Genomic DNA, 144,179 nt, shown 5'->3' on the forward strand with positions numbered 1-144,179 from the left:
CCGTATCTGGAATCGATGTCCAGCAGCGGCAGAGAGCATTTGGATACCGCCTCACACAGTGACAGGCATCACTGCCATCCAGGAACGTACCATATGCTTGCCATGTGGCCATATCACATTCTCACTGTGCTCATATTTGTGGGGGTAGCAGTAATGGGTGCTGAGACCTTGATAAGTTGCTGGGTCTTGTAATAGGGGGGAAAGGTCCCTGTTATTTTAAGATGGAGGGATAGCAGGCTTTATTTTGATGGGGCAGCTGATCTTAAGCCAGCTACTGAGTAAGCAGTTCAGCAGTGTACGCTGCAGCAAGCGCTTTATTGAGCTTGAGGGGGGCACCTGGGTAGTAAGAAAGTTAACAGAAATCATTTGACCAGAAATGGGCAAAGTCCAGGCAGATATAAGCTCATCCCTGAGTCAAAACAAGCAGTCAGGCCCTGATCTCATGAAGTAAAGCAGCTCTTGCCTGCAGGAGCAACTGCAGAGAACCTGGAGACTGGATTTGCAGCATGGAGATCTGAGGTGGGTTAGGAGATTGTGGTAGAAACCAGTAGATTTTATGCTTGTGTTTTGTGTAAGTTTAACTAGAGGCTTGAATTGTGGCTGTAAGGGTAGGCAAAGTCCATGGAGGCTGGGGGGAGGGGTCCCTGGAGGAGCACACTGTGATAGCAGTGTGGCTGAGTGTCAGGGCCCAAGGGCTTGCGGGCTGGCATAGAGTGATAGTGAGAGTGATAGCAGTCTGGTTGGCTGTTAGGGATTTGGAGGGCTGAGGGAAGCTAGGCCAAAGTTGGGAGAGCTAAGGCTAAGAGGTGAGGCTGGAAACCTGGCAGGGGCTGAAGCCAGAACAGGGCCAGGGGCCCAGAGAAATAAATAGTGTGTTGTCAGTACCAAAAGTCTGGTGGGCTGGGTGAGATGAACAGACAGGGCCAGGAGACCCAGTGAATAAACTGATAAGAGGTCATTGGAGATCATCGCCACTGGATGTTGTGCAAGCTGATGGATTAGCTAGATTCAAGAAGGAACTGGGCAAATCATTGGAGGAAAGGGGCATCAGTGTTGAGAGTGAGAGCTCAATTATGCTAATTATACAAAACCAATCTCTCTTTTAATTGGTGGGTGGCCTGTTACAATGCCAGCTGTAAATCTACAGCCTAACTCTAGCTGGCCAAATACTAATTAGTAACAAAAAACCACAGACTCCGATTAACAATTCAACCACTAGATTATATTAAACAAACTCAGAAGACACAAAAAGAACAGGAATGTATAAGAAATTATTAATACAATTATATACAATGGAATTTACAGAACTATATACTAGGGATGTGTAAAACAGCACCGTTCCGTTTCGCCTTGAGTTTTGAGGTTTCAATGGAACAGCGTTTTGTATCGAATTTCATTTTGATTCGAAACAGCTGTTCCGTTTTGCTTCATTGAAACAGTGGGGCTGTTTTGATTCTGTTTCTACATTTTGCTAGATCGGCTGGGGATGAGGAGTCAGCCCAACTGGACTGACTTCCATCCCCAGTGCTATGGTCAAAATGTTTCGACTTTCAAAATGTTTTGACTGGATTTTGTTTCGAGGCCCTTTGTTTCATTTTAATTTTGCTGTTTCAACCTCGAAATGAGTTGAAACAGTGTTGAGACGAAACGGTCAGTGAAATTTTACACAGCCCTACTATATACACAGGGAAAGAATAGAAACAGAATAGAGAGCAAAGAGGAGCTCTGCTCTCAGACTTGTGATACTGTTGTCAGCTCTTACAGGCACAGACCAGCTTAATACCAAGGCTAGATACAGACTTCCCTTGTACTTACCAATGAAGTTCCCAAATCCCACTCCCACCAGGACTTCCCTCAGCCCCCAGGCTCAGTCCTTAGACCAGGGAGTAGTGCCAGGTTCAGTGCTCCACAGCACCACTCACAGCAGATGCGGCCAGGCTTGGTGCTCAGCTGGCATGGCCTCATCTCTTGTGAGCCTGGCACCACTCACAGGGGATGGGGCTGTGCCAACTGAACACAAAGCCCATCCCTGTCCCTTGTGAGCCAGCATGCTCCCAGCTGAGCATCGAGTCTGGTGCCTCTCGCAGGGGACAGGCTTGGCGCTCGGCTGGCAGGGCCCCATCCCCTATGAGTGGTGCTGGGCTCGCAGGGGATAGAGCCACATCAGCTGAGCACCAAGCCTAGCACTGTCTGCTGCAAGTGATGCTGCCTAGTACTGAGCCCAGTGCCGCTCGCAGGAGATGGGACTGGTCTTGGTGCTCAGCAGTGCCACTTACAGTGGAAAGGGCCAGGTTTGGTGCTCAGCTGATGCAGCCCAGGCAGCACCACTGAGAGGGAATGGGGCTGCACCAGCCAAGTGCCAAGCCTGGCCTCTGTTTATACACCATACCTATCAAAATCCTGCCTTTTTGCATCAAAAAACCAGGATTGACCTATACGTTGTGTTGATCTATACACCACAAAATATGGTGTATAATATAGGCTGACTGCATGCCCAGTTTGCCCACATGTTTAAAGTAGGTCATGGTCCTGTAGAGTACACAGGTTCACTATATACAATGTGGCCACTGCAGCTAGGGCCAACCTCAGTAGCTATTGAGCATGGGAGTTGGGGATACAGCCTCTGAATTAGAATTTCCTGGACCTTAAATGCTGGAGGCTGCAAATAAAAGAGAAGCAGTGATGAAAAAAGCCCCTGGTAATGCCCAGTTCACTCTCCCTTTCAGCATCTGTTCTCTGCCACTGTGTGACAGGAGACTGGGTAAGATGGGCCTATTGTCTGACCAAGTAAATGGCAGTTCTTATGTAAAGAGAAGCAGGTGCCAGTGGTGCACAGAGTGGGGTAGTGGATTTTGGGGGGTTGTTGCCATAACCTAAGTGAGGAGGACGTGGTCTGGCAAAGGAAGGCCAAGTGCAGACCCAGTGGACACTTGAGGACACTAGGGAACACCTTCCTAATATAAAACACAGTTCTGTCAGGGTGTGGCAGGCAGGACAGTGAAGTGGTCACCCTGAGGAGCTGGGGTGGGGGGCAAAGCTGGCTTGGCTGTCAGGGGGAGCCACAGCTGCCCTTGGGACTGGTGTCCTGTCGCAGGTTTGTTCTTTTGTTTGGGTGTGTGTTGAGGTGTCAGGTTGCTGCATCAGCTGTGTTTGGGGTCTGGTACTGCTCATCGTGCTTTTGTGGTCTTTGGTATTTTCTATTGTGCTGTCTTAATAGTCCTGCCTGCTGTCTCCCATTCAGCCATGGCAAGCACTGCAAGTATAGAGCCGAAGTGCTAGCCAGCTGACACTTGACATAGTCTTGACACAACACCCTAACCTGCTACAGGTAAAGCGGGGGGACCATGGCAACTAACATCTTGCTGCTCTAAAAGTTCTGAATATACATGTAAGAGATCCCAGGTAGAGAGTCCTTAAGGTTGCTATATGTCTGGGTTTTCCTGAACGTTTCCTATTTTGGGGTCCCCTGATCTCCATTTGGATGGTTTTGATGCGGAGGCTCGCGAATAATAATTCCTCAGGCACACACTATTAGCAACACGAAAGGTATATTTGCAAATAGGGTCAGAGCAGAGACAGAGAGTCTCAGATTACTCTGCCCCTGAGGAAACCAGCAGTCGGCTCTAATATACTCCCCCTCCTGGGCACGTGTGCCGAAACAGGAACTCTTACAACTTATTTCCGGTTCATACAAACATATATGTAAATATGTCACTTCATACGTCGCATGTTCATTATAATTAACTACTTAAGTATGCGGGGCGGATAGGCATATATGCATCAGCTAATTACGCATGCTCAGAAAGCTCTCTAGGTCACCAAAAGTTGAAATTTCCCCTCTTTCAAGGACACACAGTCAATTGAATTACTGCTTCTGTAATCTGCATGTGAATGTCAGGGGAGTATGTGATTTAGTGTGAGAAAGGCTGACAGATTGGCCAAGAAAGAAAGGGAGTGATACTTTAGCACAAAGGGTCCTTGGTAGTGTTTCCGCTTATCAGGTACGAGATGCAAACTGTGCAGTTCTAACAACACTCTATTCATTATGCATTCCTAATAATATTTCTAACAGTTTTAAAAAATATGAACAAGTGTCTGGGACTTTGTTCTACTTGGCATCAAAGTTTTCCCTGGCACTTCCTGCCTTGCCTTAGCAAGGAACTGCTTGGGGCATGCAGCCAGGCAGGGTGGTAGGAGCAGTCCTGGCTGTGGTTTGCAGGCAAGTCTATGGGGGGCGAGGGTTGAAGGACCAGGGCTTGGGGACTGTCGGGGCGGGGGGCATGCCTGCTGGTGCTGGAGGAATTTGTCTGGGTTCTGGGGATGCAGGAGTGGTGGGGTGGAGGTTTCCTCCTCTCCAGTGGGGGAAGAGGCTAGTGGGGAGCTGTGTGGCCAGGCCGCGCCTGCAGCACTGGGGCTGGTACCCACAGGCAGAGTGGCCAGGAGACACTGCAGGGCTGGGGGGGAGCAGGGGTCTGTGGCTTTGGAGTGACGGGCACCAACAGGGCTGGCTTGGGAATGGGGGGCACCAGGGAGGGTTGGGGACTGGCAGTGCCAGGGGCCGCATGTTGGGAGTAAGGGGCAGCAGAAGGGATGGGGGATAGGGTAATGTGGGCCGGGAGTTGGGGCACTGGCAGGGCCGGGGGTCTGCAGGTCAGGAGTGAGGGGCAGCAGCAGGGCTGGGGGGGGCTATGGCCTGGGAGTGAGGGGCAGGGGCAGGGCACTGGCACTCATATATCTCTTTCCCCCCCACTACCAATACAGTTACCATATTTCCATTAAAAAAAAAAAAAAGACACCTAAGGGCCATGCCCTTCACTACAGAGGAAGGCCAAAAGGCCCACAGTTCCATAGTTTGTACCAGTCTGACCAGAGTGTGAAATTCTTTCTTGACCCCAAAAGTGGTAATTGGTCTGACACTGAGCAGAGGGGCAAGACCCTGTAGCTGGGAACCTCTAGGTTTAAGTCTCAGCAGGAGCACTTGTATACCCCAGTCAAAGTCTCCAGCCTTAGCTGCAGCCAACACACAGTGCCTCTGTGGAAGGCTTAAAAATTCCCTGGACACATTTAGCAGTGGGGGCAGGGGAAGAAAATGACCTCTAAACCCCATGCAGCATCCAGCAAAGTCCAGGAGCATGGGAAATACCCCTTGGAACATAGGCACAGCTAGGCCTAAATCAGGGGTTGTCAACTTGGGGTACCTCCAGGGGTACTTGGGAAGGCCATAGGGGGTACGCACAGGTGGATGGGGATGGAGTACTGCCACTCACCACCCCATCCCGCTGCCTCCCAGGAGCAGGGCCCCCGGGGGGGGTGCATGAGGGCAGTGGTGTCCCTCTGCAGGCCACACAGGTGCCACCTGGCTGGCTGGACATGGGGGGAGCTTGCACATGGCAGTGGTCACCACTGGCATCCACCACCCCACGCAAGTGCCCCCCACTCTGTGTCTGGCCGCTGCCACGCCCCCCCCCCACTCTACCAGAAGTGTACCCAGAAGGGGCATACTCCTTAAAAAAGGTGGAATCCCCCTGGTGTAGATCATCTCCAACCAGTGGTTGTTTAGCCTCTGCTTGACCCCCTCCAGTGATCTGTTACGGCAGCCCTTCAAGTATCATAGAGAAGTAGGGTTGGAAGGGACCTTCAGTGTCCAACCCCTTGCTTGAGGCAGGATCATTCCTATCCAAACCATCCTATCCAAACCATAATCTAAACTCTGCATAAAATTATTGTCAACCCGGACACGATACAGATCTAACAACCTAACCTGCCACAGGTAAAGCAGGGGGACGATGGCAGCCAACATCCTGCTTCTATGAAATGTTGTCAATATATGCTCAAGTGATCCCAGGTAGAGGGCCATGCGCCATACTACAGAGGAAGGCAAAACCCCTGCTATCCATACCAATCTAACCATGGGGTAGAATTCCTTCCTGACCCCAAATATGGCCATTGATTTGACCCTGAGGGAAGGGGCGAGATGCTCTAGCCAAGAACCTCTATCTTCCATCCTTGCAAGAGCACTGTTACACCTCAGTCAAAGTCCCCAGCCTTGGCTGTAGCCAATACTAATGTCGCTGAGGAAAGTATAAAAACACCCTGCCACATATAGCAGAAAGAGAGCGGAGCGGGGGGGCGGGCAACCAACAAAGCCAAGAAGCATGGGAAACACCCACAGTAGAACTTAGGCATAGCTAGGCCTAGATCATCCCCAGCCAATTGCTGTCCAACCTCTTCCTGAACACCTTCAGTGATGGAGAGTCCACAACTTCCCGAGGCAGCCTAGTCCATTGCCTCCCTATTCTAACAGTGAAGAAGTTTTTCCAGATATCTGATCTAAACCTAATGTGCTGCAACCCAAGCCATTGGTCTGTATCCTCCTCTCAGCAGCAAGAGAAAAATGGTGCTTCCCGTCTTCTATATGGCAGCCCTTCAGGTATCTGAAGACTGCTATTATGTCCCCATTTAAGTACCTCTTCTGCAAGCTGAACATGCCTACCGCCTTCAGCCTCTCCTCATGTGACTTGCCTCCCAAGCTCTTGATCCTCACTGTTGCCCACCTCTGGACCCTCTCATAACTTTTCCATGTCCTTTTTAAAATATGGAGCCCAGAACTGCACATGGTATTCCAGATGAGGCCTAACTAGTGTCGAGTAGATGCACAGTCTCCCATATCTTGTACCTAGAGAGTCTATTGATGCGTCCCAAAACCACATTTACTTTTTGTGCAGCTGCAATGCACTGCAGACTCACTGTGTGCCTGTACACAAACAGGGAGACTGCTCCGACTCACTGTAATTACAGCCTGTCAGAGCATGGTAATTACGGTGTTCCAGCCAGCCTCCATATCTCATGTATCAGCATTTGTATGCTTCAAAACGGGGGCAGGGGCACTTGAATTAAAGCTTGTCAAATGAGCTTTAGTTCAAGTGCCCCTGCCACCATTTTGAAGTGCAGGGATGCTGACACATGAGTTGCTGTGGCACTTTAATTAGAGTGGCTCTCAGAGCCACTCTAAAGCATTTCCCCTCTCCCCACCCACTTCCAAAGCACGTGTAAAATACCCATTGAGTCTCTGATCGACCAACATTCCCAAGTCCTTTTGCATAGGTGCCATCCAGCCAGGTGTCACCCATTTTATATTTGTGTTTTTGATTATTCCTCCTGAGGCATAGCACCTTACATTTGTCAGCATTAAACTTCATCCTGTTAGCTCCAGCCCATCTTTCCAATCTGTTGCTATCCTTCTGAATTGCGCTTGCATCCTCTAACATGTTTGCCATCCTTTCCAGTTTTGTGTTTTCTGCTAACTTCCTTCAGAAGCTCTTAATGCCGCAATCCAAATAATTAATAAACACACTGAACAGCAGTGGGCCCAGGACAGACCTCTATGGGACTCCACTGGAAACCTCCTGCCATTCTGATATGCATCTGTTTATAATTACCCTTTGCTTGACGCTATTGAGCCAGTTGTCTATCAACCTGATAGTAGTTTTCTTCAGCCCACATTTCTCCAATTTATGAGACACCGATGCGGGACCTGGTTGAAAGCCTTGCTGAAGTCCAGATACACTATATGCACATCATTCCTTTCATTTTCCCAACTAGTTACTTTGTCAAGGAAGATCAAATTTGTTGGACATGATTTGTTTTAATAAGTCCACGCTGGGTGCTTGTGATGAGCCATTTGTCCTCCAGATGCTTGCAAGTGGACTTCCTTAGGATAAGCTCCAATAATTGTCCAGGTATTGAGGTGAGGATAACCAGTCTTTAGTTTCCCAGGTCCTCCTTCTTGTCTTTTTAAAAAGAGATTTGTCATGGCATATTCAATAGGGTTGCAACTTTCCAACTGGCTGGTTTTTATGGGAGGAAATTCTCAGAACATCTGTAAGATCTAAGTTCTAATCCCCTATTTATTTTGTCTTTTCTCTGAGATTCCCCTTGAGTTACAGGAGGGTTTTAACAGGAGTTAGAGCCATTTGAAGCAGAATTCCAGAACGCTTATTTTCTGTTAAAAAGTCCTCTGACTAGTATTTTTTTAACAAATCCAAACTTGAATGAACAATACATTTATTGTTCTTTCTTATTGATAACCTTTGAAGAGATGACTCTTATCTCCGCTTACGCAGCACCTTCACCAGTTTTACTGCCAGATAACTAATCCCCCCATTGATACAAATCATTCTGTACTCAGGTATTTTCTTACATTAGTACTCAGTTCTGATATCAAATGGCCATTCTCTTTTCACCTAACATGGCAAACTACCTCTCTCTGCTAAGGATACTAGGTTGTTTTAGGAGGCTGGCATTCAAATACAAAATATTTGCAAACACATTTTACAAATGGAGCTTATTTAAGGAATAAACAAAGACTTTTTTACTGTTAATTGAAACATAAATTTAAAAATAGTCTTCTACAAAATATTTCTCAACTATAAAAGCTCTATTTAGCATTTGGGGAATTAAGGCTTTAGAGTATTCATAAAAGACATTTTTACACAATGCATCCCAAACATTCTTACACAGCCTGTTACTCAAGATAAAAATCCATACCTCTACCAGGCTTCTGTCTCATACCAGAGGGAAGTGCTTTGATCTCTGATCAGACCATCTTGCTATTATCCGTTTTGACCAAATGGACCTTAGCTTTAAGATTTGCTGTTTGCACTACATTTATGACTTGCAGTAACAGACGTCTATCAAATATCTTATAAACAGCACAAATTGCAACAACTTATGTATATACACATGGCATAAAAACAGCATTGGAGGTAAAAGCAAGACAGAGGTTACAGGAAGTGAATTTTACTTTCACTTGGAGGTTGATGGCTCAGGAAGGGTTATGGCCCTGCAACCAATTTACAGAAAATGGATTTCTTAAGATGATTCTTAGCTCAGACATTTTATATAATTGAATAAACAACTAAAACCAAAAAACATGTGTTGCTAGTTTACTACACATCCTGTACAGATATAACTTTTGCTGAATTTAAGAGATACTTTCAAAGTGCAGGCCAATTTGTAATGACAAAATATTATAAGAATACATTATAATACTTGTATTAATAGCCAGTTATGCATCAATATTAACATCTACCATCTAATCCCTGACATATAGCATTCCCATCTGAAAATGGTGTGTTTTCCCATGTTATTACAAATACTGTCTGAGAGGCTGGATTCCTTTACTGAACAAATCAAAAGAAGTTTCTGCTTCCTATCCCCTCATCTTCCTGTGCAGGAGGAAGATGATTAGGTTGTGCCTTTAGCAGGTGATGCTGTCCTACTCTATGCAGTCATCATGTCATCCCCACTGCATGTGATCCATTGAAGCCATCATCTATAGAAATGGGACTTTTTTGCTTATCAGAATACACCTTTCTATCTTAAATACTCCTATTTCTTTCTTTTCCCCTTGAATGCTTAGCTTAGGGGTGGGCAAAATATGGCCTGCGGTCCAGATCCGGCCTGCCAGGCCATTCTATCCAGCTCATGGGGACCCTAAAAATGTAGAAAATTAATATTTATCTGCCCCTGGCAGCCTGTCAAAGATGACAGAGGCAGTAGGACCCAGGGGAAGCCATGGCAGGATCCTGCAACAAGTAAGGCCCATCTGACTCCATACCTCCAGCCGGTAGCCCCTGCCTAGCAGAAGCTTCTGGCCTGGGACTGTGGGTCTTTTCATGCCTCCCTGTGCCAAAGCAGGAAATTCAGGTGTGGAGGGGGAGCCAGGGGAGGACCACGGGTGGTCATCCCAGTCCAGCAGTCTGGCCATGCAGCTGGGAGCCACATGGTGCAGAGCACCTGGTGGGCAGGCAAGAAAATGAGGAAAGCAGTGGTGGGGATGGGGGGGTTGGGAGTGGAAGTGAGTGGGCGTGTGGGGCCTGCACTGATGTCCATGGCCAGTGCCAGCGGGGCCCAAAGTAGGGCAGCAGGAGCACAGGGCACTGGCTGTCATGGGTCTATGAAGCTGGGCCGGGCTGTGCTAGCAGCAAGAGAGAGGAGCTGGCCTGGCTCCATAGAGTCCCTGCCAGCCAGGACTCTGTGCTCCTGCCACCCCACTCTGGGCCTCACTGGTGCTAGCCCTGGAACACCAGTGCGGACCCTGTGCTCCCATCTGGCTGTCACTGGCTCCTGTGTGCCCATTCACTCCCAGTGACCCCCAGCCCCAGCCCCAGCCCCGTACTATAGGCAGGGACCAGTGTGCACAGCCCTGACCAGGTGTGCCCTGTGCTCTCCCATCTTGGCTGAGCAGCAACAGTTCAGGACAAACTGCTGTTCAGTGTGGCAGAAAAGCACCTCTCCCCCTCCCGCTGTTGGTGCTTCCTGGTGCAGCCACTTGGAGCCCACACAGGGCTGTCCTGCATTTCTACCACGTCACCACACAGTGGTGGCAGCACAGACCAGACACAGGGCAGCCCTGCATGGGCTCCGAGTGCCTGCACGAGAAAGCGCCAAAAGCGGGATGGGGAAGGGCCACTTTTCTCCTGTGCTGAGCAGCAGTTTGTCCTCTGATGCCACTGCTGAGCCTGGGCCCCGTGCTGGCTCTGGGCTCTCCTGTTGTGGCTGAGCAGCAGCAGCAGCAGCAGCTGGGCAGAAACCACTGTTCAGCATAGGGAAAGTGGCCCCTCCCCCTCACCGCCGCTGGGCAGTTTTTGCTGTGGCTGCCTGTAGCCTGTGCCACGCTAGTCTGCAGTGTGCCTCTTTCACCGCTGCCTCTGGGCTGCCTAATTAGCTCAACGGTAAATGTCTCAGCATCTACACACACACCACTATTACGCTGCAGGAAACTAATAAACTATGTAGCAGGGTAACTTGGAAATGCAGAGGGGTTTTTTGTGCACCACAATGCATGTGTAGATGCTGACCCAGCTGGCTAGGGCATGAGGGTGCTTCAGTGTGGGGGCTGCCTGGTGGCTAACCCAGTGCTGAAGCACTCTCATGTCCCACCAGTACCTCTGCAACACTTTGAGCCTGGTTGGAGCAACCCTGGGCTTTCTTCATAAACAAAAGAAAACATCAAAACAATAAGGTGTTCTTACCCTGCATTTTAAATCCAAGAATGTAGTTCCTACACAACTCAAGAGATTTGAAAGCAGTTTGTGTCTCTGGCATCTCTGCCAGGACCTCCTGCATTTTCTTGTCAACCTGCTTTCTTCAGCCTCCTGGCTGAGGGCCTGCAGTCTTCCCTATATCCAGGAAGACTAGAGACAAAACCTTGCTCTTAAGAAAAGGCTGTGGCAAGAAGCAGTAGATTTTGATAAAGTAAAAAAGAAAATTATGTATCAGTTGGACATCAATCTAGAGAGGTACCACCAAGCCTCCTGAGCAAAAATGAAGAGGGAAGATAAAAAGAGGGGGCCTGGTGGGAATGATAGCCTTCCCACTGTGGATGCTGACCTAGTGCAAAACCAACTAAAAATGCTAGACATTTATAAGTCAGCAGGACCAGATGGACTTCACCCGAGAGTGCTGATGGAGCTGGCTGAGGTCATTGCAGAATCCTCGGCAAAACTCTTTCAGAAATCGTGTCACACAGGAGAGATACTTGAGGATTGGGAGAGGGCCAACATTGTGCCCATCTTCAAGAAGGGGAAGAGGAAGGATCTTGGTAACTATAGGCCAATCAGCCTAACCTCCATCCCAGGGAAAATCCTGGAAAAACTCATTAAAGAATCTATGTGTTATACATTTGTTGAGGGTAAGATTCTGAATGACAGCCAGCATGGCTTCATCATAGGTAGATCTTGTTTTACCAATCTCATCTCCTTCTACGAACAGGTCTCTCACCACCTGGACATGGGAGAGAAAGTTGACATTATATACCTAGATTTCCAAAAGGCTTTTGATCTAGTATCCCATGATATCCTTGTGGAAAGATTGGAAGATTGTGGGCTTACCTGCTCAACATTCAGTGGGTGGAAAACTGGCTGCACGGTAGGACCTAGAGCATTCTCATGAACTGATCTGTGTCATCCGGGTGAGAAGTGGCCAGTGGTATGCCTCAGGGGTTTCTGCTTGGACCGGTGCTTTTCAACATCTTTATCAATGATTTGGATATGGGGGTGAAAAGCTCACTGGCCAAGTTTGCGGACAACACCAACTTATGGGTCATGCCTGATGATAGGTTGCAGATACAGATGAACCTGGACAGGCTGGAGAGTTGGGCAGACTGGAACCAGATGAAGTTCAACACTCAGAAGTGTAAGGTGCTGTATCTGGGGGCAAACAATCCCCAACATGACCAAAAGGGACCATCGCATAAACATGAGTCAGTAGTGCAATGCTGTGGCCAGCAGGGCAAACAACATGCTGGCATACATTAAACATTGCATCTCATGCAAAACTAAGGAAGTGATACTCCCACTGTACTCTGCACTGGTGAGACCGCAGCTGGAGTACTATGTATAGTTCTGGGTGCCACACTTCAACAAAGATGTGCAAAAACATGAGAGGGTCCAGAGAAGAGCCACCTATATGATTAGGGACTGGCAAGACAAGGCATATGAGGAGAGGTTGAGGGACTTGGGCCTCTTCAGCCTACAGAAGAGAGGGCTGAGAGGGGACTTGTTAGTAGTGTACCTCTACATCAGGGGAGTACATCAAGAACTTGGTGAACAACTGTTCACCAGGGCACCCTTGAAGAAGACCAGGAGCAACAGATACAAACTCTTGCATGGCCATTTTAGGCTCAATTCTGGGAAACTCCTCCCAGTCAGGGTGTCCAGACTGTGTAATAAACTCCCTCCAGTGGTGGTGCAGTCATCTACCCTGGAAATCTTCAAAAGATTACTGGACAGTCACCTCACTGGGGTCACTTGACCCCAGTTGTCTTTTCCTGCCTAGTGCAGGGGGACTGGACCCAATGATCTACAAGGTGCTTTCCAGCCCCTAACGATTTATGGATCTATGAAATCTCCGAAGATCTTGCTCCAGCATTTGGCAGACCTGATAGAAAAGTGGTTAAGACCACAAGAAATGTCTAAGGTTAACCTGTGTGATCAAATTTTGCTAGAACAATTTCAACTGGATCTGGACGAAAATACACAGTGATGGGTGCAATGTCACCATTGGAAATCTTTTTCAGAGGCCCTGCAACTAGCTGAAGATTTTAACAGTGCACAAGGAGAAGATAACTGACAGCGAGGCCCAAAGGAGGGGCCAAATCTCGTACTGCAGAAGACTGACTGTAAGGAAGTCTAGGAGGGGTGACGTGCTCCAATCCTGTTTCTGGTGTGGATGGACGGGGCACATGGAAAGGGAGTGTACAACTGCTTGCCACCCAGTATGCAGCTTCGGAGAGCCTTATTTCAAAGCTCAGATACAGCAGAAGGACCGGAGGGATAACAGTCCAGTGCAGATGATGAACTGCAGCATAGGAAAACCAAGCTGAGATGAAAAGAGGGAGAAGCCCACAGTCTGGGCCAGTGTGGGAGAGAAGAAGATACAAGCCATCATAGCCATGGGTTGTGCTCAAACCCTGAGTCAGGCAGACCTAACTCCTCAAGATCGGGCCCCAAACACGACAGCAGTCCAAATGGTATGTATGCATGGACAACTCTCTACATATCCTTGAAAGAAGTATTGGGTGAAGGTGTTAAACATGGCAAGGGAGATGCCTGTTGGCTTAGCTAAAGATCTTCCTTATCCTATGGTATTGGGCTGGGATTGGGCTGAAATTTACCATGTCCTGAATGTGTTGAGAGCACAGGATGAAAAATGTCTGGGACTTGTGAGCGAATAATCAGAAGTCCCCTCAGACTCAGATGGGTTTGATTTTGAGAGCTTATTTAGCAGTGACCATTTCTGGGAGGCTATAGCAGGGCACTGAGGTGCCCGCTACTTGTGGAGCATTAATGGAGGAGCCCAGGTTGCTAGGGCAACCAGAGGGAGCCAGGGACCTACCCCTGTTAGTGGTCAGCTGACCGGAAGGGGCAGGGCCTGGTTCCTGTATAACTCCCAGGCTGAGGCCAGACTGGCAGTTGCCTGCCAACAGCTAAGGGAGAAGGAGCCCTCCCAGGGCCAGCAGGGAGGAGAGGCCTGACTGCAGGTAAAACCCCGAGACTGGTAAAGGATGGAGCACACCAGGGGTGGCTCGAGTAATGTTATAATTGGACAGCTAGAATTTATGTTATAGCCTAGGGGCTTGAGTTTTGTGTTTGCTGTTTATTACTGGAGGTTTGGGTGAGGTTATTAGGGGTTGGAGGAGGCCTCATAGGGGACCCATGGCAGCATGGGAACCCCAGCCCCAGAATCGCTGCAGTAGGGTGTGTGCCAACCCGAGCATCAGAGAAGCTGCAGTATTAGGGGTGAGCTGATCCTCAACATCAGAGAGAAGATGTTGCATTGTAGTGCACCAACCCTGAACCCCAGGCACAGGGTGGCAGCAAGAGAGGCCCCAGGCAAGGGGGCAGTGAGAGAAGCCCCAGGGAAAGGGACAGTGAGAGAAGCCCCAGGCAAAGGGGGGCAGCGATTCTCGAGTGCCAGAGAAGGCGTGGAGAGAGACAAGGGTGGCAGAGAGCCCAAGTGCCAGAAAGGCACAGAGAGAGAGAGAGACAAGGGCTGTGGAGAGCCCAAGTGACAGGAGTGAGACCAAACAACATCTGGTACATCAGCGAGGCATGGGGCGTGGTAAAGGGGTGGTTGGAGCCACGCATAGCCCATAGCTGGGGGGGGCGCAGGAACACCCATTAGCAAAACAAGACTAATGTACAGGAGGAAAACCGTGTCCAGACAGATGAAAAAGCAGCCTCCCTATAATATGTATATAAGATCAAAGACATGGTAGAAGAGACTTAAGGGTGCTTTGTAGACGAACTGGACACAGTCAGGGGCGCTAGGGGAGAGCATGGCAACCCTAGGATGTCCTTCCTGTTACAGAGGCCCAAGAAGGGGAAGATCTGTTCTGATCCATTATCCAGTCTAAATTGGACAAACGCAACGAACAGGTAGTATGCCCCAAATGGTGTCATACTCTGCCTAGCTACAAACTTAGAAAGGGCCTGCTTTATAGAATAAAATCAGGCCAACCTGATGGGCCAGAGATACCACAACTCTTGATCCCCTGACCTTACTGAGCCCCACTGTTGAAGCTGGCCGTCACAAATGCCTTGGGAGAGCACATGGGAAGGGCAAAAATGGAGCATAGGCTAACCAAATGGTGTTTTTGGCCACAACTACATGAATAAGTATATTTCAGTCGGGCTTGTCCTAATTGTCAGTGGGTCAGCCTCCAGAAACCCCCTCAGGCTCCATTGCAATCTATGCCGGTGGTGTCAGAACCATTTTTCCAGATAGCACTAGACGTAGTTGGACCTCTACTGAAAAGTTCAGTGGGCCACCGATTTGTATGGGTCCTGATCGACTGTGCCACTTGGTTTCCATATGCAATCCTTCTTCATACTGTTACAGGACCCCGTGTAGTTGAGAAACTGCTCAAATGGGTATTGAGCATGCGCATCCCCAAAGAAATAATTATGGACCAGGGGCAATCTTTCTGTCTCATGTCATGCAAAGCCTGTGCCAGGTACTTAAAATCTGGCACCTACGTATGACTGTGTATCATCCCCAAACCAAGGGGCTGGTGGAAAGACTTAATGGGACCCTTAAAAATATGCTACACCAGTATACCCAAGAAGAACTCTGTAAGTGGGACTTGTCAGTATCCCCATTATTGTTCACAGTAAGAGAAGCTCCGCAGTCATCATTGGGGTTTTCCCATTCGAACTAGTATATGGACACAAGCCTTTGAGTTTATTAGAGGTAGTATGTGAGGTCTGGGAGAGAGATCTGTGGGGCTGCAACCAGCAGAATATGTGTGGGAACTGAAGAGCTGTTTACAGAGGGCCAGAGAGGTGGTCCAAGACCACCTCCTGCAAGCACAAGAGAAGCAAAAGGCCTACTATGACAAAAGGGCACAAGAGCTGGAGCTACACGAGGGGCAGAAAGTTTATTTCTCCTACCTAGCACCACAAGTAAATTCCTAACTTGCTGGCAGGGGCGGTTGAAGATAATTAGGTGAGTTGGCCCCATTGATTATGAAGTCTTCTGTCCTGGGCTCAAGAAAGAAAAACAACTTTTTCACGTCAATTTGTTGAAACTTTGGAATGAATCTGAAGGCCTGTTGTCAACCCCAGTAAAGGAACAATCTGAATTAAAACTAGAAACAAATAAATTACAGGGAAAACAGGAGGACACCAAACTGCTTAGGAGCTCAACTGATGGAGGGGCAAAAGGAGCAATTTAGGCTTCTAGTATGAGAATTTGGAGATGTGTTTAATAAGAACCCGAGCAGGTCAAAGGAGATAAGCAGTCCAGGAGGAAAAAGCGTCAAGTGATTGTCATAGGTGACTCCATCCTGAGAGGTACAGAGGGCCCAATCTGTCGACAGGACCCCTCGATATGCGAGGTCTACTGCCTACCGGGAGCAAAGATTCAGGATGTGAAGGGGATGATCCAGGCTGTGATCCAGCCCACCAATTACTACACCATGGTCCTAATCCATGTGGGTACTAATGAAGCGGCCAGGAGAAGCCCTGGTCGCCTGATGGCAGACTACCACGCTCTGGGGGGGCATGCTGAAGGAGATAGGCGCACAGGTGGTTTTCTCTTCTATCCTACAAGCGAGCAGACGATGTGCGATGTGCATCACGGAGACCAACTGGTGGCTTCGGGAATGGTGTCTCGAGGCGGGCTTTGGCTACCTTGACAATGACCCACACATCATGACAAGAGACATGCTGGGATGGGATGGGCTCCACCTTTCCCCTAAAGTTAAGCGTGTGTTTTCTTCTAGGTTGGCGGACCTCCTCCAGTGGGCTTTAAACTAGGCTTGTTGGGGGAAGGGGAAGATGAGGGTGGAGGAAGCTTTGGACCGCCAAACCAAGCAACACCCACAAGTACAGCCAGCCTAGACCGACGAGCGGAACATACACACAGGTAGGCAAGAGGGGCCAGGGTAATGCTGGAAGTAGGGGGCCAGCGCACACATCCACAGGAGGCCTCAAATGCCTCTACACAAACACTCGTAGTATGGGAAACAAGTAAGAGGAACTTACCCCCCTGCTAGCTGACACCAACCCAGACATAGTGGGGCTCACTGAAACGTGGTGGGACCCAATGCATGACTGGGCGGTGAATATCAAGGGCTATAAGCTGTACAGGAGGGACAGGACAGAGAGGAAAGGTGGGGGCGTGGCGCTCTACATTCAGGAGGAATACACATCCTCATCAATTAGCAACGAATCAGAGGAGGGGTACTCTCAAGTGCTTGGGCTAGAATACAGGGCAGTCGAGGGGAAAGAGATTTAATGGTGGGGGTCTACTACAGACCACCCAACCAAGGGGAAGAACTAGACCAGGAATTCTTAAGTCAGCTCATGGAGGTAGTTAGGTCAAAGGACATGGACATCATGGGTGACCTGAACTTTCCAGACATCTGCTGGGAAGAGCAGTCAGCCAGGTCTGACCGCTCACGTAGGTTCCTAGCCAAAATGCAGGACCTCCATCTAACTCAGGAGGTGCACAGCCCCACCAGGGGAGATGCCTTGTTGGATCTGGTGCTGGCCATGGGCAACGACCTGGTGAGGGGGCTGCGGGTGCTCAACCACCTGGGTGACAGTGATCATCGCCTGCTGGAATTCACCATCCAGCGCAAGGTGGCAAAGGCCTACAGCAAGGCAGCAGCCCTAGATTTCAGGAGGGCGGACTTCAATGAGGTAAGGAGAATAGTCGGGGAAGCACCGAGGTCCCGGAGGGGAGGGGAGCCAGGTGTCCAAGAAGAGTGGTTACTTCTTAAGAAGACGATCTTCCAAGCCCAAAGGGAGGTAATCCCAACACGGATCAAAGGGGGCAGGAGGGTGCAAAAGGCCCCATGGCTCAGCAAAAGCATTTGGGAACGTCTCCTAGCTAAAAGGGAGGCATACACCCAATGGAAGGGAGGGGCCATCACCAGGGAGTATTATACTGTGGTTGCTCAGGGATGCAGGGGGGCAGTCAGGAAGACCAAGGTGGAGATGGAACTGGGACTAGCTTCTGGGATCAAGGACAACAAGAAGTCCTTTTTAAATACATAGGGGGCAAAAAGAAGGTTCCGGGTAACATGGGGTCCCTGCAGGACAAGCTAGGAAATTTTGTCGTTACACCAGATGACAAAGTTTTTTTTTATTTAATGATTTCTTTGCCTCCATTTTCCTGAGCAGGGACCGGAACAGTCACCCCCACTCTGGGCCCCCCTTACACCCCAGGGGAGGTACACCTAGGCCAAGGGTTTGTGAGGAACTAGTTAGGAAGCTTCTGAACGGACTGGATGTATTCAAATCAGCTGGTCTGGATGATCTCCACTCTCGAGTACTGAGGGAATTGGCTGAGGTCATTGTGGGACCCCGGCACGACTTTACAAGCATTCGTGGTGCCCTGGTGTGGTGCCAGAGGACTGGAAGAGGGCCAATGTGGTTCCCATCTTCAAAAAGGGGAGGAAGGAGGACCCGGGAAACTATAGGCCAGTTAGTCTTACCTCAATCCTGGGTAAGCTTTTTGAGAGAATTATTTTGGCACATGTCCACGAGGGGCCAGGAGGGGAGATTATGCTTAGGGGCAACGAACATGGGTTCATTAGCAGCAGGTCCTGTCAGAACAACCTGGTGGCCTTCTACGAGCAGGTCACCAAATCCTTAGATGCAGGGGTAGCAGTGGACCTAGTCTTCCTGGACTTTCAGAAGGCCTTCAATACTGTCTCTCACCCCATTCTCATCAAGAAACTGGGTGACTGTGGTGTCAACACCCACACAGTCAAATGGATTGCCAACTGGCTGGAGGGATGCACCCATAGAGTGGTAGTGGATGGGTCATTTTCAACCTGGAGGGATGTGGGCAGTGGGGTTCTGCAGGGCTTGTTCCTTGGGCCCACACTGTTCAACATCTTCATCAGTGACTTGGAAGAGGGGTTACATAGCACCCTGTTCAAATTTGCTGCTGACACTAAGATGTGGGGGGATGTGGGCACACTAGAAGGGAGGAATAGGCTACAATCAGACCTAGACAGGTTACAGGGGTGGGCGGATGAGAATAGGGTGGGATTCAACACCGACAAGTGCAAGGTAATGCACCTGGGGAGGAACAATCAGCACCATACCTACAGGCTGGGGAACTCCCTTCTCGTCAGTGCAGAGGCAGAAAAGGATCTTGGAGTCATCACTGATGCCAAGATGAACATGGGCTGGCAGTGTGGGGATGCAGTCAGGAAGGCCAACCACACCTTGTCATGCATTCACAGATGTATCTCAAGCAGGTCCAAGGAGGTGATCCTCCCCCTCTATGCGACACTGGTCAGGCCGCAGCTGGAGTACTGCGTCCAGTTCTGGGCACCACACTTCAGGAGGGATGTGGACAACATGGAGAGGGTCCAGAGGAGGGCCACTCACATGATCAGGGGACAGCAGGGCAGGCCCTACGAGGAGAGGCTACGGGACCTGAACCTGTTCAGCCTCCACAAGAGAAGGCTGAGGGGGGATCTAGTGGCCTGTTACAAACTAGTCAGGGGGGACCAGCAGGCATTGGGGGAGTCCCTGTTCCCCCAAGCACTGCCAGGAGGGACCAGGAATAACGGTGACAAGCTGGCAGAGGGTAGATTTAAGCTAGATATCAGGAGGCGCTACTTCACGGTCAGGGCGGCTAGGATCCGGAAGCAACTTCCAAGCAAAGTGGTGCTGGCTCCTACCCTGGGGGTCTTTAAGAGGAGGCTAGATGTACACCTTGCTGGGGTCGTTTGACCCCAGTACTCTTTCCTGCCATAGCAGGGGGTCAGACTCGATGATCTGCTCAGGTATCTTCTAACCCTAGTAACTATGAAGCTATGAAACTCAGGCTGTGCAAAGGGGATAAGTCACAGCATTATCACCCCAGAGGGAAAAGTAGAGAGAGAAAAATGGAGGAGGATTCCCTATCATCTCTATGATCTAATTCGAACAGAGATAGATAAAATGTTGACTCAGGGAGTCATAACAGAATCTCACAATCCGTGGTGAAGCCCCTTAGTAGCCATGCCCAAACAAGACGGGTCACTATGGTTGTGCGTAGACTTCAGAAAAGTAAATGCAATTGCAAAGTTTGGTGCTTTTCCTATGCCGCAGATAAGTGAATTACTAGAGAGAGTAGAGTAGGCTAAATTTATATCCACCTTGGACTTGACTAAGGGCTATTGGCAGATACCTGTCTGAAAAGAGGATCAATCTAAAACCGCTTTCCACATGCCATGGGGCATATATGAGTTCAAGTGTATGCTGTTTGGCCTCCATGGGGTTGCAGCAATGTTTCAAAGACTTATTGATTGGTTCCTAGCCCCTCACCAATGATACGCTGCGGCCTACATTATATCATTGTTTACTCTGAGTGTGGTCAGCACCTAAAAGGCCTTCAGGCAGTCCTCCAAAAACTAAGACTAGCCAGTTTGACTGCAAACCTGGGAAAATGTGCATTAGGGAAGGCGGAGACCAAATATCTAGGGTTCTTGGTGGGCCAGGACTGTATCCATCCACTAACAGACAAGATAGAGGCTATCAGAGAATACTTACTACCCCAAACTAAAATAAACAAATGTGAGCCTTCCTTGGATTGGCTAGTTACTACCTCTGTTTCATCCTGTATTTTGCAAAAGTAGCAGCCCTGTTAATGGACCTATTGAAGAGAAGAGTTAATGGTCCCGGTTGTGCTTGGAAGCTTTTTGAAAAACAAAAAAAATGCCTTGTGCTGGGACATGGTCCTTCAAATGCCCAATTTCTTGTATCTTTTTGTTCTACAGATGGATGCCCCCATCTACACCAGCCAAAAATTAAGTCCCCAGGAGCAAAGATACGCAACAATTGAGTGGGCATGTCTGCCCATCAAATGTGGGGTAGACTATTTCTGTTATTACCTCCTGGGATGGGACTTTACATTAGAAACTGATCACCCCCCGCCCAAAGTGCTTAAAAACCACACAGACAGACAACTTACGGATAATGCTTTACAATTGTTTAATTTTAACATTGAATTTAGGTCTGGCTGTGCCAGCATGCTGGCTGACTTCCCCTCTTGGTGCCACCTGGAAGAAGACTGTTGAGAGAAGCCCACCACCCGTTTGGGTGAGTCCAACAAAACTGAGGAACACTTCCGGGAGGCTGGAAAAAAGAAGGCACCTAGTGGGAGGATGTGTGGAGAGGAACAGGCAGGAGCACTTGAATAGATGAAAAAACTCCCCACAGGGTAAGAGTAGCCTGCCGGGAAAGACATGGCACTGAGGGAAGAGGGAAGAACGCTGTGGGAGTGATGCTTCTGGAGCAGCTTTTCCATGATAATAGAGTAGCCGCAGGGAACAAGAGGTGGGGTGCAGAAGGAGAGACAGATTCACTCAGCTGCCCGGGACAGAGGGTGAAAGGGAGTCAATCCCCAAGAGCCGGATCCAAGTGGGGAGGAGAACTCAGATGGGCTCTACTGAGCCAGGAGACTGCAGCTGGGGAGATGCCACCAAGAGGCATGGCACAAGTGGCAGGAAATCCCCGCCCAAGACAGGTACGGCATGGGAGAAGTGGCTGTCACAAACAGGTTCTGGCTTGTGGTAGTGGATTTGGTCAGGCTTCTGGCCTGCTTGACTAGGAAAACAGACAGAGACCAGAAGTGCTGATACTGCTTATTTCAGTTACATGTTCTGAGATAAGGAATCTTGCATGCCTTGTTTTGTCTTGATAAATTACCTTGTGCACAGATGTTTTCTTTAAGTAAACTGCCTGTATGCCTGTGAGTAATTTACTATTATTTTGTTTCTCCAAAGTCGCATTTTTTTTTCTCTTTCTCTTTCTCTGTCTTAAATATAAGTATGCTTGTAAACTTATAGAGTTCGACAAATCTTTTGAAACACACAAGTGGGTGATTCCCCTTGCTGTATGGAATTTTCCCTGTGATCACAGTATAGCCCTCAATAAAGAAAAGCTGGCTCTGTCAGTTCTGATTCAACCACAATGCAAAGTTTGATTTCTTCCACAGTTTGGTGCCGTGACTTGGATAGAGATGACCAGAGTGATCAGTTGGGACACAGGCATCTCTTCACTGAAGCCCTGGTGCCAAACCAAGGTAAGAGACCTTTTGAAATCTCTACTGGGGCTTTTCAGTGAGAGGATGTCTCTGTGTCTTCCTGATGCACTGCTTGAGGCTCACCCTATCCAAATTTTTTTTCTGCCAGAACTGTCAGACCCACTGTGTAAGTAGTAACTGTGAGTAGAAAAAGTTAAGGTTAAAGACTCTGTGGTGCTGTTGGCAATGAAAGTATTTCCTCGTGTGAATTGACTTAAGTTCTGTAAAGAACTATGAGGTCTCTCTGAGGCCAGGAGTGGAAAGCTTGTGCAGCCGCCCCGTAGACAACAGATTTGTTTTGCATGCTCTTCGAAAGCAAGGGTGCAAGGTGGAAACAGAGTGTGAGTGTTTTCCACGATAAGCATTGACCAAGGCTGAGACTAAAGAGATGCTCTTGAACCTTGTGCCTCAATGCAGAAATTCCCTTGTGTGAATTGAGAGTATGAATTGAGAAATATGAGCCACTGACCAGGTCTGAGACTAAGGTTGGGTTCAGCTGCCCCAAGACTGTCCGGAAAGACAGTTTTGAATACAAGGGGGCCCAACTGGAACCTCATGACCCAGTGGACAGGTTTACCCTTTCCCCACCCTCATAAATGAGCTGTGTCTAACCGTGAGTAACTGCATTGTGTGCTGTTATTGCAGTGGAGTCTTGTCTTTGGACATTAGCCACAGTATCTCTGTGCCGCTAGCAAATCTCACAACCTGACCAGACACTCTGAATAAGCCATTCCTGTATGAAAGACCTGTGTGAGTTGAGTTTAAACATATGGGGAGCGGAGAGTCTAAAGACATACCAGCTCCGCCAGAAGGGACTCCAGCATTGCACATGTACACACACTATGGCTATAAAACTTGTAAGTTTCTAGACAAATAGAATTGGTATACCAGAGATGATTTTAGCCAGCGGTTTCCTCTGGAGGTAACATTTGATTTAAGTAAAATTGTTCATCTCCGCAGAGACCTTGAGTTAAGAGGTAGTAATATACCACAGACTCAGTGGGACACATTTTTTGATTGGTATGAAGAAGCTTTCAAAAGACATCAAGAATCTCAAGTTCGGAGTCTTAAGGACTTGCAAGAGAAACTGAAATCTCAGATAAAGGAATTAAAACAGAAAAGTGCACCAAAAGGGCCCCCCCACCATCAACAGTACCATCAGCACCAAAACAACTTTATCCACAAATAACTGAGAATGAATCTGCAGAAGATATAAATTGATTTTCTTAATGTGCCACCCCCATATCAGTCCCAGGCACAATCTGAATCTGAAGAAGTCCAAAGTAACCAAATACGCTCTTCCGGCAGGATTAGCCCACCTCACCAGGAAACTATCACTCAACAACCGTCACCTGCTCCTGGGGTATGCCCATGTCCACTGGAGGCAGGGCGTCTGTCTCCTGAAATCTCAACCGCCTCCTCTTGTTTAAGGTCTGGTACCCAGTATGGTCCAGCTGCTTCTTTAAAATCTAAAAAGGCTCAGTTTATGCCTTTACACCAACTTCCAGGGCAAGGTGCACATGGGGAAACTACAATCACAGTCTCTGTCCCCTGGACCCCAGGAGATCTCCTAAACCTTGTTAAACAATTTCCCAACATCAGGGAGGAACCCCAGAAATTTAGAGATGAATTAGAAACTGTAATCCATTGTTATGATCCAACATGGGCAGATTTGAACCAATTAATGAGAAGTGTTCTGCCCTCTGAGGTCCGCAACTGCCTCATCACACAGGCTACTTGGCCTACGCAAGACCCTGGAATAGGAGATAACTTAGCAGATGCCCGAGGACGCCTCCTTGAGGCTGTGTTTAAAATTTGCCCCAGGAAAACTGATGGCCAAAATACATAACTGTAAACAAAATAAAGGAGAAACCCCAGCAGACTACATGGACTGCTTGAAACTAGTATTTGAAAGACATTCTGGTATTGAAAATTCAGCTGAAACTGCCCCAGAAGCAGTTGTTTCCGCTTTTGTCCACAGACTTCTTTCTAAAGTCCAGGAACAGTTGTGCACAATTGCTATAGGTTGACAGACTAAACCACTTGCAGAACTAGTCACCATTGCAAATCATTGTACAACCTGCCAGGAAAAGAAAAAGGAATCCAGAGAAACTAAGCTGTCATTACAATTACAGACTTTAGGCAGGGGCAGAAGCCAAGGCTTCCATCAAGGACAGTTCAGAGGCAGGGGATGTGGTCATGGGATGGGATGAGGAGGATTTCAGTCCCAAAATAATGACAGTTGTCATTACTGTGGCCAACCAGGACACTGGAAGGCTCAATGTCCTCACCGGCCTGGCCAGCCAAGCATGACGTTTAACCCGCCACCAGCTCCTCTCACTCAATTCTCTGTCCCGAATTAGGGAGCCTTCTGTTAGGCCAGCCTGAGGAATAGTAACATCATCACAGCCCTGCTTCTTCCACTTAATCAAGATGATCCCTTTGTTTCCTACGTGATACGTGGCATCTCTACAAAATGTTTAGTAGACACTAGTGCAAGCTGCTCTACTCTTTGAGCTGAAGAATTTTCCACAACTCCCCTCTCCTCTGCTGTTGTAAATGCTGTGGGAATTTCAAATCAAATAGTTCCTTATCCTGTTTCCCAACCATTACATGTTTCTCTTGGTCCTGTTTCTGATCAACATGCCTTTCTCCTTAGTTCTTGTTCTCCTGTTTATTTGTTAGGCAGAGATTTGCTTTGTAAACTTGGCTGTACTGTCTATTGCTCTCTTAATGGTGTTTATTTAGATGTCCCCTGTGGTAACGAAATGACTGTACTTGCCGCCTTAGCTAGCTCACCTCCTGAGCCTGAGTTCCCTGATCTTTCTGTGTTGCAAGAAGAAATCATAAAAGCTGTCTCTCCATTTCTCTGGTCCCAGCATGCTAATGAAGTAGGACAAATCCATACTGCCCAACCTGTAAAAATTAGATTAAACCTAGCTAAGCCTTTACCCAAAGATGCTCAATACCCTTTACGTCCAGAAGCCAAAGAAGGGATACGCCCTGTTATAACTGCCCTTTTAAAGCAAGGTATCATTGTCCTGACTAAGAGCCCTTGTAAAAAGCCTATTCTTCCTGTAAAAAAACCTGGAAAGAATACCTATTGCTTTGTTCAAGACCTCCATGTGGTAAATTCTGCAGTTTTACCGACTTTTCCTGTTGTACCAAATCCAGCTACTATCTTGTCCTGTATTCCTCCTAATGCTTGTTATTTTACTGTTGTTGACTTGTGTTCTGCATTTTTCTCTATTCCTATACACCCTGATAGTGTATAGGAACAGTTTCTCTTTGCATTTACCTATCAAGGACTTCATTATACCTGGATGCGATTGCCCCAGGGCTATACTGAATCCCCTTCTTTTTTTCTCAAATTCTGAAGAAAGATCTAGATGACATAATATTTAAAGAAAATTCTGTGCTTGTGCAATATGTTGATGATTTGCTCTTGGCATACACCTCCCTTGAAGACTGTAAAACTGATTCTTTAACTCTCCTCACCTCTCTTGCCCTAAAAGGCCATAAGGAATCTAAAGAAAAGCTACAACTTTGTCTTCCTCGTGTCCACTATTTAGGTCATGATATTTCTGCTGGAGAACGACTGCTTTCCTCTTCCAGAATAGAAGCTATTCTTAAAATCCCTAGACCAACTACTGTGTCCCAAATACATACCTTCCTAGTCATGGCTGGCTACTGCTGTCAGTGGATAGTTGGCTATGCCTCTATAGTCAAGCCTTTGCAAAATCTGACTCTTGTTAATACCCCTGAGCCTTTACCCTGGACTTCAGAAATTGAAGCCGCTTTTGCCTCTATTAAACAAGCTCTGTCACAAGCTCCTGCCTTAGGCCTTCCTGATTATACTAAACCTTTTATTCGCTTTTGTCATGAAAAGGACAGATTTGCACTTGCATTTCTTACTCAGACACATGGAGACAAGCACCATCCCATTGCTTATTATGGCTCTGCTCTTGACCCTATTGCAGCTGGACTTCCTCCATGTCTCCATGCTGTAGCTGCAGCCGCTGTCACTGTTGAACTTTCCTCTACCCTTGTATTAGGTTCTGCCCTTACTGTTGCTGTCCCACATGCTGTAGCAGCCTTTTTACTAAAAACAAAAACCCAACACCTTTCAAATGCTAGATTAACTAAGTATGAAATCTTGCTTCTCTATGCTGGAAATGTCACCCTAACTAGGTGCCCTGTTTTAAACCCTGCTTCTCTGTTACCTACCCTTTCGGATGGTGAACCCTGTGACTGCATTTTTGTTACTGCTCACCTAACAATGCCCTGCACTGATCTAAAGGACAACCCCTTGCAAAACCCAGATCTAGTATTCCATGTTGATGAATCATGTCAAAGAAACTCAAAAGGTTCCCTTGTTGCAGGATATGCAGTATGTTCCCAATATGATGTTATAGAAAGCCATCGCTTACCTTATGTGTATTCAGCTCAAGTTGCTGAGCTTGTGGCCCTCACCAGGGCTTGCACCCTAGCCTCTGGTGCCTCTGTTAATATTTATACTGATTCTCGCTGTGCTTTTGGTATTGTACATGATTATGGTCAACTTTGGAAACAAAGAGGCTTCCTCACTTCAAGAGGTGCCAAAATTAGTAATGATCCATACGTAAATGTCTTGTCGAATGCTTTACAATTACCTTCTGCTGTTGCTATTATTAAATGCCAGGCTCACCAGAAACCTTCTGAAATGCTCTGGCAGATTCTGCTGCCAAAGATGCGGCTATTTTCAATCCTCAGGCTACACCTGTATTTTTGTCTATTCCGACTGACCAGTCTCCATTGGCAAGTCTTCATGACATTGCCTTCCTCCAAGATCAGGCTCCAGAACCAGAGAAATATACATGGAGACTGGCTGGGTGTTTGTTACACCCTGACCATTTGTGACGCTCCCTGGACTTCTGCCTGGTTGCCCCAGTGGTCCTTCTTCCTCATCTTGCTCGCATACATCATGGCATGGCACATATGAGCAAAGGGGGGATGATAGAAGCTGTTAAGCTTGATTGGTTTGCTCAAACTTTTCCATCTGTGGCTCAACAGTACTGCTACACCTGTCCTATTTGCCAAGCCCATAATGTGGGAAAGCCTGTAAAAACAAAGAAGGCAGCACATCCCCCACCTTGGGGACCGTATGTAAATTTACAATTAGCTGTTATTCAAATGTAGAAATGTTGTTCTTATGAATATGTTCTTGTTATTGTATGTATGTTTTCTGGATGGGTAGAAGCCTATCCATGTGCAAACGCTGACACCATCACTGTAAGCAAAAAGTTGCTCAGAGACTTTATTCCAAGGTTTGGTATTCCTTTATCCCTAAACTCTGATAGAGGAACTCGTTTTACTGGACAGATAATGAAAGAAATCTGCAAAGTCCTGCAGATCCAACAGAACTTTCATTGCCCATACCATCCACAGGCCTTGGGCCAAATGGAAAGCCAAAATGGCTTTCTGAAAAATAAACTGGCCAAAATTTGTGCTGAGGCTCACCTAAAATGGCCAGATGCACTTCCCATAGACCTTATGAGTATGAGATCTACTGCCAACCAAAAGACTGGGCTTAGCTCACATGAAATTCTAAAGAGAAGACCCATAAGGCTCCCCACCTTGCCACCTGTTGCCTCCCACTTTTGCAATATACATTCACTTGATGATACCATTCTGGCCTATTGTAAGGCACTAATGAAGTGTGTTAAGGCTTTTCATTCACAGGTACAGGCAGCTCTCCCCCAAAAAACAGATGGGCCATGCCATTATATCCTGCCTGGAGATTGGGTCCATATAAAATTCCATCAACAAAAGTCATCGCTGGAACCTTGCTGGAAAGCCCCATTCCAGGTACTCCTGACCAGCACTGCAATAAAGTGTCAAGGACTCCACATATGGATCCACGCTTTACACAGTAAGAAAACATCAGCCCCATTAGACCCAGAGTCTCCTCCATATCAATGTTGTAATCAGCCTCCACAAACTGGTAGGAAGCCTAGCGCCTGCCAGCAGAAGAGCTCAAGACCAGTAGTGAGCCAAGCGCCTATTGGCAAAGAGGATTTGCCACTACAGAGCGAAGAGGATGTGCCCCAACGACACCACTGTGCCCTTCGGGACAGGAAAAAGGCCTCTATCTAGTTCCTGGTTCCCGAGGTAGCGTTGGTTAGTCGTGATTTAGGTAGTTCTCAGTATTTCTTTTTGGGCCATCTTATATGGACTTGACTCATCTGTTATGAGAAACTCTGTAAACCAAACTACACTTCCGCACCGACAAAAGATTATTTCATGAAAATATGTTCTTGTCTTTAATAAATCAACTAACAGATAAGATAGAGGTTGGAGGGGAATGTGCTATGTCTCTGCAGCATATCCTGCCTTTGCTATTAGATCTCACTTACCTAAAGGAAGAATTCACAATGTTCGCGAAATTACAGAATGCACCCATCGGGCCTTGATCATTTGATCCGTGCCGCCCAGCTTTGGATATATCTGGCTGTTTTTCGGTCCGTCCCTCTGGTCTTAGTAAATAGACATTCCTCCCCGGGGCAGTCTTTTCCCCAATCCCGCCTGCCACGATGTCGATGATTCTTTCAGTGGTGGGGTCTGACTACTGGGGCTTGTCTATATCCAAGGCCTTGGGGTGGAAGTCTTCTGCAAGGCTCCAACCTCCCCTGTACCTCACCCTGAACCCAGCCACGACGGGTTGCTGATATCTTTCTTGGCCTGACCCTCACTTGCAGGTATCCTAGTTTCTCTTGAGACTGTGTTAGGCTTCACTCTATTACCCAAATCCAAGCTATGCGTTAGGAGTCTGCCCGACCATCTCAGTCCTTTACATGGCAGAGCCCTTCTTCCTACTCGGTTGGCCCAAGGCTCTATGTTGCCCACTTCCCAGCCCCTCCAAAGGTGGGAAACCAAAACCAAAAGAAAAGAATATTTACAACACCCGTGACCTTCTAACTACCACAGTTGGTCAGCTTGGTCTGAACGTACCCTCATTAGCCCTGACCCATGCCTGACCACACCCTAGTGCCGCTCTCTTCCCTTTTCTGCGGAGAGTGTTCTATGAGCTAAGCAGACCCTCCACGTCCTTTCTGGCTCAGACTATTTTCTATTCCCCGTTGGGCTACTTTATGTCCTGGGGCTTGTTTCTAGCAGCCCCTGTTGCTGCTTAAGCCTTCCGCCTCCCACTCAGGATTGTCCCTGGAGCTGGGTTGAACCTGTATTGGTCCCTCTTGACTCGGCACCTCAAATCCCGTTGTTCTCCCTTCTTCTCTGGGGCCCACCCAGGTTACCCCACTCACCTTTCTGATGCCCCAGATCCTCTCCCAGGGGTCCTGTGTCAGGATGTAGCATGGCTGCTTCTTTTCTGTTTAGCCTGCCGCTGGCGTCTTCCTCCTGGGGGACTCAGAGGCAGCCTTCTGCCCTGTGAGAGGCGTTCCTGCTCCCTCTACCTTCAGGAAGGGGTCCTGGGAGTACCTCCTCTGTTGACCTTCTCACCGCTTTCTCCCCCTCTGCCTCACTCGCCATGCCTCTTATCTTCCTGTGCTGGCTCTCCTTCCGCTTGTCCCCAGATGACAATTTTAAAAAGATGCAGGTCCCGCCACCGCTTCCGGTCTCGCCATGACTCCAGCTGCAGGTAAGGGATTTTCCGTCACTCTTTCTTTCTTTATGTCTTCCCTGGGGTGTTCTGGCCCCCAGGGGTCCCCCTTGACCCCTTGGGGTCCATCCCTTGTGTTTTCCCTGTGACACAGAAAATCAAAGGTTTTGGGGTATAATGTTCCCCAGCTATGGTGCAGGCTTAGCTATGTCCAAGATAAAGAAAGTTACAGCATCTCTAGAAAAGATTGCTAATGCTACTGCTGATAGTTTTGATAAAATAAATACAGAAATGAAGGAAATAAGGCAAATGACATTGCCAAACCGACTTGTATTACATTATATACTAGCCAGCAAAGGAGGAGTCTGTGATTTAATAGGTAAAGAATGTTGTACTTATATTGCCGATAATTCAGAAGAAATCCAGGATTTAAGTAAACATATTTGAAAAGAAGCAGATAAATTGCATGAGTCAGATAGTTGGAATTTGAGTTCTTGGTTTAGCTCTATTTTCAGTTCCTTAGGCTCTACCATCACTCATAGTTTGTTGATATTGTTTTTATTGGAGTATGCCTAGTGTTTATGATAATACAATGTTGCTTAAGTTGTGCTGCCAAGCAAATGTGGAATAGCCCATCAACCAGAAATGAAGTATATAATTTGCATGTTGAAATAGCAGAAAGTAAAGAGAAAGAAAAACTAGAAGTTGAAAGGCTAATGGCTATAAATATCTGACTTGTTGGGGGAAAAAAAAAAAGGAGGGAATGTGGTTGTGGATTTGGTCAGGCTTCTGGCGTGCCTGACTAGGAAAACAGACAGAGACCAGAAGTGCTGATACTGCTTATTTCAGTTACATGTTCTGAGATAAGGAGTCCTGCATGCTTTGTTTTGTCTTGATATATTACCCTGTGCACAGATGTTTTCTTTAAGTAAACTGCCTGTATGTCTGTGTATAATTTACTATTGTTTTGTTTCTCCAAGGTCGTATTTTTTTCTCTTTCTCTGTCTTAAGTATAAATATGCTTGTAAACTTACAGAGTTTGAGAATTCCTTTGAAACAGACAAGTGGGTGATTCCTCTTGCTGTATGGAATTCTCCCTGTGATCACAGTATAGCCCTAAATAAAGAAAAGCTGGCTCTGTCAGTTCTGATTCAACCACAACGCGGTTTGATTTCTTCCACAGGCTGAACCTGTTTTTTTGTTTTTTTCTCTTTCATTGAACCTCGGTTGATTTCATTGGGACTCTCAGTGGGTCCGTGGGGTTAGAGTGCCAAAGTAGCAGTGACCCCACACAAAACTCTTAAAGGAACAAGACTGCTTAAAAGCAGAGGCTGTGGCTGGAGCCCAGCAGTGGGCAGGATGACCTGTCAAGGAAACCACCGGTCAAGAGACTGAGACAGGGGTAATAAACCCCAGGAATAAAAGTCTCAGGAAACGGATTTTTCATTTTTTTAAATTTTGAACTAATTAATTTATAATAATAATGGGCAGGGCAGCCTGAGAGACTGGGACAAGTCAGCCCTATTGCAACCATATGCAAGACTTACCTGGTCATTGTAGAAGCCAGGGGGTCCAAACTTTCTTCCAGTTTGTTGAGACTTACATAGATAAAACCTAAAAAGAAAAAAATAAAGAAAGGTATCTCACTCAAGAAAATCTATGATTTCAATCAGTAGTGTAACATCTGGGTGTTGCTAGGATGGGGTGTAGGGAAGGTTGGAGCCCCAGAAGAAATCCCTACTGCGGTAGAGAACAAGCAACATCTCCCAACTAATAACATCAACGAAAAATCAAGATGTGGCAGGAGAGTGTCAGAACGTATCACAGCGAATTAAAGCCGAGCAATAGTGGTAAGAAGAGATCAGGTCAAGCAATTTCCAAGATGCCGAATATTTACACTTGACCAGAGGTAACCTACCCACAACGTGCTCCAGGAGGCTGGGGGGTGGGGTTGCATGGGGACACTGATGCATGAGACAGTGGAGTCTACTGGAGTGCAGTAATTACCGTGGTCTAGCGGACTTGATTAATTGAGTCTGCTCTGACGCATTGTAATTACAGCATGTCAGAGCAGTGTCAGTGTATGTGTATAGGCTCCCTTTCTGACCTGCTAAATGTGTATGTGTTAACCAGAGCAGTAATCTTTGCTAATCTAATAAAGTCGAGAAAAATATTTGCAACCTTTTAGACACATAAATTGCCAACTAATATCCTAAAGATGCTGCCTCTCACTTAATTTTCCCCACAGTGAAAAATATACTTCCCTTATAATCTGAAAAGCCAGGTGTTATACATATGGGCCTGTAGCAGGACACCAAGGTACCTGCTACTTGGAGAGCTGGGATAACCCCTCAGGTGCTGGTGGCTGGGGCAACTAGAGAGAGCCAGTGACCCACACCTGCTAGTGGTCAGGTGACTGGAAGGGGCAGGGCCTGGCTCCCACTTTAAACGCCAGGGCAGAGGCCAGGCAGGCAGTTCCCTGTTGGCAACTAAGGGGGAGGGAGCTCTGCCTGAGTGAGGAAAAGGAAGAGGCCTGAATGCCTGAACAATGTGATACTGGTAAGAGATGGAGAAACCTTGGAGTGGCTTGAACATTGTTATAGCCAGATGGCTTAGATAGCCAAAGGGCTTGTATTTTGTTTACTGTTTGACTGGAGGTTTGGGTGAGGCTATTAGGGGTTGGAGGAGGCCTCATAGGGGACCCACAGCAGAGCAGGAAATCCCAGCCCCAGAGAGTGGGCAGCAAGAAGCCCCAGAAAGTGAGCTGTGATTGAGAAGCCCCAGAGAGTGGGCCGTGCTTGAGAAGTCCCGGAGAGTGGGCCATGATTGAGGAGCCCCGGAGAGTGGTCTGTGATTGAGGAGCCCCAGGGAGGGGACAGAGAGTGGGAAGCAACCGACAAAAGCCAAAGGGCAACACTGGGAGTGTGCCAAACCTGAATGCCAGAAAGGATGCAGTATAGGGAGAGTGCTGACTCCAGGCGTCAGAAGGGCACAGTACTGTGAATGTGCCAAACCCGAGTGTCAGGAAGGGTGTAGTATTGGGAGAGTGCTGACTCCAAGGGCCCAGTAAGGCCGAGCAAGACAAGGTCGCAGAGAATCCGAGCACCCAGTGGGGCTCAGAGAGAGAGACAGGAGCCGCGGAGAGCCCGAGTGCCAGTGAGGTGCAGCAAGAGAGACAGGGCTGCGGACAGCCCAAACACCGGAGAAGGTGCTGAGAGAGACAGAGGGCTGTGGAGAGCCTGAGCGCTCAGTGAGGTGCAGCAAGAGACAGGGGCTGCAGAGAGCCCAAGAGCCCAGTGAGGCACAGCAAGAGAGACAGCACCCAGTGAGGTGCGATGAGAGAGAGACAGGGCTGCGGAGAGCCCAAGCGCCCAGTGAGGCATAGGGAGAGACTGGGGCTGCATGGAGTCTGAGTGTCCAGTGAGGTGCAGTGAGAGAGACAGGGGCTGCGGAAAGCCCGAGTGATAGAGAAGTGTCAAGTGAGACCAAAGAACGTCTGGTACATCTGCGAGGCTTGGGGCATGGTACAGGCGTGGTTGGAGCCACGCATAGCCCATAAGGCCGGGGTGCACAGAACACCTGTCAGAGGAAGGGCAAGTGATAGCAGGAGAACCATTGCCAAGAGGATGAAAGGCAGCCTCCCTTTAATATATATAAGACCAAGACGTGGCAGGTGAGATAGAGAGTGCTTGTAGGCAGCTTGGCGCGGTACAGAGGGCAACTAGGGGAGAGCACGGCAACCCTAGGATGCCCCTCCTCTTTCAGGGCCCCTTTTCTTAAAATGTAAATTCATCATTATCTGAAGGGACCTGGTTTATCTGTTTCAGAGCAGGTTTGCAAGGATGAATAAATAATTCATGTTGAATACTAATTCTTAGCAATTACTGCTCTTCAGCCATTTAGGCGTTGAGCCTCTCTGGGGTACCAAATAAAATGATTGTTTATCACCTGGAAGTCATTATCATCTTGTGCAATCCTGGCCCTATAATAACATAACAGAAATACATTTCATATCAAACACTCCAGTGTATATAAACATAAGGATGATATGGCTAAATACAGCTTGATGTTACCAATATGTAAAGACTACACATGCCTTATCAGTAGAATAAACTTAAGAAATGTGCGTGACATCCAGTGAATCCCTCAGACAAGGGGTTTTCAACCTTTTTGGGTCAGTGTACCCCTGGCGGCTGATCGAGAAGGCAGGTGTCCCCCTGGCATACCGCTGGTTGAAAACCCCTGCCCCAGACCATAGTGGGGCAATTCCAGCACTCGGGGCTGGGCAGAGGCAGTGCAGGGCTCTGGGCCCCTAATCCCAGCATGTGGGGCTGGTTGGAGGTGGCATAGGGTCTGATCCCAGCACACATGGGCCAGGCAGAGGAGTGTGGGGCTGTGGAGCATTGATCCCTGCACGTGGGACCGTCTGGGGACAGCAGGGAGTTTGATCCCATTGTACAGAGGATAACCGAGTCTTCATGGGGCCTGGTTTGGGCAAGCAGCCTGATCCTCGTGTGTAAGGTTCAATTTGGTGTGTGGCTTGGCCTACTACTGCTCATCTGACCTTTGTACCCAAAGGGTTGAGCACCACTGGCCTAGATTTTAGTAGGTAGTGATGTCATAATAGCAACCAAGTGCTCAGTAGCTTCCTGGCTGTTTGTGGGTTACATCCTTAGCAGAGCTATGGTAAGATAAAACCAAATTATAATTTTAAATGCTTGTTTAACTGTTTAAACCAGTAGGGTTTAACTTCACACGTGTGGGCCAGATGGGAGCATGCAGCTGGTGTGAACGGCCTGTCACCAGCATGTCAATGCAAGTGAACGCTCATGTTGCTTCTCCCTTTCTTCTGCTGCTAAATTCAGTGATGGGAAAGGAGGGTATGAGCATCAGTGATATTTGCCTGTGCTGATGTGTTGGTGAGCTCAGAGCTTTCATGTAGCTCCAGAGCCTGTATGATCATACCCATTTGATCAGGGGCTTGCATGGCAAGCCATATGAGGAGAGGCTGAGGGATCTTGGACTCTTCAACCTAAAGAAAAGAAGGCTGAGAGGGGACCTGATTGTGGCTTACTGCTTTATCAGAGGCGTATATCAGGGGCTCAGTGAACAACTGTTCACCAGGGTGCCCTGGCAGAAAACTAGAAACAATGGCTACAAACTCCTGGAAGATAGTTTCAGGCTGAACATTAGGAAAAACTTCTTCACAACTAGGGTGTCCAGACTACGGAACAAGCTCCCCCCAGAGGTGGTGCAGTCATCTACCCTAGAGGTTTTCAAGAGAAGACTGGATGGTCACCTGGCTGGGGTCACCTTACCTCATATGTCTTTCCTGCTCATGCAGAAGGCTGGATCCAATGATCCTTCGGGGTCCCTTCCAGCCCTACAATTCTATGATTCTCTAAGAGCCCAGGAGCTGAGCATCTCTGTTCACCTCTTCTTGCCCCTCTCCTCTACTGAACTCAGTGGTAGGGAAAACAGGGGTGGAGCAGCAGCAGCCGTTGCTCAGCTCCCAGGTTCTGGAGCTGTGCAAAGATTGTGGCTGTAACTAGATCCTGTGCTGATATGCTGATGAGCTCAAAATGTTCACACAGGTCTGGACCCCAGGAGCTAAGCACTATGAAGGGAAGGGAGGAGGACGCAAATAACAGTAACGCTCAGCTCCTGGGTTCTGGAGTCCTGTGGAAATGTTAGCAGCTAGAAGGGGTAGAGACCCATTTTTGGTGGCCCCATGCATTCATGCGTGGCCACAGGGCTCTGGTGCAGCACAGGGCCGGCTGCAGTCTCTGAAAACAATAGAAAGTTATTTCAAAATAAGCCTCACTGCTCTGGTAGTGTAGGATGCGTGATGGTGTAGCCATGATGGTCCAGAACTTGAGAGAGGCAAGGATTTCGTAGGGTGAGATCTTTCATTGGACCAACTATATAACTGGAATAAAGTTAGACAAGCTTTAAAATGTATGACATTCTTCATCCAGTCTCTGATCACAGGAAGCCAGGCACAGCATAGTGAAAAAACAGCAGAGCAGTGGGGCTTTCTTTGAAATAACTTTCTGTTGTTTTCAGGGGCTGCAGCCAGCCCTATGCTGGACCAGAGCCCTGTGGCCATGCATGAATGCATGGGCCCACCAGAAGTGAGTCTCCACCTCTTCTAGTTGCCAACTTTTCCACAGGGCTCCAGAGCCCAGGAGCTGAGCATTACTACTGTTTGCCTCCCATACACAATTAGCAATAGAGATAAGCTGATTTCTGGGAAATCAAGGAAATCAAAAGGGAGGATGGTCATTCCACCTTTCTGTGGAAAAAAATCAGAGGAGTTGAATAAAATATAATGTACCATGAACCTAATATTAATGTTTAGTCTTGGCTCTTAGTGTCCTGCCAGCTTATGAATTTTTGTTCCCAACTTCTTCTTTCAGGTATGTCTCCAGGTTAATGTCTCTTAGTTTAGTATGTAGTATAAGTGAGTACCTCCTTTTTAAGTTGATTCCTTTTGGAGTCAGTTAGGTGAAGAAGATGGTTTCTCAGTTTTCCTGAAGTTCTCCTGCATAGTTGTGTTGCATACATAGAGTTGTGTGTGTTGAAAGACAAAACTGGGAACAGTAATTCCACTAATTTTGTGTATGCTACCCCTGAGCTACCACCCTAAGAAACCCTTGCCACTGCTGCAGGACAGAGTATAGTCCCACGCTGACTACAGTCCCAAAGCACACAGCTCACTCTTCAGGAGACATTGGTAGGGAACTGGGAAGTGCAGGGAGCTGAGGTAAGATACAGTGCTGCCAGCTGGGCAATTTCCATCTGAATTCCCTTCCTACAGGCCTGAGGCCTCACAAACCCCCATTAACACTAAGAACTCAGAAACCAGCTAGCCCATCAGCCTCAGTCCCTACTACCGCATAGGGCACTATTTAATTTTAAGGTTTAATTTATTTTTATAAAATGTAGAATAATACTACAGAATGTTGAACTTTTTTGCATCAATAAGCTTAATATACTAAGAAATACATGCTTTTACTTCCTAATATTGCTTCAAATACTATAATGTTTGTCTACATAACCCCTGGCCCATTTCTAATTTTAAGGATTGGCCCATTTGTAAAAAAGGTTGAGCACCACTGGCATAAAGTGTCACTGTTTAAAATCATGAGAAAAGCCACAGTAGATTTTATTCAATAATAAACTTATTCTCAGTCCCTTCCCAGATGATGAAGAGAATGCTCACACAGTCGCCATACAGGGGCCCTATTCATTATCAGTTGCCTCTGGGCTATGGAGTAGGCACCATTATATAGCACCCTTTATTTTTCTGCATAGGGGACTGCAGGCCAACTACACATGCAAAGGCCACTGTACTATTTTGGTTATTATTCTTGGAATACTCCCAAACCTGCAACTGACATTGTGGAAGTCCTGGGACAATCCTGGAGATTAACTGAATACAAACAAGCCCTTGACATCTTCCCCCTGCTAAACAACCTGCATCTTGTCCTGCCACAGCTGCTTCCCAGTCCTACCCCATGTCGAGTCTCCTGGAAACAGGGGTCTGTGGGGCAATTCTGCCTGTGGTGACAGCAGCACAGCACTGTTTCAGGGATTTTGCAGGACCCTGGTTGAAAAGCAGTGTTCTAGAGTCATCTCAGAAATCACAAGCCTATATCATGACTGCCTATGGCAACATCAGGGCTTCTTTAAAGTTGGTTCCATGCTTTAGAGGGTCCGTATAGATAGCTTAATAGATTCCCAAATTCTTCCATGAGGAAGTCACGCTGTGAGGCTGGGTAGGATGAATCACACACATCTTTCAAACAGCTTCTCATACTGGGGGCTTGTGCATGGCTTACTTTTGCCCCTAATCCCTTACACAGATCCTGACCCAAGAAGAATTACTGGAAGTGGGTGGCAGAGTGAAGTGGGTAGATGACACCTGTTTATGGAAGGCCATTCTGCATAAAATCATAGACTCATAGGGCTGGAAAGAACCTCATGAAGTTATCTAGTCCAGCCCCCTGTTCAAGGCAGGATCATCCCTGACTGAACCACCCCAGCCAAATGTCTGTTCAACCCACTCTCAAAAATTTCCAGGGATGGAGATTCCAAAACCTCTCTAGGTAGCCTGTTCCAATGCCTTATCATCCTCATTTTCCAAAAGTTTATCCTAATCTCCAACCTAAATATCCCTTGCTGTGGCTTGATTGTGTTGCTCCTAATCCTGTTCCCTATTGCAACAGAGAACACTATATCACCATCCTCTTTATAATCACCCTTCAGGTATTTAAGAACTTTTATTTAATCCTCCCTCAATCTTTTCTTCTCTGGATTAAATAATCCTAGTTCTTGCAGCCTGTCCTTGTAAATCATGTTTTCCAAGCCTCTAATAATTTTTGTTGCTTTCTGCTACGTTCTTTCTAATCTGTCCACAACTCTTTTAAAGCATGGGGCTCAAAACTGGACACAGTACTCCATGTGAGGCTTTCACCAGTGACAAAAAGAGCCACAACATCACTTCTCTTTTCGACAAGTGACACTTTTATTAATGCAACTCAGTATGTTGTTGGCTTTTTTTGCAACAAGAGCATACAGTTGCTTCACATTCATCTTATGGTTTACTGTAACCCCCTGGTCCTTCTCTGCAGAACTGCAGCCTAGCCAGTCATTCCTCAATCTGTATTTGTGCATGCAAATATTCATGGAGGTTATGCATGGGGATTATGCAGGGGAGATACAACCTGCCCCAAAGTCTTTATTTTTCTGGAGAAAGAAGAAGGGAATGGATGGGAGGAAAGTTCCCAGCTGCCCTTTTAGGAGACAGAGGAGATGGCTTAGCTGTCTGTATAATGGTGTTTTGCTGCCCTTTAGATTAGTTATATGGAAATCCAATTTTTTCTTTCCTGGCAGTCATTTGATGCTCTGAGTTTAGTTTTGAAAAGAAATGGTTGAGACAAATGTGAACCCCAACATGTGGATTTAAAGTTATGGTTAAGGAGATGTATTGCCTTTGCTCTTTCTTCTGGTCACTCCAGTCTGTTTCATACAGACAAAGGATACCTCACCACTCAGAACATAGCATGAGAAGACATTCTCAAGCAATGAACCACAGCAGGGTATGCCTTCTTGGGTGCATCTACATGTGCACTTTACTGTGGAGTTGACTAATTAGCTCAGCAGTAAAGTGTCACTGTCTACACATGTGCCCATATTAGGGTGCAATAAATTAATTAACTCCACCATAGGATAGTGTTCCAGCAGTATGGTCGGGGGTAGAAAGGTAAGAAAGGTTTATTGACTTAACAAAAACATAACTATGCACAGATAACAAAACAACAGACAGACAATAATAATTCACATCAGCAACTTATCGACAGGCCCCTCTGATGCCTGATGTACAACAAGTTTCTCTTCTGCAAAGCTCGGTGAAGTCTGATGTTCCTGATCAGCACTGTCCAAAGGGTACTGGGAAGGACCCTGCTATTCAGTCTTTGGGCTCCTCGAGGTCTGCGGGCCCACTGATCAAGGCCAGCAGCTAATCTTAAATCAGTACTTCTTTCACAGAGCTACATCTTCATTCTGAATGATTTCTGTGTGTGCCAGCCAATTTATAATTTCTAAGCTGTGCTGATAAGTTACAGCCATTCAGATTCTTTTTATTTCAACTGTCGTTGGACTGACCAATAGCAGTACAAGCCTTGCATTCTTTTGATAAGGTTAATTTTAACTACACCACAGGGCCTTACTACTTCAAGGATTTGCTAAATTTACTAGGCCTTACTTTATACAAGGCCTTACTACATCTTAAACTTTAATTAGGCTCTTAACAACATATAGCTTAATATCTGAACAAATGACAGAAAAACACTTGGTCTAATCTTCATAGAGCCTTCAGCAAACACCTTTATCACACAGGCATAATTTTCAGCTGTCACAGATAGTACTGTCCAGGACAAGTACTATCCTATGGCGGAGTAATTTACGCTGCTACAACTCACATGTAGACAGTGCCCGGGGATGACTGGGGCATGAGGGTGCTGCAGTGCAGGGGCTGTCTGTTGGCTAGCTCCACACTTTAGCACCCTCATGACCCAGTCAGCCCCTCTGCTGCTCAATGCTGCTAGCCAGAACTTGAGGCTGGCCCCCTAGGCTTCTTGTCAGTCTGTGGCTGCTCTGCCCTGGCTCAAGATGCTGTGATCCCAGGCACACATGTAAACACTGCACCTGGGAGAAATAAACTTTGGTGAAAACTGAGCCAGACTTTATTTCATCACACTAATTGCATGTGTTGATGTACACCTTTGATTTTTCTTGGCACCCATGAGGGTGAACATAATTGAAGCATTAAGTAAGCTTAGGTTTTTTGGAGAAATTATTATTAAGCAGCAGGGGCAGGAAACTGTATTGTCTGCAACATTAGCAAAAAAGAGGAGGAGGCAGCTCCCATAAAACAGAACTTGTTGGGGTTTGTCTGCACTTGTGGTTGCCAGCTACAAGAAGATTTCAGCCCTCTAGCCATGGTTCTGCAGCAAACAATAGGCTGGCCTGACAGCACAATGCCTGTCCTGGAAAGTTTACTCTCTAAAGATAGACCATGTCAGTGGGAACAGTTCTTATTGTATAATCCAACCAGGTGACAGAGGGGATGGACCAGGAAAAGAAAGCATGCAACAGTGGCTGGATTTCTCATCAGTAAAAGATCATGAAAAAGACTCTAAATGCCAGCAGGACATGCAGCCATGTAACAAGGCCTGAAACACCAGGATACAATTCTCCAAACATCTCTAGCCACTACATTATGTTTTCACATGATAGACAAAGTGAGCAATATGTTCCATACATGGCCAAAAATGTTTCTACAGCAGCTGCCAAGCATGGAGTTAGTATGGGACCTCTGGGCTTGCATTCTGTCCAGTTGCATGTTCATGAATCAGCTGTCTCTGAGAACATGGGGAAAGATGCTGCAAGGTCCATGTATTCAGCAGGAGTCCAAAATAAAGACTATAATACCAGCTGTGCAATGCCCAAGCAGGAGTGTCTAAACTATGCCCAGGTTTGCAATTTCAGTGTGATGGCCCAACATGAGGCTCCAACCCAACAGCACAGAATCCCACAAAGAAAAATGAGGCAGCATCTCCAAAAGGAACACAAATCAGCTGCGGTCATTCAGTCTGCTCAGAGAGGTGACCAAGTCAGACGGGAGATGGAGGAGATGAATAAAGCTGCTGCCAAAATTCAGGCAGCTTATCGAGGCTACAGAACACGGCAGGAATTACTTCTTGGATCCAACACACATACCAAAGGCAAAGGTCTAAAACAGAACGTGGAAAATACAGCAAAAAACAGTTACCTACCAGCTGCTTCAGGGTACTATCAGGAATGGGACTGGGGCTTCCGAACACAAGGTGTTATCACTAAAAACAATAGATCAAGATGCCACCACAAGAATAAGCACAGCACAGTCTCTTTTGTCATTCCTACATCAACGTTCCTGAAAATAGAGTCTTCTGTTACACCGAACAAGGAAGAGCTTACAATTGCTCATGGCATATCTGCCCTAAAGGTCTTCAAAGCCACGACACAGCAGCAAGAAATCAATGATGCTGCAACCAGAATCCAAAAAGTATGGAGGGGATACCATGTCAGAAAGCAAATGAGGGAAATAGAAAAACAAGCTAAGATCTTGGTGGAGGCAATCCAGTCTTTTTCTGATGAGTGTAAAATCAGCCCAGAGAACCACAAGAGCTTCTGGGTTTCAGGAACAGCTGCTGTCATGGAAACTCAATCTTTGTATCTTAAGCAAGAAACCACAGTGCAAAAACCTGAACCTGATCTTGCTGTGAAACCAGAAGCAACCATGGAAAACAAATACACCAATACAGAAAGCAGTGAACTCTTGTTTAGAAATATTAACATATACACGATAGTGAAGGGCAGGCCATCTTCTCAACGGCCCCCGATAACCATAAGAGTGTCCAGTCCAAACGCTCTGGTACAGGGATACCACAGAGACACAAGCAGAGGAACCCAGGGCCTTTACACAGTCAAGCATCACAGTAGTTCAAAGCCATCTCAAATCTTCATTCAGATAAACTTGGTGAAGGGACATCCTTCAAGTAGACATTCATAAAATAGGAGAAAGGGAATAAAAGCTGGGGCCTGTATTGTGCTGGGCAATGCTGCTGTTAATGTGCGGGGGCTGACTGCTAACTGGCTTCTGGGAAGCTGTGATTGTGATAGAGATAAGGGGGCCCACCCATGTGCCGTTTTTCATGGGCTTCTGCATAGAAACAGCATAGACACAGCCATGATCAGGCTCTGTCCTGGGAGTCACCAGACAGCTCAGTCTCCTCTTCCATCCAACAACCCCCCTGAAACTTTGTCTAACATACACTGCATTATTTTTATTGTATGGGGCTGCTTAAACTGGACATAGTTCAGGGCCTCAGCATGTCATAATCCAGCACTATGTACATGTCTGCCTCATAAACGGGTCTAGGCAGGCAAGGTTCTTTGGGCAGATGTGATATCTTTTATTAGACCAACTGACTTTAATAAATAAATGGGCCTTTCATTTTGTAATCCTACAACCCAGGTCATGTGTTTGGCTTGTGTGTGAGGGCAATCTCTGTAACTTTGTTGGAAAACCACTAGGTGTCCCCATTGCCCTTTCTACATGTCCAAATGCTTTGCTTCTGGTCAAGGCACCAGCCGGAACAAATCTTTGCATAAGAGCTGGAGTTGCGGCTAGAAACAGATGTTTGTGCAAGGGTCTCAAGCTTCCAAAAACGTGAGTACCAGCAGAACAGAATTAAACAGAGCTTGTGGCATCCACATTACATAACAAAATGTGTCATATAATAATTATCTGGGGTTCAGATCTTCATGCCCAGGCACTCATGTTAGGCTTTTAAATAACTTTTACACATGTGAGCAGCTTTTTATGCAGGGGCAGTTCCAGTGAGTTTGATAGAATCAGTTACATGTGTTTGTGACTTGTGTTAGCCAAATCAGTGCCTCCAAGAGCTAGCTGCTGCCTGCCGTGTCTCAATCTGGTCATCAAGTGGTGCTGCAGCAACAGAAGAGAAAGGAAAAGTATCTGTAAGAAAGGGAAAATATCTGTAAAAAAATGAGTAAAAAAGGGGAGAAAACAGACTCAGGAATTGGAAAACAGAAAAGGGTCGGGGGAAGGGAAAATAAATAGTGATATGTGAGAAGTAAAATGCAGGAAATGATGGTGATCATTTTGGGCTGTCATGGGAAGAGAAGACGAGGAGATCTGGGTGCACAGTGTATCTGGGGGGAGAAGGGTTGTGTGAGAGAACAGGCAAGAAGAGGGGAGAAGTTGAGAGAGAGGGCTTGTGGGGAGTGGCCCAGGAGAGAAAAGGTGTCTGTGGGAGTGGGGCTCATGCCTGGAGGATATCTGCTGGATGGGAGGGGAGCGGGGGAGACGGTTCTGAGTCCACAGCTATTGTGGGGAGGTGGGAGTAACAATGCTGCTGTGCCCTACAAAGTGGTGTAAGTGAAACAGTAGATCTGAGACATGGAGGGTTGGGGGGGTGGGGGGTGCAAAAGGAAGGAACCACTTTTCTCCCTTTGCAGATCCTGGCAGGAATAAAGTCAGCACCTGTGGTTTGGTGGTACTTCTTGTTGCTGTTCTCTTACCCACTGCCCTGCTTTGAGATGTGCAGTGTCCAACCACCCAGGCTGACGACACACCAAAACATCTCTAAGGGCCTCTTGTCCCTCTCTCAATGGAACCCTGGCACCTCCTTCCACCCCTACTCCCAGCCCCTGCCTCAGGTCCCTATGGGGTTCCCCGGTCAGTAACTCTGGAGTGAGAACTGACAGTATGGAGCTCCCCAATCCATCCTCTGCTCCCCCTGCTCTGTGTCCCCATGCATCCGTCTACTGAAAAAACCACAAATCCTCACCTCTGCCTTGTATGCCCCTAGTTGCCAAGAGTGGTGTTCTCAGGTCTGTGGAAGAGGCTGCTCCAAATACCCCCAACTTTTTGCCATTGCAGACCCCCTGATCAGGGGCTTGGTTTGGCAGAGTCTCTTCAATGTCTGCTGAATATGACCTTCTCTCCAGAAATGATGTGGGCTGCAAGGACTTTACTGCACTGTTTTAAAGCTTTCATGGCAGGGAGCTGGGGCAGGGCACTGTGTTGTACAAGAAACCTCTGCTTTGAAATTCCTCAGTGTCTTGTGGAGTGGGAGAACACTCCTTGTCTCTACAGGTTTTGATGGTGGCAACCATCAATCCTCCTGGATCATGGTGTATGCATGAGGGCCACTCAGACCTTCAACGCAGGAATTTTTGGAGGAGTAGAGACTGCCCAGACCTGCCATCCTCCTTTTAGGTCACTGAGACAGAATCCAAAGACCAGACTGAGTCCAAAAGTTTGGTGCCCCCCTGGCTGTAGTTGTATAAGTGTCTGGGGATCAAACTCAGGTTTCCTGTGTGGTAGACAAAGAATCTGCCACTGAACCACAGATTTTGATGGGGACTCATTGAAAATACCCACTGCTTCAGAACTGATGCAGATTCTAGAAAGCCGCTGTTATTTAAGAGGTGCCAAAGAGTCCATTGGTCATGGCCCAGAGCAGCCGTGGATGTGAGGGACTGTCACAGGGTCTGTCCTCCAAGCAGGTGTTGACAAAAAAGAGCTGCTGTTGTACTGGCTTTGTAAGGGTTGACCAAGGTGGAGATGATCAGCCTGAGCAGAACATGTTAGCTGAGAGGTCTACCAGAGTACAAAGTAAAGTCAAAGCTGGGTGTCCATCCTAGTCCAGGATAGCAAGTTCATGGTTGAAATGAAATCATGGTCAGGGTAAGCAGTTGATCCAGTCTGGGAGGTCTAAGGCAAGAGCAGGAGTGATCAGGACAGGAGCAAGTATGAGAGTCCAAGCCAGAGGGTTCAACACAGAACGTCAGGTCCTAGGAGTTTTAAGCAGGCCAGAGCCACAGCAAGACAGTTGCCCAGACACATGGTCCATCTTGCTGCTGTTTGGTCCAAGCTCAGATGCACCAGGTGAGTGGGCCTCTTCCTGAGGGGATACTCAGCCTGATTTCCTGATTACTTCCAGTTGGGGTTTGGGACTAGCTCTGCCCCAGCTAGGCCATGGCTCATTACAGACTTCTATCCTGGCTTCTCTGGTAACCAGTAGGAGTTGGCCAAAATTCACTGCTGTGGCCTTTAGCTCCCACTCTGTTCCATGAACTCCTCCTGTGTGGTGGGAGAAGTCAGCAGTAACTTTTGCCTGTTTCTCTAATACCAAGTTGGGATTGTTCATCAGGCAGTGTCCTGACTGAACTGCCTCATAGCCCAGGAAAACTGAATAGCTTCCCAAATGGCACCTGAGCTTAAATGTCAAACTGAGTACCTTCCTCTGGCCCTGCACTTACAGGTGGCTGGGAGGGAGGTTGGGTGTCTCCTGCACTGTGTGTGAGATTCGAATAAATCTCTTCTCATGCAGGTGTATTTGCATATATCATTCCTGTCTTCTTTCTGCATCTAGTTCTCTCTGCTCCCAGTTCCTGTAGCTGTGGTCCCTGGTCCTTGGAGATGCCGTGTGTGAAAGATGAGCGTCTCAACTTCTGCCCTCAAAATGTCCTACCATTGTCCTCGGTGACACCAGCTTCCTTTGACGTCTCATCTGAACCCTTAGCTTCTGCCTTGTCACCTGTATTAATAAAAGTTATGATTTAGAGACACTCTGTAATAGAGGAGGGTTGGAAATTGGGAGATAGTCCCGCAGTTAGGGAGTAGCCAGTTAGAGAGACTAAAAGTCTTCAGAGGCTTGCCTACTGTTCCACAATAAAACTTGTTTAGTTCTTATTCATTCCTGACTGTCTTTATTGAACCCAGTGATCACTATACGGTTTCAGAAATGGTGAATGAGAAAGAGCTTGAAAGAATTTGAGTTCCAAACCAGAAAAGAAATTGGAAGCTAAAAACAAAGGGAGTGACACAGCCATGTGGAAGGACAAAGGCCTTTGTAAATGATCTGCACAGCCATGTAGTCTAAAACAAAGGTTTTCAAACTTTCTGAAGTCATAGAACCCTTTCCTATCACTTCTGCTCCTGCAGAATACCTACCTCCAGCCTACAGACTGACACAGAGCCAGGTCACCTGGACCAGGAATTGTGGTGCACCACCTCCCAGCCTGCTCCACTATTGCCCCCAAATCTCTTTGTGGAACACATGATAACTACCAAACTCGAGAAACTGGCCAGCTGATTTCATAGGCAGATCCCAGGGCTAGACATCATTTTTGTGGGCTAGATGCAGAGGGGCCCCACCATGTCTTTGATTGCCCAAGGGGTCCCAGCTGTCCTGCCCTTCCCTGCACATTGCCACATGGCCCCAAACCATGGCTTAATTACCTTGATTAAGTCCGGGGAAGCTATTAATTCATGTGTTATTAAGTGTGGATTAATGGCTTCCCCAGGCTTAATCAGAGTAATTAAACCGTGGTTTTGGGTCATCCCCAAGTGGCAGGCTCCATACTTTTGGTGGGCTCACTGCAACATCCCCCCCCGCCAAAAAAAATCAAAACAACTTACTAGCAAGCAGAGAAAAGCATGTGGGAAGCCCTGCATGTGGAGCATGGGGTGGGGGGGAAGGTGGAGGGTGAAGGGTAGGGAGAGAGAGGCGGGATGGGGTTGGGCACAGCTGTGAACAGCAGTCTGCTGTGGAAAGGTTTGCCCTGCCCTGGCCTGCCTATCCCCTCACCCCATGCCCTCTTCCCTCTGCTTTCCCTGCACTGTGCTCCAAGACTGCAAGGCTTCCTGTGTGCTTTTCTCTGCCTGCTGAGAAAATCATCCTCAACAGCCTGTAGCTGATAAAATTTGTGTCATATCCAGAAGCATAGCAGCCAAAACACCAAGTGAAGGAGGACCATTAAAAGGAGCAGCATTCCATTCATAAATTGTTAGAGGCTGGAAGGGACCTTGCAGACCATTGGGTCCAGGCCCCAAAATGGAAATGCTGGGGATTGAACCCAGGACCTCATACATGCAAAGCATGTGCTCTACCACTGAGCTACATCCCCTTCCTAGAGAGCTTTGTGATATTACAAATAATACTACTTCTCAAATGTACCACTCCAATGACATGATCAGACTCATATTTTAAGACTTGGAGGAAAAACGTCCCACAGAAAAAATGGGAAGCCGGATCTGATAGTTTGTCAGTCTGAGATGAAAGTTAAACCTCCAGAAAGACTTATAGGCTGCCTACCCATGTGCTTGTTCATATTCTAATTAGTATGCATTGGAGTGGACTTGATTAATGAAGTCTGCTCCACACTCTAATTCTCCCTGGTCCTTCCCTCTGCAGTGGTGGCACCTGCCTGCTAGCAGGCAGCCTGGACTGTCATGAGGGGATTGCCATGGCAGAGGGAAGCACCAGGCCCCATGCAGCTCAGAGGCTATATGACCGTGGCAGCAGCTCATGCAGGCAGGCTCAACAGGTAAAAAAAAAAAGCAGCAAGGAGCCTGATCTTTTTTTTTTCTCTCAGAGCTTGCCTGCCTGCCTGAGCTGCGTGTGGCCTGGTGCTTCCCTCTGTGGCAGCAGTGCTCCCGGGCAGCACCCACCCACTATCAGCCCACTTGGGTGGCCCCAGGGGGTGCTGCATTTGCGGAGGGAAGCATTGTCCCTTGTTCCCTGGGGATGTGTGCCACTGCTACTTGTCCCTGGGGAAACACACGTTCCCACTCTTGGGGACGTGTCCACAATGTACAGCCTGACTTTTGTGTAATTTACTTGGAACCAGGGTAGCATTTTTCTAGGAAAAATCAGGGGTAAAACTCCCTTTAAACTCCCCCTTTGCTAAATATATGTGTAATTGGCTTCCCTTAAGGAGGTAACCCAAACGTTTGGTAAAAATGTAGCAGATGAAGTTACCTGGATCCTTCAGAGTGCAAGGAAACCTGGGACAAGAGCTGGAGGAAGGAAGAATGAGTTGGGAAGTAGAATGTGTTGACAGGATGGTTGGAGTATTGCTGTAGCCAGGATGGTCCAGGAAATGTACGAAAGACAGGGGTTTTTTGGGATATCTTTTACTGGATGGTCTGATCCAAATCCCATTTGAAGTCAGTGCTTTTCTTTGACATCAGTAGGTTTTAGATCAGGCCCAAGACAGCTCAAGAAGACAGAAATCTAGGAAGGCACCTATTCAACAGATCTCCCATGGGGAACTAGTATAAGTCATTTAACAGTAGACTGTGAGGACAGTATGTTGGGATATAACATTGCAGTACACAGTCCTGCACTGGGAAAAGCTGGTCTTTTTCATCCTGGACATCTTTAATCCATAATAAGATAAAGTCAGGGGATAGGCTCTGTCTTGGCTACCTACTCCTTACATTTTTTGTGCTGTTCCTGAATTGTGGCTAGCCAATGCCGCTTAGCAGATAAGGGATAAATAAGTCAGAGTTTAGGACCCAGGGACTTTTTTTTAGGCTTACAGGATGTGACAGCTAACTGGAAATCAATGAAGTGTACTTTAAGAAGCTTCATAATGATGCAAGATAAGGCTGGAAATGCACTCCCATTCCTTGCAGACTCTGTTCCCCTTCATGCTCTTTAATCAGTTTGCATTAACCGATTTCTGGGATGGAATCTGGTTATGTGTGAAAAGAAGTGATCAGCTGTAGAAAGCTTCCACAATGCTGGTGCTGGCATTCATGCCTCTCATTCTTTGTCTCAGCAAGTCAGGTAAGTGCAATTTCTTCCCTTTTTAAGCTAAATGGCAGAAATGCATTTTTTTTTAAATGCCTTTGAAATCAGGCACTGGCATTCACTGTTACATGAGTTCCTCTACTTCTTTGCAAAGCAACTTGGAAGACCTACATTTGTCCCTTGTGTGAGTTACAATAGCAGCTCTCGTATTAACAGTGATTTCTTCAATATTAAAAGCCTTTTAAATCGGTGCAGATGCTACTTTGGCAGAGATGACGTGAACAAAAATAACAGAGCTGTTTTGTACCCAGAGCAGCACAGCTTGCATTTCAAACCCAGTTTCACAAAATATATGGCAGGTTGGAAAGGAGAGCAATATGTTTTTGGGATCTGAGAGACTCAGAGAGTGTGTGCTTTTTCCCTAAACAGTGCGAAGGGCAGATTTTCAACATTAAGAGGAGAAAAAAGCCTGTTAGGTGGGGCAAGAAAACGCTAAATGTGCTATGTATATGTCTCTACAACACAAATGGTGTGTAATGAGCTTATGACACCATCCAGGCTGGATTTCTATTCTTTTAGCAACTCACCTGCTCATTGCACTTGAAGGTCTCCCTGGCACATCTCCCTGAGGATGAGGAAAAATTAACCAGGGCAGATTAAGCAGTATGGCAAATGTGATGAATTAAGCTTGCCTGTCAGAGCAGTGAAAGGAGCAGTGAAACTTTTTTTTGTGTGTGAATCAAGAACATTAGAAATGAGCCTGAGCTCTGATGGCTGCCAGTCCTATTCATCTTTAAGGTTGACCCTGGTCCTTTCAGTATATTCTCAGTTGCCTTATCTGCAGTCTTGTAAGCAATTCAAGCCACATTGCTCTTTGGGGAGGTAAGATCTTGGTAGAACTCCTTTGGGCAGACATGTTTTCCAGCCCAATTTTAGTCTGTGTTCCACATTACTTTTTTGTTCTTAAATATATGGCCTCTCTGAACCAGCCTCAAATCTGCCTCCCATCTCTTCTCTGCTCTCTTCAGGCCCAGAGTAAACAGACTGGTTCACGTCAGTGTGCACCAGAACTTACCATTTGCACCACAGCTGTTATTTTCCCTCTGCTTCATTTTTCTGTGCCTCCTTTATTGATTGTGTCCTTCAAGGCACACAATACTCCAGCTTTTGGATACACCTCACCAAGTCTCCATTACTCCCTCCAGCCATAGCTAGGTCCCAGAGGCTCTGTGGCTCATCAGAGATCGAGGTTCCCTGCAAAAATTAACTTTTAAAGCTAATTATTTAGCACAGGGACATTGCTGTGCCAGGTTCAGGGAGGTGAGGATGGGGATGGTTGTACTGAAGTAAACTGAAGGTTTTGTGGTCCACTGGTGTGCAGGAGAGCATATCCAAGCTTCTTCTCAACACTGTCTGGGGCTCTAAATGGTCCTGAGGCATGGGAGACAAACCAAGCCCTGTTTCCTTCTTCTGCCCACAGATCCGGTGAGGAGAGCAGGGGATGCCACCCAATGGGCTGGTGCAACAAGGGATCAGGAAGGGATTTTGAGGACAGAGGGGATTTTGTGTGCCCTTTGTGGGCTGGTTGTGTGGCCACTATCTTCCCTTGATGAAATGGGGGTTCCTGGACCTGGGGGAAAGCTGCAGCCTGTGAGGACAGAAGAGTGGAAGGATTCTGGAGGAGAGTGAGAAATGGACACCTGGCAGAGCAGAGAAGCAGCATGAAGTTCCTGCTTCCCAGAGGCCTGTAGTACATACAGATCTCACTTTGCAAAATTCATTCCTACTGTGGGTTGAGCACAGGGGTGGGGAGAAGGAAGAGAGGAGGAACAGTGGATGACTCCAAAGTTCTCAGGCTAGACCCTGTCATGCTTGAAGCAGCTTTCTTGCAAGTCCTTAGCCAGTGTGACCCATGGTGCACAGAACATAGGACATGGCTCTGTGCATGGTTTCCCAGGCTGCCTGCTTTCCTGGTACTCTCAGTTAGCCATGCAATCATTGCTTCCCCAAGTGTAAAGAACTTCCTGGGTCAGGGTTTCCCACAGAGTTTCTACCTCCTCCTTTATTAGGGAATTGGATACCTGCTTGTTTAACCTGGCAGGTCTTAGATTAGTGAGGACGGGTTAACAGGAACAGCAGCTTTCTCCAAGATGTATCACCAATACCCTGCTATGTTTGCTTCCTGCTTCAGTGGGTCCACGGGGACAATGTAAGATCAGGTCTGGCTGGCTCTTCCAACACCCTTTAAAAAGCACATTAATAAGCAATTCGCAATACCCCCTCTCACAGTAAAAAATCCAGCACGAACAGACATGGATGAAAACCCCAGCTGGCTTCCACGGCCAGTCCACATTAGAGTTAACTCACCTCCCTTCCCCCCGTCACTGTCTGTATCGAAAGCCCACAGACCCAATTCCTCAAGGTTTATCCATCAAGGTCCTGGGGGGAGGCTTAAGTACTTGGTGTCATCTGTACTACCTTTCCTCATTGGCTCTTTCTTTCAAGCACTGCTCCATGTCACATAATCACATGCACAGACCCCCTCCTCCTCTCTCTGCTTTCTTTCAGCTTTGGCTTCCTTTGGCTCCATTGCTGAGAATGAAGATGCTCTCCTGAGGCACTTATTTCAGGGGTATCAGAAATCAGTTCGACCGGTTGAAAACTCCAATGATACAATAAAAGTCCTCTTTGGATTAAAGATATCTCAGCTAGTGGATGTGGTAAGCAACTGAGAGGACCTTTAAGAAAGAACAAATCTTGACTCAGCAAACTCACACAGTTGTCATTATTGTCTATGGGGGAACTAGACTCTAGGAAAGCTTACTTAAGTAACCTCTTCCCTTGTGACCGAGGAAGATAGTAGGGTTTTGAGGCAAGTAAGTGATGGAGAGGTAGATGAAGTGAGGCAGGTAAGAGATGGAGAGGTGTCAGCTTCCCTCACATCCCTCTACCTGATGGCTGCTTATTAGGGATTCTTGTGTCTTATGAGTATGAAGCCCCTCCATTTCTATATCACCCAGGAACCAACCAAGAAAAGGGCCTGTCTACTGGCACTGTGCAGATGCAGGGCAGCAAAAAGACACTGGCCCACTGGTGTGAACCCTATGAATCTTTGCCTCGCAGAGTACCTGGCTGGAGAGTCCTACCCTAACATACCTAATAGCCAGGTACTCTGAGAGGCAAAGATTCAAATCATTGGTCCAAATTTGGCAGGGCATGTCCTTGAATATGTGACTCCTGCCTTTCTTGTGAAGGGTCTAATCAAGAGGTCTTTGGCTGGTATTGAATTATTTGCCTTGTGATGATATTTTCCCCTTAATGAAATTGGCTGGATCTTACTGCGGCGAAAATCCCAGCTTAGGTTTTCAAGCCCCAGGGTCTCCCAAGGTCTACTGGGGGCTGAGCTTTCTGGAAACCCTGTTCATTTCACCTAGGTGCCTAAATGGGCGCCGATTGCTTTGGAAATTCTGACACTGGCTCCAAAATTCCTAGGGCAGTTGAAGCCCATTCAGTCAGATGGGAAAATGGAAAATGTTTCTTTCCTCTGGATAGTTTTAATTTCAATGCTCTGTGCTTTTGGTCTCTCTAGGATGAAAAGAATCAGCTGATGACAACAAATGTGTGGCTGAAACAGGTAAAGCAGGCTGTCCTGTTGTGTTAAACACTGAGTTGTTTGATTGTAGCAGGCAGCATTTATTGAACAGTCACTCCCAGGCCTGGCATCAGAACTCCATCAGGAAAATAACAGGGGGTGCCTGTACACATGTGGGGAGACTGCTCCAAAGCACTATAAATACAGTGCATCAGAGCAAACTCCATTAATCGAGTCAGCTGCAGCATACTAATTAGCATGCTGAAGCCAGCCTCCATGTCTCATGTATCAGCGTCCCTGTGCTTTAAAATGGCAGTGGGGGTGCTTTAACTAAAGATCGTTTGATGAGCTTTTGTTAAAGCACCCCAACAGCCATTTTGAAGCATGGGGACGCTGATACACAAGACGCTGCAGGCACTTTAATTAGAGTGGCTCTTGGAGCTGCTGTAATTAAAACAACCTCCCCACTACCCCAAGCACATGTGAAAACATCCAGGGTGTTTTACTTCCTGGCAGAGCCAGAGAAGGGCTGGGAGCTTCTGGCCCTTCATTAAGTTCACATTGCTCTGCTCTTACCATCACATCTTTGCATGCAATGGGAGGCTTTAGAGAGGCGTTAGGGGGGCAGAGAGTCTGAGCTAAGTGCCTTCCTCTGCCCATATTTGGTAACAAGTCCATAAATATGTCTTCCTGTTCCCTGTTGCTGGCAATGGTCTTGTGCCAGCTGTAACTTAGGAAAGCAGCCTCTTCTGGCATTTCTGAGAATCCAGCTAAGGCCACTTTTAGGATGTAGTGCACACTGTTGTTGCCCTGAGGGACTCTCATATCTCATTCTGAGAAGGCATCTGCATGCTTGGCAAGTGTTGTTCATGGCCTTTCTGCAGAAAAATCCAGCAAACAGAGCAATAAAGCCATCAGCAAATTTACCAAATAATTAAAAGGCTTGGGATTCCTGCAAATTAACCATCACTTCATAAATTGTTTGTCCTTGGTGGATATAGTTCACTGTAATTACAGATGGTTATACAAATACAAGATGAAAATTCAGTAATTATTTCCCTTCTGACATATCTTCTCTCTACCTACCAGAGAACCTTATTTTTTTCAGGGTAAATTTTGTTAGGTTATTGGCATAGGGCCGGATCCTGTCCCATCTATTATACACCTAAGTCGGGGCGGAAAAATATGGCCCATGGGCCAAACCCAGCCCACCAGGCCATTCTATCTGGCCTGCAGGGCCCCTAAAAAATATCATAAATTCATATTTATTTGCTCCTGGTTGCCTGTCAAAGATGACAGGAGGCAGGGGCAGTAGGACCCAGGAGGAGCCAGCAGCAGGAGACAGGAGCCCAGCCCCATCCCACCCCCAGCCATTTTCCTGCTTCCTGTCCCCACCCTGCTCTAGCATCTTGTGGCCCCCGGCTACATTGCTGAACCAGGGAGCATTGGTATACATATACCACATCAGTATGTGTGTGTGCACGTGCAGGCAGGGGAAGAGTGTGTGTGTATTTGTCTGTGTGTGCATGTGTGTTCCAGAGGGCGAGTCCCACACACACATCCCACCATACACATGCACCCACACCCTCCTCAAACTGCCATAAACACAGCCCCCCACACCCATACACCCTCACACAGCCCAGCCACCTTCCCCCTCACACACAGCCCCCCACAAACCGCATACCCACCCACACCTCACATATCCACACACACATCCACATGCTCCCTCATCCCACATACCCACACACCCACACACCCACAGCCCCCCACGCACCTATACCCACACTCTCAATATACAAGAGTAAGACTTAATATTAATCTAGTGTGCAATCACCTGTATTTGCACTGCACAAAGTCATGTAAATCAGGACAAAAATATTTTTTGAAATCAAATTAACGAATGTTGTAGATGTTTGCTTTTTATAATATAATTTAATATTTTTCCGGTTCCAAGATGGCAAAACCCCTTGCTAAAAGGAGTACTTCCAGGGGCAGGGGAAGGGACTTCTGGTGGCAAAGGTCAGTGGTTAGGTGGGAGGACTTCCATTCACAAGATGATGACCAGGGCGCGGGGCACCTGTCAAGGGGCAGGATTACCTATGCGGCCCTTGACAGCTTGCCAAAACTCGGTAAGCGGCCCTCCATCCAAAATAATTGTCCGCCCTTGACTTAAGTGGATTTAGGCACATAAATATGATCCTATTCTACTTTGCTCAAGTATCTGGAAAAAATATTAATGCAAAGAAGGGGTGTGCCTTCCTCCTCTTTGCTGTTCTTTGTGATTAAGTCTTAAAGCCAAAACAATCACAGTTACAAAAAGAGTTTTTTTACGGCCTCAGGCAAGGTTGAATAGGATCACACTTAGATGCCTAATATATGGCAAAAAATTTGGTTTGTCATGACAATCACTATTAGTTACCAACCTGTTTTGTCCTATAAATGAAGGGTTGACAACATACAACCAATGGGTTGGATGTGGCCTGTGGAGCCTTGACTTCGATAATGGGTAGCTCTCCTTGCCCCATGCCACAGCTAGGCAGAAGGGAGAAGTGCCCACGTGCCTCTGACCTGAGTTAGGTTATTCTGACTCCCTTTTGGGAATTGTTGCCAACCCCTACTATGAACAGCAAGTAACACTGGGGCCCAGCGTGAGTTAGAGCAGTTGGGGATTGTTCTAAATTATGACACAGGTGTCAAGTTTCCAACAGATTATCAGCCAGTGGTAGAGAGATATAGTGAAGCTCATCCCAACTATTTTTCCTGTTCTTTATTATTTATAATACCAGAGGATCCATGGTCATGTCTACACTGCCATTGTGCTGAGCCCAGAACTGCATACATTCATTCCTGCTTAGCATATACCAAAACCCAGAAATGAGGCAGTGCAGCCAGGCTACCTCAGCTCTGAGCCTTGACCTCAGTGCCACTTTCAGGGCTCCTGTCTTTGGTGTGTTTCATTGTGAGCATTCACAGTGCTAAGATGGCTTCCCTGCCTAAAAAATCAGCCAGCTCCTAAACTATGCCAATAACAAGATCTCTAGGAAGGTGGGTGGACAGATCTGGCCAATACTTTCTATGTCAGGACAAAGGATCATATGGTCATCCGTGACCTTCTTCATCCGGCTTTGTTTTGCTGAATATGGGCTTGAATGTACTGGAAGAATTGCTAAGACTATTTTGACAATCCCAAGTTACAGAGACCTGGAGTCTTATATGGTTCATCTGATTAAATGTTGCAGGGAAATTCTGTGGCTTTTAACTTCAGCCAAAAAGTCTCAGATGTCAGGATTCAGGAGACAGCAGGGAAGACAGGCACTTTGGGATGGAGCGAGAGTGAGAAATGAGAGCTGGAAAAGGCCAGAAGATCATATTGTCTATAACCTTCATCTGTATCTGACAAGGGCAAGGGTCCATGTCCAGAGGCAATGCATTTTCTCTTGGGTTAAGTGCTGCTGAGAGGGCTCCTTTGCCAATGGCACAATGAGGCAGCTGTTAGGGAATCTTAAATACTGTGCAGCAAGCAAAACACCCAGGAGCCTATGCCTAGGAAAAGGAGTCAGACTTGGCCCTCAGATAAAACAGAGGAGAACAATACAGCTGACTTCCAAGAGTAGCTTTAATGATAATGTTAAAGAGCAAGGGGCCTCCTGTAGCACATTCCCCCAAGCTGTCTGCAGCACACACCAGTATAGTCCCTGTCACCAAGGAGCTCCTGAGGAGTTTCCCATTATAAACCATTCATCCTTTAGGGCCCCAAATTGTATTTTTAGCACTTGTACATGACATGTGGCTGGTCCCCCTGCAGGCACGAAGCGGTGCTTTGGTTCAGAGAGAAATCAGTGCAAGGGGAGGAAACTGTGAAGCTAGAAACAGTTCATGCACTCAGGTCTTTTCAACTGCAGGGACTCCTGTCCTAAGGCCTCCCTGGAAGCAAGTTATGTCTCCTGAATTCTGCCCCAACCCACGGGTTTGAATTAGAGCAGGCAAGTGGCTACTCTAAACTGTGTAGCCAGCTAGCTGTGTTCTCAGTGGGATGATATGCCAATGGGCATGTCTACATATGCATTAATGTGCTATAATTATGGCGCATTAAGTTTAGTACCTGTACTAGTTTAACATGCCATAATTGGCACCACTGCTCGGTAGCACAGGTGCATGTCTTTTAGGTGATGCTAATGTGCAGTAGACTAATTTTTCTGTGCATTAGCACATTAGTAAGGCTTTCACTGTGACGCACTGTTGCAGTGTAGAATTAATCTATTGCACTTCTAGCATCTCATATAGACACATCCACTGAAAACAATCATAGTGCAGACATACTCTGCCCTGGCCCCTATTGTAAGGTCGGGGCAGAGCTGTCGGTGAATCTTCACTGGAACAGATCAGAAACCAAACTGTAACTTGTAATACAAGTCCTTGATCCTCTTTGCTCTGGGGAGGGGTAAGTTCTCTCCCAGGGTCCATTTGGCCATGCCCTCAGGCTGGCCAATAAGAAGGCAGAGCCAGGGCATCTCCTTTTCCTGCCCTCTTGGTCATGGAGGGCACAGCATGTGCAGCTCCTGACCTCTCTCACCTCAGGAGAATCCCAAGGGGTGCAGTGGATTCTTTGTCACTTGGTGTTTTTAAAGAAAGACAGGTCATCCTTCAAGGACACAGATGGTAGCTCCACCAGCAGGTACTGGACTTTATGCAGCCACTGCAGGGTGGGTGTCTCTGGATTCTGTTATGCAGAAGGACAGATGGATGACCATAATGGTGTCTTCTGGCCTTCACACCTGTGACTGTCTACTTTTACAGTCCCTACATCCTGACTGGGGCCCTGGCATGCTAGTGTAATACCACAGTGCAAATTATCATTATCTAGCAACAATGACAATGATAATAGTGTTGGGAAATAGAAGGTGGAATTGGCCATGGAGCAGTGGGGATTTCCTACCCCGCAATGGCTATTCTGGCACTGCATCACTAGTGGCACCTTCAGCTCTGAGTCCTCGTTGACATAGTGTCAGACTAGAGAAAGTGCATTTGACCAGAAATCATTCTGCATTTCCTGCTGCATTGGTATTATCCAGGAAAACAACATCCTTGCTGTGACAGTTTCACTCCAAACTCTGCTGAGTCATAGTCTGAGGCCAAAAAAGAATTGTCTTTGGGGACATGTTTAACCAATCAGGAAGTACCTGGGAAAGCGTTTCTGGGAAAAAAACAGGGTTATTTAAGCCCCTGTCTCTGGAGCTTTTATGGCAAGCTGCTGTTATGATGAATAGTATTGATTTGAGTTTACATCTTTCCTCTTTTTGCATTCCCATGGGGCACCCTAAAATCCCATAAATAATGAATACAGCAGGAGAACTGCTTTTCTCTGTGAACATCATGTAAATCCCCAGGTCCCCAGACTGTGCACTGAGCTCGCTGCAGCTAACAAAATAAGCAAGAGACAAAGGAAGGGGAGTTGAAAATCTGAGTGTTATGAGTTTGTCCCGATTTACTCCAAAGACTCCATAAACTCATTTGTGTCATATCAACTACTGTGACACTTGTATCCTTAAGGGGCTATCATTATAATAGCCATAATTAATCATTAAGATTAATCATCATTTTTTATTATATTATGGGACATACTAGGAATGATTGATGACGATGATGATGATGACAACAATGATGATTGCTACTTTTTATGTTGAAGAATCACTGTTTAGGTGGCAAATTCAAGTGCACAGAAGTTAGACATCAGCTTTTTGGTTGACTGGGCAGTCCTGCTCCTTTACTTGTCTGTCCTGCACACTGATGGATGAAGGCATCCTTTAAAAAAGCTTATATATGGTCATGTAATTAAAGACTGTAATATTATGCCCAGACCCAAAGGGGGAAAATTCACATGTCATAGACAACTAGGAAGCCAGCATTTCCAAACTTTGGAGTGAATGACTTTGCACCCTAAAAATTGCTCTTTCAGGATAGGCTCTTATGCATAATTTGCTAGTTCATTATTATTACTACTATTGACAAAGATGAAGCTACACTCTATTGCATGTCTGCAATAATCTGAGACTGGTAATGTCAGCAGAGGTCAAAATCTGCATCTTCAGCTCTGTCTTATAGACTTTTCATCTTTCAAGAACAGGACCAGCCACATTAGATAGTAGCAAAGAAATGCTGCGGTCTTAGAAGAGATTTTATGTATCACTGGTGGAGCATGGTTGATGGAGGTTGGGTCTGGGACCCTTGGCAGATGTTATATTTATCTTGTGATTAGTGTTTTAATTATAACATGCTGCACATTCAAGGAATTTATCACCCAATAATAAGCTGCAAAAATGGTGATCTAGCAACAAAGACATGACTTGAAAAATGTAAAATATCTTTGCTGCTCATTTGTATTGTGTTTTAATATGCATGCATAGCATGTTATATATAGAGTGATAGTGTTTGCTAGGTCCTCCAGCATCCCAAGGTGGATTTCTCTCTCTTTTTCTGCTCCTTCCTGCAAGAGGACTGTCTGCAACTCATGCTGAACTTTGCTGCCTCAGAGTGCTTCATCAGATGTTATGTCTCACTTCTCCTCCTGCCTTTTCCCAACCAGCCTTCAAGGCCATTTCTTTAAGAGTCCATTAGCATCTTTTCTCTGTAAGAGAGACAGTGTAAACAACACTCAACATGACATGATTTACTTGCATATAATAGGAGTCTGGGTGTGGGGGGGATTTGTTGAGAAAGCTGGGGTGGGGGAGACAGGGAAGACAAGATGGGGAGAGGGGAAAATCATAAAATATCCTGGGACAGTTTGAGGCTCCCCGCTTCTGCCCCACAAGAGTTGGGTGAGCAGCTCCTTCACTCAGGGGAGCTCATCTCAGCACTCACTTCTCATTAGCAGCACAGTTGAAGCTTAGCTATTCTTCAGCTCCCCTTACTTACGGTTACCACATTTCTGGGTCCAAAAAAAGGGACACCTATCACGCTGGGGGGGGGACAGGACAAATGCCGGTACCCTGCACCTACCCATTCTGTTGCCTCCCACTGCCAAGCCACAGCCCCACCTAGCCCTGCTGCTGCCCCTCACTCCCACCCCACACACCAGCTCTGCCAGTACCCCTCACTCCCAAACTGCAGTACCTTGCCCCCCAGGCCATGATGGTGCCCCTCACTTCTGACCTGCAGCCCCCTCACCCCAGTCCCTGCTGGTGCCCCTCAGTCCAGACCCACAGTCCCCTGGCGCTGCCAGTGCCCCCTGTGCTCCCAACCCACAGCCTGAACTCTGACCCCCACCCCCTGCTGGTGCCCCTCACTCCCAACCTACAGCCCCCTGCCCCCAGCTCTGCCAGAGAGGCCCCAGCTCTCCCTGACTGGACCAAGCCAGAGTGTGGTGGCTCCAATTCATGCAGGAGGTAGTGGAGTATGTCAGGCCCCAGCGAGGGCTGGTGGGAAGAGGAGAGGATGCTTGTGCCCCGCCTTCCCCCCCGGGATGGGGCTGCCATGCTGGGCCAGGCAGCCTGGCCATGGGCCCCCTCCTTCTTCCCCTCTCCCTGGGCAGCGTCTCCTGGCCACTCAGCCGCTGCAGACACAGAGCACAGGCACCGGTCCCTGTACTGCCTACCGGCCACAGAGTTTCCTGATGCCCTCAGAGGACCCTCCCCAGCCCACTTCCCCTGCTGGAGGAGCGGGCAGCCCTTCCACCCCACAACCCCTTCCTTATTGCAGCCCCATCCCCCAACCCCCCTGCCAGGAATGTCCAGGATTTAGCTTGGGAGCAGGGGGAGGGTGTTTGGAGGCAGCAGGGAGCACCACATGGGTCTGCAGTTGCCTTTGCAGCTGCAGGCAGATATGTCTGTGCTCCCTGCTGCCTCCAATTGCCCTCCCCCTGCTCCCACCAGAGGAGGAAAGCAAAATCCCAGACATTTGGGCAGATTTAAAAAACCTGCCTGGACAAAGATAAAAGGGCTCAAAAAGAGGACGTGTCTGGGAAAACCCGGATGTATGGTAACCCTACCCTTGCTAGTGAGTTCTGGCAGAACCAAAAAGTTTCCAGGGCACTTTTCCCCTCTCTGGCTAGTTTGTCTTGTGACTGTGAAACAGGTCACATGATGTGAATGACAGTTTCCATTGAGCATTATTATCTGTTGCTTCATGGTAACAACATCTGCCAGGGCCCAAGAGGTCTTATAAGTGAAGCCTGGCTCAACACTTCATCATCAGCTGTGGAATCTGAGGGAGCTCCTGCCCCTTGTGATATCCTTGGGGACAAGGGGAATGGTGGGACCATAGGGGAGGTCCAGGGAGACATGCAGAAGGAGCTCAGGTTGGTGCTCTCTTTTGCTCTTGCAGGATGTGGAAGACCTCCTGCTCTGCCTGGTGCTCTACAAGGGGTTGGGATGATGGGATACTTGTCCTGGGGTGGAGTAGAGCAGGAGTCCTGGGGAGAAGCCCAGTTCTCTTTACACTGTAGTGCTCTGGTAGCCCATAGGCATGCAGCATCTACTGCAACTGCTGATGTGTTGGTGATGGCATGAGCCCAGCCTCAGGATGGTCAGTGACCTTGGCAGGCTGCCCAGACTTTTCTGTGGAAAGAAAGGGAGAAATGGAAAAGATGGCCTTTAAATGCACTGTAGCTTGGTCAGATCTGGATGGAATTTCACTGGACAAAAGAAAGGCATGTCTCTACCTTGAGAGGGTTTCTCCTGTAGGGTATCAAAAGCCTGTTGCAAATATTCATAGAACTGCAAATAACTTCAAAGAATCCTTAATAATGGAAAATGTTATATGAGCTAACTACCAGTGTGACTACTAGCATTAATGTCATCATGGCGTTGCTGTGTTATTAACATTGTTGCTGTGCTGGGCCTAACAGAATCAGTGCAAGTAGCCATGTGCTTGTGTGCTAAAAACTGTCTGAGGCAGATGAATGACCTGTTTATCTGCATGAGTTTGTAAGCGTGAGAGGAAAGAGGACGTTGTTGGCTCGTTCCAGGAGTGGGTAGACCACAAGCTGTGCTGGAACCCCCAGGACTACGGTGGGATCACAGCGATCCGCGTTCCCTCAGAATCACTCTGGCTCCCAGACATTGTTTTATTTGAGAAGTGAGTATGAGGCTCTTCCCTTTCCCCTGTGCTGCTCCTTCTTTGAGATATATGATGTCCCTTTAGACTCATGAGCAAATGAATCATGTTCCTCCTATGTTAGCCACAACTCTAACCATGACAGCAAGTACTGTGTTGATGCTTTGAGCTGAACAGTTGCAGAGCTGGATGGGGAACGGGCTCCCCAGCCCCTGCCAGCAGGGAGCTCCCAGTGCCGGCTCCACACTGTGGGGCCAGTGCTGGGAGACCCTTGTCTCCCAGCACCAGCTCCATGATTGCTAGCTCTGTGACTGTGGGGCCAGTGTTGAGAGACCCTTATCTCCCAGTGCCAGCCCTGCAACTGCAGAGCTTACACTGGGAGGTAAGGGTTTCCCAGCCCCCTGCTTACTTATCACAATGGCAGAGCAGGGGCTGGGAGATAAAGATTTCCCAGGCTCCCCCCTGCTCCACAATTGTGATCCGGGAGCAGGGGGCTTGGAGGTCCCTCCTGCTTGGGCAGGGGGAACTAATGTCTGATGGCAGAGCCTGCCCTGGCAGCAGGCAACTCTTGGGGCAGGGAGCAATCTGCCAGCCCCTGGTGGACAGCTGACTGGGAGCAGATTTGCTCCCAGTCAGTCATCTGCACAAGCGCTACTGTGCTGTTACTAATCAAAAGTAAATTTGCTACTTGCATTTGCAGGTAGGAACTTTACTTGTGATTAATGAGGTTTACTGCATAGTAAGCCTGTGCAAGTGTAGACGCACATGCTTCACAGTGAAGTATGCTTGTATAGATGCACCCTCTGACTTCTAGCCACCACAGCACAGCACAGGTATTATCCAGTCCTTTCTCAGCACTCTCTGGGCAGCAGCATATGGGGCTAAAGGACATATTGCTTAGTGTGGTCCTGCTGGTCTGGCAGGAGGGGCCTGGGTCCTCTCCCAGTGAGGCAGAAACTTCTCCCTGTACTCTATTTTTTCTACTTACCATTTTTGTAGATTAGCTTCAAAAGGGGGAGCAAGTAATGCCTGCCTGTGATGTGGTGGTTAGAGTGTTGTGCTGGTAAGATTGTGATTCCCCACATTCATATCTTCTCTGGGTGAGAAGACCTAGAACTGGACCTCCATGTTTCCAGGTGGGTATGTTAGCTACTGAACTGTGGGCATAAAAGTAGGGGAGGGGCAGGCATACACAGAGTCCTTATCTGTTCCTGAGACTAATTCCAGGAGGTATGGTTTTTAGCCAACTCCTTGTGTTTTCCTAACCAAGAACCTTTTTTAAGTAGCTGAGAAAAGGAAAGCAGTTTGCTGGGAACACAGTTTGGTTTCTTCCATGAGTTGTGGCTGATGTGCAACCCTGAAATTTGTACAGAGGAGATCTCCAGAGCAGGGAGTGGTTCAGGAGGGGGAAGGGAGGGGAGAGGGATTAGCAAATAAATTAGACTTGATGCAGGCAGAGAGCAGCCTGTGTGGTTATACCCTGTGAGCCACCTCCACCCTGCAGAGGGGCTGAGTAATGCCTGATGCACTAGCTCAGGCCCTGATCCAACAAAGCACTCAGACATGGACTCAACTTTATTACTCTTTATGGCACACACAAGAAGTACACCTACATTACAAAATCACTGAGAGTTCAAAGCCAGGTACTCAAAATCAGGAGAAGACAGAATTAAAGTTGCCCTTGGAAGCCTTAGAGTCCATTTCCGATTCTGAAGAGGGAGGGATTCTACACGCCCAGCCAGTGGTGTACTGATGGGGGCCTGGGCGGGGGGCGCTGGTCGGTCCCTCCAGAGTGTACTTGGTCTCAATTCTGCCGCCGGCACTTCTGGTTCTGCCACTGGTGTTTCTGGGCTCGGGGATCAGCTGCTAGAGGACCTCCCCCAACTCAGTGATCGGGCGGGGGAGGATGTGGCGGGGGGGGGCAAATGCAAGTATTGATCCCCGTGCACCAGAGACTCATGGTACTCCACTGCCCTAGCCACTCCTCTGTCTTGACTCTCCTCCCAACCCTGGCTTCTTTTCCTAGTTTTGTCTAGCTTGGACCATCTTTTCCATCCTATGCTTCCTACTTATCCATCCCAAGCCCAGTCGCTTGTCCAGTTGGAATCTATATCTCCTCTGGGCTCACTTGAAGAGTCTCCATTTCTTCCCTCCTTGGCTGAGCCACAGTCCTCCCCTCTGCCCCACATCCCAGGTGCCTCATCCTAGGATCCTTTCCTAGAAAGCCCCACTCTTCCTCACAAGCCCATCCAATCTTGGTCTTGATTTCCTTGCTCAGCTTAGAATCATAGAATCATAGAAAATTAGGGTTTGAAGGGACCTCAGGACAGCATCAAGTCCAAATCCCTACTCAAAGCAGGAGCATCCCCAATTATTTCATCCTAGCCAAGGCTTTGTCTACTTGGGGTGTAAAACCCTCTGAGGATGGAGATTCCACAACCTCTCTGGGTAGCCTGTTCCAGTGCTTTACTGCCCTCCTAGTGAGAAAGTTTTTCCTAATATACAACCTAAACTTCCCATGTTGCAACTTAGTACCATTGCTCCTTGTCCTATTATCTGCCACCACTGAGAACAGTCTAGCTCCATCCTCTTTGAAACCACTCTTCAGGTAATTGAAGGCTGCTATCAAATCCCTCCTCAGTCTTCTCTTTTCCAGACTAAGTAAGCCCAGTTTCCTTAGCCTCTCCTCAGAAGTCGTGCACCCCAGTCCCCTAACCATTTTCATTGCCCTCTGCTGGACTCTTTCCAATTTGTCCACATCCTTTCTGTAGTCAGGGCCCAAAACCAGACACAGTACTCAAAACATGGCCTCACCAGTGCAGAATACACGTGAAGAATCAATTCCCTCAGTTTGCTGGCAATACTCCTATTAATGCAGCCCAGTATTCTGTTAGCCTTCTTTACAAGAAGGGCACACTGTTGGCTTGAATTTAGCTTATTGTCCATTAACCCCCAGGCCCCTTTCTGCAGAGCTGCTGCTTAGCCAGTCAATCTTCACTCTGTACCAGTGCATGGGACTGTTCTGTGCTATGTGCAGGACTTTGCATGTTTCCTTATTGAACTCCATGAGATTTCTTTTGGTTCAATCCTCAAATCTGTCTAGGTCTCTCTGAATCCTAGCCCTACCCTCCAGTATATCTACTATACCTCACAGCTTGGTGTTACCTGCAAGCTTGCTGAGGATGCACTCCATCCCATGTTCCAGATCATTGATAAAGATATTGAACAAAACTGGCCCCAGAACTGACCCCTGGGGCGCTCCCACTGAACACTGGCTGCCAACTAGACATCAAACCATTGATTAGTACCTTTGATCAACAGTGCAGGCAGTTTTCTATCCACCTTGCAGTGCGTTCATCCAAGCTGTACTCCCTTAGCTTGCTTGTGAGAATGTTGCTGGAAACCATATCAAAAGCTTCACTAAAGTCAAGATGTATCACATCCACTGCTCTCCTTACATCCGCAGAGCCAGTTATCTTATCATAGAAGGCAATCAGGTTGGTCAGCCATGACTTGCCCTTGGTGAATCCATGGTGACTGTCCCTAATTACCTGCTCCAAGTGCTTGGAAATAGGAATGAAGCCTGTTTCTTTCTCCCACCAGTCCTTATCCCCCTGCTCACACTACCATCACTCACTCTGAATTTCCAACTCTTGTTATCAGTACCATTAAGGCAGGTTGCTTTCACCTTTATGCTTCCTGTTGGGGGAACACAGGGAACACAGGAGAGAGGCCGTTGCCTTCCTTTGTAAAGTGCGTTGAGATCTACTGATGACAAGAGCAAGGCAGGAAGATGACAAATCCCCAGCAGCAAACAGGAGCAGTTACATGGAAAATCTCACTTGGCTCCTATAGCTTGGGGATAGAGTATGCCAACATCACAGAGACTCTTTGGCAAAAGTGCCTGTCCAATGCGAACATGTCTCCTGTGATCATGTGCAACATGAACATTTTCAAAAACTTGTCTCTCAACCAATTCTGGCTTGTTTGAAAAGGTGACCTACTGCGCTGCCCAATTTAATGTCCTTGCTACAAACGAAAGAAGTGCTACAGCATCTCAACCAAACACTTGTAAAAGTTATTTAAGCACAGAAAAAAAACATATATTTCCTTGAATCTCTTTCTTGAAAGCAGTCCAGCAAAAAGCTACCAAAAATGATTAGCGATCTTAGCAACAGGATATGACCTTTTAGGAAAGATTGGAAAAACTGTGATTGTTTAGCATGTGGCAGAGAAGATCGAAAGGGGATTTGATAAAAGTCCCTGAGAACAGGATCTTGTAATGGGAAACATCATGTAACCTTACTAACAGGCTGTGCTACCATTTCTGAGATGTTATAAACACCCCAACCAGGCTGAGAGTACTGCTGTACTAGGTACTCTATGAATACATGGTAAAAAGACAGTCCTTGCTGCAAAGAGCTTGCCATTGAAACAGATGAGGCAGACCAAGCCAAGAAGACAACACAACTCCCGAGGTGTGAGGGAAGTCACAGACTCCCAGTTGCCTACTCTACCCAGTAGATGAAACTACTTCTCAGCTTCAAGCACTGGAGTAGGTCCTATAACTAGGGATCAACTAAAATCATGATTTCATGATTTTCATGGAAACCACAATTTTAGGCAGGCCCCACAAAAAAGCATGGGCTCCCTGAAAATATAAAAACTTACTGAAAAGAAAATGCTGGTTCCTTCTAGGGAGTCAGCAGTCCTTGTGGCTGCTGTGGCTCAGCTGTACAGCCCGTTGGGGGGGAAGGGGAGGGAAGGGAGAAGGGAGGCTGCCAGCACAGCAAGATGACTGCTGCCCCCACCCCTCACTGCAAGGGATGTCTATCATGTGGCCCTGTGCCTTGCCACCAGTCGTGAGGAGGGGTGGGGCTTCATGATGGACTGTCCTCACTGCCAGTCAATAATGAGGGGCAGGGCCACCAGGGCCTCTTGGTGAATCAGAGGCATGGGGGGCCCCCACTACGCTCTGCCCATGACAATGACTGCCAGCTCTGTGGTCTGTCTGGGAGACTGGCTGGCAGCTGCCTCAATTTTGGTAGACCCCTACCTATAACCATTGGACTGTTGTGCACACTTATGAATCACAAGGCAGGGGAGCTAAGCAGCCTGGAAGTTGGGGTCTACAAAACAAGGGATAGATGGGTGCTGAATAAATCCAATCACCCCATAAGTCCAATCATCTGGGGTATTCTGAATTGAGGGATAAAGTTGCTGGAATCTTTTGTACCCTCTTGTCTGATAATATCACTGCTGTTAAACCTTAAAGCTTTCAAATCTTCCAAAACAAAGGAGGAGAAAGCAGAATGACATTTGGAAAACTCAGTAGTGCAGTCAAGCCTAATGAAATTCTGAAATAGTTTATTTCCCTTTCCTCAGTGCTGATGGACGGTTTGAAGGCTCCCTGATGACCAAAGTCATTGTGAAATTCAATGGGGTAGTTACCTGGACTCCACCAGCCAGTTACAAGAGTTCCTGCACTATGGACGTTACATTTTTCCCATTTGATAGACAGAATTGCTCCATGAAATTTGGATCTTGGACATATGATGGCAGCATGGTGGACTTGATCCTTATAGATGAAAATGTAGACAGGAAAGACTTCTTTGATAACGGAGAGTGGGAAATCCTAAATGCGAAAGGCATGAAAGGCAACAGGAAGGACGGGTTATATTCTTACCCATTCATCGCTTATTCCTTTGTTTTAAGACGCCTCCCCTTGTTTTATACTCTTTTCCTAATCGTCCCATGCCTTGGATTATCTTTTCTAACTGTGCTAGTGTTTTATTTACCTTCTGATGAAGGAGAAAAACTTTCATTATCTACATCGGTTTTAGTCTCGCTTACTGTTTTTCTTTTAGTGATTGAAGAAATAATCCCGTCTTCTTCCAAAGTTATCCCTCTGATTGGTGAATATCTATTATTCATTATGATTTTTGTAACCCTTTCCATTATTGTGACGGTTTTTGTTATTAATGTGCACCACCGGTCCTCAGCAACGTACCATCCAATGGCTCCCTGGGTTAAGAGACTCTTTCTTCAGAAACTGCCTAGGCTGTTGTGCATGAAGGGACATGTAGACCGCTATTCCCTCTCTGATGCTACAGGAACTGCCCCAGTGCTAAAATCAAAGTTCTCAGGAAAACACAAGCACAAACAAATAAAGGATGGAGAAAAAATTGTGATTGCTTTTTTGGAAAAGGCTACTGATTCCATCAAGTATATCTCTCGGCATGTTAAGAAGGAGCATTTCATCAGACAGGTATGAGAACATGTAAAGGGTGTGTGATTGTTCTAGCAGAAGAACATGAATACTCCGTTTCTATCTGTACTATATTTCAGTGCATGCCTTTCTCTAACACATACAGGGAGGTTTTGCAGTAACTTAAAGCTTCCTTCTTGTCTTACACTAGTGCACGACAGCTTCAAATAAAGTGTATTTTCCTCTCCAAACTTCCTTCCATCCTTCACACTCCTACCCACCTGTTTGTTTTACATTTTTTTTCAAAAAGTAAGTACCAGTTATGATGCTCAAAATGTGAACTGATACAAAGATAACATTTTATGATGCTTACAGACAAATTATGAAAAAGGAATGAGGGATTTTATTGGCACCATGCTAACAAAGGAGTGCTGTTTGTCACAATTATTTTAGTAACAAATAATTAATTTTAATTAATCAATAAATATTAGAAATAAAAGGCATTAACTTATTTTTCTTCTGCTACTTCTTTTTTTCCAGGTAGTCCAAGACTGGAAATTTGTAGCTCAAGTCCTTGATCGGATCTTCCTGTGGCTATTTTTGGTGGTATCAGTGACAGGTTCTGTTCTAATCTTTACCCCTGCTTTGCGGATGTGGTTAAACAGCAGTTTGTAGAAAAAAAAATCAAGGATTGCTGTAGGCCATGTTTTAAACACAGTTTCACCTTCAGACCTCCACTCAGAAGTGCAGAGCAAACGAAGGAGGTAGTGAGAATACTTCACCTCCTGGTCTCAGTAAATGATGTCAAGGGTGATTATGTCAATGGAACTTGTCATTCAAACAGGGCTTCACATCCTTAAGTTGCTGTAGAGTTTGAGGGCTCCATTGTGTTAACCTGAGGATGGTGGGGATTTACTCACCCACTGAAATCCATGAGACTACATGGTGTGCAAAGCTTCACCAATCAGTTCACAATTAATTAATCCCATTAAGCCTGATTATATCAAAATATGATTCTCTGAGTTTTTAAATAAGACTCTTTCTTTTGGATGCAAATATTCTATTAAAATGTGGAATCCTCATGTATTTAATGTGTTACATTCAAAGAGAAGTTAAATAGTATATTAATATTATATAGGTGCAGATACACTGAGCTATCCAGTATACTTTATCTTTAAGTATAATAAGCATACGCATTTTCTAACCTATCTGTGTTGTGTAAGTAGCAGTTGCATAGTATGTATTTGTGCATAAGAGAAATATAAACACAAGTGAGGCTTTTAAAAGTGCTTAGTTTTGGCTTCACTCAATTGTTACTGAAGTCAACACAATGTGCATCTTAGCTGGTCTGTAGGAATAAAAACTTTCTCTCCTTTCAAAGAGGAGATGGGGCACATTTCAACTGCAGCCAGGCTATTTGCACATACTGCTCTCTGTTTCCCCCATTGGTAAATCAGGAAAAACAGTAGGTTTGTCTGGCTAGCTGGAATAATTTGTATATATGTTAAATGCACCAACAGGTGCCCAAAGTTATACTACCTTGAGTTTTCACTACACTGTCTTTACAAATTGTGATACATTTGTGTAATTGCAGGTACATGGAAAGGGACAAATGGGAAAAAATGGGGTGGCCATCTGAAGGGAAAGTGAGTCCATCCTAGCCTGTCATAGATTGAGATTGGGTAGCTATACCCAAGATGAATGGAATTCATTCTGGGACCTTTTTTTTCTAGGCTTCTAGTGCAACAACAACTCTAGTCAAACATCCTAATCAACATGGAATAGTTGTTAGGAACTAGTACAGGGGTGGGCAAAATAAAGCCTGCAGGCTGGATCTGGCCCACCGGGCCATTCTATCCAGCCAGCAGGGCCCCTAAAAAGAATTAGAAAATTAATATTTATCTGCTTCTGGCTGCCTGTCAAAGATGACAGGAGCCAGGGTCAGTATGACCCAGAGGAAGCCATGAGCAGGACCTAGCAGCAAGGCCTGCCTACCCCGGCCCCCCCAACCAGAAGGCCCTGCATAGCAGAGGCTTCTGGTCTGGGACCATGGGGCTGTTTCTGCCTCCCTGCACTGGAGAGGGAAATTCAGATAAGAAAGGCAGGGGTAGAGATGGAGGGGTGAGAAGGCAGGGGAGGACTGTGGGTGATCACCCCAGTCCTCAGGGCTGGGCCAGCTCCTGCTGAGTCCTGTGGTTGCAGCCATGCAGCTGGAAACCATGTGGTGCCTGAGTGCCGCAGCAACAGGCAGGAAAGTGGGGAAAGTGGCGGTGGGGGGTGTGGAGAGTGGGAGCAAGTGGGAATGCAGCGACAGCTGGACAGAAGTGTGGGGCCACACCAGTGTCTTGGGGCCAGTGCTGGCAGTGCCCAGAGCAGGGCAGTAGGAGCACAGGGTGTGGGCGGGCAGGGGTCTATGGAGCTGGGCTGGGCTGCACCAGCAGGGAGAGAGGGGACCTGGCCTCTGCCACCCAGGACCCCGCACTCCTGCTGCCCCACACTGGGCCCCGCTGGCACTGGTCCCGGGACACCAGAGTGGGCTGCGCTCCCATGCGCCCACTCGCTCCCACTCCTCCCCTCTTGCCACTGCTTTCAGGACTTCCCTGCCCACCTGCTGGCTGCTTCTGCACCGTGTGGTTCCTGGCTGCAAGTCCAGACCATGGGAGCCCAGGGCCCATGCGGGTACCCTGGGTCCAGGAGCGGGAGGGGTAGGTGTGTGTGCAGGGAGGGAAGGACAGAGTGTGTGTGTGTGTGTGTGTGTGCATGCGTGTGTGTGTGTGTGCTCATAGGGTGAGTCCCACAACCACACCCAACCATACATATGCACCCACACTCCCTCTCGCACTGCCATACATGCAGATCCCACACCCACATCCCCTCACACTCTGCAACCACCCTTCCTCCACACACAATCCCCCACAAACCCCATACCCATCCACTCCCCACATACCCACACTCGCACCCATATGCTCTCACCCCACATCCCCCACACCTATCCACCCCCACAACCCCCCCGCAACCCACCCACACCGCACATATCCACACACACACTCACATGCTCCCTCACCCCACACCTCCCACACCTATCCACCCTGCCCACAACCCTCTCCCACACACCCACACCCTCCCCCACACCCCACATACACACACACCCACAGCCACCAAAAAACCTATACCCACCCCCTGATGCCTCCACCCTTCCACAATATACAAGAGTAAGACTTCATTTTAAGCTATTATACAATCACCTCTATGTACACCACACAAACACATGTAAACCAGGGCAAAAATATTTGTTGAAATCAAATTAATGAATGTTGTAGATGTTTGGTTTTTAGAATATAATTTTGTATTTTTCTGGTTCTGAGATGGCAAAAATCCTTTGCTGAAAGGAGTATGTCCAGGGGCAAGGGGAGGGAATTCTGGTGGCAAAGGTCGGGGGTTAGAGGGCGGGACTTCCTGATAGACGGCTATCAGGGGGCAGGGCACCTGTCAAGGGGTGGGGCTACCCATGTGGTCCTTGACAGCTTGTCAAAACTTGGTAAGCAGCCCTCCATCCAAAATAATTGCCTGCCCCAAACTAGTAGCATGTTAGCTGGTCTGCTTAGATAGGAACTGGTGACAGCCTGGAACAATATTGCATCTGAGGTAAATTCCTTGGACACATTTAAATGAGTTGGGGTAGGGTCTGTGAAGAATTTGAAGGTGAGACTTAGGTGGGGCTCCTGCTGGGATTAGGGCATTGATTTAGTAGAGTGTTGGTTAAGACAACACTGTATGTGCTTACAAGAGGAAGAGGTAATTGTAGTCAGGACCCTTGAATGCTAACATTTCTAAAGTCTAGGAATGATTAAGTTTCTAGGTGAAGGCTCACACCATTCATTTTATATAGAGTCCCTGGCCTTTACTCTTATTGATTTTGGGTAAAACAACCCTGGGTCTCAATAGGAACAGAGTTAAGTCAAATTTGAATTATTTTAACAATCCCACTTTTACATCTTTAGATTGAAATCTTCAAAGCTCTCTAAATTTGGCTCACAAAACTTCTGACTAGCCATGAAAATCTAAGTATAACAGTAAAAAGTTAGGAAGATTTTACAATACCTTAGTACATTTGTATGTTTCCATTGTATGTATACACTAGACTGATCAGTCACAATCCTGTTTCTGTCAACACAGAATATTCTTTTCACCTGTATGAGCACTACAAATAAAGCTATACTGAACAAATCATTTTCTGGACTGAAACAGTGTATTGCTGATAAATAAACCAGAGAAGAAGCTCCAAGTGGGTTTCCCATGAAGGAAGAAGCACAAAGATTGCTGCTTTTGCCTATAGGCAGAGCAGGATGTAAAATAAGCTGGGGTAAATTTGCATTGTGGTACTGGCTTCATGGGTGCTGTATTGATTTATATGACCTTCAGCCCTTTTTGGAGATGTCTTCCTTAAGGCATGAAACTGATGAGAACTTTCCCTCAATGATTCTTACCCCACTTGACTGTTTTCCCTAATTACGGATTTAAGAGCCTAACTTAAGAACCTTATTATGTGGGAATACATAGAAGCATACAGATTGTAGGATCAAATCATATAGGTTTTATTTTAAGGGTCCAGCTAACAGGATATAGTTGTGAGTTCTTCCTGAGCATGATGGAGCAGGCTGGCATGGGTCAACATCTCACATTAGCAACCCTATTGTAAGTACCTGATTGCTGTTTATGACCATTCACTGATTAGAGCAAGTGCTATGTAGTAAGCAGTTGATTAGTGAGAAATATAGTTGAAGTAACTATGAAGTAACTATATTTCTTGTCCTTAGGAGGGTTAAAGAAATTTTAGATGGAGTATTGATGTGGTCTATTGAGTTTCCAACATCACCAAAATATATTCCAGTGTATTTTTGATGGGGGGAGAAGGATCTATTTTTTTTACGTTCCCCTCCCCCACAGTTAGGTCACATTGCTGGATGTCATTACCTAAAGAAGTAGATTGATTTTTCTGGAAGAGACTGAAGATAAGGTGCTGTACCTAACAGTGTATTTTCAGTTACTTGACGGCTGTTTGTTTGATGCCAGGTTTAACACTGCTCCAGTGGCGTGACCTCCTTGTTACAAATGACAGAATACAGTCCTAACTAGAAGCTTCAGGTATGCTGATGGCAAGTAGGACCAACCTCATGTTATAAAATTTCAGCTGCTTGCCCAATGAACATGTTTCACATCCCTTAGTTCCCCTGTGGAAACAGACACCTGCTTCTGCACCACTGCACTCCTATCTCATCCAGCTCGTGTTACATGATATTATGACCAGTTCCTGGAAAGATTTTCAAGCCATATCTGCTGTGGGTGCTCCCTCTTCCCCATAGATAGTGTCAATTCAGCTGTCTAGTGTTAGAGTTTTGACCTTTGTGTCCTTTGTACCAGTACGGTCACCGTCTCTCCTGTGAATGCTTTCAGCACGACATTGCCATGTTGCAAGGGAAGTTGATTGGACTTTCAGTCTTATCTGCCACCCATCCTTGGTGTCTTGGCTTTAAGGTGCTATGTTAGGCCATATCTGACGCAGCTTCCATATCTAACGTTGTCCGAATTGGTTTTCCTTTCAGTACTAGTTTGCACGGATGTCCTGATTGCGAGGCCTATCTTTGTGAAGTGATAGCTATTTCCCAAGAACTTTCTTTAGCACTCCTCAATTTGATGGGAGTTTTGGGAACTCAGAATATCACAGGACTGGGCACATATGGTGGCTAAGTGTCTGTAGTTTTGGATGTCTATAGGATATTTTTGGCATTTATGCATCCAGAGGAACTGTTTCTGGACACAGCCCTACACATATACTCGACTACAGACCTATCTAGACTGGCAGCAATCAAGCACATGAGATCTCCCATCTTTCTTCTATGTAGCTCAGTGGCTAGGGCATCCCCCTGGAAAGCTGTAGGTCCTGGGCTTCCCCTCACCCAGAGGGGTTTGAATGTAGGGTTTCTCTGAGTGCCCAGAAAAGCACCCTAATCACCACATCACAGGTCAGCCATTAACCAGTCCCTTCTCCAGAATGCCTCTGGAAGTTAGCCACCTGGGAAGGTGTGAAAGGAGGGTCTGGGGGCCCAGGAGGAAGGGAGCAAGCCAGAGGGTTTGTGACTCAGTGAAGCGGTAGTTAAGCTGGAAGGAAGGGAGCCCTGGGTTTTAGCTGGGGCCTTTGCTTCTTCAAGGCTTTCTATCCTTTTTTTGAAGGATTATATCAGTGGCTCTGCTTCCAAAGGAGTGCCGGAGGAGGCAGTGAGTAATGCCTGACTTGTGCTAGGATGCTTAGAGTACTGTGCTGGGAAACAAAAGGAGCTTTTGTTCAAACTTCCTCTGGGTAAGGGAAGGCTAGGGACTCCAGCATCCCAGGTGAGTGTTTTAGTCATGGAGCTACAGGGAAAAAATGGGAACACACACACTCCTTTTCTTCTCCAAAGGCTAAGTCTAGTAGTCATGGCATCTGGTTGACTCCATTCTCAGGTATCTGAGTCCACATCACCTCCACAAAGGACTTGCAGATGGCCATTACTGCACATCTTCCATTGGAGCAACTATGCAGTCTTACCTAGTCATTCAGGTGTGCAGGGCTACCGATCCAGGAATAGAATTCCCCTGGGTGCATAAGTGTCAAAAATGCTTGGTAAACATCCAAAAAATGCCCTCTTAGACAACCAGGAAAGACTAGAATACCTCACATTGTGAAGATATGCAAAATCATTACTTCTTCTGCCCTATTACCTCTGGTTGATGCTCATCTTCCATGTAAAGCCCACACAATCATTTTCATGATGCTTTTTTTTTATGCAGTCAAAAGTTCCTGGGCTATTGCCAGTCTCAGTTAATATGGTGACTGTTAATGGATTAATTGACCCAATTCTACATATACAAGACAGATAAGCTACCAGTGCATTTTTTTAACTACATCTCAAACCAATATTTAGGACTGCATTTTTACTGTCCATACATTGGCTACAGTTGCCTCTTAAAAGAATCTCTGGCTAAATCCACACAAAGGGAAGGTTTCAAATGAGCAGTCTAAAGTTACCCAAGAAAAGAGCATTTTTCACTGTTAATTCCACCCATATAATGCAACTGATCGTGCAGAAGGATGCACTGTAGTTTCCACAGACCGTACTAAGCATCTTCAGAATAAAACTAATACAAAAGCATCCCCAAGGGATGACGAGGTCGAACGGTCACAAACTCCTGCAAGACCGTTTCAGGCTGGACATAAGGAAGAATTTCTTTACTGTCCGAGCCCCCAAGGTCTGGAACAGTCTGCCAGCGGAGGTGGTTCAAGCACCTACATTGAACACCTTCAAGAGTAAATTGGATGCTTATGTTGCTGGGATCCTATGACCCCAGCTGACTTCCTGCCCTTTGGGCAGGGGGCTGGACTCGATGATCTCCCGAGGTCCCTTCCAGCCCTAATGTCTATGAAATCTATGAAAATGTAATTCATATCTTTTTTTTCTTACTTTTTCAAAATTCAAACACTTTCAGCCAACTGATCTATAAAATGGGAGAGAAACTTTTATAAATGCCTCCCCCCTGCCCCTGTATGTAAGCATTTCAAATCTTTGAAATTCAAACACTGCTAGCAAGCACTGCCTTTCATGAGCTTGCTGCGGTGGGAAAAGCCACTGAGAGGACAACATGTAGCATTAAATCAAAAGTAATCAAATGCCATGAGCTTCTTTAATAATTCAGGAGGCTTCAGTTAATATTTGGGAGCATGAAAGAAGATACGAAGTGAGACAGAGTTGGTAAGAATTAGCCCCTGAAGCACTGTCTTTGGACAAATTAGTATTTAATGCTGTGATTTAACTATATTGCTGAGACAACAGCATTTTTGCTGCTGATGCTGCAGTTGCCAGGGCACAGGACACAATGAGTTTAGCCGATGTCACACTGGAGTCAATGAAGGGAGACATTTAGAACATATGTGCTTGGTATGTGCTCTGTCAGGCCACTGCGTAAGCCCAGGTAAAATGCAGCTTGCTCTAGAAACTGCTTCAGCACTTGAATGATGTTGCTCAGGAGCATGGGTGACTGGTGCCACCTTAGTTGGAGGGCACATGCCCCCCCAGCGACCAATCAGCAACCACGGGTGGGGGGTCCCCCTGTGGCCAGTCTTGCTGACTAGGGAGGGAGGGAGGCCCCCCACGGCAAAACTCACCAACTGGGTGGCAGCCACAGTGCTCCTGGAAGCAGCTAGGGGGTGCATCAGTGCTCTCAGGGGGTGCACGTGCACCCCTGTGCACCCCTTACATATCGCCACTGCTCAGGAGACCATTGGGTAAGGTCTGCCTACTGGCGTGTTCAGATATGAACCCACTTGAGCCTTTCACCTGAGCCAGAAGTCAAGAAAGCTGGATTGCTAGCTGCTGGGCACCCTGAGTTTGCAGTGAGAAGCAGAGTTCTTGGGAAGAGTGGGAACCATAAACTGGGTGAAGGATGAACTGCTGGATCTCATCACTTTGACTCCATAGCAGCAGTAGCATTTTTACTAAAGAACGCATCCTGTCGCTTCTGGGTCGTTAGCCCCGCCGCCCTGGATTCCATTGCTACACACCCTCAATCACAGTTCTTTCCATAGCTGTTTGCCCTTTGCTTGTGAATAACAGCAGCGAATAACAGAGAGCGGATGCTACCCATGCAAGTATAACATTTTTAGAACCAGAATGCAGCCCCCTCCCCTGCCTGCACCCACTCCCTGTTCACTCCTCTACAAATGAGAACTGAAATCACTTAACATACTGCAGTAGTCGGCTTGGAAGAAAATAAATAAACCATGAATTCTTCGAGACAGTGCATTCCAGAGTCTTTATTTAGCAATGCTTGTTCAGACACCTGTATAACGGTCACGGTGGTTGTGTAGCATTCAACTCTATTAAAGAGAGCACTAGTTTCACTACTTTTTTTATATATATATCATGTTGTACTATACACTTCAAATACTGCATTGAGGAATATTTTCTTCTTAACAGAATGTTCTCTGGCACTTATCAAGCCTTTCTTCTTTTCCACACTCATTTTAAATAATCAGTTTACTAAAATTTTAAGTACCCCTAGTTCTTAAGTCTTTGCTCTATTATATTACAAAAAACAATGGGCCCTTTTTCATAGGAGATGGTGTTGGTTCAGGAAAGCAGGAAGTCCAGAACATGTGGTAGACATCAAAAGCACAGCACTGCCCCCACACCTGTGTCCTGATATCTTGTCTTTCTGTGTGGGACAGGGTTTGAGTTATATGTATTTAGGCCCTGATCTTCCACTGCTTATTCAGGTTAAAAATGGCTGTTGACTCCAATGGGCATCTTGTCTGTTAGCAAAGAAGGCAGGATAGAGTCCTCAGAGCCAAGCTAGTAAGAATATACCCAGGCATGTCCCTTGGGATAAAGCACCTGGCATAAAGAAATCCCCTGTGCTGACTCGTGGGCAAAACACAGGGTTCAAACCAGGTGGGGCCTTAGTTACTGCAGCACCCAACTCAGAGATATCTGGCTGCCCACTATAACCCTCAGCCCCCAAGTTGGGTACCCAGATGACTCACAGGGGCAGTCAGGAAGAGAAGCTGCATGCAAAGAGAAGAGCCACCCAAGCTGGCCTGTAGGGAAGGACAATGACAGGGGTGCTGCCTAAAATCAACTGCTTGGAAGTATTTAGGTGCTCAACTCCAGTCTGGCAAATGCCGCCTATTTTTGATCAAGGTTCACACCTGGAGAGGGACTGACTGCGCCAGCTCTATTTCATGAAACAGAAAGACTGAGAAAGAGAGAGAGAGAGAGAGAGAGAGAGAGAGAGAAAGAGAGACCTAACCCTGCCCCTGCTTTAGATTAATCAGCCCAAACATGTCAAACTCACCCACCTCATGGGCCAGATCTAGACCCAGCAGCAGCAGGGTGCATAGTGCTGTGGACTGTTCCTTGCTTCCTCAACACCAACATACAACCCCAGTGGGGCTTCATAGCTAAAAATGTGGCAGCAGGCCCTGCCCCTGAATTCCCAGCCCCTGTGGGCTGTATCTTTGACACCCTTTCAACAGCTTGCTACCTATGCACTCCTAGGATATGGGTAACAATTTGAAACAGGCTCTCCCTCCCAACCCTATCCACTGATCTGTTGGTGGAAAACCCCCTGCCCAAAAAATGCCATCAGCTGTCTTCTGCATGGGGCCCCATCCTGTGGATATGTTCTGAGAATGCCTGTGAGATGAGGCTCTGCAGACTGGATAAATGGGGAACCATCTCCTTGGAGAATCCTGCAGGGGTCTGGGCATGAGCCAGGGCTCTGAGCAGCTCAGTGGAATAAGGAGCCGGTGGCTTTGCATATGCTACAAAGCCGAATCTTAGAGTCCTAAGGACTTTGGCCATCTGGCAGCATCAAGGGATGGGGGTTGGAGGCTGAGGGTCTTAGTGTCACCTCATTATTGAACTTTGGCATCTGAACTGGCACTTGGGCGCTAAAGCCCCTTCTGGATTTACTCTTTATTCACGTGTTGCTGTTTTGCCCTGTAATCAGTCAACCTGGAGTCAATGAGCTTCTGTGCAGTGAAAGTAGGAAAGCATTTACATCTCTGCAGGGATAGTGCTTTAAGCAGGTGCTTAGGCCCATTATCTGCAATGAGACATAAGCATAGAACTAAAGCAAAGCACATGTTCAAGGGCTTTTTTGGGGCTGAACTAGAGTTTTCATTGGAGTATGCACTTTGCAGGGGGTGGGGAGTTTTGCTTTTTCTAACCTCTTCCAAAATGTTACCGGTTTTCATTTTTCTGGAGGTTTCAATTACGTTGATGGACTTGCTATAACAACACAGCAAAAACTAATATCCAAGCGTTCTGCATGACTGAGTACACGATCTAAGCTCTACACTGAAGAATATTACACAGCAAAAGGTACAGGAAAATAAACACACCAGCAGTTCAGGGTGAGCTATCCCTAGAAAAAAAACTTCCTAAGATACTCCAAGGGTGGTAGGGAAGGGGGTGTTCAAAAGTAGTTAGTATTGGCCTGACTCTGTCCCCACTGAAGGCAATGAGAAAACTCACTCTGACTTAGCTCTGCTGATGAAGTCTGCAGTCATTTACTACTGACTTCAATGACTCTTGAAAACCCTCCCCCTAAAGAAGCAGTAGGCATTGCTGGAAATGCCACTGCGGTCCCCAAAGGGGTGAAATGCTTCCTCTGCCCCTCTACTAGCCACCATCCCTTGAAAAACAAACCTTGTTGGATGGCAAAGGCAGCTTTATCCTGTTTTCTTTTCCAGAGAGGACATCACAGTAACCTCAGCTCTGCAGAACAGGGTGAATGTAAGGGAAGAAGAAAACAGGACAAATGGGGAATTCCATAAGGAGAAACTGCAATAAGACAAAAGGAAAGCAAAGCAGCACTGTAGAAGTTACGTGTCTCCTATTATTGGCTGTAGAAATAATCCTGCTGTCCCAGACATGCAGAGAATGATAAATACCCAAAGGAAGACCCTGTCTATCACCATAGCCACATACTTCCAGTCATCTTCCACCTGCAATAAAAAAGAAAGGATAAACCACATTTAATAAATGCTGGATTAATATTATCTCATGATAGCAAGAAATCCTATGAACAGGGTGCACTCAGCAAACCGGATTACACTCAGATTTTTTTTTTCAAAAGTGGCAAGTGATTTTGGATGTCCAGTTTGAGACTTCTTCCGGGGTCTGAATATGATGCTTTGTGAAAAATCAGGCTCTGCTGAAGTATCTCACACCAAACCCCCCAAATCACTTATCACTTCTGAAAAACCCTGCTAAGAGTTTCCAATTCAGTCCAAGCATGAGGCTTCTCCTGGGAACACATATACCCACTTCCACTAACAGAAATGTGCCAGACTTGAGCAAAGAGAAATTCTATCTGGAAGTTCACCAGGGTTAGTTATTTTAGATTCATGCATATGAGCATGAATGCTGAATTTAGCTCAAAAGGTGACACAAGAGACAGTGCACATGCCACTGTATAATTCGAGATTTACTCCATTGATTTCTCTAGTGAAGGACCTAATCTATGTGGTGTAGAAGGGCACTGACTGAGACTAGCAACTACATGCTCGTTTATGCACTCTCCTGAATCCTGATCTGAGTGCTCTCAACACAACCCAGAGAAAAGCACTTGTTTTCCAGGGAGTTCCTGCCCTTTGAAATACTGCACTGAAACACTTCCAGAAAAAGAAAACTTCAGAATTAGTAATACTTACAAACATTTCTTCCAGACCTAATCCAAGCATAGTACATTATATTATATTGCCATCCCAGCCTGTTTTGACTTCATGGCTTTTTAGGGCAGCTTATCAGCTGAACACAGAATTATAGAAAAGTAGGATGGAAGGGACATCAATCATTTGTCCAATTTCCTGCTTGAGGCAGGATCATCCCCATTTAAACCATTCTAGACAAGTATTTATCTAATCTACTTAAAAACTTCAAGAACTCTTCACATACACAACTACTAGCACAAGGCCTGAAGCATCAAAAACACCCTTTAACTTGCCACAAGAAAGGCAGGTGGACAAGAGCACTCCCTTTAAGGACAGGAAGTAATTTGTTGTATACTGGAAGCCCCGTGAAAGAAGCTGTTTCTGCAAGAGTTCCAGCCAACTTTCCTAGGCCAGGAAGTAAATATAAACTACAGGTAAGCTTTTAGGTGAATCAAACTAACCTCCAGATCATCTGAGAATCAATTATCAATAGCTTCTAGTACTGTAATGTACACTTAGATTTAGGCACAAATAAGTTGATCATGTCCCTCTAACAGGATTTACCCTTTCAGCTCTCCTTCCCTTTACTGGCAGTGGCCAGGATGCCTAAATATTTTAAACTTTTGTCCCAATTTCAACACACACTGCTGTTTTTTTGGCTCTGGTTTTTGCAGTCTAGTGGACTCTTCTGCAGGCTGAAACTGAGCAGGAAGTAGCATTCTGATATCTGCAAGGGTGGGTTCAATGTTTTTTCTGGGATAAAAATGACCACCCCCAGTTTGAATAGAAGCAAAATCCACAGGTGAAAAATTCTGGTTTCCATTGGCACTGTATTTCCAAAGGTTTGTAAGATCACTGGAAGGATCATCATGTTCAATAACTTGTCATCAATGACTCTGTGCAACTGGGAAGAGGTATCCAGTGGAATTCCCCTGGATACCTCTGTCCTAAGTCCAGTATTGTTTAATATGTTCATTAAAGATTTGGATGATAGGATTGACTGCATACTTAGCAAATTTTCAGAAGACACCAAATTGTGTGGAGTTCCAAACACGGGAGAGTAGGACTAGGAACCAGAGTGATCTGGACAGAGCGGAGAAATGGTCCACAATCAATCAGATGAAATTAACTAAGAAGAAGGGCAAAGTCCTGCATGTGGGACAAAGTAGGTGCATACACAAATAGAGCCTAGGGAATGATTGGCTAGGCTGCAGTACTGCAGCATAGGACCTGGGGGTTACAATAGACCATAAAGTGAAATAAGCCTACGGTGTGCTGTTTTGCAAACAAAGCCAACAGCATACTGGGCTGTCACTTGCAAATCACGGGAAGTTGTTTTTTCCACTCTATACAGCATAAGTGATGCCTCATCTGGAGTATTGTGTCCAGTTTTGGACCCCAGATTTCAAGAAAGTTGTGGACAGATTGGAAAGAGTCCAGCAGAGAGCAACAAAAATGATTAAAGGCTTGGGAGGCAAGACTTACGAGAACAGACTGAATGAACTAGGATCACTAGTCTGGAGAAGAGAAGACTAAGCAGGGATCTACCTTAGGGGTCTTTAAAAGGAGGCTTGATAACTACCTAGCTGGGGTCATTTGAGCTTAAACTTAGTAGGGGTCATATGAGCCCTGTATTCATTCCTGCCCAGGGCAGGGGGTCAGACTAGATGATCTGCTCAGGTCCCCTCTGACCCTACTTCTGTGAATCTATGAATCTGATAGCAGTCTTCAAATAGAATCATAGAAAACACTTGAAGGGTGATTATAGTGAGGATGAAGATGGGCTTTTCTTTGTGGTAAGAGGGGACAGGACTAGGGGCAATGGCCTCAAGCTGCAGGAAAGGAAATGTATGCTGGCGATTAGCAGGAATGGTTTAACTACGAGGATGGTCAAGCAGTGGAACAGACTACCCAGAGAGGTTGTAGAATCCCCATCCCTGGAAATATTCAAAAGCGGGTTCAACAGGCACTTGTCTGGGATAGAGATGATCCTACCTTGAGCAGTAGGCTGGACTAGATGACCTTTTGAAGTTACTTTTAGCCCTTCCTTCCTATGATTGACAAAGGCCTGGTTAACAAAGTGCTGCTAATAACGCTGGACAAAGAGTGTTACATAAACTAGTTTTAGAAGCCCTGTAAAGGGAACCAAAACAACAGCCACTGGTAGGGACTTATGAAGCGCTACTAGGTTATGTCTGTACCTTTTCAGGGGTGGATTCATGCTGCTCCCAGGATGCCAAGTGGCTGCAAACCCATCTTAGCTGGGTGAACCAATGAACTGGCTCTCACACAGAACACCAGCTCTGTTTCACAGAGCTGTGTGATTCAGTGTATTAGTGTGGCTTAAAGATGCTCTGGTGGAGATCTTGCTGCACCCTGACAAGGCAGGCTTATAGGCAGACTTGGTGTTTATGCAGTATGTAAATGAGAGGCATGTGTGCATGACACTTTAAAGCATGTTAAATGCTTTTGCACTGCTTTAATGGTGTTGGTGTTTGCATGCAGTGGCGTATAGTCCAGTAATTTCAGCTGTTGTAGCAAATTTGGTGGCGTAATGCACCTTAAATGACCTGGGGTGCAGACTGCTGCCCTACCGCTGCGGAGCGAAGCACCAGGCTCTATGCAGCTCAGGGGCTCTACAGAAAGCCTGTGCAGGCAGCTTGGTAGTAGCCTCCACCCAAGAAAAAAAAAAAAGTGGTGAGCCGGATCTTTATTTTTTTTCCCTTCTTAGAGCCTGCCTGAGCTGCGTGGGGGCCTGGTGCTTCCCTCCGTGGCTGCGGTACCCCTCAGGACTGCCCGAGCTGGTGCCTGTGGGGGGCCCCACTGCTGCCGCAGAAGGAAGCACCAGTGTCCCTCTCCCCCCGCAGCCCAGGGACTGCTCAACCTGCTGGCAGCTTGCCCTGCCTGCCCCGCCACCTGAGAGGCAGGTAAATGTGTGTTCGTGTGTACAACACGGGGGTTAAAAGGGCCCTAAATTGAAGTGATGTTTTTAAAAACCCACCACTTCAATTTAGGGCCCCCATTCTATCTATATATGCCCTATGGCCCTATCCTCATATCAGTGTCCTGTTTCTTCTTTGGAGGGCAGTAACTTTCAGAATTAAGGTGAATGAATAGGGTAGTTCACACTTCTCAGAGCAGTTCACACTCCTTGGAACTGGCATTTCAAGCTGTCTGGAGCCTCAGGCTGGCATCAGAAGAGCTTGGCCATATTTCAGTCATTTTCTTTTGCTTTAATAGGGTTTAAAAGGCACATTATATAACATGGCAGCACAGATTCTGGTGTCCTCATGTGGCTCTACTAGCTAGGCCAGTAGGCATGACCCTGCAGTTAGAGCTGGGGGAAATTTTCAGATAAAACCTATTTTTACTGAAAAATTCAGTTTTGGTTTGATAAAAACTTGTCATGAATTAGTGTCACTAATAGCAAATAGCTTTAGTCAAGTCAAAACCAAATACCAAACCCTGGGGATAAAAATTCCCAAATGCTGTAGCTTTAATTTATAAATGGAAGGCTTTGCTTCTTCAATCTGAAATGGCACTTTCCACTGAAGTTACTTCAATGCTATTAAAATATTTTTTTTAAATTGAAAACAAAAGGAAGCATTTCATTTCAGGCTGAAAGAAATACTTCAAACAACTCCAAACATTTTTTTTCCACTTTTCCCCACGAATTTTCATATATCTGTTTCTCCAGGGGTGGACCTAGAGGAGTGCGGTGGACCCAGAGGAGTGCAGTGCACCCCACTTATTGACCATGCAGAAGGTAGCAGCAGCCAGGGACTTCTTTAAGTCCTGAAGAAGATAAGAATCCCTCCCCTCCTTTCCACTCCATGCTCAAAGGCACATCCTCACTCCACTCAGCTCCTTGCCTCCCCTTCTCTCCCCTGTCTGTGGCTGCTGCTGTCCCCCCTGTACCAGGGGTGAAGGGAGCTCCAGAGCTACTCCAGCCGGGCAGCCCCAGGTGCCGGGCTTAGCCTGGGATAGTGACAGTGGTGGTGGCAGGCAGGAGGGTTGCCCCTCCCTGCCTGGTCCCCCCAGGTGTTCTCAGCCAGCTTGGTAGCAGGCACAGGGAGGGGGAACCTGCCTGTCTGCTGCCACTGCCACTGCTGTTGCTTTGGGCTGAGCCTAATTCCTGTGTAGCTTGGCTGGAGCTGCTCTTGAGCTCCTCTCATCCCTTGCACAGTGTGGGCAGGGGCAGAAGCAGTCAGGAAGGGGGTGCGGGGGATGGGAGGGGAGGAGATGCGTCTCTGAGCAGGGTGGGGAAGGGTGGGGAAATCTCACCAGTTTCAGAATTTAGAAAGTCCCTGGCTGCTCTTGCTGTGATGTGGTCTGACCACCCTGATGAGGAGTGGGGAGGAGGCTGGGAGCGGGAGGGTGTAGCCACCCCTGCACCTCTGGTCACTGCTTCCACACACCCCTTTTAAAAATCCATAACTGGCTTCTCCGTCCATCTGTCTGTCTATCTGTTCAGCTGGTGAACTGCAAACGTCAGTGGTTTACACAGCTCTGCCTATAGGGCCTATTCCTGAATTCAGGCTTGTTCAGAAGCCCCGTGCATCTTAGACCCAGTTCTTTTAAAGCCACATTTTGGCCTCACGTGTATTTTCTTTGCAAACATGAGGGGCCAGCTGTTCAGCTGGTGTAAAGCAATGAGGCTGCACTGAATTCCAAGGAGATGCACAGACTTACACCAGGTAAGTATCTAGCCCTTGATTTCTGAGAAGTCCAAAGTGCATGTTCAGAGCATCATTTTGGGTGACAGCTCTCTTTGGTCATCTGGAATATGTATTACTTTGGACACAGAAACCTATTCGTTCAAATGCTGAGTCTCAGTTTAAAAAACTTTGCTTTTTTTAGTTACCTCCACCCCCAAAATTTAATGATCTATTTTGTAAATGTTTATGTAAATATGTTGCCAGCCTCTCCAATTTGACAAGTCATAGGAAGAAAAAAAAGACTAAACCTTTGTATAGACCTTTTTGTTTTGAAGGGAATATTCGTATTCATTTTGTCAGTGACTGAAAATATTCTTCTCAAGGTTAACCATAGTGCTGCTTAATTCATTTCAATCTACAAAGAAAAGAACTTCCTCAGTTCTCTTTCTCCTTTCCACTCAACGTCCGTCTCCACTGGCTCTATCTACGTAGGCAAAACTCAGCAGGGTGTGGACGTCCAGCAAAATGCCCGAGCATTAAATAGGTCCTTCGGCTTGTCAACTCAAGTAGAATACTTTATGATTAATCCCAGAGTGAATTTCATATTCTAGCCCAGGCAGTCAGAGCTGAGTGCTGGATAATGCATATCCTTTCTTAGGCTAAGTATTAATATTTTATTATTGTTTACTGATTCTGCAGTACAATGTTTCTGGGCTATGCCACTGTAGGGGGCATGTGACCTTGAGCAGAAGGAGCAAAAAGGAAACTTATACTGAGTTATCTATATTTATTATTTCTTAATAATAATTACATCCCATATACAATCCATCTATGGATCCCACTGCATATTATAGATACTAATGAAATTAGCACTGCTCTCAGGGTAGTCAGTGGGATTTGAATCTCTGTCCTGCAGTAGTAATAGTCAGATTTAGTCCTGTGTGAGACAAACAGCTAGATACTTTTGTTAGAAACCATACCAGGCTCATAAACCTTTCACTCAGGTCAGGTACCAGTAGGAAACAAAAATTCATTACTAGGGTTACTAGGACTGTTTGAAACTATTCTGTCAGACTGGTTTTTCAACAAAAATTGTTTTCCAATAAAATTATTTTTGTTGCAAAAGGGACCTGCTTTTCATGGAAATCCTAGACTTTTTGTTGAAAATCAGAACACCCCAAAATGAGAAAGTTTTCAGTTTCTGGCTGAAGATCAAAACAAATCATCTAAAAAAAATTCTGAAATACTGTTCTGAAATGGGAACTCAAGCTCCCCTTCTCTTGTGTGGGTAGATTGCTCAGGTTCCCCATGGGTACTGCTATGTCTTCTACAATGTATCAGGCTGAGAGACTCTCATGATCCCCTGTAGTGGCTCAGCAAGAATCAGACTGTGCTGAACACAACACTAATACCTAATGAGAGAAAATCTCTGCACTGAAGAGTCAGCAGTCTAAGAAAATACGACAGACACTGTCCCCATGAGGAACTGGAGCTCAGACTAAGTGACTTGCCTAAGGTCACATGGAAAATCTATGGCAGAACTGAATAAAGGAAAGTACATGCCCATAGCCACAGCTCAGTGCCTTTGGCCCTGTGTAGACAAAATGGGGGCCCTAAATTGAAGTGGTGCATTTTTAATAACACTGCTTCAATTTAGGGCCCTTTAAACGCCCGTGTTGCACACACACAGCTGCCTCTGTGGCGGTGGGAAGGGAGGGCAAGCTGCTGGCCGGTGCAGTGGTCCCTGGGCTGCAAGGGGTGGGGGGGAGCTGGTGCTTCCCTCTGTGGCAGTGCCACCCCCCCAGGCGGCACCCACCTGCAGGCAGCTGGCTTGCACAGTCCCAGGGAGCAGTGCAGCCACAGAGGCAAGCACTGGGCCCTCGTACAGCTCAGGCAGGCAGACTCCAGGGGGAAAAAAAAAAGATCTTGGGTGGAGCCTGCTTTCCCGGGCTGCTGCCAGGCTGCCTGCAGGGCTTCCTGCAGAGCCCCTGAGCTGCACAGAACCCGGTATTTTGCTTTGCGGCTGTAGGGCAGCAAATAAAACCCCTTTTAGTTTGCTGCTTCCCAAGTCATCTAAGGTGCAATACGCCACCAAATTTACACCAATGCCATTAAAGCGGTGCAGAAGCATCTGACACACTTTAAAGTGTCATGCACACATTCCCCTTGTTTCGTATATACATGAACAACTAGCTAAAGTAAATACTAAATGACTGCACAATAACAACTGCACAGTTGGGCGTACGTGTAGATGTGCCGAGTATCTGCTAACCATACATAAACAAGTCAGGCCTGCTTAGAGACATCTGGCTGCTCAGACTGGTTTCTGGTGGTTCCTGTGACAAACATGGTGAGGCCCACTAGAGGGCTACAAACCAGCTCCCAGTACTTGGGCCCCTGGCACCCGTTAATTTAATGCCAGGAATCATGATTTTGGGATTAGGGATCAGATCCCAATGATGTCATTGCTACTTGCCTACGCAGGGGGAGCCTGGGATCATGGTCCTAGGCTTCCCCTGCACTGCTAAGTGGCAAGTGAAGTGCTCACAACCTGGAATAAACCAGAGAAGTCCTGGGGCCAGGACTGACAATCAACTGATTGTTGGTCCCAGTCCCGGCACCACACTGAGGTCTTGCACCAGCTCTGGTTTATTGTTGCTGCATGTTCAATTTAAAGTGCAATGGAAACCAGCCACAAAAATATTACATACATTTTGTGGAATAATTTGTGGTTGGTTTCTTGTTTTGTTGGGCCATCAATTTCTTGAACATGGCTGGGTTACTCTTTATGATGCGATTAACAGGTTAATCGTGTCTTAGGTATAATGTCTACCAGGGGGCTTAGATCAATCTTAAGCAGCATCTACCTCCACAAAGAGCACCATCTAGTTTAACAGTTACTAATAGTGCACATAACTGCTTACCATTGGACAGGTCTACAGCTGCACATTTACTGTGTAGTAACTGAAATTACTGTGCAGTATGGGTGTGCATCTACATGTGCACACCTGTATTGCACAGCAAAACATGGTGATTTATGCCCAATTAGTTACTGCACAGTAATGCACATGTAAATGCCTTACTGCACAGGCACACTGTGTTTGTGGACTGACTTTAGTCCCAAGTTAGTCCACAAACAGCATTAATGTGCTTTAACGGTTGCACATGTAGATGCCAGCTGTCACGGAGTCACGCAGGTGCCCCGTGACTGTGAGGGTGATTGGCAGAGCTGCCAATCACCCAGGCAGCTCAGGTGCCGGTTGCCAGGGTGACCAGCTGGGTCACGTGGCCAGAAGGGGGCAGGGCCCGGCCTTTATAAACAGCTTAGGCCGAAGCCTGCCTCACAGTTCCCTTCTGGCTGCCGCAGGAGCTCTGCGGCTGAGCTGAGCAGCCCGAGGCAAGTGGGGCAGCCTTACCAAACTTACCGGCTGCAATGAGGCAGGGAACAAGATCACCTTCAACGGCAAGTAGATTCGGAGGACCGGGTGAGGCTATTGGGGAGCGAGGAGGCCTCGGCAGGGCCCCCCACAACAGCTTGGGGGGTTCCGGAAGATCGTGCCAGGGAGGCACAGGCCCCAGAGGGGGTGAGCCCCAGAGGGGCGAGGCGCAAGGTGCGCGGTATTGGGCCCCAGAGGGGGCGAGGCCCCAGAGGGGGTGAGGTACAGAGGCAATAGCGCCGGCCCAATGGCGCCGAGATTAGGGCGGTGGTAAGGCCGGCCCAAGGGTGCCGAGAGTTGGGTGGCGGGGGCGCTATAGGCCCCGTGGGGCGCCAGGTGGCCGAGAGGCACCCGCAGTGATAGCGCCGGCCCAATGGCGCCGAGACAAGGGCGGCGGTAATGCCGGCCCGATGGCGCCGAGAGTGGGGCGGTGGGGGCGCTATAGACCCTGTGGGGCGCCAGGTGGCCGAGAGGCACCCGACGGGCAAGGGACAAGACAAACGTCCCCCGGAACAGCTGCGAGGCTTGGGGCGTGCTAAAGGGGAGGTTGGAGGCACGCGTAGCCCTTAAGGCAGGGCACGGATAGACACCCCATTGGGGAGTAGAGATAGGAACAACGATACCGTCCACCAGGGAAACCAGGCAGCCTCCATACTATATATATTAGACATCAAAGTCGTGGCGGGCGAGATTCTGAGGGTGCTACGTTCACCCTAACGTGACGGTGAGTGGCGCTAGGGAGTTTCACGGCCGCCCTTAGCGCCCGCTCCCTCACACCAGCCTATTCCCACGAACAGCACAGTAAATTTAAGCCAGCATAAATGCACGTGTAGACACGCTCAGAGGGAAGAACAGGTTTAAAGCATGACCCTGTGCTGGTGAGAGGGTGACTACCTCCCTTACCTCTTTTGTTTCATTTTGATTCTTCATGTTCTCTGCAATGAATTGAACATTGCATATGACATCCTTGATCTCAGGGGAGTACTCCACATGTTCTGTTACCCACTTCATTGAATGATGGCTTGTTTGTCTCTTTTTACTGATAGCCAGGTCGTTCACTTTGTCACAATGGCAGCATCTCTGCTCCTTGTATAATTTAGCATCACTGGATTTGCTGTGCTTCATTTTTCCACATTTACTGGGTGGTTCCTTCTTATTTTGTTTTGAACCAACCTTGGTCTGCTCTTCCAAAGGTCTCCTCATCATCAGGAGTTTGGGCAGCAGGTTAAGGAAGACAGTTTTCACCCATTTGGGCATAGTGTGTGTGGTAGGAGTCCTGTAGTGGATGTTCAAAACAAACACTGTGACAACAATTGATAGGGTCACAAAAATCATGGTGAAAAGCAGGTATTCTCCAACCAGAGGAATGACCAGAGAGGTGGATGGAATTGTTTCTGTGATCACCAATAAAAACACAGTCAATGAAAGCAGCACCGAGATGCAGAGGGTCACCTTTTCGCCACAGTCAGATGGAAGGTAAAATACTAACACAGTTAGGAATGAAATGAAGAGACAGGGAATAATCAAATTAATGGTGTAAAACATTGGTAATCTACGGATATAGAAGGAGTATGTTATATCTGTATAGATCTCTTCACAACAGTTATATTTTATATCATGTTTATAGCCAGAAGCATCAACTATTTCCCATTCACTGTTTTCCCAAAAATCATTCATATCTACTTTGGAGCCAATGATCACAAGATCAATTTTGGCTTTGTCATATGTCCAGGAGCCGAATTTCAGTGAACAGTTCTGGTGATCAAAAGGGAAAAAGGTGATATCCATAGGACAAGAACTCTTAAAAATAGCTGGTGGAGTCCAGGTGATCATGCCATCATATCGAAGGAGCGCTTTGGTTTTTCCTTCCACTTGAAAATCCCCAACAGCACTAGTAATACAGAGAAGAAATTGTGAACAATACAAACATGAAAGCGAAAGAGCAGTTTCCAAGGATGATGGAAACCAGGTAACTTTCCAAAGTTGGGAAAGGCAAAAAGAATCTTACTTATTATACAAGACAATGTCAGGTTTCCAGATTTTATCTGCTGGTACTCGAACAAATTCAATTCCATCAAATTCCATTGGATCCCATCGCAATTTGTAGTCATTCCAAATCTAGAGGAAGAAAGAATGATCGCTGGAGTTTTCAGTTCTTTCAGCCTAGTCTTTTATTTTGCTCTCAGAGATTGGAAAGGAAAAATGTGCTGTGCGTCCAGAAAATGAAGGCTCAGCACTTACAGGCCTTTGGGATGAAAGCATCAAGCCAGAAAAGAGCCATTAATTCTAGTGATCCTAGAGCTCCATGCAAATGGATCTAAAGCAGGGGCAGGCAATTATTTTGTGTGGAGGGCCACTTACCGAGTTTTGGCAAGCTGTCAAGAGCCATGTATCCCTCTCTGGTGCAGGGAAGCAGGAACAGCCACATGGTCCCAGGCTAGAAGCCTCTGCTAGGCAGGGGCTTCTGGTTGTGGGGGCAGGACTGGGTGGGCCTTGCTGTTGTGTCCTGATGCTGGCTTCCCCTGGGTCCTACTGCCCTTAGCTCCTGTCATCTTTGACAGGCAGCCAGGAACAAATAAATATTAATTTTCTAAATTTTTTAGGGGCCATGCGGGCCAGATAGAATGGCCTGGCAGGCTGGATCTGGCCCCCAGGCCATATTTTGCCTGCTCCAATCTAAAGAATAAATGAGGATTGCTGGAGTTAAACTAATGGCTCTCTTCTGGCTTGATGCTGCTTCCATAATCTACAACCATGCTGACCTACATGAGTCTCCTGTAGCGATTCTTCTGTGGCACTGCAGTCACTGTTATCACAATAGTGCCTGTAAGCCCAAAGACGAGTATCAAGATAGCTATATAGCAAGAGATGCCCCCTTCCTGAAGACTTTGCTGTCTATATAGAGAGGGCTAAGTGAAGATGGGGAAATGAAACTATTTATGTACTGCAGGTGTTGGTTTACATAGCAGTGGAATGCCTATGTTAATGACCAATATAAAGATACGAATCTGTGTTTGCAACTGGAGCACAAACACGTATCTCCCTATAGATTCTGATAACTTGATAGTCTTTTCTCACTCAAGCATAGAATTGGACACACAAAATAATCAATTTCCGAATAAATCAGATACTTAAATTGCTCTTATGAAACTATTCAATATGTGTGCAGAGCTGTATATTAAATTGTCCCTCAATATGCTTGGATTAAGCCCAGTGAAATGAGATTTAACAGATGAAATGCATGGTAATACACTTGGAGAAGTAAATCCCCAAAGGAAATATGAAAGAACTTTTTATGTAATTTCAGCTATTATGCTACATAATTTAGATGAGGTTTCAACTGTATGCTTGGTTAGATTACTGCTTCTCTTTATCTGTGCCCTTGAAGAGATCGTTACAAACAATTGTTTGTTCTTCACATTCAATTCCTGTATTTTAACACACATGTGCAAAGCGCAGTGCTAAAGCAGGACACATACTGATGCACAAGGCCGTCACTTACATGTCGCAGCCACAGATTGGTTTCCATAATCTGGTTGACTTCATCCTAAAAATAAATAAACAGATGCATGCTTTACCTTCCCACAAATCAGCTTCAGCATCTTCAGACAGCTACATATTATTCCAATACAGCCAGAAGCCAGGGTGGCCTGTTACTATATGGGCCTTGATCCAAGGAATAGCTATGGCTATCTTTAAGCACAAATGTGGTCCCACTGTAGCCAGTGGAACTGATCATGAATGTAAAGTTGTGCCAGTGTTTAGTATGTGCATTGCTAGGAGGCTTGAAACTCTGTACCTACACAGTATAAAAACTTGCAAGAAAAATTCCTGAAAGGCCACTTACACTGATGCTGTCCAAACCAATGCGACTCCCTACTGCAGAGGCACTGAATTCAGTGTCTGACAGATTAGGGTCTTATTATTATTTTATTTGTTATGCATTATTTTCATTATGGTAGTACCTGGGGGCCTAGTGATGAACCACATCTAGGCCCTGCAAAAACACAGAACAGAAAGGTGGCCTCTGCCCCCAAACCCTTACAGTCTAAGTATACAGAGAGATTGCAGAACATGAGGAGCACAGGCTGTTGTTTGCTATCAATGTCCCAGTGAGACTCTTTCTTGGATGTTTAGTAAAAGGTAAGCATTTTGGGCCATGTATTTACAAGTATCTGCGTGGCTAATGGTGCAGATAGGTGCCTAGAAGTATTTTAGAAATGCCTACGCTATTAGGATTTAGACATTTAACTGCTTTTGAAAATCCCACAAGGTACCAGACCAAATATAAGACTCAGGCCCCTATAATAAAGCACTATGATACCAATATTATTGGTGATTCTGACCCTAGGGAATCCAAAAACCAGAATTAAGCACCAAACCTCCCTTTGCAGTGCATGGGGAGGGTTAGGTGCCTCAGAGGGGTGGTTTGAAAATCTTGAACACCAGTTGGAGTTGCCTTTAAGCCAATCTTATAAAGTGTAGCATTAAAACGTCAAGCGCCAGAGCAAATCCTGTTTAGTTTAATCCATAAATTACAGGGAAGTTTGTACCTGTTAGATATGGTATTTGGTTGCTTATGAAGCACTTGAGCCAAGAATCAGTCTCATCCCACTTTTTGTGGTGTCGTTCAAGTGCCCATAGGGCACTGTTCCCACCTCCACACCACTGCAATAGTACCCGCTCCTCCTGTCTAAATGAGTTTCTTAACCTTAGATGCTTATGTACTGGTTATTCCAAGACTTCAGGAAGCAGGTGTTCTTGGTTTTGTTGGGCATGCTGAGCAAGGCCAAGCATTGCCTTCTGGCTTCTTAGTTGGAGAGGTGGTGTCCCTGTTAGTATCAACAGCATGTCAACAAGAGTGTATGTTCAACCTACCTATCAAGAGAAGACTGAGGAGGGAATTAATAACAGCCATCATCTACTTGAATGGTGGTTACAAAGAGGATGGAGGTAGGCTGTTCTTAGTGGTGGCAGATGACAGAAAAAGGAGCAATGGTTTTGAGTTGCAGCAAGGGAAGTTTAGGTTGCATATTAGGAATAATTTTCTCACTAGGAAGGTGGTGAAGCATTGGAACAAGATCCCCAGATTGGTAATGTAATGTCCATCCTTGAAGGTTTTTAAGGTCTTGCTCAACAAAGTGCTGGCTGGGATGATCTAGTTGGGGATGGTCCTGCTTTGAGCAGGGGGTTGGACTAGACTTCCTGAGATCCCTCCCAACCCTAATTTTCTATGATTCACTGCTTTCCTTTTAAAAAGCTGGGGGTGGTGGTAACAACAGCTACCTTCTATACAATACCAGAAAGAGAAACCCCTAGGATTTTTAGTTCCTTCCTCAGTCTGTGAGGACTTAAACTCATATCTTCCACTTCCCAGAGGAGCACGTACACCATTAGGCAATAGGATAGCCTGGGCTTGGGGAGTGAGTACCCTCTCCTAGGGCAGCTAAGCTAAGAAGTTGTTCCATTGTACAGAAAGAATGCAAAATTTGTGGGGCCAGGGAAAGAGAGCTCAAGGAGCATGATACTGGAGTGCAATAGTTAGGGCGCTCATATGCATGAGAGAATAGTGGTAACGGTTTATGTTTGTCCAAGGAATTCATAAATAAATAACACCAGCTACAAATGTGAGGAAGAGTGCTGCCAGACTGTCAGGCACAGAATATATTGTAAACATAAAGTAAAACTATACATTTGCATTAGCAGATTCAACAGAATTGACTTTAGATTCATATGTGCAAATTCAACACATTCACCTATCTCACAGTAACAGCCCTAGTATTTTCATGTATAACCACTATAATTACACTTGCACCTGTAGCAACTGTGTGGGCAAATCATGTGCATGCAAGTGAGCTGGTGGTTTTTCCCTAAAAATCTGCATTTACACATATTACCAGGGTTGGGTAATTAATCTTACCACATTTGCAAGCTGTGTAATTGCCACTTCAAAATGCACTGTTACAGGATCAGACACATTTTCCACTGGTCTGATGAAATGGTTGTAATGGAAAAAGAGTTTATGGAATAATCGTTCTTCTGATTCACACAATGAGCAACCTGAATGAACAAAAAGGAACAAGGAGTTAAAGAGGAAAGAAAAATGTTGGATGGTGTCGTTGGATCTCTTGAGCATATTTTAACAAGCTGCTTGCTTTCCTTGCAGTGGCAGGATGTAAATAGTGCCCTAATCTTCCTTTTTTACTTATAGCAAGCTAAAGGGTGTTTTCAATGCTTTTGGTATTATGTTATTCCTGGTAGTTGTGCTTGAGGGTTATTCCTGGAGTTCTGAAGAGTAAGTTAGACAAACACTTGTTTAGGCAGAGATGTTCTGCCTTGAGCAGAGGTTGGACTATGTGATGTCCTGACATCCCTTCCAGCCCCACTTTTCTATGATTCTATATCAGGCCTGATTTTCAGTAGATCCCCAGCTTGGTCTCCACTAGTGAATGCACACTTATGGAGAACTATGACTGCTGTGAACACATTTCTCTCAAAAAAAAAAAAAAAAAAAAAAAAAAAAGAGGGCTTATTAATGTAAGGGGCAAATGATCCAGTGGGTAGACACGAAGTCTAGACAAATCCTGAATAGAAATAACTTGCACATTTTTAGCAGAGGAGGTAATTAAATTATTGGAACAACTTATCTAGTTAGATTAGGCATCATTTGACTTTAATAGAACTTAGGTATTTTTTTAAAAATACATGTGTCACAGGGCGGGGACACAGGAGTGGCCGTGATCTCTCCTGGCACTCCCTACCGTGCCAACTGGGTGTTCATGCACCCTCATTATCTCACCCGCCACGTCTTTGATAGTGAAAGTATTGTAAGGGAGGCTGCCTTTTACCCGCTTGAACACGGTACCCCTTGGCATGCTCCCGCCGGTACCCTGTCTACTGATGATTCTGTGCACTCCCCACCACAGGGCTAAGCGTGGCTCGTACCACCCCTCATACCACGCCCCAAGACTCTCGGATGTCCCAGACGTTGTTAAGTCTAGTGTCTCCTCTTAGCGGCCCCCTCCGGGGCTTCTCCCGATACAATGCCGCTCGCTCCCTCCGGGGCTCCTTATTCCTGTCTGCCCTCCCTGGGGCTCGCCGCGATGCTTTCGCCCTCCCTGGGGCTCTACTCGTGCCCACGCCTGCACTGGAGCCTTGCTCGCGACTCCCACGATTGGGGCTCAGGTGGCCGTAGCCGTGCCTGGCCCCCAAACCCGCCTTCTCGGGTCACTCACCCACACTGGGCTCCTCGCCCTGCACGACACTGCCCCACTGGGGCAGGGGTCTATACAAACCCCAAAACGCGGCACCCTCTCTGGCGCCAGGAACCCCCACGCTACTGGGGAGCTTCCATGAGGCCTCCTCCAACCCCTACAGCCTCACCCAGTCCTCCAGTGTTACGCAACAAACAAAACCATCGGCCGTCCGGCCCCAACTCAAACTCAGACCTCCTGGCCAAACATAAACCCTACACCATCATGCTCTTTATCTTCCCCCAAATCCCTACCGGGGCTCCTCTGCCTGGTATCCTTGCTTAAGGTGCTCAGGCCCTTGGGCTCCTCAACTCAACCTGCTCCCAAAGAGCTCCATCTTCCACAACTGCCAGAGGGGAACCACACCCTTGGTCTCAGCCTAAGCTGTTTATATAGGCCAGGCCCTGCCCCCATCTGGTCAGCTGACCCTTTGCAGTTGCCCCGGCAACCCACACCTGTCATTTTTTTAGGAGCAGGCACTTCAGTGCCTGCGACAACATGCAATAACTCAGGTAGAAGTTGTGGGCTTGATGTGTGAAATACTGAATGAAATTCTGTGGCTTCTCTTTGCAGGAAGTTAGATTCAGTCACCATAATGATATCTTCTGGCACCAAAATCTATGCCTCTATTGATGCTTGGAACTATTATTCTTTTTTTTAAACTTCAGTTTGTCAAGCAAGGTAATTTCTCTTCTGCAGGAAATTCTGACATCTTGACTTTTGTCATGCTGAATCAGAAAGAAAACCCCAAATTACAAAATTTCCCATAGATTGAAAATCCCATTCCCATAAAATGGTTTAGGGCTATCTAACATTTGGTTTCAATAATAGTGTTGTAGAGAAGTAGGGATGGAAGGTGTTGACACTGGATTTTAGGAATCCAGCCCCTATTCCTTTGTTTTGGGAGGGCACAACCCTCAGACTGACCACAACACCTGCCAGTTGATAATAGGTGAATTTATTGATACAGAGCCATAACAAAAAAGCAACAATACAAGCAATCTAACAATGCTATATCTACCAATTCTAGGGCTGTCATCAGAGTCAAGGTATATCTGGTCAGGATGCAGGCTCCACTCTGAGGCTCTCTCTCTTAGGTCTTAGCAGTTTAGAGGTGGGATGCCAAGGCCCACAGCCCCCCTCCAGTGGGATGCATGAGACAGGCTGCTGGTATACCCTCAGTCTATGGTGGCCTCAGAGACCCTTCCCAGGGGACAGGGATGGGGATGGGAACCCCTCTTAAGGAAGAGAAGGAGGGACAGGGAAGGACGGGACAAAGGGAGGGACCCTTTGTTAATCTCAAGTCTCTGCTTTTGTATTCTCCTTCCCCCTTGATGACTCCTGATGAATCTTCATCCATGGCTATCTTGGGTTGGTTGTCTCTCTGTGGTCACATGTCCACGTAGCCTTCTGCACCTTCTCCTAATTTAGTCTGTTCCCCCAAAACCGGGACTCAGCCCCCCTGCTGCTCTGGGGCCTTGTTGCTGGTGTCACATATCTTGTGTTATGGGACAGTATGGTACATAGTTCTTTGGTTCCCAGGCTATGTGTCCTTGTTGTGTTAGACAACCTGTCTGCCTTGAAGGTTGTGATCTCGTGTTATGGCATGCCCCCCTCAATTCTCAGGCTGTGTCCATCCATTGGCCTTGTTGAGCTAGACAGCCCGTCTGCTTTCAGGGCCATATGGAACTCTGTGTGAAGCCCATAGTCTTATTAATCAGTTAACCCCTGCTGCACATTTTGAACCCTTATAATGCATATATCTATACCTATAAGCCAATTCCAAAAAAACAGGCCTTTAAATACTGTTTCTAAGCCAACAGAAGGGCTCTCCAGAGATCATCTAGTCCAGCCCCCTACCTGAGACAGGATCATTTCTATCCAAACTATGTTATACAAATCCATTTTCTAATATATTAGCAAAACTACACAGTCAACCCCGACACAACCACAAAACGTAATACCCTAATCTGCCGCAAGTAAAGCAGGGGAACCAGGGAGGCCAAAGTCCTGCTGCTGCAAAGGTTGTTAAAATACCCTTGAGAGATCCAAGGAAGAGGGCCATGCCCCAGAACTACAGAGGAAGGCAAAAAACCCCATAGTCTGCACCAATCTGTTTATGGGGTAAAATTCCTTCCTGACTCCAGATATGTTCATTGTTCTGACCCTGAGCAAAGGGACAAAACCAAACGATGAACAATATGGTCTAAAATATCAAATATACTGTGCCTCCCCTTCATGCAATATTAAAATGAATCAAGATGATAAAATTTAAATGTTTTGACATTATCAAACATTCCAGCATAATGGGAACAGAATGAAAAGGTCTAAACAAATCTTCATGATTTGGTAATAACATTTTGAAAACCAACTGATTCCCCAGAAATGTTTTAATCTGAATGAAACTGCCTTTTAAGATGCAAAATTCATACATCAAAAATTCTTTGTCCAGCCTTCCTCCTCCATTGTTTCCTCCATCTCCCATACACTGCTAATATGCAGTTAAAGTCGCTAGTGCTACTTTATGTATATAATACATATTTCTATATAAAGCTACTTAGAGCTTTCACAAACACTTGCAGAGAGGAGCAAAAATAATTTTAGTCAATTTCCCAGCTGTCCACAGGCATCTCAACAGCAGCAGCCAGAATTGCCAAGATTTTATCAATTGCTCACTCGGCTGCAGCCTGGAAAAGCTCTGAGTTGCAGCAGAGGCACTAGAGGCATGGCTCAGGAAAGCAGATCTGAATCAGTTATGCTCAATTCACATTCTCAGAATGATCTTGGCAAGTCTTAGGGCTACAGACCATTTTATTTTTGTTTTAAAGTGAAAGTTTAGATCCTGCAGGTATTCAGGCACTTGCATGGGAAAGTATCCTGCTTGGGTGAATGGATATTTCAAGTGATTACTCTAACACTCCAATATGGCATGTTTCATAACAAAAAGTTTTAGGATTTGCTCTTCACATTGAGCAAATCCAAACTGACAAGGCTATATTTTGTAGCCAGAGATGTAAATTGTCTAAACAAAGACAAATTTTACCCATGTGGGTATACTAAAGCAACTGGTTGGGGGGCACGCCACTGTTCAGATTCTAACATATTTATTTCAGTGACTACCTGCTATCCACCCCCCAGATTACGGAGATTTTTCGGGATGGAAGGGATATTCATGATCCTCTAGTCTAACCCTTGGTACAGCTCAGACTAGAATTTCACCCTGAGTTTCTGCCATCCCGCCCAATGGGCTGTGACTGAGCAGTTTTAGAAAGATGCTCAACCTTGATTTAAAGCAGTGGTGTCCATTTTGCAGACAGTGTAAGTATTTAAAATATTGGCAATTAGAAATTTTTTTTTGGGGGGGGGCGGTAGAAGAAATTAGCGTTCTTAATATTTTGTTCAATGTCCTTGATGTTTGCCTGTTCTTTATTGTGGCCAGGACAAAATGAATGCACATAGCTCTCCTTTTCATCACCCATCCCACTGTATCAGGGAGCTAAGCTCTCTGTGTACTGTCTGTGGGGCAGAGAGAGTCTGCACAAAGACTCTTGGGCTAAGCCCATATTTCCCAACACAATGACATTTGCTGCAGATGAAGAGGAAAAACCCACACTCACCAGGCAAGGAGTCTGTGATTTAAAGAGGAGCAGAGAGTGGAATGGGCCCAAGAACATGACAATTTGCTTGAAATATTCCAGACAAATATACCTAATGGGTTTTCAATGGCTGATGACCCGCATCTGTAAACTGAAGTAATTTTTTGACCCAGGCAAGCATTTGGGGTTTTCTCAGTGTTCATGTTTTCATTCCTTTTTAAAATTTGGTTCAGTTATAAAACAAGGTAACATCTTCTCCTTTGAGTTATGCCACAGCAAGAGGCTATTGATACAGAGGAACTCCAGGGTAGTGTTTCACAAATATAGACTCCTGGTAATTGTTAAGGGCCTTGTTCTATATTAATTTTAGGCAGCTCAGGGACCTCTTAACCCCTGGATTGTCTATACAGTAAGATGTGTAAACTAGTTTTAAGCACCCTTCAGGAGTCTTTAAGTTATGCTACTCCAGGGCAGATTTATTTCTGATCTGTGCGACCCAGCTCGTCTTCCCTGAATATGTGGCCACTTCCCAGAGATAAGCCACCTATATTTTTAGTCCTCCAGCATCTCAGGATGCCGTGTCCCCTCCCCCCACCCTCTTGTTCTGTGTGGACAAACTTTCAAACCTCCGAACTCTACTGCCCAGGGGGTGCTACTGGCACCAAGCCAACTTCCCCTTCCGTCTCTAGGGATGTGACTTGCCAGGCAGTTTGCAGGAGCACAGAGTGGTCCAGGAGGGAGAACTAAGGGGGAAGAAGGAGCTAGGTAGGGGGCCAGATTGGGGTCTCCATGAGCTGGGACTTCTACCCGGGACCAAGGTAGTGTTTCTATGAGCTGGGACTACCCAATCCCAATCCCAATTTACTACAACATATTCCTTTAATTTAGTTAATCTTTATTTCTTTTACATTCTTTTTTTTTTACATCTTTTTATTTTATCCTTCAATGGCTGACCTCCTTCATTTCACTACTCAGCCCTTAGTTGCCATTCTCATCTATTGCCTCTCCACTTCCCATTTCACTACCCAGTCCCCATCGTTAAACTCTCCCCCTTCCATCCTCACACTCCCACCCCATCAACCCATCTCTTCAACCCACCCCCACCTAGAGCAGGGATAAAAACCTATCCTGGCTCACCAGCTGTCTAACTGCAACTCACAGCTGTAGCTCCTAGTCAGGCCCCTGTGCCTGCCAACTCTTTGGTGGCAAGTCACAGCTGTGCAGATCAGGGACAGTCAGAGAAGGTTTTTAGCTTGAATTGTGTGACTGCTCAAAACTAGAGCTAACATTAACACTGATCAACATTTGAGAAGCTTAAAGTGTAATGTGTAATAAAGCCCTTAAGGGGAGATTTAAAAAATGCTTAAGGATCAGATCCAGGTTGCTGAACTAGGTGGCCTAACAGGACTTAGCAGAATACAAGCACTTAACTCAGTATAGGCCACTGAGAATATTTGCACACCAGTTTACACAAAACCTTTTACGTAACTAAATTTTGGCTTGAAATGATCTATGTGTGTCTAAGCTCAGGCTTCTGCACCTATGACCCAGTCAGGGCAGATGGTCACCTAACTTCTATTGTGATCCAGAGTGGAAGGGGAAAAGCTCCTTAACTCTTCCTAAATTCACTACTGTAATGAGCCAAGGCAGATGTGATGTCAGGCCCCAACTAAAAGTAATTAGGCAGTCAGACTGAGGTCTCAAACCCAGGGCCTCAGCCCAACTAGTATAGCAATTAATCCTGGTCTGCCACCTCCATGACTAGGTATGCACACTAGACAGGTGGTTGGAGGCTTAGCCACCTGCCCACTCCCTGCCACTGGTGTGACTGGCCAGGGTCAGCCGACCCTTTCCCCCCTTCCCATATAAACCTTCGACCCAGAAGAAGTGTTTAGGCAACAGGGTTTAACCTGAACCTAGGCTGTTTTGCTGTTTCTCATGGCTTGTGCCTCTACTGGCTCTTCTTGATCCCTTGGCTACCCCTCAGACTACATGCTTTTCCCAACCCTCTGGGTCTGCGACTTGGATTCTTGAATGGACCCCCTGGCTCCCAGATCCCCAACACTCATGTCCTTCTGTTCCTGGTTGTTCCCTCAGGCCCTGAGTGACTCCCAGAGCTGGCCACCCCATGACCTGGTGCAATAAATTGCCTGGACTGCATTCAGTGAAAGGGGGAATGGCATGGAGTCTCTTTCCTTGCCAGGGTCTCTGGACCTGCCTGCCTCAATGACTGCCACTTGGGGAGAACTGCAGGCCAGATTAGATCAGCTGGCCTCTGCCTATCATGTACTGGAGGCCTGGGTGCAGCAGTTGCTGACAGAGAACCGGTCCCTTCAATCACAGTCTGCATACCAGCAGGAGGTCAGCCAGCACTGCTGTGACAAGATCTGCCAACTCTGTAGTGAGCTGCTGTGTTACTGGCCCTTTCCAGGGAAACTTGCACATCCTTCCCCCTATCTGAGAGATACAGTGGCAACCGGCAGTGCTTCAGGGGGTTCCTCATGCAATTCTGCCTCGACTTCTTAGCTCAAGCTGGAGCCTACTTGGGACCCAATGAAGGTGAGCTTGGTTACCATCCTCCTAATGGGAGATGCCCTGAACTGGGCTGCACTGCTGCTGGAGCACAATAGTTCTGTTCTACAGGACTAGGAAGCATTTCTCAGGCAGTTTTCTATCTTATTAGAATGAAGCCCTATCCATTCCAGTGGGGGCTGCAGCAGGAGATAAAGGATGAGCTTGCTCAAATGGAACTGCCCCCAGGGTTTCATGCATTTGTAGACTTGGTAATCGGGACTGACACCCATCTCCAGGAGTAGAAGGAGGAGAAGAAGGTCTCCATGACTTTCTCTGGGCCCTTTCCTACTGCAAGTACCCTTGAGCCAAGGCAATTGGTTGAGAGCCACTCCTTATACCTGAAGAACAAGAGTGACACCAACAGCTGGAGCTGTGCCTTTATTGTGGGGCCCTGGGGCTCACCAGTTGTCCTAAGAGATGGAATCAGAGGAATGAGCCACCTCAAGCTCCTCTCACTAATGCAACATACAAAGCCCTCAGCTACTGTTATCCATCCACAACCCAGATCCTGGGGCAGCTGAGGCAAAAGGCCAAGCCTGAGACAACTGAAACCATAGGTGGCTCCTCTCTGACATCTGGACCCATGGAGAGGGAAACTACCACTCTAGAAAATGAACTTCTTTAGGTACTGGGAGATGCTGTGTTTTGGGATGACCCACGCCCTATACTACCTCTTCATCTTGGGGCTCCCCTGGCTCACATACCATGACCACATGGTTAGGTGGAAAGCCTAGATCTGCCAAAAATCCAGCCCCTGTCACCAGTACTTCTGGAAGCCTAGGGTGGCAGCACACCCCAGGATTCAAGCTGGGGTCCCAACTATGCTTGCCTCCAGTGGATGCTGCTTCCAGAAGCCAAACTCAGTCTTTCCCAGAAATATAAAACATTCATTAATGTATTTGAGAAGATAAATAGGAAATTCTCCCCCAATACCAAAACTATGACTGCCCAATTGGCCTGTAATTGGGACCAAAGATCTCATCAGGGTGTAATTATGTCTTGTCAGAACCTGAACTTTCTACCCTCCATAACCTGGCCTGGGGGTTCATATAAAGATCCGCCTTACTTTCTGGAGCCCCTGTCCTCTTTGTCAAGAAGAAGGATGAAAGTCTCTGACTCTGTGTTGATTACTGGCCCTAAACCAGGTTACCATTCATAAGCCCTGCGTACTGTGCCACTGGCCTGCTTGGAACTAAACCTGACTCCACGTGTGACCTCTAGCTCTAGACCCTCCCGCCTGTTTCTGTCTTGGACCTCCCAGTCTGAATCAACTGCTTGCCCTGGTCACAACCTCATCTTGATTCTTGGCTTGATATTCTGGATTGGACCGATACCTGATTTTGACCTTGGTTTCCAGTCCAATAACCCTCTGACTTAGCATGATCCTATGGCCCAGACAGCCTTACAATGATCTGGTGAGTGTGGCCAGTGCCTATTGGTTACAGCACCCATCCAGGAAGTGAGAAACCTGGGGTCTATATCCTCACCACCACAACCACCAACCTAAGCAGGTTGAAATTCACGTAATTTACCATCTGACAGAGGACTCCAATGATCAGACTATATAGAACAGGATACATAAAAGCATATGCAATTGGGCCATTGGGAGAAAGGAATGCAAGACAGTAACAGAGAGAGAGACCAGGGGGAGTCCCAAGGGCTGGTCTGTGCTCCCAGGATTACTTTTCTTTTCTTATCTAGTGCAAAAATTCATACCTAGTCCTTGACACAGGGATCTCTTCCAAATGAATCATGGGCCATTGTAAACTACAGAGTTAGGATCTCATTTGTTCTCTCTCTCTAAGCCCATGATTTTTTAATTTTTGGCTGCACAGTGGCCCAAGAAGAGGGACAGGAGGCTTCCCCCAACTATGTTACAGCCTGATGGCTTGGGTAGCCTTTTAGAAAATAGGCGGTGTGGGTTTAAATCCTCTTCAGGCTGAGGAAGGCCTGAAACTCAGGTCCTCCACTTTTTGCGTGAATCTCTAACCAGTAACATGCAGGGCAAAAATTGTGTAGCAGCAGGTAGACACCTGCTTTCAGAAGAGGATTTGGTTCACTGGATCCCAGTGGATGGAGGCATCTTAGCAGCCAGCAGTTAGGTACAGAGGGGCTGTGGGATTCAGACACCTTCCTGTACTTAATGATTGCTTTTGGCTGGTTCTAAGCAGCTTCCCACTTGGCTTCTGATCCTTAGGATTGTCCTCTGGTGGAACCAGTTCTCCTCATCAACTATATGGGAAGCATGTTCCTTTTGAATCACCAACCCAGGGCAAGGTGCCTCACTTTTAGCTGTTGGAGCCCTAAGTGGAGATGCCTATGGGCTTATCTATTGCACATCCACAGCAGTAGTTCTTGGGGAGAAGAATACTGAGCATGCTCAGTATTCTCACCATGTCCCACCTACCCGAGTCAACTGGCATGCTCCAGATCTGGACCCTTACCCATGAAGCTGCTCTGGACTTGTCACCAGTGCCCACACTTGAGCCCTTGGTCTCTGCTGGATCTGAAAGTAGGTGTTGGAGAAGAGTTCAAAGCAGGTGCATGGGCAAGCTTCTGGGTCTGGTACACATCAGTGGACTTAGGGGTGAAATGTATTCAGTCCCCATGAGACTCACTACTGATGTGGTAGAGAGAAACCCCCAAGGGAAATCAGGAATTTTTGCGTGTAATTTAGTATCGTAAGTCCCTTTGAAACTCCAGGACACTTGTGCTGCAACACTGCTTAAATGCTTTTTAAACACAGTATGACATAACTGAAGCAAAAAAAAAAAAAATCAGTGAGCAATATCTTACTTTAAAAATTTTTAGTGCAAAACCTGCACCGACCACTACATCCCTGACCCTTCTATTTTCAACACTGGTGTGATACTAACTATAGTGCTTATTTTTCACCAGACACTAGAGACATTTCCTTGCTCCATCATCAGACCAATGTGAAGAATATATAAGATAAAACTAGCATAGTTTTAGCTTTCCTTACATTCAGTTCAGTAACAATAACATGCTTATTGTATTAAGGCTTTTACACATGAAGGCTATTTTTAATTAAAAAAGAATAGTTAAAAACTTTGAGTCAAGTTGTATCCAAGAAATTAGAGGCAAGAAGTGGTTAAACAATCTCTTAGACAGGATAAAAGGAAACCTACCTTTAATCAATAACAGGAAGATGTATGCCCACAGATAGAGACCAGAATAAAGAAATCCCAGACACTTCTTAGAAAGCATTGTCAAAATAGAACTAAAGTGCCCTTTTGAAAAGAGGGATTTGGAAAAGCAAAGGAACAGAAGGTAAGAAGATGCATCAGACAACCAGATCAAGAATGGGTTCAGTGAGGCAAGGCAATATCCACAGCTAGATGACTCTTAACAAAGGTTCACTGTTGCTCCCACAGTCACAGAAGAGAACCAAATGAAAAGTGTCAGGTGACTTAGCACATTTCCAGCTGCCCTGCATACTTTCCAGGTGATGTGTGTGTGTGCATGAAATAGAGACAGCAAGACAGAGCAATCGAGAGAAAGTGAGTGAGAGAGGATTGTCAGAACAGCAGGGCAGCTTTGCCTGTCAGAGAGTGTGGATAACCATCAGCAGTTAGGAGCCCAGCCCAGCCCAGCCCCTGACTGTACAAGATTTGCCCACAAAGGAACAGCTCACTTTGTTCTGGGGTGTGGTTTGTAAGTCTAGCAAAACGTGCAAAGGAAATAACTCCACTTCTGTAGTGAAGGAACATTTCTGCAGAAGGCAAAATGCGTGTTATCGAGATTAGAAACCTCAATCTCAACAGTAAAATACACACACCTCACTGCAGGCTGTGTTTGTCAGCTTTTAGTGATGTGACATATAATATGATATGATACAAAATTGGTGACTAAAGCTGGGCACAAATTTTCCTTCAACATTTTTTCCAACTGAAGATATAGTTTCTTCAAAATAGATTATTTTTTGTTGTTGCAAATTTCAACTTTACCAATTTTTTTTTTTTTTTTTTAGTTTTCAGTCAGGAAAACCATCTATTCTTCTTGTATCCAGTCTCCCAAATCAAACAGGTCTATGTTGGGTCAGTCTGACATTAGTCTGGGTCTATGGGAGCTGCCTCTGTCTTATGGGTAGGGGTCTATTGAATTTGAGGTGACAACCAGCCGATTTTGTGTCCAGATCCTGGGGCTAGCAGTCATTCTCACGGGCTGAGCACGGTAGCCGTTCCTGCACCTTTGATTAGCTGAGGGGCCCCAGTGGCCCCGTCCTCACTGCTGACTGGCTGCAAGGGCTGTCCATCATACAGCCCCACCCCTTGTCACTGATTGGTTGAAAGGGCTGTCCATCATGCAGCCCTGCCCCTTGACACCAATCAATGGAGAGGGGTGGTGCCATTTGACAGAATGCTCATCAGCGGCAAGGGGTGGAGGCAGCAGCCATTTTGCTGTGCCAGCACACCACCGTGGCTTTACACTTCCTCAGCGGGCTGCGCAGCCAGGCCACAGTGGCAATGAGGACCTTTTTTGGGGGGGATACATATATATTTTTTTTTCCAGAGAACCTGCCAAAAGTGTGGAGCCCATTCTTTCTTGCACAGCCCATCTGAAATCACAGTTTCCACAAAAAATCACGAATTGCCATTTTGGTAGGCCCCTGTTTATGCAAAGCACATATCCATGCCTCATGCCCCTATTCTTCCTCATGGGAGGCCCCCTAGCAGGTTTGTATCTCCCATGGTGCAAGCTAGTTTTCACTCTACCTCATGCCATGGTACACCATGGGAGTCCCGTGGCTGTAGTGCATCATGGGATACGTAGTCTTATTGAGAACCAAGTACATAGGCTAATGAGGGGGAATAAGGTTTCTGAACTACAACTCTCATAAAGAAAGTACAGTGGCAGCACAGGAGACACAATTCAACATTGAATCGATCCAAAATAAAACATTTTGATATTTAAAACAAGCCATTATCCAAAACTACAAAAAATCGAAGGCAGGGGCTGGTAGCGTGATCAATGAACAGATCTTCTAGGTGCAGTGCAACTTATTGTACAGGTGTAAAAATTAGGAGAAGCAGCTTATGTCCAGTGCAGACGTGACAGGGAGACAGAAGGGGGATGGCAATGGCACAGTGGGAAGTTGGGAAAGTGCTTTTTGAGTGGCTATGGTGCTGTAGTCAAGGCCAGACAAATTGGTCAAAGTGAGAGACGATCACAGTACAGTCCACAAGGCTGGGGGGTAGCGCAAGGCATTACTGGTGCAGCCCACAGGGTGTGTTACAGCAGCGTAGAAGTTGAACAACCTTAGTAATTAGGGTGGTTGCCCAGAGGTGGGAGACCTGGTTTCCAGAGTCCACTCACCGGGAGCGAGGCTTGTGGCTCTCTCTGCTTTTGTAACACAGTGATCTAACCATCAGGCCATGTATAAGTCAGGCCTCCTTTTGCAGCTGGCCCCCTCAGCAGCTAAGAGAGGGAGATCTTTGGGGCCAGGAAGGAAGAGTTAAAGCTAGAGGGTATACGGCTCAGTGAGATGATACCTGTTCTGCGTGGTGGAGGACTCTAGGTTCTAGGCTGGCCCTTTGCTATGGGAAGAAACTGCTGTCTGTTTTAGCCAATGACCCGTAAACAAAAGGTGCAGTAGCAAGCTTTAAGAAGCAAGTTGGTAAAGTCTAGCTTGTGGCCTGATAATTAGAATATTTTTGTTGGAAATTCAGAGAGATGCAGAGCCCAACCCTTTCAGGTTGCTGCCAAGGGTACTAGGTTATTTTCCAACTCCACTTCGTACTTGTCCATTTAGGCAGTAGGGCTGTGCAAGGCTTTGGACTGTGTTTCGGATCCAGAGAAGCTTTGGACGCTTCGGTGTCCAAAGCAGTATATCTGGATCAAAGCACTGGCTTTGTTAGGCTTTCCAAAGTGGTTCGGATCTTCCAAAGTGCTTGGGAAAAGCTTTGGAGCCACTTCAGAGATCCCGTTATAGGGTATAATGGGGGATCAGTGAAATATCTATAATGAAATATCTATAATGAGAACACCATGTATACTCCAAACTCCTTAATCCTCCTGCTCATAATTACCTCTGATCTTCTCAGTGTCATTCCTGGCAGTATCATTGGTACCTAATAGGCCTGTGCGAGTAAGCAGCTATTCGATTTGGCTTTGGATCCAGCTGCTTTGGATGCCAGGGATCTGATCTAGAGCTCTGGGCCGGGTTCCTGCTTTGATATGGCCAAAGCTGCTCCAAAGCTTCGGAGCCGCCTTGTAGATCAAGCCATAGGGTATAATGGGGAATCAATTAAATATCTATAACTTTGTTATTTTTTCTCTGATTTGGATGAAATTTGCAGGGGTACTAGCTTCTGCTGAGAGCATGAAACCTGACAAGTTTCAAGAAGATTGGTGCAGGGGTTCAGGGGAACTGCACCCCAAATTCTTGAAAGAAAACTCATGTCATGTCTATGTGTTACACCATGGGGGTGAAAACTGCAGGGGTAGTAGCCCCTGCTGAGGCCACAAAGCCTGCCAGCTGTCGAGGAGATTGGTGCAGGGCTTCTGGGTTCTGGGGTCCTGCACCTCTAGCTGCCGGGAGGCAAAACTTGTGACATGGGTGCTTGTGCAACTGCGTCTGTGTTGGGGTAGTAGGAAAATACTGCAGGCCTGGCTGCTAAGCTACTGTGTTACCAGTTACTAATCAATCATGATTCACTCAGGGACCAGCTCAATACAGAGTTGCTAGCTAATGTAATTAGTTAATTAGCAACAATTAACACCAAAAAAACAACAGACTAAGGAGAGGAAAGAATCAGTATAGACAATCAACTGCCCCAAGACAGAGACAGTCAGTTGCACAAGCATTCATGTCACGAGTTTTGTCTGTCAGCAGCTAGAGGTGCAGGGCCCCAGAATCCCTGAACCTATCTCCTTGATGAATGGCAGGCTTCATGGCTGCAGGAAGGGCTACCATCTCTGCAGCTTTCACCCTGCTGCACCTTAAAATACACAGTGTCACCCATGTCATGAGTTTTGCTTGTCTGCAGCTTGAAATGTGGAATACTTTGTGGCTTCAGCAGGGGCTACCATCCCTGCAGTTTTCACCCCCGTGTGGTGTAACACAGATGTGACATGAGTTTTCTTTCAAGAATTTGGAGTGTAGTTACCCATGAACCCCTGCACTGATCTACTTGAAACTTTGCAGGCATCATGCTCTCAGCAGAGGCTACCATCCCTGCAAGTTTCATCCAAATCAGACAAAAAACAACAAAGATATAGATATTTAATTGATTCCCCATTATACCCTATGGCTTGATCTACAAGGCGGCTCCGAAGCTTTGGAGCAGCTTTGGCGGGATCAAAGCAGGAACCCGGCCCAGAGCTCTAGATCAGATCCCTGGCATCCAAAGCAGCTGGATCCAAAGCCAAATTGAATAGCTGCTTACTCGCACAGGCCTATTAGGCACCAATGATACTGCCAGGAATGACACTGAGAAGATCAGAGGTAATGAGGATCAGGAGCATTAAGGAGTTTGGAGTACACATGGTGTTCTCATTAATTCTTTCTGTGGAAGACAAGGGTCCAAGCAGAGGTTATAATATCTTGGAAATGAAATGTGTGGCTGAGATGGTGGTGTCGGTGTGAAGGTTTTGGCTTCTTTGAGAATGGGCGGATGTTCTTTGCAGGAGGACTGCTATTCAGAGATGGGATCCATCTGAACAGAACAGGGAAGAGCATCTTTGGGCATCATCTGGCCAAGCTAGTAATGGGGGCTTTAAATTAGGTTTCACAGGAGATTGTGATCAAAACCCTTCAGCAACAGAGCACACAATCCAGAGGAGAAAGAACTCTAAGAAGCAACTGCGGGAGTGGCCATGGGACTTTCGGAAGCGGTGTGGCTGCTTTTTGGTGTGTGAGATCAACACCCCCCAACCCTGGGTCACTGACTGGTATCGGGAAGGCACATGCTCTCCCTGACTCAAGAGGCACCAGTCACCCATGGTTTAAAGTGCCATTTTCTAGTACTTGCATTTGTCATTACTAGAAGATTGTGCTTTAATCTAGTGCACAGTAATTGCTGCACACATGTAGATAATAACACTTTACTGCATATTAAATTAGTCTAATGCACAGTAAAGTGCATGTGTAAACACACCCTCTTTGTAGCTGGGGAATGGCCTGGGATCTCTTGAGCATGTATTGACAGCATTTCATAGAAGAAGGATCTTGGTTGCCATGGTTCCTCTGCTTTACCTGTGGCAGGTTAGGTCTGTGTTATGTCAGGGTTTATAGTAGTCTTATGTAGAGTTTAGATTATGGTTTGTATAGGATGGTTTGGATAGAGATGATCTGGCCTAGGCAGGGGGTTGGACAAGATGACCTCTGGAGGTCCCTTGCAGCCCTACTTCTCTATGATTCTATCACTCTATGTTTGGGCATTCATTAGAATATTTGTAGTCTTATAAATATGAGTTATCATTTGCAGTGGCTATATACAGGCAAACCCAACACTATACATGTATACCACTTATGATGCATTTTCCTTATGATACCTCCCCCTCCCCGAATGAGAAAATTCGTAAGGGCATTTTCATAGCTTCCTCTTATCTTGTTTTGCACAGCCAGGGTAATACAGTCTTTCTTCTTGGTATGCCCTGAAATTAGTACAGCATTATCGAGTCACAAATTTAAAGACTAGTTTTTGCTATTTTAATTATAATATTCTCAAAATTCAGCCAAACCCAAAGACACCTTGTGCTATCTAGACAGAGTGCATGTCTACTACATATTAATAGAATCATGTTGCTGGTCTTTATCTGGCACTGAAGAATATTATCATTCTGGTCCCAATTTAGCATAAGTAAAAGCCTTCTAGGACATAGAAGGCTTTTACATAGTTACAGAACTTAGGTTGAATACTAAGCACTTTATAAACCATAAAAAATAAGCAAACAAGACAAAGTTCTAGCTAACACCGACAGAAGTGAAAGAAATACTGGGGAGGATTTGGGAAGGAAGATAGAGAGTTTGGCTTCAGCTCTGTTAGGATGGTGGTGAGATGTCCAGAAGGAGATATCTAAAACACAGAATGAGATGCAGGCTTGGATGAAGAGGAACAAGACGTGTGGAGATAAATATTTGTGTCATATGAGACAGCAAGCTGCTGAAGCTGCACAAGTAGATGAGATTATCTACTGCAATCTAGCACTGAACTATAGCATGTCTAATACCCTTTGATGTAGTCTCAAAATAGTAGGTGCAGACTCTACAAATATGAAGTTTGTCCTGAGTTTAGTTACTCTTCCTCCCATTCTCTCTGTTTTTAACTGCAACAGAAGAAACATTTAATTAGAAACTTAATACATGCTTTAACCAAGTATTAAGAGTGGACTCCAAAGAACATACTGAACTAATTTCAGAAGAAAGCATAGCTCATGCAAAAGATAGTGTGCAGTTTGATAGTACTGGTAAGTATGACATCTGGGAGAGCACAACATATGCTCATTATAACTAAGAAGAGTTATAAAGAAGACACAGTTCCCTTGCCAGAGAAGTTCGTATGTTGATAGAGGTGCAGCTCTGGCTTCTACAGAGCCAGATCTCTACATTATGATGATTGAAATAGCTTCTGTAGACTTTGTCATTACATTTTGGGCCAGTAGATCAGTGTTTTACATGGTATCAGTTATGGATACTGAAGCTTGGATTTTGGTATAGATTGGACATGTGGGTTTCCCACAACACAAGAGAGTTCAGAGATTGGTTTACATCCCTGAATATTTATGTTGCCATTTATTTATATATATTTTATGTTCCCATTTACTTCTGTTATGAGAAGGTATGCACTGAACTATCAGGTAACACAGATACACTCAGAATCTCCCACTGTGCCCTTGCTGTGACCACTGAGATGATGTTCACTGGGAGGGTCCAACTCTGGGCTCTATACATGATTCCACTTGGCCTTAGACAAATAAGTCCATCTCTCTATGCCCTTCTTTCCCCTGTTATCTTTTACTTGTCTTCTGTCTTCAGACTGGGAAAAGTTAGGCCAAGGGTCTTGCTTTACATGTAAAGTACTTAGTACCTTGGAACAGTGATTTTTGCTAGGGTCACTGTGCTACCGTAATACTCGTGATAAAACTGATGCTACATAAAGGAAAGGTTTTATTTATATGCTCAAAGCATTATCTGAGTAATACCCTTGTAAAGGCAATTTTATTTGATGAATTATTGATTCCATAAGCACTGAAAACTTGAGTGGCTAAGGGACCTCTATCCTGAGCACTTAGAAGCACTTAAACAAAGAGAAGATTTTTTTTTTTATAGTAGAAGGCTCTTTAATCTGTAGACCATGGTATAACTGTATTCAGAGGCTGGAAGCTAAAGCCAGGCTAGGAATAAGGCACACATTTTTAACAATGAAGGTAACTAATCATTATAACTACTCCCAGAGGTGGTAGATTCTCTGTCACTTGAAGTCCTGAAAACCCTCTCTGTAAAAGGGATGCTCTAGCTCAGCCATGGTTAAAGGCTTCATAGAGGAACCATTTGCTAGAATTCTCAGGCCCATATTTGCTAGAGATCAGCCTAGATAATACTTTATCAGACTTGCCTCTGCTGGTGAGTGTCCAGCTATCACTAAACATGAGCAGAGAGATGTAGTTAGTCACATTAGTCTGAAGTCAGTGTAAGCAGTGGATGAATTTATCAGATGCTGCTTATGAAAGCTTACACATCTCTGATTTAGTCTATAAGGTAATAATGAATGAGGACTGTTAGGTCAAGACCAGTGTAACAGGGCCCCCTAACCCCTCTTATTGAGTGCAGGCTGTAAGTTGCAACGAGGAAGACTGCAAAACTGAGAGCAGTAGTTACAGGGAGAGGCAGACTCCAGAGCAATAAGCTGCCAATTAGTAAGGAGAATCCCTTGTGTTCCACTAGGGAATGGGAGCCTGGTGACTAGAAGGTAGTGGAGCCAGGATTTAAACAGAGCTCTGAGGCAGAAGAGGCAGTCCGACCCAGACTAGCCTCAGGGGAGGAGCTTTGCAGAACAAGAACTAGAACTAGAACTAGAACATAGGAAGGTAAGTTTGCTTATGGTTTTGTTTCAGGATTTGCATTTGATGTGAGGCATGAGTGGTTGAAGGGAAGTAAGGAGGCCACTGTGGGTACCCAGGGAAGGCATTGGGAGTAGTTTAGTTGGCCTAAGGCAGGGGCAAGCAATTATTTTGGCTGGAGGGCCACTTAATGAGTTTTGGTGATTATCAAGGGCTGCATGGATAGCCCTGCCCCTTGACAGTTGCCCCAACACCTGGCCACCATACTGGGACCCGCCCTCTAACCCCTGACCTTCTCCACCTGAAGCCCCCCCCCCCCCCCCCCCCGCTTAACCCCTGGAAATACTCCTGTTGGGAGGGGAGGGCTGCCATCTTGGAACCAGAAAAAAACCAAATTGTACACTAAAAGTGAAACACTTACTATAGCATATTTTAATTTTATTACAAAAAATATTAGTCATGATTTATGTTTGGGTACTCAATATAAAGGGGATTGCATAATTCAGAAATAAAGTCTTTTGTATATTGGGTGTATGGTGGGGGTGGGGGGGTTTGTCAGGGGGTGTGGCTGTGTGCAGAGGCATATGGTATATTGGGGTGTATATGTGGGGGGGGTTGTGTGGGTATGTGAGGCTTGTGAGGTATGGGTGGGGTGTGGGTGGGGTGTGGGGATCCCCCACCTGACGTGCAGTTGCCACTGCTGGCAGAAGTAGCAGGCAGGCGTTCTTGGGGCACTTGTGCCCCATGCAGGCACTAGTGTCTAGTGGTGCATGGCTTCAGCCAGCACTGCACATGGGGGCGAGGAGCACAGCCTGCCTCTGGTGCGCAAGGCTCCCTGTGGCGCATGTGCAGATCCCGTATTTGCATGGCACTGGGGGAAGCCATGGGATGCTGGAGCCGTTCATCTTCTCTGCCCCCTGCTGTGCAAATCCTGGGACTCCATCTCCGGGTCCTGGGACTCTGCAGCTCCTGGGTTCCCCTCCACTTTCAGTGGATTCCTGGGACCTGTGGCAGGGGGCAGGGAAGGCAGCCAGCTCCAGTGTGGGGCTTCCCCCAGTGCCATGTGAGTGTGGGAGCTGAACGTGTGCTGTGTGAAGCCCCTGCAATACAGGCAGGCCAGGCAGGCTGATCTTCTCACTCCCATGTACAGCACTGGCTGGAGCTGTGTGCCACTGGGCACCAGCACCTACACAGGGCATGAGTGCCCTGAGCACCCCCACTGCCTGCTGCTGCTGCTGGCAGTATAGGGGGTCCCCACTCTCCCTCACACCCATGCCTTGCCCAGCCAAGTCCTGCACGCCTGCCACTCCTCTGGACATGGTCTCCATGCTGCCGCTGGCCTCAGCCCTGTGCTCTCTGCCCATACCCAGCTGCAGCTGTGCCGTGCCTCCACACCCACTGCTTCCCTATGTGCTGCCCAGAGTGAGTGGGATGCCAGGTAAGCTGAGCAGGTCCTCCTGGGGTGGCTGCAGCAGTGGCAACAGCAGCCAATTCTGGAAGCTGCTGCTGCCTGGTCCGGGCCCTTTCAGCTGTGAGGGTGGGCATGAAGTGCAATAGGTCAGTGTTTCTCAACCCATGGTGCACATACCCTGGGGGGTATGTGGGTGCTGCGTTTTGGTCTTTGCCTGCTTGGGCCAGAAGTTTTAGCTGCTGCCCCTCTGGCCGTGTCCGGTGCGCTGGGGCCTTCATTCCCCAGCATCAATGTGCCAGGGGATAGGGAGGGAGCCCCTGTACAGGCTGCTTTGCCCCAGGTCGCGGTGGAAAAAATTGGACTCTGCTCATGGTGGTACAACTGGAAGTGCCATAGCGGGACTTCCAGTTTCGTTTTAGCCGTAGTGAGCGGCAGGGGGTACATAAGGTACCAACAGTTGAGAACCACTGCAGTAAGGTATGTTGGAGGGGGGGAAGGTGTACACTGGCACCTCACTCCCACCCTCATGGGCAAAAGGGCTGGGCAGGGTGAAATTCATTGGTGGGTGCCCATGGGCCAGATGAAAGTGCTTGGTGGGCTGGATCTGGCCCACAGGCTGTATTTTGCTTTCACCTGTACTATAGGATGGCTACAAATGACTCAGGATGTGGTGGCACCACACAGAGGTATCAGAAAACTTAGCAGGTTTGTTCTAACGTTTTGGCATTAGCTCTTTGGAAACTGTTGCATGGGTGTAGAGCTCAGTGGAATAGTTTTCCATTGGGAAATGGTGTTAGGAAAAAATATGTTGGGGGAACATATTGATGCCATTGAAATTTTTTAAAGTAAAAACTAGGCTTTCCAGTTCAACAGCATATCACATGACCAACTGGCCAACTCCCTAGCTCTGAGGGCTGCCCAGTCAGCCAGAAGCCTGAGGCTTCTATAGGGAAAAGTCTTGAGAAATTTCACTTTAAGCTTTCTCAAAAGAATTTTTAAATGTCTTTTCTCTTTGTAATTTTGCATTTTGGACTTTTTGACCTGAATCTGATCAAGAAACAATTTTGCAAACTGGAGATGTCTTACAAGAGAGCACTTCCTAAAGCTCCTGCTATGCTCCAATTGCTACTTGCTGCTTAGACCCTGGATGGGGCTTGGGGTGGCCTGGGTGCTAAGCACACTGTTAACAGCCGAGAATTTGCACGTTCAGAGCCATAGCAGCAGTGCTAATGACACAGCCTGTCAGCTTCCAATGAAACATTGGCGATGTGTAGGGGGTGCACGTGGGTGGATCCCCTGTGAAAAGGCGTTGGTGACACTGCGGGCAGCGCCTGTGGGTGGTCACCACTCGCCACCCCTCCCCTTCCCCCAGGTAGTTCATGATCACCACTGGCTGCCACCCATGCTGCCAATGGCATTGGTAGGTGGTCACTGACTGCTGGTTGGCGCTTGCCACCCCCCTCTCCCACCCCCCCCACTGCCAACTGTGCCGTAGCTACCTGTGGGAGCTCCCTGCTTACCACCACCATGCTCCTGCCGCTGACAGTGCTGCCGCCACCTGCGGGAGCTCGCCATCCCCCCACCAGCCTCCAGGGGCATGCGGTTTTCATGCAATGAAAACTGCAAATTCTGCTAAATATCTAGTCACAAGGACACAAAACAGGAAGGCTCTTCATGCTGAACTGGCAGTACAGGGATTGATAGTAAAGGTCTGCGCACTGCTCCAACGGTGTTATATTACACTTCGGTGCTGTTTTGCTCTCTTTGTAGGCACCAGTTACTTTACTCACCTGGAGTGACTGTTGGAGTCCTTTAATACCCTCCCCTGCCCCTTTAGGCTGTTGTCAGTTGCTCTCTATCTTTTTCCCTCCTCTTCCTGCCTTGAGCCTTCTGTTTCTCCATGCTTCTTATCCTTCTGTTGTTCAAGCTTCCTTCTTCATTGCATCCTCTCTCTCATGCCTTTTGAGACATGGTCTGGGTAACCACATACCTGATAACTCCCAGTTAATACTTCTCTTGGTCTCCCTTACCTGTCTGCATCCAGGTTCTATCTCCTGTCCCCCTTTCAATTTTTCTGGCCATCTTTCCTCCCCTCACATAAGGCCCATCTTTCCTCACACCTTCATCTCCCATGCTCCACCTCTTCCACCTCATTTTCCCCTTTCCTTCTCCCTTCTTCCTTCGATACCCTTCCCCAGCTCTGTCCTTTTAGCCTTTGCCCCTGCCCTGGGCTCTCCCCATCTGGAGCCCTGCTCATCTCTAAGCCAGTCTGCTTGTTCTACAACCTTTGTGTTCTATGCTCCCTCTCTATAAATCTTGGTTAAATCCTCCTCTTGCTGCTCCTGTCCTCCCTTTGAACCCTGCTGGCTTTGTGAGTTCCTTTTTTATTGTTTTTTTTTTTTGCTTTGTCTTACTATAGTTTTCCTTGCGTCATTGTTTTTTCCTTTCTTTTCACCTCGCTTCTCCCTTGTTTTTTCTCATTCTTCTCCCAGTGGCTACACCCAGTCCCTCTTGCACTTTCTTTCTCCCTTCATCTGCCTTGAGTTTTTTTCTCCCTTCTCCCTCCTTGTCTATTCTTCCCCAGTGTTGTCTCCTTAAGATTTCTTCTCCTACCTTTTACTCTTTCATACTCTGAAATCTGCTGTTCATTCCACCACAACACACACACAACCTGCTCCCCCTGAAAAACGTAACAGTGCATGAGCATGCACTCCTATGCAACCGCTCGAAGTGTCTTGATGCTCTGCTAATTAAGCTAACCTTCCTCCTGGCAATGTTGTTGTCTTTTAGCTACTCCTGGTCTCTCATCTCTTATTTCATAGTCTTGCAAACTTGTTTTTTGCTGTTTTGAGAATCACAGATCTGCCCATATAGACCAGTTTTAGCAGGAGCTAGGGTTTCAGCTTTTGCTTATGAAGTAAAGGCAGGGTGACTGAGCTAATGATCATGTTCTGTTCCTTTTCTAGACAACCTTAACTCTAGAAATATCTTTTTTATTCATTTTGCCTTTCCAAAACCAAGGTGTGCATCTTATTTGGGGGTGTGTAATATTCAGGAAAATATGGAGTATGTAGTCTATTACTTGCACTTACATACACTACATACATCCCAGCACACGTGCATAGTACACTAGGTGACCATCCTGAGCATCCTTACACACAAGCATTGACTACCTAAATTCCAACCTTTCCTAACATTAGAAAGTTCAACTTGGAACCATAATGTGGGTTTTCAGCATGTTGGAGACCAGCTTTGGAGTCAAAACAGAGACCCTGACAACTTGAGGTAAAGGAATACCGTCATGGACTGTCTGCCAATAAATGGAACATAACACACAGTTTGCCTACACAATTTGTTATTTCCCTTTTTATCACCCCATACCATCTTTGTCTATTTTGATTTTTACCCCTTTTGGGCCAGGGACATCCTGCTAGATTATATTTGTAGTGCCCATTGTTTCATGGCCCCTGTGCAGAGTAGGTTAACTATAATAACTGTAGTTTAACTCCTCTAAAAAAACACAAGAAGCAGGGAAATATTGGGAAACATGTTTTCTTTGGCCTAGTTGCCAAATGTCCAATAATCCCACGAGCGTTTCTAGTGCTGTACTTCCTTCAGCCATTCTTTACATCCCATTAATGTTGGGGGTCACTCTATGCTTATGCCTCTGACTTTTTACAGAAGGGAGTAAAGGTTAGGGACACAGGAATGAAAGGGAGTTCCTGGCCGGTGAGTCTAGACCACACATTTGTGGGCAATCATTAAGGCAAGGAATTCCTATTATTCCCACATCAAACCCTCACACTCAAACAAAAAGCTATTCAAGGTTATGTAGTATGGGATGAAATTGCCAGTGTATGTCCCAAACAACTTCCCAGTGGACATGCCACTTCACTGGCTTAAAATTAATGAGCCAGAAGTTTCCGTCCTTCCTTTCCCATTTATTTTGCAGCAAGCTGAACCTATCTGTTTGGCATTCTATTAGCTAGCTCCCCATGGCTATCCACTCCAGTGTTGATCTCTCCTACAGCAGGCAGCCATTATATCAAGAGTTAACTTAAGTGTACTCTCCCTCCTAGAATTCCTGCTCCTAAAGGCTTAAATCCCTCAGAATACCACAAAAAAAAAAATCTGTCGTAAAAAAAAGCCCTAAAACACAGAAACAACACATGTCTTACAAGAGCATCTAAAAGGACAATTAACTATACAAATACTGGGTCAAATATTAACACTTACTAGCTCCAGTGATGCCATTGCAGCTAGGACCATGTAACAATTACACTTCTGTCCAGTTTACGGATGCTCATTTGGATTGACACAATCCAATCCATTTAGTCACTAAAAACAAAACAAGTCCAACCTTATTAATATCTTTGATTTTTTTGTTATAGGGGAAAAAAAGGATTAAAAAGGCACAGTTATATAAAATGTTTATGGGAGGCTTCCATTATATAAGAGTCTTTATATGGTGTGACCACACTTTGTAGGAACCCTGTATGCTTCTTTCGCATGAACAAACATTGCGCCAACCTTCTTTCCATAAAATGTCAGCTCTTCTTAATCTCAACAGTAGAATCAAGGCATTTTTTTAACATCCCTAAAGGAACATAATGGAAATAAACCAGCAACCATACAGCAAAAGCAATACATTATTTATAAATTTAGCTATGATAACATCAATAATTGAAAGACCACGCATGCCTGGGTCTGATTATTTTAGTAACTACTTGGTTTTATATTGACATTTACAATATATCCTGGAAAGTGGATATCACTGTGGATAACTTACAAGATACTTAGCATTTTTAAAATGGAAAACTAACAAACAAAAGTGTATATGAAATTCATTAAGGGGATTATATGATGTGGTCTCCTGTAATAGCAGGGGACTGGACTCATTAACCCAGGAAGTCCCTTCTGGTCCTGTGTTCCTATATCCAAAATAATGGAGAGAAAAGTACTGCATGTTGATTAAGCACCAGAGATTTATAGCACTGATTTGTAGCACTAATTGGACATCAATGGTGGGTTGTGTTTTTCCTCTGACGGATGGTAAGCAGGAGTTCTATAGGCAAACCATGTTGGAGAATTATAGGGATGTGATGTGATTGGTCACTCCTAGGTCTGAGTGCTGAGAGGGATGGCCTAGAAGGAATAGAGACTTTGAGGGAAAGATCATTAAGAGGAACCTGCTTAGCAGATTGGTCAAGAGTGGACGGGGAAGGAGAACACATACCAACCCCACCCTGAAAGTGCATCTGCAGAGAATATAGGGATGTACATGCCAAATACTGATTACATTCTTTAGGGACACCTTAAAACAAGGGCTAGAGGAAGATTCCTCTTAGAAATGTTTTGGATGATTGTTGGGTTTTCAGCTAATCATCCCCCCCCCGCCATAATGTATCTTCTCTTCACAGAATCTTTTTTTACATTTCTATTAAACTCTTTAACTGAGAACCAAAACTATCCATATCGTGAATAAAACCTGAAAATTGGGTTTGGGAGGAAAATTCTTTAGTTTTCTAACAAAACTCCACCATGCTACTTTGACCCAGCTCTACAGCATCTGTATAGACCAGGTGCTTCAGTGGGGATTTTTGGCACTTTTAGCTAACACTGATTCCATCGGCTGTTGGATAAAAGCCCCACTAAAATGCCCAATCTATACAGACATTGGTTGAGCCAGATCCAACTAACATGCTCATTCTTCTAGGCATGCGCTGTGCTCAGCTCAGGATTTAAAGCACCATTTTTTGTGGTTTTTTAAAAATGTCTACAAGCAAGATATCAACTATATGGGCTGTTTGCCATAGTCCAGAGGGGGACATTGGAAAAGAGGCATCGCTGCATATGCATTTTGAGAGAACTTAGGCATCTTTGTCCATTACACAACCCAGATGCAGTGGAGAGAAGCAAATGGAGATACAAACACTGAGAAGTTTCATTCAGAGCTCAAGCTTCACTACCCATCAGATTCCACATGAAATAGAAAGGTTAGAAATGTATTGGCTGTGGGCAACAATGCAGTCACTACACAGTATTTATCTGACAAAGACGGTCTCTTAGGAGAGAAATTGGACAGACACTGACTGTGGGGAAAGCTTTTGGCAGGCCTTGCCCCTTGCCAGTGTCACAGAAAATTCCTGTAAGCACCTGATGTTTTACAATCATCACTCTTGGCTCACAACTTATTCAGCATCAGAGAGCACACTTGAGAGAAACCATAAATAGTTTATTTATACTGGCTGCTCTGATGTCAGTAGACTTTTTGCCATTGATTTCCGCGCCCCCCCCCGACAGATTTTTACCTGCTGGCTAGTTGCTTGCTTTTCCTTTTCAAATTGCAGGAAAATGCATAGAAATTGCTCGAAATTTGAAAAAGATAAAGTTTATAGCTCATGGCTGATCTTGAGCTATTATTGTGTCTTGAGTCCCTACTTTGGGGTTTTAAAACATTGACTACATGCTTCAGTGATACCTTCAGTATTGCTGGTCATCGTGTCTCCTTTGGAATTTGAGAACTGGAGGCCTCTCATAGTTTCATAGTAGGTAGGGTCAGGAGGGACCTGATCAGATCATCTAGCCTGACCCCCTGCCACAGGCAAGAATGAATGCTTGGTTCACAAGACCCCAGACAGGTGATTATCTAACCTCTTTTTGAATTTGCCCAAAGTAGGGGTGAGGACCACTTCCCTAGGAAGTTGGTTCCAGATTCTGGCCACCCTAACTGTAAAATATTGCCTTCTGATCTCTAACCTAAACTTATTCTCCATCAGCTTATTACCATTGTTCCTCATATACCCAGGTGGTACTGGGGAGAAAAGGGCTCTTCCCATTTGCTGATGATCTCCCCTGATGAGTTTGTAGGCAGCCACCAGGTCCCCCCCTGCCTCCTCTTGCCGAGGCTGAATAGGTTCAGGTCCCTCACTCTCTCCTCATAGGGCCTGTCCTGCAGCCCTCTCACCAAGTGGGTGGCCCTCCTCTGAACTCTCTCCAGGCTGGCCACATCCTTTTTAAAGTGCGGCACCCAGTACTGGACACAGTACTCCAATTGCAGCCTGACCAAAGTCGCATAGAGGGGGGAGTATCACCTCTCTGGACTGGCTTGAGATGCATCTTTGGATGCATGACAAGGTATGGCTGGCCTTGCTGGCTGTGGTCTGGCATTGGCGGCTCATGTTTGTCTTGGAGTCAATAATGACTCCAAGATCCCTTTCTGTCTCTGTGCTTCCAAGAGGGCAACTCCCCAGCCTGTATGTATGCTGTGGATTCCTTCTCCAAGGTGCAGCACCCTGCATTTATCTACACTGAACCCCATCCTAGTTTCATCTGCCCATTTTTGTAATCTGTCTAAATCTATTTGCAGCCTCTCTCTCCCTTCAAGTATGTCCACCTCACCCCACATTTTAGTGTCATCAGCAAATTTGGACGGCATGCTTTCAACCCCCTCGTCCAAGTCACTGATGAAGATGTTAAACAATGCAGGCCTGAGGACCGAGCCCTGAGGTACCCCACTGCTCACATCTCACCACATTGAGTACGACCCGTCCACCACTATTCTCTGGGCGTGCCACATCAGCTAATTTTTTACCCATCCAACTGTGTAGGTGACTGTGCCATTGATGCCTAATTTATTGATGAGAATGGGGTGAGAGAGTGTCAAAGGCCTTCTTAAAGTCTAGAAAGACTACATCCACGGCAACACCATCATTCAAGGATTTAGTTACTTGGTCATAAAAGGCAATTGGGTTGGTCAGGCAGGACCTGCCTTTGAACCCATGCTGGTTGCCCCGAGCATGATCTCCCCTGCAGGCCCTCCACAGATGTGCTCCTTGATGATTCTCTCCAAGATCTTCCCAAGCATTGAGGTGAGGCTTACGGGCCTATAGTTACTTGGGTCCTCCTTCCTCCCTTTCTTGAAAATTGGGACCGCATTAGCCAGTTTCAATCCCCTGGCACCTGGCCGGATGACCATGAATGCTCATACCGCCAGGCCAAGGGCTCCATGATGACCCCTGCCAGCTCCCTGAACACCCTTGGGTGGAGGGCATCTGGACCTGCAGATTTAAATGTCCAGCCCTTCTAGAAGATCCTTAACTACACCTGCACTGACAGAAGGCCTGACAGAGCTATCTCTGAGATTGTCCCTACCTCTGGTAGGAGGGATGTCCTGGTCCCTGTTCAAGAAAATGGAGGCATAGAAACTGTTAACAATATCAGCTTTCTCATCTGGTGTAGCCACAAGATTACCATTTGAGTCTTTCAGGGGCCCTACATTGCCTGGTGCTCCCAATGTACTTCTTGCTCCCAGTGTACTTTTTGTTGTCCTTAATCCTGGATGCTAGCCTGAGTTCCATCTCTGCCTTGGCCTTCCTAATAGCCCTCCTATGCTCACGGGCCGAGGAGGAGTACTCCTCCTTGGTGATAGCTCCTCCCTTCCACCGGTTGTACACCCCCCTTTTTAGTCCTCAGACATCCAGAATGCCCTTGCTGAGCCAAGTGGGCTTCTGAGCACTCTTACTTCCTTGCTTCTCTCAGGGATTGTTATCCTTTGGGCCTGGAGGATCACCCCCTTAAGGTACGATCCTAAGCTCATTGAAGTTGGCCCTTCTGAAGTCAAGGGCATTAGCCTTGGTGTAAGCCCTTGACACCCTGCATTGGATAGTGAAATCCAGCAGGTGATGATCACTATTGCCCAGGTGGTCAAGGACCTGCAGTCCCCTCACCAGGTCATCCCCCATGGTCAGGAGCAGGTCCAGCAAGGCATTACCCCTAGTGAGGCTGTGCACTTCCTGGATAAGGTGAAGGTCCTGTAATACAGCTAGGAACCTATGCGAGTGGTCAGACCTGGCTGTCTGCTCCTCCCAGCAAATGTCTGGGTAGTTTAGGTCACCCATGACAATAACATCCCTTGCCCAAACTGCCTCTATAAGCTGACTGGAGAAGTCCTGGTCCAGCTCTTCCCCCTGGTTGGGTGGTTTGTAGTAGACACCTACCATAAGGTCCCTTTCACCACATCCCCTTGTAGTTTGACCCAGAGTGTCTCTGCCTGACCCTCCTCTATCTCAAAGCTAATCCTTGATGATGTGAGGTGCTCTTTGACATAGAGCGCAACCCCCTCACCTTTCTCCTCTCTGTCCTGTCTCTTCTATATAGGGTGTATCCCCGAATGCCTGCCACCCAGTCAAAGGTCAGGTTCTGCCAGGTTTCTGTGAGCCCTACTAAGACTGGGTTTTTACTCGCAGTCAGAAGGCACAGTTCCTCCTGCTTGTTCCCCATACTACGAGCATTGGTGTAGAGGCACTTGAAGCCTCCTGAGGGTGCACGCGCCTCCCCCCCCCCAGTCACAGGACAGTTTTGGTCCCCTACTCCCAGGACATTGTTGCTTACCTGAGCATCCCTTTCTCTTGTCATCCTGCATGCTGGCGAAGCATCCTCTCCACTCGGAGCGGCCCCTTCCCCCAGCGAAGCTAGCTTTGTAGTCACTGCTATTGACTTTATAGGCTCTGTAACTGTTGTTATATCCACAGACATAGCAGATACATAACTTCCAGACTGGACACAGCTGATAAGGATTTGGAAATACTGAAATAAAAATGATTATTTAGTATACATTACAGTAAGGTTACCACAAAAACATGAACAAAATCATGGCAAGCTACTGTAACTGTACAGGTTGCCCCCTAAACTGGAAGCATGGCACTGGCATTCCTGAGTGAGTGGGCTCTTTGGCTCCAGTCACTCAGCTGTGTTAAAATTCACTGATCTGAAGCACTGCATGAATCCGTCTACACTGCTTCTGAGTTAGAAGGCAGCCCCTGCAAAACAGTATGGTGGGTATGAGGGCACTGCTGCCTGGCATGGAAGTTTAGCATGAAGATATGCCCTCAGCATTTGCAGCATTGAATTTGTGGGCTTTCATTCTGCCATGGGACTTGTGGGATTTTCTTCTGTGCTTGTGTTCAGCCCTATGGACTTCCCTGGCATCTGGGAATAGTACAGGGATCTGCTTCAAAGTGTAGGATTGGGGTCTCCATTATATAAAATGAGTTGCATCCTGACAACATGAGTTCAGCATGTTCAGTTGCAGTGGATGCAGTATTTGAACAACCCACAGGCTGAGGGCCTTGTCACATGGGACACTTAACACATGTTTTATTTAGATTGTAGTGAACATTACCACATTGTATTGACAGAACATGTTCTGAGCAGTCCAGGGTAATGTTTACTATGACCTCTAAGGCCCTTGCCACATGTTACACTTCGACTTGATTATCCAGTTGATTATGTCTTAATTTGCAACCTGGCCACACATTAAAGCAATTAACGGCATCCTAAAGGGAATAAACCACAAAGTTATTCCACAAAAAATGTTGATAACTTTGTGGCCTCTGGGCCCTATGACACCATTAATTGAACATGTGACTAGGTGTGCTCCCTTGGTGGGAGCCCTGCAGCTGATGGGGCTCCTAGCTTTGGGAGCTTGTGGAGTGCATGGTGTGCATGGTGCTACTTGCTGATGCAGAGGGAACTCAGGATCATGGTGCTGGGCTCCCCCTGCATTGGCAACGAAGTGTGATGGGATCTGATGCTCAATTTCACAATCATGCCTCCTGCCATGCATGCGTGGCATGGCAGGAAGTGTAATTGTGTGGATCACATAACGGATCCCATCACACCTTGACCTGTACCCCTGGCAGTTGTGGTATGTGTAACATATGATATGATGCAGGACTATATGAAGTTGGTTCAAGACTCTGGTATGGTGCCAGGTTTGGGACCAACAACTAGCAAGCTGGGCTGGTATTATTTCAGTGGAGCAATTGGACAATAACTGAACGCGTATTACTTAATATGATCTTGAGATACTCTTCCCCCAAAGTCCTAACTTTGCTATAATATGATTGCACTTAGCGTGTGTTTTAATTCTTGGTTGGTAATTGTTCCCTTGCACCTTTTCCATCATTTGTATCTCAATGGCTTTGTATTTGGAAAAAAGAGCTCTTGTATCTTGACTGATTTATGTTGACTTGCCATTATGCTGCATCTTAATAATCCACAGAAAAACTTTAGTGTCTATTTTATACATACACATACATGTGTATGTACACATATGTGTATATAATTTATATGTATATAACATATATATGTAATATTATGTATGTGTGTGTACACACACACACATTTTAAAACCAGGGAAAAGGGGTGTAAAAAGTTTAGCTATGAATGGCCTCATTCTGGATCAGTTTGTAGTTCACAGTGACCAAAATAGAAGGTGGCAGTGTTGACTAATGGACAGACCACTGGACTGGGACTTGAGAGACCTGAGCTTTTTTTCTAGTTTTGCTACTGGTTTTCTGGATAACCTCAGGAAAGATGCTTAGATTTCTTCTCTCTTAGTTTCTGCATCTAAAAGAAGGGGGATAATGACACCATGTTTCTTTGTAAAGTGCCTTGATATCTAGGGATGCAAAGGGCAAGGTAAGGGCTAAAATATGGGCAGCCTTTCATCATGATACACCTTGTTCTTTAGCATCAGAGTGGTTAAATAAAGCCATTTTGTCCACTGATCCTGAAAAAGCCATAAATGTTCTTAAACATATGAGAGGTACAGCAAGTGGTCCCTTTTCCATGCCAGTTTGGATGATTTTGTAATGTTTCTCTCAAAATTCTGTATGTCTGCTTCATTTTTTAGATGCTGTGCATACTTTCTAAAAAGCAAGAACCAGCCATCTAGTAAGGCAGGCCCTTAGGGATGGAGAAGTCCTCCTGGATCTTAAGGGTCAATTTCTTAGCTGTTACATGGACAGTACATCTAGGCTGAGCTTTCTAAAGCTATCTCAGGAATTTGCCATTTACAGTAAAAATGGACGCAAATTGGGAATCCAAATGCAGAAGATGTAAACACTCTTAATTCCCTGTTTAAATTGGGATGTGTATTAGGTATCCCTATTGCTTTCAGTGTTTAATAGGTCTGTGTGACTATTTGGGAATACTCAGTGCTGGTTTTTTTTTGTTTTGTTTGAGGATGGATTGAATCTCAGGCTAATGGATGCTAATGGATGTCTGGAAGCGTTACCTTAAAATACCCAATCACCTCATGGATCTGACATAACTAAAGTAATGAAAACCACAGGGGTCAAAGAACTGGATACTTTGTTTATATATACATTTAAAAATATTTACAAAATGTGCTGCCATTTCATTAAATATTAGTTTTATTCTGGAAAGAAGCAAAATCATTATTCATATTAGGACTAGCAGTAGCACAATATTTATGTAATGAATTGGTAGAATGAGCTGTGGCAGACATCACTCTGGTTTAGCTTTTCCAGAGCTTCAGGGTCAGGAGCTCAAAGAAGACCCTTTTCTAGACTACCACAAGATGAGTGGGTATTAAATAGATGCACAACATCCTCAATAGCATTACAGCTACACAGAGGGCTGTTACTGAGACCCTCAGGGTAGTTCATTTGCTACAGCCTTCACAAGCCCACACTTGAAGTATTGGAGAATACACAGGATTTGGCATGGCACTTAGAAGCCAGACTGACTCAGCTGTGTGATCAGTTTGTTATGTTTAGTTTTTAATAGAAAGGGACCAACTTATTCCTTTCCTGTTTATGTAGTATAAGCACACAGTGCAAAAATGATTGGTAACTATTCAGGTTAGTTTTCTGGTAATGAGCTGGTGGCAAGGCACTTCCTGGAAAAGAGGTGTGCTTGTTTTGTTGCCTGGATTTTTGTCAAGGACGTTCTTTGCTGCCAATTTAGATTCAAATGTCAGAGAAAACAATTGCAGAGCTAATGAGACCAATAAACATAGAACAATCCTGTATGTTTTCTGGTCTCACAGGCCCTGTAATTGTTTTTGCTTGCTCCAATTGTATATCAGCTAATAGTATGTAGCAATCTTTGCTCATTAGTATCCTAAACTGAGACTAAGATTATTTAGGAGGCTGTACCTGCTCCATCTTCTGTGCTTCTTTGCTTCATGGAGGTAAGTGTTCAATCTAGAATTATCATATTTACCTGAATCCAAGGTTACTTTGAATTTTACGACAACCCCCAAAAATTAGATTATAGACTAGGACAATTTATACATTTGTTATAATTTTTACATGTACAGAACCTAATTATTGGGGAGTTATCTTCATCCCCTCCTATGCTGCACTGGGGCAAGCAGCAGCAGCAGGGGAACATGTGGTAAGGTTGACAAGCAGCCTAACTCCCACCTTTTCCCCGCCAGTACCTGCATCCCCTGTCACCCCACTCTGCCTGCACCACCTCCTGCAGTGCCAGCACTTCCCCACAGCCTCTGTCCCCCTGCCTTTGTTGGGTAGCCTCTGACCCTCCACTGGTCCCCTTCAGCCTCTGTCTCCTTTTCTTCCCTGCTGCCCCTGTCTCCTCGACAGCCATTTACTATCAGTTGTAGCTGTATCCCCATTCCAGAGCAGAGCAGAGATCACAGGGGACACTGCAGGGAGCTGCTGCCACTGCCATCAATGCTGTGTGGCTGGAACGGGGACAGAGCAGTGGGAGTGGGACAGGATGGCAAAGAGAGGCTGCATGGGGCAAGCACCATGGGACAGAGGCTGTGTTTGGGGTGGGGGCTGAGAGGGGAGAGGAAGGTGGCTGCTGTAGCTCTGACTCTGGCCCTGACTTAGGGCCAGAATTGGAACGCAGTAGCCACCTGCTTCCCCCTCCCACTTCTTTGTATGCAAATCCAAGACTAGGGATGCCCCCTACCATATTGAATGGGGAAGAAATAACTGATCTTGGATTTGAGTAAATACAGTACTCCTCTAAGTATTGACTTTGCTCATGTATTAATCATTCACTATTCAAGAAGATATTAAATTCTGGTGTAACACTGACACAACTGAGTTGAAAGCAAGACAACACCAGCTGTGATACATCGGGCTTAAGTCTTCCCTTCTTGCAGTAGTCATGGGGGACATCAGTGTCTCGGTTCAGGTTGTTCTTAATCTTTCACAAATCTGCCTCCTGAAGCCAGGCAGATGTCATCTGCACACATGAATGGGTTGAGATATTGGAGGCAGATCAGTTAGTCATATGTTCAAAAGACTTGAAGCAAGAAAACATCCCCAAGAGAGTCTCTGTCTTGTTTTGGAGTCTCCATTTATTCAGCTGGCATTGCCTGTCTCAAAGTGTCAAAACGCTGCCATCCTGGCCAGCAGATGAGTGCTCTTGGTGGTCTATCATGCTGTCAGAACGAAAAACACAGTCCCTGGGTTTTTTTGTTTTTGTGTTTTTTTGTGTGTGTGTGTGCTTCCACTGCAGTCTAGATATGGTGGCTCTTACTGGTGTAGCAGGCTTAACTTTCCAAGCTTGAGTTGAGTCCCGGGCTCAAGATTCTGCTGTTTCGATTGGTAGAGCCCATCCACCAATCAGGAGGCAGCCAAGGAGCGAAGCTGCACCCTTTTCCTGAGGGGAGGGAGAGAGGCGCTCCACAGACCTAATTGTAGACTGCAACCCTGCCAGGTCCAGAAGACTTCAGGGCCAGAGCCCTGAAGAATATATAAAGAACAGCATGCCCAGCATGAGGGGGACACAATGGGGGAGCTGAAGATGGAAGACCAGGGTGAGAAAAGCTGGGGATGAGCTACCCCAATGGCAAATAGCCCCGAGCTCCTGAAGATCCCTGGGAGGGTGTGAGACCCTCAGGCTCAAGGCGGTGTTAGAAATGGAGTATTGTTAGAAATGCACAGCTTGCATCTTGCACCTGATAAGAAAGAAACACTGCCAAGGACTTTTTTCCTTGGCCAGCCTTGCCACGGCTCTTCTTATACTAAATCACAGACTCTCCCCCAGCTTCTCCCTAGCCTTTCTCATGCAGATTACAGAAGCTGGAATTCAACTGACTGTGTCCTTGAAGGGGGGGGGTTTAAACTCTTGGTGACCTATAATAGTCTCTGAGCATGCTCAGTTAGCTGATGCATATTTACCTCTCCGCCCTGCATACTTAAGTAGTTAATTATAATGTACATGCGATGGATGTAGTGATGTAACCACATATATGTTTGTATGAAACGGAAATGAGCTGTAAGAGTTCCTGTTTCTGCACACGTGCCCAGGAGGAAAAAGATAAATACAGCCTGCAAAAATTCCTTGGTGGATTCAGAGTAATCTGAGTTTTTGACTCTGCTCTGACCCTATTTGCAAATACACCTTTTGTGCCATCTAATGAGTGTGTCTGTGATTTTAGTGGCCTCCAAGAAATGGACCGCAATCTTTTGCATCAGCGGTGCTCATTTCAGCACATGGAGCTCGGGCTTTGGGAGCTGTGAATGACAACTTGAGCCTGCAACCCTGGCGGGCCAGCGGGCCACACAGTGTGCTGGGCGGTGCATGGGGCGAGAGCCTTGAGAGTGGTGGTGAGGCAGCTCAGGCCCGAACTCCTGGCAAGCAGCCAGGTCCCACGATATGCAGGGCAGTGCAGGAGGGAGTGGGAGCTGCTTGGGTTAGCCACCTGCTGTGAGGCCGGAGCCTGAAGAGCCTGGCCTCTGCTACAAGAGCCCTCAGTGCCAAAGGCAGGGCGCAAGGAAACAATAGTGCTGCAGCATGAGGCCCAGCACCCAGGAGCCAGCAGCAGCAGCGGAGCAGCTGAGATGAGGTGAGCCTTCAGTGGCCACAGCACAGCACAAGGTGGGGAGGAGCCCAGCAGCATGGGGAAGACCTGGAGCGGCAGCACAGAGGAGACCCCAGTGAGCTGTGCCCTGACCACTGCCACCTGAGGGAGTGTGAGTCACTGGGCCCTTGAGTCCCACAGGGGAAAGACGTTTGGGGCAGGCAGGCCCAGGGAAGGGGCTGGGTGAACACCCCTTGTCCAGTCAAGGCCCTAAGGGGAGGGACCCCTAGTGCTTCCTGAACACCCCCCACAAGGGACCCTTTGGAAGGAGGACTATCTCTTGCCATGGGTCATGGACTGTATTAAAGAATAGATGTTATTAAGATTGTTTATGGTTGCGCCTTATATTGAAATGTATTGTTATGTTTTATGGCGCGATGCTGCTGAAACTGTTTATTTGTGATGGGTAAATAGTGCTATCATAGGACAGAGTAATTTCTGAAGAGCACCCTGTTGGGGTTTTTTTTTTGTTTTTGTTGGGTTTTTTCTTTTTGATACTAGGTCTCCTAATTGGGTTGGGGCCCATTTGGTGCATATCTTTCTGCATTAAAGAAAGAGGGAACTGTTCCTCTGTAGAGGTAAAATCACATTTCCACTGTTATATTTTGCATGACCCTTTAATTGAGTACGAATTCCCCACTGTGGGGTGGGGAAGCTGTGGGTTCGTTGTGGATATATATTGTTTTCTGTGGGGGTTGTGGTTGGGAATGTTTCTCCCACAGTGTTATTTAGGGTTTGACCTTGGTTATTGGTTAAAGTCCCCTGTGTAAATGTATGTATATAATATAATATACATAAATCTAAAACTAAATAATATGTTAATAAATACTGTAAATAGTTAAGAGCCTTTCTCGAGTCTAACTCTACAGAGGTAGGAGGGAACCAGGAGTTGGTGGTGGTGACCCCTCCCACAGCACCCTCATCTCTCACCACTTCCTTATGATTGGTGTCAGGGCACACCCTTGGGTATACCCGGGCTACACTGGGATGATCACTGGTCTGTAGGAGAATGAGACAATCTGCTTGCTTTTAACTTCCTACATGCACAGAACACTATCACAGAAAAGTAAAGCTGGAAGTGATCTCTGGAGGTCGTCTAGTGCAACCCCCTATTCAACATCCCACTAAACGTATCTCATACAAGTCCTTGTCTAACCTATTCCTAAAACCACACTGTAACAAGAAAACCCTGTCCCTGTTACTAGGAGGGCTTGATTAGGTAAAAATCCAGGGGCCAGGAAGTGAATGAGGCAATTGGCTACACGTGGCCCTAGGAGAGAAGGGCAGAAGGACCAATCGTGACCGGAAGGAGGCTGGCCTAGGGAATATAAACTCCAGTCCCTGGGTGGATAGGGGGCAGCTCCAGTTTGCTGAAGGGAGAGAGGCCTGGGAGCATGGAGGTGCCTGGGACAGGCAGGCTCTTGCAAGATGTCCTGGGAGGAGCCCCAGGTAAAAAGGCCCTGATGAAAGGTGGGGCCTGTGGGCAACACTTCACCCCAAGTGAGGGGAACTATTTGTTGTGAAGCAGTTGGCTTGTGTTTTGTTTTTTCATTTAGGACTTGTGACTGGAGGACTGGGTTGTGGATACAGGAGCAGAAAGAGGCCATAAACTGCCTGAGTGTGCTCCCCTGCAACAGGTACTAGAAGTCGGCACCAAAGCAGAGGGGCAGAGGATACCAAGGTGAAAGTGGACTCCCAGGAAATTTGGGGCTACTGTCAGGGCAAGGTCAATTCCCGGACACTGAGGTCTTGAATAGTGGGCCAAGGCAAAGGGTATGGTCCACTTCTGGCTCTGCCAGGGAGCATGCTGGGGCCCCCCCATGCCCTCCTGGCCCAGTGAGTGGCCTCAGGGGGACCCTGGGTGCTCACCCCAGACCCAGCTGACACCAGTTGCCAAGCCGGGGTGGCATGGGGGGCCCCCCAGTGTGCTCCCCGGTGAACCAGGAAGTAGACCAGAAGTGCTTTTGGTCCAGTGCTGGGTCTGCTGCTGAGCACATGGGGGAGCCTCCCCACGCTGCTGTGGGACTGCATCTGCCCCAGCACCACAGGGTTCAGAGCCCCTGCTACCTAGAGGTATGTAGAAAATTCATTTAAAGCTGTATCTATGCCCAAATCGCCGAATCTGCCCAAATCTCCACTGAATCGAATTGGGAACCAAAGTTTTGCACAGCCCTATTAATAACCTTTCCCCAGTGCACCTGAATGGAGTTCTCAAACCAGTTTGAGAACTTCTGGTCTAGATAAAAGCTTGTATTTTCATTACGCTAATATGAAAAATGTGTAAAAATAAAATGTATAGATGAATGGAAAAATAAAAGTAAATTTCCTTGTTCAATTAGAAAAAAATAGAAACTTTTCAAATAGAAACTTGTTCAATTTGAAAAAAAATATTTATTCAGATAGTGGTTTTTTTTCTATACTTTTGCTTACAAAATTGTCAGTTAAGTCACCATAAGTAATATTTTGTAAAGAGGTGCTTTCAATTGTCAGTATTGCCAAACTTGTCAAATATTCCTGACTCATCATATTTCACAAATAATTTTTAACTCGTTTCAATACAGAAAAAGAATGTTCACCAGAAGCATCTGTGACGGGTATTGTTAAAAATATTTTCAGAACGGTTTCTACATTTGGAAAGGTTGCCTGTAAACCATCACATACAAGTCTGTACAAATCAACTGGTGATCTCAAAGCACAGACCTCATTTTTGATAAAATGAATGCAATTTTTCATATCATCTTCAAAAAGATTTGTCTATGTCCTTTCTGTAGAACTCACTTAATTTCTTACTGTAGTGGCTTTTAGCATTTTTGTCTATACTTCTGTCAAAAAACGTGCAAAATAAATCAACAGTTTTCTTTAGAAATGTACCTCTACTCTGTAATTGCACTGTAAAAAAAGTAATGTAAAGTAACATAACGTTTCAATAATATTGACAGTCTCAACGATTTATCTTCTCTTTTCCTTTTTAAATTGATTTAATTGTCTCCAGTTTCATTGAAAAATAACTTCCTGCTTTTTTTATGCTTAGAGGAACCTATATTTTCTGTTAATGTTAGTGCCTCTGCTTCAACCAAGCTATCGTGATTTCCAGCTTCCATTACAACTTTTAACTGAGGCTAACAATTGTGCAGCATTCAATACATTTATATCAACCTTTTGTAGCAATTTGCTGACGGCATTAATTCTTTGAAGTAAACGGTTCCACAAAAGAGTAAAAACAGCAATATCGTACTTCTCAAACTTTTCTGCTAAGGATTTTGCTTCAGTTTTCATACATAGTTTTTCAGAATTTGATGTAGCCATGTCTAAGAAGGTTTTCTTTATGTTATCTGAGCTCATTTTAAATGTCGAAACAACATCTGCAAGAGCAGACCATCTAGTGTCACAAATTCTTTTGACTGTCAAAAGTTTTTCTTTTGCCTGCTCCAAGCAGGATTGTAGCATGCTCCACCGATGTGTAGAAACCAAAAAAAAGGCATACACATTTTGAACAAAGTAAAAAAAAAAGTGTAGCTCCCTCACAGCCTTGCAGATTAAATTTAAGGAATGGCTGGAACGTGGTATGAATAAAGCAGAGGGGCTTGCATTGTTAAGTCTTGCCTACAGACCTAAATATGGCAGGAAAATATTTGTGGTATTATCAAAACTCTGCCCATGACAATTTTTGATATCCAAACCTAAATTTGCAATGATTTCCAAAACATTGTTTCTAGACATTCAGAAGTGTGGGATTTTAGTGGGACAAAACAAAGAAATCACTCTACAACTTCACCGTCGCCAGTCACAAATCTTTAAAATTAATGTTAATTGGTCTACATGACTCATATCTAGTATTGAATCGACTATTATGGAATAGTACTTGGCATCCTTTACTTTATCAGTGAATTTGTTTCTGAGCTGCTCTGCCATTATAGTGATGAATTCATCATCGATTTGGTGTGTTAAAAAGTTGGTCTTCCCTGAGTCACAATAGTCATAAGTTTTCAAATGTTCTTTGAGAAAATTATCAAATTCACTAAGATGATATTTAAGGTAGGTTAAAAAAATTACCTTTTTCGATTTGATAATGATGACTCATCATATCCTCTTAGAGGTAGTCCCAAAGACGGCAGCAGTTTAACTGTGGCAACAACATGTCTCAGCATTTTCCTCCAGTAAGAACACTCCTCTTCAAACTGAGCTGATTAACACAGAATCAGTTCTTCCAAATAATTTACACCTTTTGAATGAACTTCCAAAGCTCATATTAATGCTATGTGTAAGTTTTTTATGATCAGCAATATCTTTTGCAATGCTTCTCCAATTAGAGTGTCCATTGATGAATGTTTGTTTTCCCTTACTATGGTCAGGGAATAATTTGCAAACGTAACAGTAGACTGCTTTAGTGGTTTCCAAAAAAACCAGCCAAGTTCTTTCTCATTTCTGTCGTCCCATTTTTCTTCATCCTCAGAAAATGGGACTCATGAAGACCTCTACATTGCTTTTGTCCTCCAACCTCATACTCTTTTTCTCAAATTTTCCATATTACTTAGGGTATTTTTGCTTTATTTACTAAGTACAATTCTATCATATTCAATGAAACCAGATTTTGGCAATGTCTTCAGGGTAGGTTTCTTCCCTTACTTCAACAAAATTACCAATATTTTGTAGTTCCATTGTCACTTCAGAGTCCACTTGTTCAACTTTTACAGTCATTGTGGTATCCCTATCACTTGGCAAGTGATCAGATAATTCAGATGTTTCCTCGCTCATACTTTTTGATGAAAGTCCACTATTCAATACTTCAAGCTTTTTAAAATAAGATGACAAACTGTCATTTTGCTTAGCTTTGTCTTCTTGCCTCACCTTCATTTTTTTTGCTTTTTTGACTGCCAGACACACAGTGTCAATTCATTATTGCTAAAAAACTGATCTTGATTTTACATGGATTAAAAGTATCTGAAAGAGGAGGGGCATAGCCATGGCTACGGGGGGCTGTTGACCACCCAGTTAGGTTTAACACCATTAATTCTGTTTTTTTTTTAATCAGGCTCTGTAAAAACGGGACTTTGAATCATTGCCTACTGCTGACAAATCACAGGCATTGTTGCAAAGTGTGGGGGAGGGTACTTTTGTTCAGTTGGATAACTGGTCAAGCAGGCAGACTGATTGGCAAGTGACAATTTCCCTTACTTGCAGTTATGCTATTGCTGAGACATTGGAAAAATGGCAAAGTAAATTCTTTGCTAGACTACTTCAAAAAACTATGTTTAGAGCACAGTTCGCAGAAGAAGTTCACAGAATGCAGAAAGCCTGGACTGCTTCGCAACTTGCAATGCTTACTAAATTCAGTCATTTGTCAGATTTGTCCTGCATTTTGGGGCCCCCTGTCATTGGGGGCCCTGTGCCACCACACAGTTTGTTTCATGGTAAATCCGCTATTGTCTCCTCCTGTTTCTCTCACCTCTCACTCCCCTTGGCACTCACTACAGGCCATAGTTTCAGACATGACTAGTGACACTGAGACCCCTGAAATCTTATATTTAAGATGTGATTAACAAATGAACTGCACCTTAAATAGTAACTGGCCACACGTACAACTCAATTTTAAGGTGTGATAACGCAGCAAAAGAACCACAAAGTTATTCCACATATAATGTGGACTTAGTGGCTCATTTATATCATGCCTTAAGTTGATCGCGTGGCCAGTACCTGGGTGTCTCAAATAGAGTAAAATACCTGTTTGGCACGAGTGAGGAATGGGGGGTGCCAGGTATCTAAAAATGCCAGTTATCTGAGGCCAGTGGTTTTTGGCTGCACGGGGTGCGGTGGGGGGGTTGGCGGTGGCTGCATGCGATGCAACTACAGCATAGAGTGATGGGTGGCAACAGTGGCCACTGTGTGCTAGCTTCCCCCACCCGCCACATCCGGCCAGCTGGCTGGAAATTCCAATTAATGGAGTGTTCCAGTTACTCAAATGCTGGATAACATGGATTTTGCTGTACTTGTTTCTCAACTTGGCATGCTACAAACAGATCTGATTATGAGAAAGTGCTTTAGCTCCTCCCCACCCCTGAATATTGTGTTTCTTTAGGCTGCGCACCAGAACATGAAGGCATTCAAGTTCACTTCTGAAAACGCAGACCCTGGATTCAGTTCCTCCTATTGGGTATGTAATTAGACTTAAGTGCCCACGCGTGATTCTGGTCCACCTATTTTGAGTCTTGAAAATCCATTCATGAATCTACTTTTGTAACACACCATCATCTGGCCCTTAAGACTGAGCATAACAAAGCAGTGAGAAGCATCTGCCCACCTTTTGCATTAGCTGTTTTTCAGAGATTGAAGCAGGAAGAAATAGAAGCACGTGTAGGCACTGAAGTCCACTTACGTGCCTAATAGGTGGAGTAGAATCTGGGTCACAGAGCTCCCAGGTCTTGTAATGTTAGCCCCTGAGGGAGTCCCTCCCCCTGTGCAGGAAGAAACTATATTCTTGTTAGCTTTAGTCTTTCTTAATGAGAGCCCCTACGAAGCAGCTGTTTACCACCCTTACCTATAAATAGGGGCTACTGCCTCAGGCAGACAGAGCTCTGCCTCTTGCCCCTTAGTTGTGGAGTGGATTTTCTGGGTAGGGGTGGGAAGGAGCTGCAACATCCTTCTCCTGGGGGCCAGGTGGGGGAGGAAGGAACAGATATTGCTCAGTAGCTCAGAGTGGCTCTGCTCCCCTCTCATAAAAATGGATTAGCTCCTTGTTGCTCCTGAACCCTTCTCTTACCCTCTTCACTGTTGGAAGAAGCTGAATTGAAGCTGGGAGGGTTGCATCATTAATTGTCAGCCAGGGGGATGGGCAGGTGTGAGGCTGTGGGGGAAGGAATGGGGTTTAATTAATCATTATTTATGGGTTTGTGGAGAAGCTGGAAGCTCTGTACTATCTGGCAGCCAACTGGAGCTGCTATAGCAGTGAGCAAAATCATTTCCCTCTCAACAGAGTTAGTAGCACTAATTATGGCTCTTTCCACTCTCCTCTCCCCCAACACATACACAGAAGAGAGACAGTGGCAGAAGGGGAGGTCAAAAAACAAGAGACAGATGAAAAAAATGTGAGGAGATCTGTTTGAAAATCTTCACAATTATGGGAGGGGCAGATTTGTGATTTTGGAATATTTAGGGAATGGCAATGCTATCTATATTAATGTTTGCAGCCTCTCTTTTTTTACACATGAACACAGACACTCAGACACACACAGCTACCTAAGGAATGTGGAAGCCAAATTGCCATTAGAATGGATATCAATTGGTGATCCCTAGGTAGCTCTGAAAATCTCATCCATGTATATCCCCAAATTAATCCACAGCACAAAACACAAGAACTCTGCAACCTGAATAGAGATTGCAGTAAAGTTCTCAGTAGCATGGAGGGGAAATAAAACAACACAGCAGAGCTTCTTCACTATGGGGCGCTTGGCCTGTGTACAGATAGACCTCTGTGGTAGGTGGCACTATAATAATTGAGGGGCAGAGTCAATGCTGTGTGGAATTTGCCAGGCAATTTTTGCATATATAAGGTAGTGCTTAAATGTATAGGTTGACAGCAGGATCTTCATAAATAATTATGCATACTTTATTTAATGCATGGCTCTGTGAATATCATAAGCTTCGACATTTTTGGGACAGTCCAAGCCAGCAATACCTCCTGTGCCTCCAGACAAAAATATAAGTAGAAAACCTGATGTCATTATGGCCAGAAGATAACCCCTTGTCTTTGTTTGGCTTTGAGAGAGCATATGGGAGGAAGAGAAGATTTAAAATGAGACACAAATTCTGCATAATGAGAGCCAGAAGGAAAAAAACCCAGCAAATAATGGTTATTAGAAAGCCACCAGTAATGGATGTGTCCACTGTGAACTGATCTATACCATATAGCAAGGTGATTCACTTGTAAAAGTGCAAACTAAGATTGCATCCATACTTGTGATGGCTGGAATGAGCCCAGTTCGTCCTCATTTTGTATGTACTGTATAACTCTTCTGCCAGGCACCAGACAGCAGTAACAAGGGCCCACTTTAATTTAGGGTTTTACATAAATTCATTCTCTTCACTCGAGCCCCCACCCAAAAACCTGGGAATATACATTTGGCCTAGGTGTTCCAATCTTGGTCCTGGGGCCAGTCAGTCTAGGGGCCAGTTTTGTTCAATATTTTAGTCAATGATCTGGAACATGGGATGGAGAGCAGCCTCAGCAAGTTTGCAGATGACACCAAGCTGGGGGCAGCAGTAGATACACTGGAGGGTAGGGCTAGGATTCAGAGAGACCAAGACAATGGGAAGATCTGACCAAAAGAAATGTCATGAAGTTCAATGAGGACAAGCACAAAGTCCTGCACTTAGGATGGAACAATCGCATGCACCGATATGGACTAGGGACAGACTGGCTAAGCAGCAATTCTGCAACAAAGGATTACAGTAGACAATAAGTTGAATATGAGCCAACAGTGTGTCCTTGTTGTAAAGAAGGCTAACAAGATTACAGGGCTGCATTAGTAGGAGTGTTGCCAGCAGATTGAAGGATGTGATTATTCCTTCTATTCAGCACTCCTGAGCAGAGGGAGAAAACATTATTTGAGGGGGCTAAGCACATGTGTGCATGCCTCCCCCCTCCCTGGCAGCAGGTAAATATGTGGGGGGAGGGGAAAAGACTGTGGGGGTGGGGGAGAGATCAAGGCCCCAGCAGTGATGGGGGGAGCTGGGCACAGGCAAGAGCAGAGGCTGGGGTGAATAAGGCCTCAGCCAGGTTGGGTGGGGGGGCAAGTGGAGGCCTGGGGTGACATATCCCCACCTGATATGCATGCAGGGCTTTGAGCTGCTGCCCCAAGAGCCACACAACTCCATGTGTGTCCCACTGCCAGGCAGGCAGGGGGCACGGGGCAGCTACAGCAGGGAGCCGGCTCCACCCCGTGCACAGACCAGGGAGGCACACGTCACCCGGCCTGGCTGGGGCCCACTCATCCCAGCCCCTGCTTCTGCTTGTGCCACACTCCCTCCCTCATGGCTGGGGCCTCAATCTGCTCCCCTGTAATGGTGGTGAGGGAGGGAGGTGGGGCTGGGGCAGGGGAAGGCCCTGTACAGCCGGGGTGGGGCGCAGGACAGAGCCGTGAGCGGTTCATCCAAGGGGCTCCTGGCACATGGGGGGGATGGCAGCTCCTGCCACTGTGTGCACCCCAGGAGGGCACGGGGTGTATGCCCCGGATCTGTGTGCAGGGAAGGGCAGGCTGCCACTGCAAGCTGGGGCTGCGAGGCTGCACTGGACTCTTCCCAATGGGAAGCCCTGGCTGTGTTGCACTTGAGGCAGGTGCTGGCAGTGCTGGGGAGGGAAGTTGGGGGGGCTACAGTGAATTTGGGGGTGGTTACAGCCCCCCACTCCCAGTGCCACCACTGCCCACCCCAAGGGCAGCCTGGCCCAGCCCCTTGCTGGGAAGAGAGCCCGGTGCCACCCTGGCCCCAGCTCACAGCAGCAGCCTGGCCTCGCCCCACATGCAGATCTGGGGGCATGCATCCCCCATGCCTTCCTGGGGTGAGTGTAACAGCAGGAGCTGTGCCTCCTGGATGAGCTGCTTGCAGCTCCATCCAGCTGTGCAACCCCTTCCCCAGCCCCAGCCCCACTCCCTCCCTCACCTCTGTGTACTCACCCCTCCTCACCTCTGCTGCAGCCACCTGGAGCCCGCTGCTAGGCTGCTTTGTGGCCCTACCTGCTGCCCTGCATTTGGCACGGCTAAGCCCTGTTAATCTTAGCCTTCCATCGCCTCTGTTCGTGAGGCCACATCTGAAATACTGCATGCAGTTTTGGGCCCCCCACTACAGAAAGCATGTGGACAAATTAAAGAGAGTCTAGTAGAAGGCAGCAAAAATTGTTAGGGGGCTGGGGAACATGACTTCTGAAGAGAGGCTGGGGTAACTGGGATTTTTTAGTCTGGAAAATAGAAGAGTGAGGAAGGATTTAATAACAGCCTCCAACTACCTGAAAGGGTGGTTCCAAAGAGGATGGAACTAGACTGTTCTCAGTGGTGGCAGTTGACAGGACAATGAGCAATGGTCTCAAGTTGCAGCAAAGGAAGTTGAGGTTAGATATTAGGAAAAACTTTCTCACTAGAAGGGTAGTAAAGCACTGGAACAGGCTACCCAGGGAGAAATCTCCAACCTTAGAGGTTTTTAAGCCCTGGGTAGACAAAGCCTTGCCTGGGATGATACAGTTGGGAATGGTCCTGCTTTGAGCAGCAGGTTGACTAATGATCTCCTGAAGTCCCTTCCAAACCTAATTTTCTATGATTCTGTGTAAACAAACTTCCCCACTCACAAGTGACATTAAACTATAACAGGATTTATGGACAAGGGACATCAAGCAGCCTTAGGAAACCCTTAATCAGTAGACTACCTCAACCAACTATTAACAAGTTTATGGTAGTCAGTATGTTCATAGTTCTCTCTTCATCCAATGCAGGGTGAATCTGGTAGCCAGTAGATCAGGGGTGGGCAATTATTTGGGTCGGAGGGGCACTTAAGGAGTGTTGTTGATCTGTTGTGGACCAGTATCCCCTACCTCCTGGAACAGCTCACCAAAACACCCTAAGTGGCTCTCCAGCCCAAATAATTGCTTACCCCTGGGAAGAGAGAACAAAGGTTTGGGGAACCTAACCTTTGTTCCCCCTCTTCTCCCTGCACCACCTCCCCTGCCCCGAGTCACTGGGCCAGACGGGCGCTGTGCTGTGTTCCTATGTACCACCTCGGCCCATGTGACTGCAGCTGGAGCAGCTCCTGTTTGACCTGGCCGCATGCTGGGGAGTCAGGGAGAAAGGGGCTAGGAGCCACAGGTTTTTTGGGCCTGGCTAGGCTGGTGCCATGCTGTGTTCCCTTCTCCCAGTGCCCCCTCCCCAACCCTGAGTCCCTGGCACTTGGCAGGACCAGGCTGGTGCCATGCTATATTACTGCACACCACTTCAGGCCACATGGGTGCAGTTGGTGTGGCTCCTGCCTGATGTAGCTACATGCTGAGGACTTAGTCAGGAGCTGCACTGGGATCAAGCAGGAGCAATGCCAGGGTTAGGCAGGAATTCTGGCAGGTGCTCCAGCAGCACCCACATGGCACAGCCTGAAACAGCACGTGGGAACACTGTGCAGCACTGTGTTACTGATGCCCATGCCCCTACCAGGCCCTGGCCCAGCAGAACCTCGATAGCCTGTGGCCCTGGGCCGTCTTCCACATTAACTCCTTCCCCCACCAGTGGGGAGAAACTTACTTGAACTGTGATTTGCTGGGAACTGGTCAGGGTAAACCAAGGGTGGGAAATTATTGCGGCTGGAGGGCTGCTTAATGAGTTTTGGTGAGGCATCAAGGGCTAGAAGGATAGCTTCGCCCTTTGACAGATGCCCTGCCCCCTGGTCGTCATCTTGGGGCTGAAATTCCTGATCCCTGACCTTTGCCACTGGAAATCTTTCTCTTTGCCCAAGAAGGACTCCTTTGGTGGGGGGGTGTTGCTTGTATATTGTGTGTGGTGGTGGTAGGGGGGTGTGGTTGGGAGGGAATGGGTGTGTGTGGGTTATGTGTATGGTGGAGAGGTGTGTGGGGGTGTGGTTTAGGTGTGGAGTGTGTTGGGACAGTGTTGGGTGTGTGGGTATCGTGGGGGGTAGAGTGTGTGGTTGCAGGGGGGTGGATTGGGTGTGCACGTGTGGGTGGTCTTCTCCCCACACCCAGCTTCTCAGCCCACTCTTTGTGATGTGGCTGAGCCCAGCCCCTCTGTGGGTGGGGGGAAAGAGAGGAGGAGGGGTTCAGCGCTGCCTGCCTGGCTCACTGCACGCAACAAAGGGGTGGGAAAGCAACTGCCACTGGCAGGCAGCAATAAAAGCCCCTAGGAGAGGAGGGGGGCTGAGCCTGGCACCACTGCCTCTCTTGATCTCTGTCCCATGCCTGCCTGGCTGGGCTGCAACCAAGCCCATGCTGGCTCTTGCTGCTGCTTTGGCTTCTGCCCTACCTGCCTGTCCTGTGCCTGCCTGGTGGGGCTTTGTGAGCAGCAGAGCTCCTTCATGCCCTCCCTTTGCCCCAGTCCATTCATACACTCCCCTGCCCAGCCATGCATGAGCAGGACCAAAGCAAGCTGTAGGCAGAGCCTGCCCCTAGTCCTGGTCCCCTCAGTGCTGCAGCTTCCCCTCCCTACCTGCTGCCCAGCGTGCTGCAGCAGGGACAGGAGGAGGAGTTGTTGGAGGCTGGGGGAGACCAGCAGTGGCAGCAACAGCCCTGCCCAGAAGCTGGCTGGCACTGGGGTCCTGCAGTGGAGAGGCTGGGAGTGCAGGACATGCTGCCCCAGGTGGGACCAGCTGGGACTTGGTCCCATGTGAATTGCAGCAGGGGCCACCACCAGCCAGGCCAGATATAGTTAATTGGTGTGTGCCCACCTGTGGGCTGGATTCAATCAGCTGGCTGGCTGGATGCAGCCTGCAGGCAGTATTTTGCCCAGCTCTGGGGTAAATGCTGACCCTACAGCAAACTTTTACTCAATTTTCCCTTAACAGCATCAGTACCCTGATAAACTTTACACTTTAGAAGGCAGGGCCAGTGCACACAAGCCTGACTCCCCTGGCTCCTTATATTCAAACTGTTAAAAGCTGTTAAAACAAGTATTAAAATTTTTCCACTCTCTAACCTGTGCATACCAGTGGGGATATGCAGCCAAGGGACATAATTCCCTGTAATCATGGAGTTTGTCATACAGAACATAGATATAGTAGCAGGGTTACATCTGGAAAACTGGAGCCACAAAATTTGCAAGATAAGGGTAGATAGGGAAAGACATCTGCTGCTCTTTAGGTGACTGTTCGTTCGGTGACATTTTCCCCTTTTTCTGCAAGGTGATGGGAGATGGCAGTACTGCAATAATGGAAGATGCTCTAATTCCTTCATAGAAGCTCTAGAGCCATGATTCTCAATCAAGTTGCCACAGCATCCTGCAGTTTCATGAGAACTTTTTTTGGGGTGCCACAGGTGCCACACAGTATTAGCATTTATCCACATTTATTTTCCCAGCTCTACAAAGAACATTGTAACTGTGCAGGATTTTACTCCCCAAATAGTTATTGAATAATAATACAAACAAACAGGTATCACCAAAAAGGTGATTACATTTCATAAGGCTACATTTTGCAATCTTCTCTGGCCTTATTCCACAGATACTTCCATTGATTTTGGTGGCATTAAGTACCAGTCACCATTAATATGTTTTGTCTAATGGGAGCCATAGAAAACACAAGCCTGTGGTGGAACTGGTGGGAAGGATGGGGGGTGGGGGTGGGGGTGGCTGTGGTGGGACTGGTAGAGGTACAGCAAGTGGCCTCAGGGTGAGCGGGGCTGTGTCAGCACAGCTGGCATTTGCCCTCCTGGAAATTATAATCTGGAAATTATAGAGTCTGACTAGAGGAGAAATTATCCTATACTTGCTCCTTAATCACAGACAGCTGCTAAGTGAAGGCATGATGACTACTAGTATGTGGAAGCAGTAACCATGCTCTCTGTGCCTTGTCTGAGCCTGAAAAACTGCTCCCGAGTGACTCAGGGCCTGGTGACCCAAACTTGGGCACTTGTGACTTTCAGCACTATCATCCACCGGGTGCTTCTTCCTAAGGGAAGTTCCCATTGCTCTCTTGCCATGTCTTGGTCTCAGAAAGAGGTGAGAGAGGTTTTTAATGTGTTATAGATTCCCTTAGGCATGTTCTGTGCAGACACTTATTGGGGCTTTTCCTTTCCTATACTCCATCCATGTGGCAACCTGTAGGTGTCTCACAGTGCTATTAATGGCCTAGGCCTCTATCTGCCTAGGTCTGCCCCTTGACCCCAGCCGGCTCAACCGCTTTCCTAAGATGAGGCTGCTTGATAACTGAGCACCTACAGGGCTCTTGCAGAGCAGACAGGGTTACTTTTTGACCCTGTTCTGTGAACAAAAACGAAAACTTAAATCTTACTCGCAGTCTAAGTTGGCCTTCAGATCATAGTTCACCTCTCAGAGACTGCTCTCCCTGATAGGACTGGCAATTGGACCCATCAAAGGTCTGGTCCTCTGGCCTGGGGTCTCCAGGAGCTCCTAGTCTGCTTGCGCTAGCAGTAATATGCTACCAAGTATAATGTCCTAAAAAACGGTGAACAAACTGATGTGAAAGTAAAGCACAAAACTGGGAGGCTGCACCTTTCCTCCCACTTATGGGTCCCTATAGGTTTCCGGGTACTCAGATCCTTGGGTCTTCCTCTACTAGGCTGATGTTGTTCTCAAGATAGGGGCAGCACCCCCTGGGTATCCCCTCTGTATATCCAGGGTGTTGTGTGTGCAGACATGCCGTCTGGGAGCCTGCAGCTGCCACGCTGCTGCCTGTCTCTTTGCCCTACTGTGCTGGCTTTTGTAGTCAATCCCCAGTGCCAGCTGATGTCACATCTCTGCATCACTCCAACTGCACTGACAGCATGCTCAAAAACTGCATGGGTGGTGCCAGCCACCGCTCTGTGCCTCTGGCTGCTATACCTGCAGCAGGTAAGTCTCCTCTGCGTTTGGCCCTACCCAGGCCACTCTCCAGGACCTCTGGCATTCTTTTGCCACCCTTCTATCCCTGACATAGGGGTTTCCAGTCCCTTGGGCCTGTTGCCCTTTGACACTCTCCTTGAGTACAATACTGGAAGGAATGAGGTCACAGGATGCAGCAGCTCAAGGGCGTAGGTTTACAGAAAGCAAACAGTAACAAAGTAAGTCGGATGTGATGGGAAGGAGTGTTTGAAAAAGCTATCAATGCTGAAGGCTGGGAAAACTGAAAAAAAATACTTGGTAAGATTTAAGTCAATGCTGTGATTCTAATTTACAGCTGCTAAGGATCTGGCCCTGTTCAAGCATATATAGCACAGGCTGCACCCATGTACTTATACTCCTGCTGATTACTTCCTTTTTCATGTTCTTGTAACAAGGTATATTAGCAGAATTCACAGTTTCATTGGAATCTGACAGGGCCGCACCGTGAGTGCTTCTGCTGTGGCTTTCCACTTGTGACTTCTGGGCTGTCAACCACGCATCTTAGCACTCAC

At 46.5% G+C, this 144,179-nt stretch overlaps 2 protein-coding genes, 1 long non-coding RNA gene and 1 other non-coding gene across 4 annotated transcripts; 2 read left to right on the plus strand and 2 right to left on the minus strand.

Moving 5' to 3' along the window:
* The first annotated feature begins 412 nt into the window (after positions 1-412).
* Positions 413-45,482, plus strand: LOC149868643 (uncharacterized). The gene is made up of 5 exons (XR_016441013.1): positions 413-519; positions 16,790-16,932; positions 21,028-21,113; positions 22,012-22,098; positions 45,208-45,482. It is a non-coding gene; the product is annotated as an uncharacterized LOC149868643 (long non-coding RNA).
* Positions 45,483-46,672: 1,190 nt separating this feature from the next.
* TRNAA-UGC (transfer RNA alanine (anticodon UGC)) lies at positions 46,673-46,744 on the minus strand. The gene has a single exon. It is a non-coding gene; the product is annotated as a tRNA-Ala (tRNA).
* Positions 46,745-51,964: 5,220 nt separating this feature from the next.
* CHRNB3 (cholinergic receptor nicotinic beta 3 subunit) lies at positions 51,965-68,208 on the plus strand. The gene is made up of 4 exons (XM_090037255.1): positions 51,965-52,009; positions 60,933-61,042; positions 66,407-67,289; positions 67,770-68,208. The coding sequence occupies exons 1-4, from the start codon at positions 51,983-51,985 to the stop codon at positions 67,902-67,904; spliced, it is 1,155 nt and encodes a 384-aa protein (XP_089893381.1). The 5' UTR covers positions 51,965-51,982; the 3' UTR covers positions 67,905-68,208.
* Positions 68,209-76,193: 7,985 nt separating this feature from the next.
* On the minus strand, positions 76,194-104,337 carry CHRNA6 (cholinergic receptor nicotinic alpha 6 subunit). Its single transcript, XM_090037256.1, has 6 exons — positions 104,150-104,337; positions 93,498-93,637; positions 91,080-91,124; positions 89,586-89,695; positions 88,481-89,468; positions 76,194-78,774 (listed from the first exon to the last, which is right to left on the minus strand). The coding sequence occupies exons 1-6, from the start codon at positions 104,226-104,228 to the stop codon at positions 78,652-78,654; spliced, it is 1,485 nt and encodes a 494-aa protein (XP_089893382.1). The 5' UTR covers positions 104,229-104,337; the 3' UTR covers positions 76,194-78,651.
* Between the last annotated feature and the right edge of the window lie 39,842 nt (positions 104,338-144,179).

Source organism: Crocodylus siamensis, chromosome 3 (assembly GCF_052110815.1).
Source record: "Crocodylus siamensis isolate JL-2025a chromosome 3, ASM5211081v1, whole genome shotgun sequence".
Lineage (NCBI taxonomy): Eukaryota > Metazoa > Chordata > Crocodylia > Crocodylidae > Crocodylus > Crocodylus siamensis.

Bases quoted from the DNA above. Each gene is read 5' to 3' on its own strand.
- CHRNB3 (XM_090037255.1), top strand. From the start codon at position 51,983: ATGACAACAAATGTGTGGCTGAAACAG. The intron at 61,043-66,406 runs GTGAGTATGAGG...CCCTTTCCTCAG, and splicing joins GACATTGTTTTATTTGAGAA to TGCTGATGGACGGTTTGAAG. The intron at 67,290-67,769 runs GTATGAGAACAT...CTTTTTTTCCAG, and splicing joins AGGAGCATTTCATCAGACAG to GTAGTCCAAGACTGGAAATT.
- CHRNA6 (XM_090037256.1), bottom strand. From the start codon at position 104,228: ATGCTTTCTAAGAAGTGTCTGGGATTTCTTTATTCTGGTCTCTATCTG. The intron at 91,125-93,497 runs GTAAGATTAATT...ATTTATTTTTAG, and splicing joins TTACACAGCTTGCAAATGTG to GATGAAGTCAACCAGATTAT. The intron at 78,775-88,480 runs GTAAGGGAGGTA...TTTTTATTGCAG, and splicing joins ATCAAAATGAAACAAAAGAG to GTGGAAGATGACTGGAAGTA.